At 52.2% G+C, this 137573-nt stretch overlaps 29 protein-coding genes across 30 annotated transcripts; 14 read left to right on the plus strand and 15 right to left on the minus strand.

Annotated features, from left to right (window-relative positions):
- Positions 1-2953: 2953 nt before the first annotated feature.
- IUM83_13630 (WD domain-containing protein) lies at positions 2954-11647 on the minus strand (the record flags this gene model as incomplete). Its single annotated transcript, XM_067938323.1, has 7 exons — positions 2954-4467; positions 10422-10474; positions 10540-10635; positions 10705-10819; positions 10895-11009; positions 11092-11141; positions 11212-11647. 7 exons carry the CDS (start codon positions 11645-11647, stop codon positions 2954-2956), a joined length of 2379 nt encoding a protein of 792 aa, XP_067797969.1.
- A 150-nt stretch (positions 11648-11797) lies between these two features.
- On the plus strand, positions 11798-16546 carry IUM83_13631 (Transcription initiation factor TFIID subunit 1; the record flags this gene model as incomplete). Its single annotated transcript, XM_067938324.1, has 1 exon — positions 11798-16546. The coding sequence occupies one exon, from the start codon at positions 11798-11800 to the stop codon at positions 16544-16546; it is 4749 nt and encodes a 1582-aa protein (XP_067797812.1).
- A 207-nt stretch (positions 16547-16753) lies between these two features.
- On the plus strand, positions 16754-19375 carry IUM83_13632 (Ubiquitin carboxyl-terminal hydrolase; the record flags this gene model as incomplete). The annotated part of the gene is made up of 1 exon (XM_067938325.1): positions 16754-19375. One exon carries the CDS (start codon positions 16754-16756, stop codon positions 19373-19375), a length of 2622 nt encoding a protein of 873 aa, XP_067797916.1.
- A 110-nt stretch (positions 19376-19485) lies between these two features.
- IUM83_13633 (integrator complex) lies at positions 19486-21883 on the minus strand (the record flags this gene model as incomplete). The annotated part of the gene is made up of 4 exons (XM_067938326.1): positions 19486-20175; positions 20240-20461; positions 21603-21751; positions 21826-21883. 4 exons carry the CDS (start codon positions 21881-21883, stop codon positions 19486-19488), a joined length of 1119 nt encoding a protein of 372 aa, XP_067797813.1.
- Positions 21884-22071: 188 nt separating this feature from the next.
- Positions 22072-24487, minus strand: IUM83_13634 (putative integrator complex subunit; the record flags this gene model as incomplete). The annotated part of the gene is made up of 6 exons (XM_067938327.1): positions 22072-22269; positions 22585-22635; positions 22723-23066; positions 23143-23248; positions 23319-24335; positions 24479-24487. 6 exons carry the CDS (start codon positions 24485-24487, stop codon positions 22072-22074), a joined length of 1725 nt encoding a protein of 574 aa, XP_067797971.1.
- Positions 24488-24727: 240 nt separating this feature from the next.
- Positions 24728-32106, minus strand: IUM83_13635 (3-hydroxyisobutyrate dehydrogenase; the record flags this gene model as incomplete). The annotated part of the gene is made up of 7 exons (XM_067938328.1): positions 24728-24830; positions 24898-25210; positions 30642-30809; positions 30878-31129; positions 31194-31250; positions 31334-31478; positions 31546-32106. 7 exons carry the CDS (start codon positions 32104-32106, stop codon positions 24728-24730), a joined length of 1599 nt encoding a protein of 532 aa, XP_067797970.1.
- A 7989-nt stretch (positions 32107-40095) lies between these two features.
- On the minus strand, positions 40096-40839 carry IUM83_13636 (uncharacterized protein; the record flags this gene model as incomplete). The annotated part of the gene is made up of 1 exon (XM_067938329.1): positions 40096-40839. The coding sequence occupies one exon, from the start codon at positions 40837-40839 to the stop codon at positions 40096-40098; it is 744 nt and encodes a 247-aa protein (XP_067797973.1).
- An 11650-nt stretch (positions 40840-52489) lies between these two features.
- IUM83_13637 (anthranilate synthase component I) lies at positions 52490-54010 on the plus strand (the record flags this gene model as incomplete). Its single annotated transcript, XM_067938330.1, has 1 exon — positions 52490-54010. The coding sequence occupies one exon, from the start codon at positions 52490-52492 to the stop codon at positions 54008-54010; it is 1521 nt and encodes a 506-aa protein (XP_067797972.1).
- A 570-nt stretch (positions 54011-54580) lies between these two features.
- On the plus strand, positions 54581-58771 carry IUM83_13638 (TBC1 domain family member 9B; the record flags this gene model as incomplete). The annotated part of the gene is made up of 10 exons (XM_067938331.1): positions 54581-54858; positions 55041-55120; positions 55209-55297; positions 55404-56054; positions 56134-56340; positions 56421-56516; positions 56582-56859; positions 56937-57030; positions 57104-57244; positions 58226-58771. The coding sequence occupies 10 exons, from the start codon at positions 54581-54583 to the stop codon at positions 58769-58771; spliced, it is 2460 nt and encodes an 819-aa protein (XP_067797811.1).
- A 219-nt stretch (positions 58772-58990) lies between these two features.
- IUM83_13639 (Ca2 :Cation Antiporter (CaCA) Family) lies at positions 58991-59704 on the plus strand (the record flags this gene model as incomplete). The annotated part of the gene is made up of 2 exons (XM_067938332.1): positions 58991-59102; positions 59223-59704. The coding sequence occupies 2 exons, from the start codon at positions 58991-58993 to the stop codon at positions 59702-59704; spliced, it is 594 nt and encodes a 197-aa protein (XP_067797968.1).
- A 1035-nt stretch (positions 59705-60739) lies between these two features.
- On the minus strand, positions 60740-61759 carry IUM83_13640 (uncharacterized protein; the record flags this gene model as incomplete). The annotated part of the gene is made up of 2 exons (XM_067938333.1): positions 60740-61525; positions 61604-61759. The coding sequence occupies 2 exons, from the start codon at positions 61757-61759 to the stop codon at positions 60740-60742; spliced, it is 942 nt and encodes a 313-aa protein (XP_067797873.1).
- Positions 61760-62197: 438 nt separating this feature from the next.
- On the plus strand, positions 62198-63672 carry IUM83_13641 (U3 small nucleolar RNA-associated protein 18; the record flags this gene model as incomplete). Its single annotated transcript, XM_067938334.1, has 2 exons — positions 62198-62478; positions 62562-63672. The coding sequence occupies 2 exons, from the start codon at positions 62198-62200 to the stop codon at positions 63670-63672; spliced, it is 1392 nt and encodes a 463-aa protein (XP_067797874.1).
- A 125-nt stretch (positions 63673-63797) lies between these two features.
- Positions 63798-66248, minus strand: IUM83_13642 (Leucine-rich repeat, typical subtype; the record flags this gene model as incomplete). Its single annotated transcript, XM_067938335.1, has 12 exons — positions 63798-63913; positions 63991-64062; positions 64140-64242; positions 64313-64441; positions 64522-64575; positions 64638-64723; positions 64789-64819; positions 64891-65343; positions 65418-65675; positions 65743-65847; positions 65926-66044; positions 66128-66248. The coding sequence occupies 12 exons, from the start codon at positions 66246-66248 to the stop codon at positions 63798-63800; spliced, it is 1647 nt and encodes a 548-aa protein (XP_067797917.1).
- A 522-nt stretch (positions 66249-66770) lies between these two features.
- On the minus strand, positions 66771-67483 carry IUM83_13643 (premrnasplicing factor syf1; the record flags this gene model as incomplete). Its single annotated transcript, XM_067938336.1, has 2 exons — positions 66771-67241; positions 67328-67483. 2 exons carry the CDS (start codon positions 67481-67483, stop codon positions 66771-66773), a joined length of 627 nt encoding a protein of 208 aa, XP_067797959.1.
- Positions 67484-69643: 2160 nt separating this feature from the next.
- Positions 69644-71338, minus strand: IUM83_13644 (Ca2 :Cation Antiporter (CaCA) Family; the record flags this gene model as incomplete). Its single annotated transcript, XM_067938337.1, has 1 exon — positions 69644-71338. The coding sequence occupies one exon, from the start codon at positions 71336-71338 to the stop codon at positions 69644-69646; it is 1695 nt and encodes a 564-aa protein (XP_067797875.1).
- A 701-nt stretch (positions 71339-72039) lies between these two features.
- On the plus strand, positions 72040-72822 carry IUM83_13645 (uncharacterized protein; the record flags this gene model as incomplete). The annotated part of the gene is made up of 5 exons (XM_067938338.1): positions 72040-72074; positions 72239-72313; positions 72574-72588; positions 72651-72728; positions 72813-72822. The coding sequence occupies 5 exons, from the start codon at positions 72040-72042 to the stop codon at positions 72820-72822; spliced, it is 213 nt and encodes a 70-aa protein (XP_067797960.1).
- Positions 72823-75343: 2521 nt separating this feature from the next.
- On the plus strand, positions 75344-76769 carry IUM83_13646 (serine/threonine protein kinase; the record flags this gene model as incomplete). Its single annotated transcript, XM_067938339.1, has 3 exons — positions 75344-76324; positions 76608-76661; positions 76734-76769. The coding sequence occupies 3 exons, from the start codon at positions 75344-75346 to the stop codon at positions 76767-76769; spliced, it is 1071 nt and encodes a 356-aa protein (XP_067797918.1).
- Positions 76770-78679: 1910 nt separating this feature from the next.
- On the plus strand, positions 78680-79696 carry IUM83_13647 (serine/threonine protein kinase; the record flags this gene model as incomplete). Its single annotated transcript, XM_067938340.1, has 1 exon — positions 78680-79696. The coding sequence occupies one exon, from the start codon at positions 78680-78682 to the stop codon at positions 79694-79696; it is 1017 nt and encodes a 338-aa protein (XP_067797804.1).
- A 130-nt stretch (positions 79697-79826) lies between these two features.
- IUM83_13648 (Kelch repeat-containing protein) lies at positions 79827-81313 on the plus strand (the record flags this gene model as incomplete). 2 transcript variants are annotated; one of them, XM_067938342.1, is made up of 4 exons in its annotated part: positions 79827-80607; positions 80695-80801; positions 80854-80994; positions 81059-81313. In XM_067938342.1, 4 exons carry the CDS (start codon positions 79827-79829, stop codon positions 81311-81313), a joined length of 1284 nt encoding a protein of 427 aa, XP_067797872.1. The 2 variants fall into 2 exon arrangements, with proteins under 2 accessions (XP_067797872.1, XP_067797871.1); XM_067938341.1 differs by having other exon boundaries at positions 81073-81084.
- Positions 81314-81669: 356 nt separating this feature from the next.
- On the minus strand, positions 81670-83451 carry IUM83_13649 (TD and POZ domain-containing protein 4; the record flags this gene model as incomplete). The annotated part of the gene is made up of 4 exons (XM_067938343.1): positions 81670-81924; positions 82005-82145; positions 82210-82286; positions 82356-83451. 4 exons carry the CDS (start codon positions 83449-83451, stop codon positions 81670-81672), a joined length of 1569 nt encoding a protein of 522 aa, XP_067797958.1.
- Positions 83452-84757: 1306 nt separating this feature from the next.
- IUM83_13650 (putative elongator complex protein) lies at positions 84758-86857 on the minus strand (the record flags this gene model as incomplete). Its single annotated transcript, XM_067938344.1, has 1 exon — positions 84758-86857. One exon carries the CDS (start codon positions 86855-86857, stop codon positions 84758-84760), a length of 2100 nt encoding a protein of 699 aa, XP_067797950.1.
- A 930-nt stretch (positions 86858-87787) lies between these two features.
- IUM83_13651 (RxLR-like protein) lies at positions 87788-88954 on the plus strand (the record flags this gene model as incomplete). The annotated part of the gene is made up of 1 exon (XM_067938345.1): positions 87788-88954. One exon carries the CDS (start codon positions 87788-87790, stop codon positions 88952-88954), a length of 1167 nt encoding a protein of 388 aa, XP_067797949.1.
- Positions 88955-90294: 1340 nt separating this feature from the next.
- Positions 90295-92645, minus strand: IUM83_13652 (Kelch repeat-containing protein; the record flags this gene model as incomplete). The annotated part of the gene is made up of 11 exons (XM_067938346.1): positions 90295-90528; positions 90601-90741; positions 90810-90886; positions 90970-91227; positions 91296-91433; positions 91532-91632; positions 91720-91771; positions 91846-91977; positions 92047-92127; positions 92204-92434; positions 92516-92645. The coding sequence occupies 11 exons, from the start codon at positions 92643-92645 to the stop codon at positions 90295-90297; spliced, it is 1575 nt and encodes a 524-aa protein (XP_067797948.1).
- Positions 92646-93863: 1218 nt separating this feature from the next.
- Positions 93864-95118, plus strand: IUM83_13653 (putative RxLR effector; the record flags this gene model as incomplete). The annotated part of the gene is made up of 2 exons (XM_067938347.1): positions 93864-95010; positions 95093-95118. 2 exons carry the CDS (start codon positions 93864-93866, stop codon positions 95116-95118), a joined length of 1173 nt encoding a protein of 390 aa, XP_067797947.1.
- Positions 95119-97827: 2709 nt separating this feature from the next.
- On the minus strand, positions 97828-111975 carry IUM83_13654 (Dynein heavy chain; the record flags this gene model as incomplete). The annotated part of the gene is made up of 2 exons (XM_067938348.1): positions 97828-109782; positions 110041-111975. 2 exons carry the CDS (start codon positions 111973-111975, stop codon positions 97828-97830), a joined length of 13890 nt encoding a protein of 4629 aa, XP_067797928.1.
- A 316-nt stretch (positions 111976-112291) lies between these two features.
- Positions 112292-112843, minus strand: IUM83_13655 (histone H2A.Z; the record flags this gene model as incomplete). The annotated part of the gene is made up of 3 exons (XM_067938349.1): positions 112292-112600; positions 112675-112773; positions 112841-112843. The coding sequence occupies 3 exons, from the start codon at positions 112841-112843 to the stop codon at positions 112292-112294; spliced, it is 411 nt and encodes a 136-aa protein (XP_067797952.1).
- A 215-nt stretch (positions 112844-113058) lies between these two features.
- On the plus strand, positions 113059-115391 carry IUM83_13656 (Kelch-type beta propeller; the record flags this gene model as incomplete). Its single annotated transcript, XM_067938350.1, has 11 exons — positions 113059-113182; positions 113320-113517; positions 113595-113675; positions 113759-113827; positions 113921-113972; positions 114037-114134; positions 114211-114357; positions 114466-114714; positions 114795-114871; positions 114952-115092; positions 115158-115391. 11 exons carry the CDS (start codon positions 113059-113061, stop codon positions 115389-115391), a joined length of 1470 nt encoding a protein of 489 aa, XP_067797951.1.
- Positions 115392-119786: 4395 nt separating this feature from the next.
- On the minus strand, positions 119787-121482 carry IUM83_13657 (php domain n-terminal region:php domain c-terminal region; the record flags this gene model as incomplete). Its single annotated transcript, XM_067938351.1, has 8 exons — positions 119787-120065; positions 120139-120213; positions 120283-120327; positions 120395-120481; positions 120544-120711; positions 120795-121101; positions 121229-121262; positions 121389-121482. The coding sequence occupies 8 exons, from the start codon at positions 121480-121482 to the stop codon at positions 119787-119789; spliced, it is 1089 nt and encodes a 362-aa protein (XP_067797846.1).
- Positions 121483-121717: 235 nt separating this feature from the next.
- Positions 121718-124212, plus strand: IUM83_13658 (LETM1 and EF-hand domain-containing protein 1; the record flags this gene model as incomplete). Its single annotated transcript, XM_067938352.1, has 2 exons — positions 121718-123926; positions 124010-124212. The coding sequence occupies 2 exons, from the start codon at positions 121718-121720 to the stop codon at positions 124210-124212; spliced, it is 2412 nt and encodes an 803-aa protein (XP_067797946.1).
- Positions 124213-137573: the final 13361 nt, after the last annotated feature.

The following is a 137573-nucleotide window of genomic DNA, read 5'->3' on the forward strand; positions in this document are numbered from 1 at the left end:
CAAGTCCGCGAAATCCTCTTCACGCTGTATCTGCTACTGAAATTACCTGTCGTGCGTCTTCAATCGATGCTGCAGCCTTTTCAAGTCTGCAATTTGACCAGCTAACACTGGTTGCGCATCAGCGACTCCCTTTTGACTTAGAAAAGGAGTATGTCGGCACAATGGATTGGATTGAAGCAGTAGCAGGTTCATCATCAACCTCGTGGAAGACACAGCTTCCGTACATGAAGATGGACTTCTTTGTGAAAGCACACACTTTGTTTGCACGACTTCGTGGGGAATTGGAGGCTGAAACCAAGGAGCGTCGGAGGCGCGAGACGTGGGCAGGAATGGAGCAGGAGGACCGCAATGCTCTCTGTGTTGATACACTTGATATGATTGAGTCTGCAACGAAGTACATTACGTGCACGTCCCAGAAACTCGCTGATCTCCACGCAGCCGCAAGAAAAAGATCAGATCAATGGCAACAGGTTCACTCACAGCTACGGGTGGCTATGAAGAGCACTGAGATGAAACCGACTAACGCTACTATGCCAGCAATTTTGACCGCTGCTCGCATGCTCAAAGAAGACAATATTCGCGTGTTTCTGGAGGTTTTGGAATTGTGGATACCGTCCCCGACAACGGACTTGTTTGAATTCATGATGTTGGCCGTTCCGGTTCATTCATCTAGTCCTCTTGTTGTTGTATCGACTATTCTTCAAGCATGTCTGGAACGAGTTGAGTTCGAGCTAAAGGCATCGCTAACCAATCTCGAGTTGACATTCGAGAGGATTAGGCGCAGTGATGATTGTGTGGAAGACCTTCGAATACATAAAAAACGAGTCTTGCGATTTTGCAATCTCCTGACCTGCCATTCAACTACCTCAACATATATTGAAGAAGCAGAAAGCGAAACACCACCGGTTGGAGCTGGTGAAAAAAATATTGTTGTACAACAGAACGCTGCGGTGTCAACAATATCAACAGATTTGGTGGCAACCAATGGTGTAAATACTGGGTTGTTGATCCCGAGCAACAGCGATGAACCAATTCAGGAGGTCTTTTTAGCCGATTTATCCACGTGGGATCCTTCATCGAAGTTGCCGTTTGTGGTATACGCGCAAGATATGGTCAAACATTTGAGGTCATTTTTTCAACAGCAATGGAGGCAGCACCAGGTTCCTGGTTCTCGCGTTGGTCGTCGTGCCTCTAATGCCAATGGTGTGTTGACCTGCCGGAGGGTACATTACGGTGTTCTAGTGTACCAAGCTGTTAAACGAGACTCGTACTCCCAAATCTACATAGCACAATTGAACGCTCGCGCTGTATCTCTAATGGGTGGAGCTGCCATTTGCGGACCTGCACTGTTTTGGCCATTACAAGGCAGAAATGAGTGGTACCAACGCTTGATCGACAACGATGCAGTTCATAGAGCCTTAGCTTCATACTCAGAAGATGTGGAGCCCGAAGAATTCTCGCTTAAACGGCCAGCTGCTGTACGCTCGACGAAATATTTACCTTGGAAGCAATTTGCTATAGAACGACTACGAATCGCTCGAGCTGTAAAACGTAGTCGGACAACTGAAGGAGTAAGCGTTGATTCACTGGTGGACGACTCCGACCACGTTGAAGAAGACGAACGCACTATCACCACGACCTTGATTGGGTTCCGTCAGCTGGAGCTATCACTTGGTTTGCGTAGCATTCATGGTGGCGCTAATATTATGAAGGCTATGAAGCATCTTTTTGCATTACATGAGGGCGATCAAAACAGTGATGGATTGAAGAAATGGCGAGTTTCGTTGAGTGACCCTCGGATATTACACAACATCCTAGACGTATACGACTTGGATGGACGTACTATCCAGATCCCTTCCATTGGGCGTGAAAACAAGGATGCTTTCAAAATACAAGGGACTCAGGTGGAGGTTGATGACGTGAAGAAGCCACGCCGCCTCCTTTTTGCTTGTCGCGAGCTACAAACCCAGCGCAAATACTTCGTCGACTGCGACTACTACCAGCTTCGGTGCCTACTTCTACAACGCAGCCAACATGCCATCAATCCGGAACCTCTGCTTCTAACGTCTCTGCAAGCTGAAGTAAAATGGAGGCGTCAGTCAGAGGCTATGAGAGTTCAAGACTGGAGAAAACTTGCGGCTTTGGCAGCGCAGTTCTTGATGTTTCGCATGAAAAATGGCGTGCTGTCGTTGTGTTTAGAGCTCTTTACTCCTGACATTCACGTGCAAGAAGATATTCCAGAACCCGTTCTTGTCGACGAGAAACTAAAAAGTAGTAGCGAGCTGTCTGCTTCTGAGGAGCAACCTGCGCGGCAGCCCGATACGGTTGACGACAAGTCAGCTCTGGTCCAACTAACACAGGCACGCCATATATGTCGTGTTTACATGTTGGAAGAGCAGAGAGCGGTAAAGCGCTCTTTTGTGCGTCACTTTCAGAAACATCAGCCTGCTATTCGGGCTGCTTCATGTGGTAGAATACTAGCCAGGACTGCAAGTCCCTCAGACTTGGGTTCACGGACGGCAACAGAGTGGATGCAGATGACTCAAGAGGATTGGCGCTCGCAGGAACTTCGCGGTATGCTGGTGTTGGATTCTAATGTGCTGCAAAAATTGGAAAAGGCATACACACCAGCCACTCGACAAGCTAGAACATACCTAAACACTTCAACAAAAGAAGATGATGTCGGTGGTCTGGAGCTTCAGCTGAAGGAAATAGCCAAAGCTATGGCCCAGACCGCATTCCTACCGGATGAAGTTAAGCACCTGCAGTCTATTAGAATGATACGATGGCGCCGCCGCGGCAAAGAATCTAGTGCTACTGCTAAACGAGCGGAAGCTTATCTAGCAGACGTAGCTGAATGGTGGCGTCGGCGCCTCACTACCATGCAGCCAGAAATGAAATGATCACTGTTTTAATCGTAGTATTGCTTTGCTGCGGGAGCCGCCCAAGTTGGTTAATAATCAGGTGGGGATGGATTCTTGCTGTTCTCTCGGCGCCACGGACGTTTCTTGAATACAACGTCCTCCATAAAGTCGCGGCATGTGATCTGTTCGGCGGTCGGAGCCTTCGGATTGAGGCAAGCTTCAGGCTTCGCGCGCAAGAAATAGGGCATAGACATTCGGCGTTCAGCTTCCGTTTCCACACAAATTGGTGGCACACGGTGCAGCGGCGCTGAAATGACTCCGTGCGTAAGTAGCCCGAGCGTCTCTCCAGCAAACACAGAAAACTGCAGTGGTGTAGCGCTTTCCTCCACGTCGGCCCAAAGCATTCGCTCCAAGTTCCACATCTGCAACCCAGGAACTGTGGCTAAAGGCGACACCGTCACGAGTCCCAGATCAGCATGCACACCACAAGAGTTATCATTCGGATTCACCTCTGCTGGGCCCTGGCAGTTTTCAGCCTTGTTGCGGTAGTTGTAGATGCGCAGCACCGACGCGCCATATTGATAATGCGTATCCCGCGGTCTTTCACACGTTTTCGATGCACGTGTTCTATCATCGAGTAGTTCCTCAAACACCCATCTCTCGTCAATATTAAGAACCTCACAGACAGCCTTCATGCAGCTTCGCGACATATCATCCAGCAGCTCCAGTAGTGTCAACAATTCATTCGCAAGCTCCTCGTTCTCCCCACCGTCTTGGAAGTAAACAGGGGGCCAAGGCGTGCCGCTAGCAGCAATGGGAAGACGTAGCTGCATGTACTCCCGGTTCCGGTCCGAGCTAAACCCGACACGCCGTCCACGCGATACCACCGGGTGCGAAGTGTACAAACTGTCACTCGGGTTGTCCTCAGCATCCTCTCCACCATTTTTTTCGCTTCGTTTGTCCACATCCACATAGTCAATCCATCGCTTCTCCTTGGGCAGCGCCAACTGCTCCACCAACCACTTCCTCACCCTTTCGAACGCAATTTGCGGGATCTTGGCCTGGTCTGGGGTTATCTCCAGTCTAGCAAACCCGTACGTCTGCATGTTCTGCACAAACCGACGTCGAGCCAACGTCCTGGCGACTGAATTGGTCGGGTCCGCCAGCGTCGCCGCGTTCACCGCAAAGAACGGCGACTCGAATGCGTCTCCCATGGGCAGCGGCTGCTTGAGCAGCGCCATGTTACGGACTACAAGGACGAAATGCAGCACCGGAATGCTAGTCTCCTCCAGTCTCGCGGCCACCAAGTTGATCATGGCGAATGGGTACGGGGGGCTGTACAGCTCGTCCGCCGGCACTACAGCGAACACACTGGAGCCAAAAGGCAATTGCAGCTTCTCTCTCAGCTCCATCTCCAGATCCACTAAGGTGGTTCCCCGTGTGCCGGGCGCCGGAGTCTCATACAGAAGCGGTAGTTGGATCTGCCGCGTGAACACTTGGGTCTCGTAGTAGAAGGTGCATACCAGAGGAGGCCGCTTGGACAGCGTATTCAACAGACCGGAGGTGTTGGTGTTGGCGGCGGGGGCTGGTGCTGCGGGGGGACCTGGAACACCAGTGGGGGCGGAGCACTTAGAAGACGGTTGACCCATTTCGACAATTGCGCTGACTGTAACGGACGGCTGGTGGACCGCGAAATGTGATTGGTGGACGCGATTATATGGCGTCCACTGAGGGGACCACTTCAACTTCCTTCGTATGATGAACTGGTGCTGATGGCGTGAGTGACAATGGAGCTAGGGCCACTCTTCCTGCACGTGCGAAGCTTCGGTACGTTCACGATGCCGCACAAGATCTCGGGGCAACTTGTAGCTCCCGAAAACACCGACGAAGTAACTATAATACCAGCTGGGACAAACTTTGCCCTGTGAAGGAGTTGCGAATTGCTGGGCTCAATGGAGTACATGGCTTACGCGCTATTACCGCAGAGCCAATGGGATACTGTGCCACACAAGCGTTCCGCAGTACAACATCCACGCAATGTATATTCCGAAAAAAACTACGGTCGGGACAGCAGCAAGTTGTTCTGGTCAGGCTATCGGCCTTCCATGGCAATATTTATCATGGAACTATTGGCTATTATATGCCATTTACGCAGAGATACAAGGCTCGTATTATCCACTGGATGGTAAAGCCTATCTTACCGTAAGCTGACGAGGCACGTACGACATCAATGAAGTTCGGCTCGCTTAAGACAGCGGTGGTCCCGGATTCAGGAAGTCCTACCGGTATACCTTCACAGGGACCACATCAGCGTGTTCATACTGCATGGAAGCTTTGTCTCCTGTAGGAGCTTTCCAACATACGTGGGGCCAAATGTTTGAACAATTCGGGCACAAGAAGCTGTCGTGTACGTTCAAGAGAGCATGCGGTTGTCAACGCACGGAGCCAATAATTACCATCGCGCACTACTACTATTTCTACTCATGGACCAGGGGGTCATGAGCGATTTCTTCCTGCTGCGTACACAAGAGGGGCTATTCGGACGCATCCAGTCCGCCTCGCTCGGCTACAACTTGGCCGGAGTCGTGTCCATGTTGTTCGAGATGATGGAGACGATGAACTGGATGAGCGAGAAGATGCGGTGTCAGATCAAACGGCTGCTCTTCAACTACGAAACAGTTTTGGTCGGTGAGCTAATTACTGCAGCGCTGTTGCCTCGAATTAATATATCTTGCCGCGGATATCGTGTTAAGCTCGGAGTGATCGGGTTTGGTGCTCGTTGGAGGCCACACAGGGACCTGCTCCCACAGAGATTATTGTCCGAACTCGGCTCTTGAGATTCGATCCTTGAGTCGATGTATAGCCCACTGAAATTAGTGATGAAGAAATATATCTTCCGACGAAATTAACGAGTACCATACTTATCCACGCTGGGCGCTGTTTCTCTTACTTTCCACACCTAAAGTTGATTTGTGCCCAGTACTACTTGCTCAATGGAAAACGCCTCTATCAGCCCTTTCGAGTTAGAAACACTTCGAGTGGTTACGTGGCACCTAAAAGCTTCGAACGCTTTCTGATGTCGCAACTATTATCCTGCATTAACGTTTCGTGATCTAGTTCAGTTTTGGCATAATGTTTCGTTCCTCGTCGGGACCCACACTCTCGCCCTTCTTGCGTCCGTTGTGAGGGTGAAGATGGGACCTCTCGCCACCCACGAAGGCATTGGAAAATTAATGTTACGGATCCGCCTGCTACCATGAAAGCAATGCGGTTCGTTTAAACGTATTTCGACTATTTAACGTTTTCAACCCCCAAAATTCTTTTCAGTGACAATATCCTCGGAATAGTTTTGGGTAACTCAACTTAGACATCAAAGCGCCAGCTTCCAGCAGCTTCCGAAATAAGTGCCTAAATATACGCCACCAGGGCAAGTTTCGCCACGTCTCTCCGACAAGATTAGCCGCAACCGAAGCAATAGTTGCTTCTCTGGTTCCGATAGTGATGGGAACCGCCTCTATCAGCCCCTTCACGGCAGAAACCACGGAACGTGAAAATGCACCATCAATCTGGCATCGACTGGGGCAGAAATGGAGTGACATACAAGTAGGGCGTCAAGGCGCCTACTCAGTTGAACGACTCGAAAGTCTGGAGCATTATTGCAAGACCACATCAAAGACTCGAGTCGCCTTGGTGTGCATACTCACACCGTTACCCGCACTAAGTACGGCAATGGTGCTGGAATGTTTGCCGTTGCGATCCCCGTCCGAAGGGTGGCAGGCGAATTGGATGTTCTGGATTCGTCTGAGCTTGACAGTGTTCATAATTTGCTTTACGGCGGCCTCGGAAATGATCATATTTCTCCCAGACCTCAATTTTACGTTGCGTAGAAGGCTAATTGTATCTTCGGGATCTAGCGCTGGATTTGTGCTAATCTGTATTCTCGCCGCCGACACCGTCGGATTCCCAGTGCCGTATACGTGGCAGACTGTTGGGCTCTCGCAGGGAGTTCTCTTTCCGACAATGATCCTCCTTGTCTTCGGGCGAAAGCCTTTCGCAAGAAATTCACTTTGCCGACAACACTTGAGCAGATTCGTGCGATTCCTTATCGCATTCTTGGCGGTAGCTGTGACGTTTCCGTTTTGCAAAGTTCTCTATGATCTAGTACCCGCGCGTTATTACGCATGCGCTGCTGTATTGCTACCTGTGGTTGGATTAGCGGCAGAACACTTCATGGTCAGGGCGACACGTGAACTAGAGGATTTTATTCCAGCGATCATCGCCTTCTCAGTGGATTTATTGACAGCGCTTTTCGTCTCCGTGTGTATATCGGCATCGCCACCGATCCAAGTTTCATTTTTATTCATGGGGGTTGATGTGGGGCAACTATGGCTAGAGTTTCGCGAGGTTTCCGCGCACACACATACCGTTGTCGAGTTTATTCGGAATCAGCAATATTCCGAGGGAACCAATGATAAAAATGTCCTTAGTGGAAAGCTTCTATCAAGGATGGTTGCCGTGACTCGAAATCCTAAAGCCTCTAAAATTGCATCGATTAAGAGTATGCGCCTGTGGGCTTGTCTTCCCCACCCCGTAACACGAGAGCAATCAGACCAACTTCATGCACTAGAAGCATCCAGAAGTTTCAAATGTGAAGACAAATACAAACCTAGACCCAATTCATTTCAATCTCCAACAACAACAACTACAGCTGTCGTACCAGCCCCTAGCAATGTCGAAAGACGCTCAATCAGGCCAAGACGATCGGTAGTGCAACGGAAGACATTTATTTTGGAGGGTTTACAGCTTCTCTTCCAATGTGAATACCTTGTCTTGGTTGAGTATGTGGAGTGTATCGTGCCTCTCGTGTTTGCCATCTACAAGTCAATTCTCCGACTGCTGCCGAACGCCATATACTACCCGGTTCGTATTGGAAATTGGGATGCAGCTTCTGTGGGAAATACGCTTACATATGCAGCACTGCAGGCAGTATCACTACTGCTACTCCACTATTTTTTGCAGCGCAAGTTTGACATTTCTTCATTCTACCAGCTCGCATTCGTACTTGAGACGCAGATGTACATGATTCAAACAAGTCTATTCCTCGAAATTGTGATTCTACTGCAGTTCGAGCTCGCGCATCTAGGTGAGTGCATTCATTTCATTCTTCAGTTGAATATCTCGGTGAAGTATACTCAGTTTATGCGTTGATTTGGATCCACCTGCAGGAGTTGATTTTACGTTTCGTTTCGAGTGGCTAAGAGGTAACCATTAGGTTTCCGCCGGGTCGATGTCGTTTGACAATTATTCCGTACGGGCGTGTTCTACCCGAACACGACACGGCCTCGAGGGCGGAAGCTTTACTCACTTTTTGATGAACATCAGGCCAGTTTACCAATACCTGAGTGCAGTCGGTTTTGGGAGTTGGTAAACTACGTGCTTTGCTAAGTTTGACGTCGCGAATAGCAGTGATCTTCGATTTGAATTTCCTCGTGACGGTGAAACGTTTACAAGAATAAATGCCTCAACTAAAAATGCGCCGTCGGTTGGTACCGTCATGAATAGTCTACAACGCATTCAAACGTTACCTCTGGTTGACAAAGTCATGGCAAGGGCATCCAGCTCAATCGCGACTGAAAGCAAGCATATTCCGCGCTCACCAAGAAATCAAAGGAACCGAAGAATGTGCAATATCCAAATGCCTGCCATAAGAACTATGATGCTAGTCTGGGCGGCTGTCGGATTGGGCCCATTTTTCCTTCAGCTCCGAGGCTTCGCGAAGTTTGTGACGCCGCACAAGATTACGAAAAGTTTGATCGCTCCTGCCGATGCAGTAATGGAGACCACGGATCTGCTCGAGATTTGTCCAGTGACAGCAATGACCTTTGCCGGTGCTTGCTGGAACGCTTGCCCAACTCATTACTTTCGCCTGGATGATCGAGTGCTTTGCCATATCGTTGTTCCGCAATACAACGCCCACGGAAACTACTTTGTTGAGAATCGCACAACAATTCCACACGAGACAACGCCATCAGCCTGTATTGATAGTAGTTTCCCGTTCAAGGGAAACTTCTACCACGGCAGCGTCGGATTCTACTCGATATATGCCGAACAATCAGGAACATTCTGCTCTTTGGACAACACAGCATATGTCACTGTAAGTGGTCTAGGCACATACGACATCAATGGGTTCCGGCTTGCAGAAGACAGAGGAGGCCCCGGATACAGGAAATCCTACTGGTACATCTTTGTCGGAACTGCCTTCGTCCTCGCAAGAATTTTCACGCTGCGAAGAAGCTTTGTCTCGTCTAAGCGATTCGCAAAACGCTGTGATCAAACTAACGAGGAAATTCGCATAAAGGACGCCATCGTCTACGTTCAAGAGAGCATGCGGTTGTCTGCGCACGGAGCCAGGAATTTCCATCGCGCACTACTACTATTTCTACTCGTGGACCAGGGGGTCATGAGCGATTTCTTCTTGCTGAGTACACAAGAAGGACTGTTCGGACGCATCCAGTCCGCCTCGCTCGGCTACAACTTGGCCGGAGTCGTGTCCATGTTGTTCGAGATAGTGGAGACGATGAACTGGATGAGCGAGAAGCTGCGGTGTCATGTCAAACGGCTGCTCTTCAACTACGAAACAGTCTTGGTCGGCGAGTTAATTACTGCAGCGGTACTGCAGCATTATCTGACATCGCTGAGTCGGTCTCGACTCAAGGACACGGAGCCGGCAGCTGAAGTGGTGTCATACTACGTGATGGGGCTGGTGGGGCATATCGTATTGGCGTTGGGCTGCCTCACCATCATCGTAGCCACCCGGGCAATCGGTGCCATCGGGTTCGTGTGGTGGAGGTTCGGCACGTATCGTGTGCTGACGAAGACTTGCAGCGTGGACACTGCTTTGGGGGCACGCAGTAAACTCATGTTGCTGCACGGATACGTCTGGGAAAATGGTGAGCTGTACTACCGACCACGCACGTTGAAAGCGCTCGGGGTCTTGAAGGTAGTCGATCCCGACGGAACGGAGCTGTTCGCCCACACGACGTTGCACTGGGTATCCATTCCGCGGGACAATTACGTTGTGCTCGGGATTGTAGAAGGTAGGAGGGTAAAGCCGACTAAGCAACGTCCGTGCTCGGGTGTCATGGGTTTGTTTGATCGAGAACTTGGTGGAGATGCTGTGGCTGAAAGCGACTCTGGAGATACGAGGCTTCTTCGAAACAATCGAGCTGGTCGCGGTAGTAGTCCTCAACGCTACAGCGATCGAGTATGCTGCTCGTTAGATGTCTCACCGGGGCCCCCACAAGCGAAGGTCACGGTTCGTATTCTGCAGGCTGATGGCTCGCCTCGCTGGGTGCTGTCTGCACGAGAAGATACAAGAAATTTGCCTGGGTATATCCAAGTGTTTGGGGCCCCTCGGCAAGATTTAGTAGAGAACAGGATAGAGGTAAAACCATCTCAGCCATAATACTTGAAGAACCTAGATTGAGGCTCTTATTTTCCGCGTCATGGTCGAATGTCACCGTGTTAGCACTTCCAAATGTTGATTTGTTTTCTCACCGAGCAGTGTCGAGTAAACTGTGTTTCCCTCTACTCGACAAGTATATACGCGGCTGATAGGTAGCACGAGAAATGAGTTAGCCTCTCAGCACCAATAGAGACTGCTAAAATAACCCACCTTTCGCCACCGACGATGCACCTCGCTTCAAAATGAGCACCTCGATCGCTGTCGTTGAGATTGCTACAGCCCTGCTCGTCTTTTTTGTATTTGTGTCTACGCGCGCACACAATTTCTTTCATCAGCGACGGAATGGCACGAACATAGTTGAGTTTCGTACAGTACCTATCAAGTGACTGCCGTGGTGGTGGTGGTATCCGAAGAAGAATCCGCTTGGAAACTTGGCTGGTCCACGACGACGGCAAATACTCCGGGTGCTCCCACGAGTTCCGCGCGCTTTCTGTCCAAACAATTAATTAGCAACGCTACCAGGTTCCTCTACCATCACGAACACAATTTGGATACTGCAACCTACTTGCGGTCTCCTTCGCGGCAAAAACTATCGGTGAGTGATGTCGTATGAACTGCTTGAGGAAAATAAATACTTGCTCCGACAGCGCCAGTCCATCCCCAACACTTCTGGCCGTCATCTGCAGCTCACAAAACCCACCACAGACGTATATATCACTCAGCCTTGCACCGCTCCCACCTCGCACCACGGCAGCACCTCACTTTGTCTATAACGTGGAACGACCCCACGCAGTTGAACACCAGCATCAACGCTGTCCACACAACACCAGCATCAGCCCTCAACCCCATCAAGAGCACAGCACTGCACCCCGCAATACCCACGTGCAGGCGGGGCCCCCAGCAGCTGGAAGTGGATGTGGTTGAGCGTCGCGAGCCACTGGAACGAGTCGCGGCAGTGGCAAGTCTGCACGCGGCCCAGCGTCTCCTGCAGCGCGTCCTCCCGCCTGCTGCCAGCCAATCTATGAGCCACCAGAGCCTGCAGCCGCTCCGCCGACACGTCGCACTCGTGGTCGAATACGAAGACGCGCTCCTTGCAGCTTTTGGTCACGAAAGAGGCCACGACGTGCTCCAGCACCTGCGCTTTGGGCGTGTCGCTCGCCCCGCAGAGCTCCACGACCTGCCGCGGCCGGAAGCCAGCCTCGCTTCCGTCTCTCCCCACCGTCGCTGCGTCCAGGAAGCTCAGCTCCGTCGAGAAGCTGCGCGTGGGGCGCCGCGCGAACAGGTCCAGCGCCGTCTCATCCAGCTTGAGCCGCTGCATATGCAAATGTAGCCATGTCCTAGAAAAACAAAACGTCCAGGTTCCAGTCCAGTCCAGAAACTCGAGTCTAGTCTAGTTTATCCATGAACTTGAACCTGGAACCTGGAAGCGCGCCCCTTTCTCTGACGTCTCTTTGGTTCAGTTGGCAATATGGCGCCTACCACCCAGCAAGTGGACGGAGTGATGGTCGCTTCCGCGCCCGGAGACTGCGCGCTGCGCAGCCCCACGGGCGCCGCCGCCGCCTCCTCCTCGGCCGGACGCGAAGCTCTCTTCCCCGTGAAGCCGCTGACGCCCTCCGCGTCGCCCGTGGGCGCGTCCTCGCCCGGGCAGAAGCCTCCGCCCGAGCCCGTGAACTTCTTGGCGCTGTACCAGCGCTCCTCGCGCGACGCGGAGCTTGTGGCGACGCTGCGCGCGCTGGAGAAGGAGCTGGAGGACGTCGCGGTCCAGCACAAGACGCAGCAGCAGGCGGCAGCAGACGCCACGGCGCTGGGCACCGCCAGGTTTGCGCCCGACCAGCTGCAGCAGCTGCTGACGACGCAGGAGGCCGGCGGCGCCGAGAACGCGGCCGGCAAGGAGCAGACGTTGCAGCCACACCCGCCACGCGCGGCGGAGGCCAAGGGGAAGCCCATGAGACGCTTCGTGGCGTCCTCCGCCACGCCGTTCGTCACGATGGCGGCCACGGGCGGACGACCCAGCGGACTCACGGACTCGGAGGAGGAGGAGGGCGACGCGCAGTACCACAAGGTGCAGCAGCTGCCCTGGGAGGAGAACATTATATGGGGCATCGACTTCGCCGCGGCGGCGAAGGGGGGAGAGAAGGAGGAGGAGGACGGCGGCGTGGAGGTCGAGGACGCCGGGGGAGGCGTCACGGTGGTGAAGGACGCCAAGGAGAAGGGGAGTAGAGGCAGTGGGTGGACCAAGACAGCCGAGAAGAAGAGTGAGCGGGGAGCGGGAACTGGTCCACAGACGTACAAGGAGCTGCGTGCGGCTAGAGCAGGGCAGAAGAGTGCGACGGTGTCGACGGCGGCAGGTTTCAGTGGGGAGTTTGATATGACCAAGCCTAGGAATTACCGGTGGGAATTGGAGGACGCGTCGAAGGAGAAGAAGCGGGAAGAGGAGGCGAAAACGGAGAGTGGGGAGAAGGAGACGCTGCCCTGTCCGCTGAACAAGGAGCTGCAGGATGACTCGTGGGTGGCGGCTATTGGATGGAAGTCAACGCAGGATATGCCCGAGAGCAAGCTGGTGCTGGATGATAACGACGCGTCGCTCATTTACTCGGTTCCGGAGATGGAGGACGTGCGTCCGACGCTGCGTATTCCTGAGAGAAAGCTGGGAGCAGCTGAGCAGCGCCTGGCACAGCTCGATAAGCAGCGTATTGAGAAGAAACAGCGTATTGATGAGGTCATGGGCAACCTGGAGTTTGGTGAAGAGACGGCTGAAGGGCGACTGGGTACGGAGGGCAGCGGTAAGAAGTCGAAGGACACGCGCGTGGTGAAGAACATTGGCTACGTGCACCACTCCCTGCCAGCCATGAAACTATCGCTCACGAAGCCTGAACTTCCCAAGACAAAATTGCGCGACTTCCACCGACCGCGCGGCAAGTTCAAGATCAACGAGCGTCTGCAGTTCTTGCCTCCACCTCCCGGTGCTGCCAAGTTGGCACCTCAGGAGGAGAGTGCAATGGTTACTCAGATCAAGAAGAGTTCCGACTTAAACCCTACCGCTGGAGGCAAGCTCATTCTCATCGAGTACACGGAGCAACACCCGCCAATGCTGTCAAACCCTGGTATGGCATCCCGCATTCTTCACTACTGGCGTCCACCGGAAGATACATCTGCAGGATTGGGCATTCTCGGTAAGAAGAAGGCTCGCAAGACGCGTCCAAAGCCGCCTGACATGAAGATGGGACAGGTCATTACACTTGGTGACCACGACGAATCTCCTTTCGTTGGTGATATTCCTCCTGGACGAGTGGTGACATCGCTAAACTCAAAGCTCTACAAGGTGCCTATTTTCCCTCACAAGCCAACGGTTCCGTTTGCTGCGAGTCCTGATGCGCGTGAACGCAACAATTCAGATATCTTCCTCTTGTGCCGATCTGTGACGAAGGGGAAGAAGGGCGCAGCTGGTGACAAGTCAGGCGGCCTTGGAACGCCAAAGACTACAGTGTTCATCATGGAGCTGCCTGAAGTGTTCGTGGCAGGGCAAATCGAACCTCAAATCGAGGTGCCAGCGCCGAACTCTCGCAGTGCCAACGAGTTCATTCGACCCTATATGTCGTTCCACATCCTACGACTTTTCAAGAAAGCTAGCGATGGCGAGCGATTGAAGATTGAAGATATTGCGCGTGCTTTTCCGAACCAGTCAGGCACTGCTATTCGTAAGCGCATGAAAGAGGTGGCTACCTTCGAGCGCGGTGGTAACGACTCAGGCTGGTGGAAAAAGAAGCCTGCGTCGCAATTGCAGAGCGAGGAGGAGATTCGAGCTAGTATCCCGCCTGAAAGTGTATGCCTCTACGAAAGTATGATGTCCGGACACAGACGGCTGCTTGATATTGGACTGACCAAGCTGTTTACACCTTCTGGCGTGAATGGGGCGATCAATCATTTGATCCGGCGTCTGGAGCTGCGCAAAAATTCTTTGTCAACTCGTCTTGTGCCAGTCAACCTTGAGAGACGTGCACGAGAGAGGGCTCAAGCTGAGCTCTGGAAGAAAGATCCAGTGGTGCGCAAGCTCGAGACAGATATCCAAGTTGCCCGTTACATTAATGAGCAGCTGCAGCTCACGCCTTGGAACTTGACAAACAACTACGTCGAGTGCCACCTACAGGGTAAAGGATCTGGTATGTTGCAACTTGGTGGTATTGGTGACCCCACTGGTCGTGGTGAAGGCTTCAGCTTCGTGCGTGTACCGCAATCCCGTGCTAAGAAGAAAGACGGAGAGGATGATGTAGCCCCAACAGCTGAAAGTAAGATAAGCGCCGAAACTGCAGCTGTGCAAAAGGCTGTGGCAGCAGTCACCGGTACGACTGCCGATTTGCGAAAACTGAAAATGAAGGAAGCCGGTGATGTCCTGCGAAATCTGGGTTTGGCCGACGCAGATATCAAGAAACTGCGTCGTTGGGATCGAATTCACATGGTGCGGGAGCTCAGTAGTCGTGCAACAGCCCACGGTGTGGCCGGTAGTTTGAGCAAGTTCGCTCGTGGCGCGCGCAAGTCGCTTTCAGCGCAACAACAAGAGTATCGCAAGAAATGCGATGTGATCTATGAACGCCAAATGGATGTTCTGAGCGCGGCGAAGACAACGTTTTCGTCGGACGAGGAATCGGATGGTGATGATGAACTCGACGAGCTTGGTGCCGATGTCGAGGCTGATATCTTGGGAGGCACAGACACTAAGCGCGGCCCGAAGAATTTGTTCCGTAGTGGTGGTGGAGGCCTTAACCGATCAAAAGAAGTTCTTGCTGAACGCGAGGATGCTGTCGAGCTCCGTCGTCTTATGGAGGAAATGAATGAAGACCAGGGATCCAGTAATGCCAAGCCGGCGAGTGCAGTGCGACGTCCTGATCTCGATACAAACAGGCTACGCAACCAATTACGCGCAAGTGGAATTCGAGAAGGCGGTACTGGAGCGAGTGGCATATCGTCAGTATCGAATTTCGGGGCACGGTCGAACATGATGTCACGCGGTGGATCAACAGTGTCATCTGCTTTGGCCACGCCTACCGGCCAGCTTTCTCGGGTGTCTTCACCGACCCACGGCAGTCGCACACCAGTCCCGTCTGAGCCGCCTAGCGCCTCGAAGAAAATCCCGGGGCGAAAGGTTCTTAAGCGTGTTGTGCGAACTATTGAGGAGGATGGCAGTGAGACGGTCCGCATTCAATTCATTGTGGACGACAAGCAGGTAGCTCGCTTTCGCGCAATGCAGCAGCGCAAGGAGCGCCAACAGAAGGCAGATGAACGCAACCAGCTGCGGAAACGCAAGCGAATGCTTGCTTTGGAAGACGATTCTACTAACCAGAGCTTGCTGGACAAGGCTAAACGGCGAAAGCAGTTGCAGGAGGAATTGAAGCAGCTTCAAAAGACCGAAGCACAGAATAAAGGCTATCAAGAAATGCTGAAGAAGGGCGAGTCTGGTGAAGTTGCCGATGGCACCGATGGTGACGACGCGGGTGGTAAGGGCGTCATTCGCTGCACCCAATGTCTGCAGGTTGGGCACATGCGCACCAACCGTAGCTGCCCGCTGTACATGGCCGACGACTCCCGCTCGAAGAAATCGGGCGCATTGTCGGAGAAGCAGGCGAACGCAATGCTCGCGGAGCCGTTGAAGCTGAAGGTGAAGAAAGCTCCGGCTGTCATCAGCAGCGGAGATTCGAGTACCAAGATCACCGTGAACCTGTCGGAACTCCGCGAGGGCGCTCGCAAGCACCAACACGAAAAGAAGCGCAAGCGCGAGATGGAGGTGCGCGAGCAGGCGGAGCTGTACAAGCGGCCGTACGCGAAGGGTGCGATCAAGCAGAGTCGCTCGCGCATGCCGGTGGAGTACTTGAACAACGCTCTGGAGGTGGTGGTTCAGCGGCTGTTAGAAATGCCCGAGAGCGAGCTCTTCCGATCGCCGGTGGATGCAACCACCGTGCCCAACTACTATCTCATCGTGAAACAGCCGATGGATCTGAGCTCGATCCGCCGCAAGATCGAGGCCAAGGAGTACGACTCGATGCGCGAGTTCGTCAAGGACCTGGAGCTCATTGTCAACAACTCGCGCATCTTCAACGGCGACCCGACCAAGTCCGTGATCACCGCCAACGCGCAGAAAGTGCTGCGCCGCGCCCAAGACGAGATGGCGGCGCTCAACGCCGAAGGTGGCATGACCCCCACCACGCCAACTACCATGCAGTGAAAAGACCCAACCCACATTTATTCACCCCTTCCAACATCCCAAAAAATAGTACTAAGTACACAGGTCAGAAGGCAAAACAAAACTAACACTCAATCCAAAAAACTGCAATGGACTCCTTTTCACTTGATCTTTGTATCACCTTATTTTACGTTCCACACACTAAATTGTATCTTCTCGAAAAGCTCTCATAACTGAAAACCCCACGTCATGGCCGAGGTCGCTCTCCTTCTGCAGCCCGCGGCGGCGCGTGCGCGCGTGGCGCGCGCCTCGGACCGCGTGTACCGCGACGAGTGCGTGCTGAGCTTCGACTCGCCGCTGAGCGCGTCTGGTCTGTACACGAACCTGCGCTCGTTCCTGTCGTACGGCGCGTCCAGTCTCCGCTTCGACCGCGCCGGACAGCTCGACGCACAGACGGACGGCGCCGTGTACCTGCACCAGCAGCACGAGCGCAAGCCCAAGGCGCCTGCCTCCCCCTCCGCCGACCAGACGCCCACGAAGCTCGCGATCGGCGGCGCCGGGGGCTTCGCAGCCAGCGCAGAAGACAAATTCGAGCTGGAGAAGACGCTGAGCATCGTGCTGCTGGGCCCCGAGCAGCGGGAGCTGGCTCGCGTGCCCCTGGACGCCCCCGCACTACCACCCAAGCTCAAAGAAGCGGCGGAAGCGCTGCTGAACCACGCAGGCAACACTGTGACCGAGGAGGTGGCCTCCTGGCAGGAGGAACTCAAGCCCACCAAGTACGCGGAGCACCTGGAGCAGGTGCCCAACCCGCCGCACATCGCGTCCAACCCGGCGGCCTGGAGGTGCCAGGCGCCGGACTGTGACAAGCAGGAGAATCTCTGGCTGAACCTGTCAGATGGCTACATTGGCTGCGGGAGGAAGAATTGGGACGGCTCCGGGGGATGTGGAGCGGCCTTGGTGCATTTCAGTGAGACCGGGGGAGTGTACCCCTTGTCGGTCAAGTTGGGCACTATTACCGCGGAGGGCGGAGACGTGTACAGCTACGCGCCCGACGAGGACGACATGGTGAAGAACCCGCTGCTGAAGAAACACTTGGAGCACTTTGGCATCAATGTGGACAACCTGCGCAAGACGGACAAGTCCATGAACGAACTGCAGGTCGGGCTCAACTTGTCGTATGAGTTCGATGCTGTGACCGAGGCGGGGAAGAAACTGGTGCCCGTTTCCGGAGCGGGGTACATGGGGTTTAAGAACTTGGGCAATAGCTGCTACATGAACTCGGTGCTGCAGTTGCTGTTGGCGCTGCCGGAGGTTCAGGAGCGGTATTTCAAGGCTGTGGACAAGATTTTTGCCTCGGCGGATACGCCGTCGACTCTCCCAGTGGACGATTTCGCGGCACAGTTCGCAAAACTGGCGTGTGCGACGTTGACAGATCGCTACAAGAAGCAGTTCTTGGCACCGAAGGATAGCAGTAAGGAGGTGGAAGAAGACGACATTCACAATGTTGAGCTGCGTCCCATTACGTTCCGCGGTCTGGTGGGCAAGGGCCACCCGGATTTCTCGACGGGCCAGCAACAGGATGCCGTCGAGTATCTTCAGTATTTGCTAGACTTCATGACGCGTGCTGAGCGCGTTGGTGTGGACCGCTTGGGGGCGCTTCTTCCTGGAGACAGTGCCACTAGTGCGGAGTTGCCGACTGCTGGCCTGTTCAAGTTCAAACTGGAGGACCGTGTGCAGTGTATGGCTTCTAACAAGGTTAAATATGTGTCGCGCGACGACATGCTACTTCAACTTCAGATTCCTCTGGAGGCGGCAACCAATGCTACGCAGGTAAATGCGTACCAGGTACTCGAGCAAAAGCGTCAGCGTCTTAGTGACAGTGAGAAGGCTGAGAAGAGCGAGAGCAAGGAAGGTGAAGAGCGTGTAGTGCCTAACGTCCCGTTCGAAGCGTGCGTTGAGAAAACGTTGGCACCTGAAGTGATTGAGGACTTTTTGTCTCCGGCAACTGGCAAAAAGGGTCAAGCGCAAAAGACAGTTCGGTTCCGCTCGTTCCCGCGCTACCTGCTCGTCCAAATGAGGCGCTTCTACGTGGCAGAGGACTGGACACCTAAGAAGCTAGAAGTCGAGGTGAAGGTTCCGGAGAAGATTTCACTAAGCAGGTTTGTATCCAAGGGTCTCGTCGATGGTGAAGAAGAACTTCCGGAAGCGTCAACTGCGAGCTCGACGAGCGAAAGCGCTGCTACCGCCGCGTCTGATACCGCGGATGAAGTGCTCGTGGCTCAACTCGTGTCGATGGGCTTTTCTGAAAATGGGTGCAAGCGTGCAGCCATCGCGACCGGCAACTCGAATGCCGAGGCTGCCATGGAGTGGATCTTCAGTCACATGGAAGACCCGGACTTTAACGATCCGCCTGCGCCAGCAGGTTCTTCGGCCAAGCCTGAAGGCGAGTCCGTCAACATGGAGCACGTGTCGAACCTGATGGCCATGGGCTTTGCGGAGACCCACGCAAAGTGCGCACTAAAGCAAACCGACAACAATCCCGACCGCGCTGCTGAGTGGCTATTCAGTCACATGGATGATCTTGATGGTGCTGTTGCTCAATGTGAAAGTGCGTCGACGGCTTCAGCAGTCGCCTCTGGGGATTCTGGATCATCTTCTAAGCGCCTTGATAGCGATGCCGTCGGCGACTACTCTCTTGTGGGCTTCGTCAGCCACGTCGGCAAGAATACCAACTCGGGGCACTACGTCTGCCACATGAAGAAGGAGGGTCGCTGGATTATCTTCAACGATGACAAGGTGGCCGTGTCGGAGGAGCCGCCGCTAGGCGCTGGATACCTTTACCTGTTCCGCCGCACAGATACCGAAGAGTAAAGTGCGCAAGATGAATGAAGAGTGAGGCATTTCAAATTGAAACGCATTTGAAGAAGTCACTTTGCGCGCGGTGTTTCCATTTATGGGCTCTTGTCATCGCTGTGCTCTTCTCAACATATTAGGTGGCTCAATGCTGCTTCATCCACTACGTCATCGAACTCGTCACCATAACCACAATCGTCGTCATGACCTACCGGTTGTGTCTGAGCTGGCAATGGTGACGGCCCACGCCCCCGAGCCTTGTTTGTAGTAACCCCACTGCGTTTGCTTTTAGCGCCAGCTAGCCCGTTCTTCTTCTTCTTTAATGCTGGTGTCTGTGTAGTGCTCACAAGCTTTTTCAATTGAAAGCTGCTTGCGTTGTTGCCAGCTTGCTTGCGCGATTTCATCGAAGCTGGTATGGTGAAATCAATGTCCAGGAACGACATATCGCCATCATCATCGCTGCTGGCATCACCTTTCTTGGACCCCGTTGTAGTTTTGCGAGACTTGGTTGCTGACGATTTCTTACGCATATGGCCTTCACGACGACTTGAAGATGACGATGGAGGCTGGGATTCCGACTCACTCGAAGCTGCTGCGAGGTGTTGCCGCTTCTTGTTCTGCTGACGAGCACAAAATTTAATATGAAGTCGAACGTGCCGTTCTTCACGTGCCATGGCCAGTCGCTCCCGTTCTTCACGACGCTGGTCAGCCGTCACCTGTCTGGTTTTACCTTCCTTGGAACGCCGGCGCAGAATCTTTAGTTGAAGACGCACTGCTTTCTCCTCGCGTTCCATCAGCTTCCGCTCGCTCGCTTCATTCTATCATAAGCATATCACCCGTTAGAGCAGTGCAAATGACATCACGCTGTAATGCACACCGTACCTCGGCTTCACGCTTAAGCTTCAATTCGTACTCTTGTTGACGTTTTTCCTGGTTTCTTCGAACTTGAAGTTTTTGCTTGAGTTCTTCTTGACGACGAAGACGCTCTTCTTTCTCAAGTGCGCTGGTATCCTCCTCCACACCCACTTCACTTGGGCTGGAATCGATTGTTTCGGTTCTCACGGACGGGATTACTACAGGGCTTAGCCGAACTGGACAAGGCTTCTGATGGGGACGCTTCTTAGGGGTCCAACTTTGGTTAATGAGGCGCAACTCGTCCGGATCACCACTATCCGAAGTTATGCGCTCTAACGCCATCATTCGTTTGGGTACTGGTAGCACGGGCAATCGCCTGTCAAAGCTAGCCCCTGCCGGTAACCAGTATGAGCGCTTAATTGCGGGTTCAACGGTTGGTTGCCATCCCAATCCCGTCGACGCCCTGGTAAGAGACGCAAACCCATTTCTGTTGAGATTTTCATCACCCGCAAATGAGAATGATGCTGCTCGAGCCGTTCGAAAGCCTGGATCGAGACGACCTTGGGCTCCTTCATGCTTTCGATTTGACGTGCCAAAATCTGCCCGCGTAGCCTGATCTGCTTTTCCGATCGAGCTTTGGTTTGAGCGGCTGCTTGGCTCAGCGGAAGGAGCACTTAGGCTACGTACGTATTTAATTCTTCCTCGCACCAAAAATCCTCGAACATGAGCCTGTAATTTTGTGATAGCCTCCACGTCAGAAGCTCGAATCCACCGCAAATGCCTGCGAACAAGACACCCGCGCATCGCGGCCTGAATCCTGCAGATCAGGTAAAGCACGTCCAGATAAATCAGTCGTGTCATGAAACTGCGTGCATTGCGCTGGATAATAGTCGCTGCTTGATGCCGTCGCTCTGCTTCTTCTCGCTGACGACGCTGTTCTCGGACGAACGACCTAGCAGCAGTCATCCGAACCATGCTTTGGATAGTGCAAGCTGCCCAATGCCTGACCTCGATCTCTCTGGCGCGACTGTTTCTAGCCGCTACTCTGCGTATACACCGTGAAACGACCATCGAGGAGCAATTCTGATGATACTCCTCCATTTCCACCCGCATCCTCCAGCACACGTATCGTGCTATAAACCCGCGTGCCAAGGTCTGGATGATCACGGCAGCTTCCCCCTTCACTCGGTTAACACGCAACAAATGCCGTCGATACGCAGCTTGAATGTTTGAAGCTGCATAGTTTAATCGATTTCGAAGTCGCTTCGCCTCCCGAAGCTGCTGGCGATGTAGATTTTGCGTGATCTCCGCTATTTTCCTCATCTAGATGTTGCACAGGCGCATAAGTTGCTCCGGTAACAGACAGAAAAGAAGTCGTGTGACCACTCACCTCACTGTCAATCTTCTGCTGCTGCTTCTCGATCGCATCGGCCTGTCGTTCCAATTTCCGTTCTGCCCTCTGCTTTGCTGCAGATGCTGCCGTCAGTGTAGTGTCCCGAAAGTTCCCCACATGGCGCTTGGTGAACTTGTTAGAGATGCCTACACAAGTGAGTCACAGAAGCTTCGTTAACGAAACGAGCAACAACTGGAGATTCCACACAGCCACGACGTACCCGCATGAAACATGGGCGGGACCATGTTCATGCTGGAGCCATCTTCCACGCGCTCCATCCTTGCAGCTAGCAATGCTGCCGTCGACGGGTCCGGAGCAAACGGAGCTAAAGCAACAGCCAGCCAAAAATACGCTTCGTCCGTCAAAGATGCAGCAACGTAAAAACGCTCGTGCTCGTGCTGGATGGAGATGGTGCGATCTATTCTGCGAAACAACATTAAGCACACTGAAACAGGAGCTCTACCGCTTAGCCCTGGGTGATTACTACAAGCTGCGCGAGGATGAACGATGTTAGCAAGGCACGCGCATCTTCCTTCTCTGTTTCCACGAGGGTTTTCCCTGTCTCTTTCCACAGTGTGATGCGAGCATCAAGGGATGGAATGCTCATGAACACATCCGCGTCCCCCTGGCCTTGTGAAATATACACCTGAGCTTGTGGGTCATGCTGTGCATCGAAAAAAAACAGCATTAGGAGCAGAAGTTTGTGGGCCACGGTGATAACCGAGCTGCGTACCGTTTTCACTTGTTTCATCAGTTTGTCTTCGTCTACTTGGCCCAGGAGGAGATTGCTCTTTTCTTTGTAGTCGATGCTCTGGAGCGCGCTGCTAGCGTCGGCGTCTGAGAGCGTCGATGCTTTGCGCTTCCCCGTACCCTTTAGTTTGGCGTCATCGCTCACTTCGGAAAATGAAGGCGCGGCTGGTGCGATCGGAGACGGTTCCAACACAAACGCTTTCCTCTTCACGTTGAGTACGCCGCTAACGCAAGCTGCAGCCTTGCCGTTCACCTCTGTAATGGTAGCCTGTGCAGCAAGCTGTGCGCAATCAAAAAGGAAAAGTCGAGCAGAACTTCAGCTACGGCGACCATCCTGATAAATAATTGGAGTGAAATTCCTGCGTACCTTAGGATCGAGTCTTCCATCCAGATACTTTGACGTTTTCTCGATCACGATGGGCTCGAACTGCTTCATGGGGAAAGTAAGAAGGTCTGCCTTGGTTTTCGCCGCAGTGAGCTCGTGGAGTGGAAGCACTCGCGAAAAGTGCGAAGACATTTCAGCCCCCTCCGTCGCACTTGTCGGTGGAGCGATGGTGTATTCGTACGGAACAACCAGATTGTGCGGGCAACAGCGAGCAATAAACTGGTTAGCGTCACCGCAGCTTAATCGTGGGTCGATTGGACACGCAATCTTCTCAATTTTCAGATCTTGGAACGGGGCAAAGGCTTCGGTCGCATCGACTGATGGATCTGTTAAAACGCGTAAAACCAGCGTTGTTAGATTGCACTTCGCGTATTCCCATCTCGTGTCCGTGCTGTGACGTACCAATAAGAAGAACGGCATTGCGGCTCTCATTTCCGAGCATTTGAATCAATTCCGGGGCACGTCCGAATTTGAGAGAGGGATGTCCCGCGAATATAATGCTGCCATTCTGTGTGCCCACAGCGAACTAATCAGTAACACAAAGTAAAAGCCGTTGCGCCTTCAAAGCAAGTGCGTACCTGGAAAGTAGCGGCTGTAGCAGCCGATACGTCTGCGACCGCGTGGAACAGGCTGTTTTTTAGCAGAGACTCATGCAGGAACGCATCTTCACCAGCATAGAGTTTTTCAATCTTTTTCTCACACAACCACTCCGCTCCGAGCTGTGTAAGTTCCATAACACGCGAAGCATGGTCCGAGATGAAGTACATCGGCACATTCTGCTTGTTGTGGATGCACGCGGCATACACAGCTTCCACAATGTCAAACACGACTCCACAGGGAGATGTCGGTACGATGCAAACACCGCCGCGCTCCAGCACGCGAGTGACGCCGCTGAGTACATGCTCTACCATGCGTTCCGTGTTGGCGTGAGGGTCCCGATCAGGCTTCAAATCCGTCAGCAGCAGTGTTTCGCAGTCTACCAGTGGCATCAAGTCCAGCTCCTTCGGGTGGCGGTTGTAGTCTCCCGAGGCAGCAGCCACATAAGCCAATCTGTCGTTCGGGCCATCCACGAGCCAAATGCTCGCACCCAAGCTGTACCCCGAGCTCAGCGCCGTCACGTGAACACCATAGGCCAACGGCACCACCTCACTGTACTCTACACAGTGAATTTTCTTGCAGCACTTCTCAATCTCCTTGAGCGAGTACATGGGCAGCTCTGCCTCCATTCCGTCCGCCACGCCTTCAAAGGCGAAGATCGCCGAGTCGTCCCCCTGAGTCAAAGCTGCCAACTCCTCCAAAAACACCCGACCGAAGTCCAACGTGAGCTGCGTGGCATAGATCTGCCCTTTGAAGCCCAGAACCTCCGTGAGCAGCGGTAGTGCCAGTAGAGTGAGGTGGTTGGATAGCAGCACCACGTCCAGCGCCCCCACGTCCACGGAGCTCAGTGCGGGCAGCTGCAGACGGTAGATCGAGCCACCGCCTTGTTGCGGCTCGCGCACGAGCGACTGCAGCTTGACGCCGCAGTCCAGGAGCATCTCGAAGCCGCCCAAGCTCAGAAAGTGGCAGAGCCCGTCGTTCGCACCGCCTAGTTGGATCTGTAGAGCATTGTTTAAGGAAATAAAAACGGGGGTGAGATGCAGGAGGTCGAGGGCAAGTTGAAGAGCGCAAGATTGTCGAGAGGGGGTGTCTAGGAGAGCGGGGAGAGCCGTCGGGAGGAGGTCGCAGGACGCCCACTTACCACTTTCATGTTGGCTTGGTCGCGTTTAGCGAGTGTGGTACTTATGGAGAAATGTGTCGAGTTTGTAATTTTGTATAAGTTGACATGAACTGCCTTTTCTCTAACTGAGGAGTTGTGTGATACCGCGTATAAGTATACGAATATTTATGGGTGTTACACTTTCATGAGGTAAAGTTGGATGATCAAGGCAACTACCTGCTTGAGTGTATTCGACCAAGTATTTTATTTACATTACAGATATGAAGTCGGTCATTCGGATACGAGCTGCTCTAGGCGCCTCACTTTTCCATCTAGAAACAGCAGCATGTCGTCTTTTGCGTCTGATGCCTCTTTCAGCTTCATCACTAGTTTCCTGTAAAAAAAAAAGCAACAACCGTCGTTAGTTCATGTTTGAGTAGTGCGGGGAAGTGAGGTCGTACCTTAATTGCGCAACTTCACTGGATGCGTTTGTCTTTTGGGTAGTGATCCCTTGCAGTATCTCGGAGGATCCTTCCGAGTTACCTGTACCGATATCTTCACCGTCCGGTCTTACGGCGTGCTTGGTTAACGGTTTTAGTTCAGCCGATTGGGTTTCACCTTCAGGTGAGGCCTCGTACACACCTAATAGTTCACTGGTAAGAGCACTAAGATCTGTCAATGTCTTGAGCAATGAAGACCTTTCAGCAGCATCCTCGTCACGAGCTTTGTCGCGTTCTTTATCGTGCGCCGAAATGTCGGTTGCAGGCTGCTTTTCTGTCATCGTTTGGTTATTCGATACCACTTCGTCAAACCATGTATCTAGGCTGATCAGTTCATCCTTGACCGCTTGTGCGGTCTCAAGTGTTGCCTGGTGGTGGTGATAATTCGCGAGCTGCGAGGACTCCACATCAGCTAGCTGCATTTTGCATACTTCCCGAGCCTCGATAAGATAGCGATTTAGATGCGCGATGGAAATTCGTAGCAGAACGCATTGGGTTTCGGCTCGCATCCATCTGTGACTGCAAGCGTTGAGGTCGACTTGGCACTGCTGCAATTGTTCTTTCGAGGCGGATGCGAGTTGTTCTTGTTCTTGAGCGCGTGCTTCCTGGAGTCTTTGGACCTCCTTTGTTTTACGAACCTCTTCACTTAGCGTGCGTGTTTTGATCGAAAGGGCATTGATTTGCGCCTTGAGATCTCGAATCGTGCTGCAATAATTCATCTTGATCGAATGTTGTTGAGTTTGCAATTTGTTGAAAATGTAGCCTTGACGCTGCAAAGTCTCGTGTGCGGCCATGCATTCTTGGCGTTCGATTTCTAATTGCCTCTCCAAGCTGGACACGAGTTCGGTTGACCGCTCGGTGTCCACTGCTTCTTTCTGTGTTGCAACATTCTCCATAGCTTGACAATGAAGTACTTGTTCGTCGCGCTCTAGCATCAACTCCTGACATTTTCCCAAGATTTCTGCCTGCTCCAGCTTCAGGTTTTCGATTGTTGCGCTCTGCAGCGTCGAGTGATCAAGTAATTCTGTAAGCTCCTCACGCAAAGAGGTCACTTCTAGAGTTGATTCGTGCAGTTCCGCTCGCACACGGTTTATTTCGCCTAAGTCACGTGCCGATGAGTCGTCTAACTCACTCCGTAGAATCGCTTCACGATCAAGTGCGTTTGCCAGGGCTTCTTCCGTTTGGGTGAGCAACAGTATGTGTTCATTTCTGTCTTGCTCGGCTGCTGCGAGCTTTGCTTTCAATTCTTGTCGAGACTGGTTGATGAGTGATATGCAGGTTTCTAACTGAGAAATCTTGCTTGCTTGAGCCGAAATGTAGTCCGTAAGCACAAGTCGCACAGCGATTGCATCCTCTGCGCTCATTTCCGTTGTTTCCTTTTGTATCTCCAACTTCATCCTGAGTTCTTCAATTATCTTCATGTGGAATCCACTTTCACTTTCAAAGTGAGTCGCTCTCTCCAGTGCACTTCGCAACTCGCGCTTAAGCTCGACTAGCGATACCGACAACTCGGCATTTGATGCTTGAACCTCAACAAGTGCCACATTAGTTTCTCGCCATCTCTCCTCGTCTTCACCTGATTTTGCTACAGCCAATTCCTTGGATCGCACCACAGCATCAGCAAGTTGATAATTCAAATCTGCTACCAGCGCCTTCGATTGCGCCTCTACTAATTCCACCTTTTTGCGTTCTTCTTTCTCACGTGTGAGTAGAGCTTGAACACTTTCCAGCTCAGATACTAGCTCGACGTTGACATGTTTTAGACAAGCGAGTTGACGTTCCATCTTGTGAGCATTGCTATTAGCGTACTCAAGCTCCTTATTCAGCACTGCTATACGACAGTTCAGCTCATTCATCGCGGCTGCATTCTTTCCTGAAGTGTTCTCGTTGACGCTGCTGATAGTGCTAACAAGCTCGTTATTGAGACGAGTGTTTTCTGCTTCGAGCGCGGTTACCCTTGCAGAAGCTGCGGCCAGTGCACGGTTCAATGTCGCAAACCGACACAACAATTCATCATTCCGCGCCTGAACATCGCGGGTTCTCGCAACTTCCACCGCTAACTTTGCTCCCAGATTATCGTCACGCTTCAGCTTTGTGCTTACATCGCATTCCTCCCCAAATTGTTCCAGCGTGATTATCGCATGGTTTGGTATTCGATTCGGTTCTTTCTGTCTAGCACTTGTTGTCAACAGTGAATCACACTTCGCAGATAACTCTGCGTTGCGCTCTTCTAGCGCGGCAATTTTCGCAACCATTTTTCGATCCTTGAAAGCTGTCGCTTCTAGTGTGTGCATTTGTAGCAATCTCTCTCGCTTTCGATATCCCACAAAACTCCACACCAGCTTAATTCTCTCCGTCATCACGAGTAACTCCGTAGCCATAACCAGCGCAATGTCAGCATGGTTTGACTCCCTACTATCTCCCCAACGAACTACTTCTTGTAAAAACTGTCTGAGTCGGTCGGTGAAATGTTCCAACTGTGTTTCAAGCTGAAGACGACCAGCTACACACGCACTGATTGCACTAGGAAGCTGATCACAGAGCTTAGAAATTATTTGCAAACAAAATTCGCCAATCATCGATTCCAGTAATGCATAGCAAGGTTGGGATGGTGTACATGACCGGAGTGACAACATCACACCTTCCACACTTCGCGTCATTGCGATAAACTTTTTATCCAGATATGTCAGAAGTTCGCGCTCGACTCCAGTTCCACTGTCGTCACGTAAATTGTGCACGCCAGGTCCCAGCGCTCGTCTAGCCATGTCAATCGAATCCACACAAAGTGATAGTGTTGAGTGGAGAGAACTCGCTGCACTACAGGGTTCTAGGGATAATAACGGTGAAGCACTACCCTCGTCTCCCTTCATATAAATAATATCGAGGTCGAGGGGCAAATTCAATTCCAGTTCGTCACCATCAGACCTACTTTCTGGTGAGGCCAAATCCTCCAATTGAAGCTCGTTTTCACTGCAGTCACCACTGTTATCGAAACGAAACTCAGACCGATCAAATTCAGAACTAGATGCCAGAAGTTCCAATAGAGATGTCGACGATACTGTACTCGGTCGCTTGAGCTTGGGCGAATCGGGACGGTCAGGGAACAGAAAGTCCTGCACCACCGAACAACAAAGGGCATCAGCGGTAACCACGGCCGCTACTACATCGTGGGCACGGTCGACACCCCTACGTTGTGCTGTCGGTGTGCGGTTGTGTAATGGAGGGCATCCTGCTTTCCGTTCGCTTGTCTTTTGTGGTGAGAAGTTGGTGCAATTTTGACATGCAAGCTCACACGGCTCTCGATCGTCTTGTTTCACGCGAAGACCCTCCGTAGTATATAGACGCATACGTGCCCTCCATCGATTCCAAGCACGATACTGGTCTACTGTTTGAAGGTGGCGGCGAATAACAACTAGATTCAGCAAGTGAACGCTCCTTTTCAGCATGAATTCAGAAATGTTTTTTCCTTGTGCGTGGTCAACCGGCTTCTCCACGTCAGCGTGGCTCTCTTGTTCACAAGATGCAACAGCTTTCTCTTCCACTGTCTCAGTTGGCTGCCCTGGTATTTGTTGCCTACGTGGGCTCTGATCATCTGCACCACAATTCAGGCACTCTTCATGATGCTCCGGAACTTTGCAGCATATAGGCGATACAGGGTTGCACGTGTTTAATGCACTGAGGTTTGATTTGAGCTCATTTGCATCATCCAAAAGCTTCTGTGTCAGTTCTCCACTGAGCTCCGTAGGTATTCGAGCTGTGCTGTATGCACTCTTTGTCCGTTCAAGGTACCTCAACGTGGCGATTGACTCTTCATAGTGCGCGCAGCACGGACTGATGGCACCGAGCATAATAGTCTTCGCATGGCCACCGAGACAATCCTTCAATAATCGGGTCAAGACCGAGTTTCGATACGGCGCGAATACTTTCTGGTGCTGAGAGCTGTCGGTGGAGCGGCTACTTTTTCGCTTCGCTAGAGCACCGACAACATCTGCGAGGGTTGCTAATGAGCGGTTAACACTTGCAGCTTCGCGCACGCTTAAACCATTGACATCAGAGCGATCGGCTCGCTCGCTTCCTGCTAAATCCACCATGCAAAGCTTGCTCTTCCGAGGACCAAGGTCCGCAGGACTGTTTTGTGATAGCGAAATAAATAACACTGTGTGCGAACGAGTAGGACGCCAAGTGGTGCTAGAGGAAGCCACCGATCGCGAGCGATTCCCCTCTTCAATCAGCTCCAAGATTTGCGAGTAACTCGTAACATGCGCCCGTTTGGCTCGCTCAACAAAAGCGCCATCTTCTGGGTGTTCTCGAACTTTGAGCGATTTCTACAGAAAGCAGGGTAGCAACGCCGTGTGAGTGAGTACTCCATTACACTGAGCATCAATTCGGTGCAACTTACCTTCATCGTGGTTAGAGAGAGTAGGTCATAGACACGCTCATCGTAAATTTCAACGTAGCTCATTATGACGGTGTATGAGCTCCCCAAACTCTTCCCTTCGTCGATTTCAGCAAACAATCCCTGGCAAATTCGTGGAATCAGACCTCGTCGTCCTGACACTGACAATGTAGGAACGCGTGCCCCACTGACGTTGCCATTGGCTCTAACAGCCGCAGGCAGAGATGCGCGCTCACCACTGCTACCCATCATGGAGTACGTCTTGCCCGCGCTAGGTTGTCCGTAGGCGAAGATGGAGCAATTGTTGCCTTGAAGTATTGTTTGGAGAGCGAGAACGCCAAGCTCATCGTAGATCGTGCTCTGTGTGGCTACTTGATGGCCTGGTGAATTATCGAAGGACCAGTAGGTATAGTCGAACCTGAACTCTTGTGTGAACTGGATTAGGAAATTTGTCGTGTCCGTAGCTGAAGTGGACTCCACCAACGGAAGCTTAGTTGACGAGTACCGTGCGGTCCCATGGTTTCGAGAGGGGGGAGGAAGCGCCGTCGGGTTCACAATCCTCGTCATCAGTCCGTCACAGGTTACGGCCATGTCGACAATCGATCGATAACCATTCTTCTTCTCTGAAGGCAACATTGGGCGCACACGCACTGCAGTGAAGGTACGTTGGTCTTCACTGCATACAAACCCGCTGCTATCGCTAGATCCAAGACTCGAAGTTTCAGCGGCCAATTCATTGAAATCGCCATCGTCATCGTCAGCAAGGAGAAGCTCACTGTCATCTTGGTTGTCGTCATCATCGCCTTCACAAACGTGAATCGGCTCTTCATTCACCTCCATTTCGTGCACTGCGCCAACGTCGCTGGTGAATTGGCGGCTTTTAGCTTTTGGTTCGCGGTAGTTGCTACTGGCGGCGCAGTGGCCGTCCATGATGCAGCTAGTAGCAATGTGTCAAAATGAACGCTTCGCATGCCAAATACTTACCCCGTGCATGCATGCTTTCAATGAAGAAACCGCTCACCTTCCCCACCTGCCGACAGAAATATCCACGATTGAGACCAAAGCAGAAACCAAAGGAACAACTTTTGAGCACGCACTGCAAACACTCAATTCATGCACCCATGCTAGCGAGCTCAAACAGCCTCGGAGGGGCCACGCTGGTTCCCAAGAACCTGCCCGTTTTTACCTGGAAGATCTCGGTCGCTTGAGGTCGGTGCTGTTGCTGCTGCTGCTGCTGCTCCATCTCCGGATCTGGCGGTGTTAGCGGGGGCCGATAGCGCGCGGCTCGTTTCGGTCGACTGCTCCGCACGTGGCGTCAGGTAGAACGCGGAACCGGGAGGCAAGCTGGTGATCGTGGAGATAGCGTTGACGGCTGCTTTACCGAGCGGTTCGTTCGGACCCGCTGCAGCTTGCTCAACGGAAAGAGATGTAATGGGGCCGATAGCATGGGCTTGCGCAGCTTCCTCCGCAATACGGTCTGAGCAGGCACCACATGCACAAGTTAGATCTACAGATAGAATCGTGGCTCTATTGTGTTCCACGCACCCTGGTGCCATTTGGCTTGCAAGTGTGCGACCATCTCCGAGACGTCTTGCAGCCGCTTGTGAATCACGCGCGACGGGGTATTCTTCAGCTCGTCGAACAGAGGCTGCATCTCCGAAGCCGCCATGTTCATTTTGTGGTCGTTCGCCAGCGCCTCCTTCAGCACAAAGCCGGCCACGGGACCCGAAGGTGTCGTCGTGATGACCGTCGTCTTGGCACTCACTTTCGACTCGGGTGAGGACCTCATCGTGAATCCTGCCCGCAACAACAAAACCATTAGCGAACAAACGCAGCCTCCAGTCACAACACCGCCACCCACCCGGATCAACGCCCATCGGGTCCAGCTCCGTGAGAATCCGAGTTGACGGCTCATAAGCTGAATCACAACTCCAGTCAATCCCCTCCACCTCCTCACCAAATAAAGAAAAAAAAATCTCTCTCGCTCGAGTATCGTCCTACCCGACTCCTCCGTAACATGCTGCGTCTCCTGCTTCTGGTGCAGGTCGACGGCGTCCGGCCCCAGCAGCAGCTCGTCCGGCACGGAGCTGTTGTTCGTGTAGCAGTGGAAGATCTCGTCGCTGATGCGGTGGTTGTGCTGCGCAATCTAATAACACAAAAAAATTAATTATCAATCTCCCAGCCCACTAGCTCTCCTCTCCTCTTCCTCCTACCTGGTTGCGCACGCGCACGAGCCACCGCACCTTGCCGGGCTCGCCGTCCACGGCCTCGTACACCACGTCGGCCGTGATGCGCGCCGAGCAGCCCGTGTAGCGGTTGTGCAGGTGCGTGCGCACGCCGTTGCTGCGCGACGGCTGGATGCAGCCGTGCGTGCACCAGTAGGCCATGGTGGCGTACTTGAAGTCCTCGGGCACGGGGTACTTCTTGAACTTGTGCTTGTTGTTCCAGTAGGCCGTGGTGGACGAGCTGCGCCGCCGGTACATGGTCTTGGTGCGGCGCGTGTACTCGGCCCAGGCCGCGATGAAGGCGTCCCACGAGTCGAACGTGTGCGGCTCGAAGGCCGGCACCGCAACGGTCGAGCAGCCGCGCGAGCGCGCCAGGTCCTCGCGCAGCTGGAAGTTCTTGGTGCGCCGCTTCTTGACCAGCGGCTCCGTGGCGGCGGCGCCGTCCTCCGAGGCTTGTGCGGAGCGCACGCTGCCGGCGGCATCGGAGACCACCTCCGTCGTAGTTGAAGCTGCTGCTGGGACGTCGCTCTTGTTGCTCGTGCTGGCCATGGCTTGCGTTGCGCTGAAACTTAAATGGGGAGAGTCGATATTTAGAGAGAACGGGTATAGTGGATCCGAGTGAACGAATAATTTTGAAAAGTTTGAAGCTTCCGTATGAATAGAGAAAGTTGCTCCTAAACCGGTACAGTACCGGTACACTAAAATTTTTCAGTGTTTCTCTGGATTTTATCCAGAGATGCCACTCAGTCAGGTGCCATTATTCTCCAATCGAAATACCTTCTGAATATGATTCGTTTGGTTCGGTTCAATTGGCGCTTGCCGGAACTGTGATATTGAATTACTTGTGCTCAAATCAAATTATGCTGGTGTGTTTTGACCCATCCAGTTTTATTACTATTATTTCAAATATTAATAAATAATAACTTGGACTCGAGTATAATACCTGTGATAGGTAATTTAACCGATCACTCGAGCGACATCCGCAGATTTTTTCCGCGTTCAGGTAACATACAGTCCTAGTTGCACTCCTCGGGGCTCAGCCGGCCGAGTACAACTTGTCGGAGTGAGGAGAGGCGAAGGTTGGTGAGATGGTAGAGTAGAGGAAGTAGTTGAGGGTGGAGAGTGGAGGAGACTTGTGAACTTGAGAGTAAATGTGAGAATGATTCTTTTTTGTTTGGAGCCTGCTAAGGAAGCGAGAAAACCTTCAGCACCGCCAGGACATGTATGAATCTAGCTACTCATACAAATAGACTGTTACCCATTGCACCTACAGGGTGCATACTTGAATATGCGCAGTCCGGTCCAGCGGTAGATCACATTGAAGTCATCATTTGTGTCGAGTAAATCTTCGATCGTCGAACAGATGAGGAAAATACAACACCTTCCCCTGCTAAAGCTGACGAACACGCTGTCGGTCTTTGATGTCAGCTAGTAGTTGTCGCCAATGCACGACGTGCTTCACGTCACGTTCACGGAGCCAAGTGCTTTCGTCCTCAGGCAAGCCTTGCCACTTGATTAGCCACTCACGTTGACGGTTGAATTGACGCTTCTTGAGAAGAGCCTCAAAACCATGATATTCCTCGTCGTCAAGAGACACCGGGAAGTTCTTCGCCGCAGGGCGACGCTCAAATCGTGAGACCGGTGCAGGGTAGTGCTCTAGCAATTCCACGTTGAATACAGGGTGAAGGCGCTTCATTGACGCTGGAAGTTCTAATCGCGCTGCATTTTCATTGATCATTTTGAGGATCTTGAATGGTCCGATCTTGCGGGGTGCTAATTTCTGCTTCTCCGACGTTTTGTCGAGTGTGAAGTGCCTGAGAGGGATATTGTCCGTTCATAATAGCACCAAATCACCGGTTTTGAACTGCTCCTTACTGCGGCTACGGTCATAGTTGTCCTTTGCTCGTCGCTGGGATTCCAGGAGCTGCTGTCGAGTTTCATCTACAATTTTCCTGCGCTCGATAATAAACCGGACAGCGAATTCCACTGGGGATATCGCTAGTTCAGTCTGATTGACTCGAAGCAATTCGGCTGGATGATGAATACGACGCCCAGTGTCGATCTCAAATGGTGAGAATCCAGTAGCCTTGTTTTTAAGCGTCGAGTGTGCCATTTCAATGGTTCCAAGGTGTTCCACCCAATCTTTTCCGTGGTAAGCGGTGACGCATCGGAGTGACTCAGCCAGAACGCGGTTCTGCCGCTCGGTTTGCCCATCCGGTTGAGCCCTGTGTGCAACCGCCATGCGCAGCTGTACCCCGAGCAACCACATTAATTCCTACCAGAACTCGCCTGTGAATGTAGGATCCTATCACTTATTATGGCGCGAGGAAGACCATGATGGCGCACCACTGAGTAAAAACGACGCGAGCAGTCTATGTTCCATCGGCTGTTGTCACGGTGGGTGCGTACTTTGGTCGCTTCGAGAGTAGACAAATTGCAGTCTGGATGCAGTTAAAGCTTTCGGGTGCGGGCAGTCCAGTCACGTAGTCGACTCCAACTACTTCCCAACACTCACTTGGCACGTCGAGAGGAATCATGCGTATATTGCGTTACTTGCTACTTGTCTTGTACCGCAGACAAGTGAGGCAGCTCGACACGTAATCCTTGACATCGCGACGAAGCTGGGGCCAGAAGTACCATCGTGAAACCCGCGAAAACATCCTCTCCTGCCCCGGATGCGCTGCGCTGGATCTGTCGTGGCACTCCGCGAGGATTTTCGTCCGCAGCACGACATCAGCAGGTACACAAAGACGGTGGCGAGGCTCCTTATCTAGCAAAAACACTAGGCCATCCAGCTTTTTGATGGTTCCAAACTCCATCTCAGCGCTGTGCCCTACTTGTAGTGTAGCATACACAGGATCCTTGGCGTAGGCCGCAGCGAATTCATCCTCAGTGTCTTGACTGAGTGTAACTGTACTTGCTATGACACTAATTGCATGAACTGCTACTGGGGATGAAATCACCTCCTCCCCCGACGAAAATGATGTCGGCTCCATTTCTGAAGATGTGTTTGCCGACTCACATGGAGTAAATATTACCACGTCTATCTTCATGTCGGCGTTAGTTGCATCTGCACGAGGACGGGAAAGTGCGTCGGCCATGACGTTCTGCTCTCCTCGAACATGTTTCAGCTCGAAGTTGAACTGGCTGAAGTAATCGAGCCACCGAGCCACTGACGCGAGGGTGCGAGAGGAACCAACAACAAGCTGAATTATCGGTAAACACGGTAAAGCGCGAGCCGTAGACGACGTAGTGGCGCCACGTTTTTAGCGCATGCAAAATTGCAAACAACTCCTTTTCATGAGGCGGCCAGTTGAGTTCGCCTTTGCAAAGCTTCTTCAAATAAAAGGACAGGGGATGATCTTCTCCATTCACAACCTGAGAGAGCACTCCACCAAAGCAATAGCCCGAGGCATCCGTCGTGATGCAGAACGGCAGCGAGAAGTCAGGAAGACGCATAACGGGTCCACATGCAAAGCAGCCTTAATTGCTGTAAAAGCAGCGTCTCGTTCCTTGTTCCAGCACCACTCGGAGTCCTTCTTCACCAAGTTGCTAAGAGGCGTGGCAAGCTTGGCGAAATCTCGAACAAAGCGACGATAATATCCTGCCAGACCTAGAAATTTTGTAGTTCCTTTACGTTCTGCGGTGCGGGCCACTTGTCAATTACATCCGTCGTTTTTAGTCAACCGCTGGGCCGTTAGCAGAGATCGTGTGCCCCAAGAAGTCGATGGTGACTTGTCCAAATTCGCATTTCGCGAGGCGCACATACAGCCGTTGCTCACGGAGCACATCAAATACTTGACGCAAGTGTTTTTCGTACTCGCTCGCGGTGCATGAGAACACGCAAATATCGTTGGGGTAAACTACGACAAAATTGAATCGGTCGAATAGCGAGCGCATTAAGCGAGACCAGATCCCAGGCATTCCACTACACCCCATCGGAGCCACACACCATTGGTAAGTCTTGTTGCGTGTACGAAACGCTGTGTAGGGTCTGGTAGCCGGCTTCACCCTCATTTGGTGATCGCCTTGGGCTAGGTCCAGCGTAAAGAAGAAGACTGCACCACTCAATCTATCAAATAGCTCATCGATGTGGGTATCGAAGTTTAGGCACGAGTGTCTGGCTGTTGAGAAATCTGTAATCCACCACCCAGCGGATCGGCTGTGTTGGGTTCGCTGGCCTTTATCCATTCTGACTTAGTTGGGACATTGTCAGTCACTGGGTTTTTCTTCGGAACTCCGAACACGTTTGACACCCACGGCGAGTTAGAGAGCTCAATTCACACTTTCTCCAGCATGTCAGCGACAAAAATGTCGAGGGCACCTTGCTACGTTTTTGACAGACGAAATAGAGCGCGATTCTGCGGCATTGCTCCAGGCTTCAACGCGATCGCGAACTCCACAGCATGTTGTGGGGGAAGTCCCGCGGTTAGGGTGTCGGGCACTACGTAACTAAACTCATTGAGGATTGATTGCACGTATCGACGTCATGTAGACTTCAGCTGCAATGGCATCACCTTGACGTAGAAGCGTGTTTCATGTCAGGAATCGCTGCGAATCCAAATGACGACCGCGGAGGAAGGTCTGGCAACTCCATTTTCATCGGAGAACCGCACTCATCGGACCGGAGAGGAACTTCATTGACTGGCGGGGTTTGAAGTCATCTGTAAGACGTACACACGCCTGTTGCCGGTGTGTGTACGTCTTACATGTCGGGGCGTTGCCGCGCTTGGGGCAGCGATTGAGCATGTGACCTGCTTGTTTACAGTAGTTGCATAGTCGCTTGCGGCGACACCCTTCGCGTGACACCTGCACAGTGCCAATTTCCATGGGCTCCGGCTGATTACTCTGCGGTGGGAGTCGCGGACGTGCGAAGCGAGCTGATGAGCGTCATCTCTGTACCCAGCCATTGGCTCCTTCAATCTGATCAGGATAGTTGTTGGGGTGTGATCGCTCATACTGCTGAGCTACTGTCATAACGTCCGAAACTGTCTGGCACCGACGATAAATGACTTCTCCGCGGGTCTTTTGCACGAGGCCTTGTGCGAACCACGTGATCTAGTCGAGGTGGCCCATACCTCTAATCTGCGATAATAATTGCCGAAATTGAGCGATGTTGTCATCGAGGTCGGTGCATTCGCGTTGTCGCAGCTGTTGTAGCTCGCTGCGGAGACGTTCTTGTACGTCGATAGGCACGAATTCACGACGAAGGCCTTCGGCCAGCGTGTCCATCGTAGTCAATGACGACTTCGACGCGTAGCTCCAAGACGCAGGGAGGCTCCTTGAGGTGGGAGGCCACCATTGCCACGACTCGCCGTTGGTTGTGGGAAGCATGGTAGTCAATATTATTTGCTTCCAGGTACATGAGGACCTGATCCAGGAAGAGGTCCAGAGAATCGGCCTGCTTGCTGGAGAACGTCGGCATGGACATGACCTCAACCCGGCGCTCTTTTGACGGGTTGTCGACGGGGTATTCACGAGATTGCGCAGCTCTTCTTGCTGCAATGCCATCGTCTCTGCGAGACGGGCGATTGCAGTCATTGCGTCCCCAGCACGGCGGTCTGTTCCATACTGCTTGTTGGTAGGTGTGGCGGCCTACGTTTTCTTCACACAGGTGGGCGGCGGCTCACGCTCGGTCACCGGTTCTTGTTAGTCGACGAAAGTTCTCCCAATCCTCCACGGACGGAAGCAAGTGCTACCAATTTTTGCCTCATTGGGGCTCAGCCGGCCGAGTGCAACTTGTCGGAGTGAGGAGAGGCGAAGGTTGGTGAGATGGTAGAGTAGAGGAAGTAGTTGAGGGTGGAGAGTGAAGGAGACTTGTGAACTTGAGAGTAAATGTGAGAATGATTCTTTTTTGTTTGGAGCCTGCTAAGGAAGCGAGAAAACCTTCAGCACCGCCAGGACATGTATGAATCTAGCTACTCATACAAATAGACTGTTACCCATTGCACCTACAGGGTGCATACTTGAATATGCGCAGTCCGGTCCAGCGGTAGATCACACTGAAGTCATCATTTGTGTCGAGTAAATCTTCGATCGTCGAACAGATGAGGAAAATACAACAGTTCTCGTCGGGTCGTCTCCGTTCATTAAGCTTATTATACTGGGAACACCCAAAGAATGGGTCTCAACGGATCAATTGCGTGATCGTAACTGCGTGACGCGTACCATCGATTTAACCTTCGTGCCACACTATCCAGGCTAGTGTTGAAGGTACCCTATTCAGGAGGGGATAACAATATACGCAGGAGCTGTTCCGGGCGAAGAACGACTTTGTAGGTTTTGGATTAGATTCTGGGCGAGATTAGATGCAACAAGAACTATAATAAGGTAAATCATAAGTTTAAGGCCAAAGTACGTATTTAAGGCCACACATACACATCCAATCGTGAACACGGGATAATAATAGAGCGCTTCTGTTGGCTATAATAGATTTTCATATGGTTTGGAGGGAAACCTTCGAGGTCTTATCATCTTCATGATGTCCGCAGGGCGGTAAGATCTCATTGCCAGAATGACCAAGGAACGGAAGACCTGCACGGTGGCCGAGAAGCGGAGGCCGTTGATGATGTTCACGACAATGCTACGACTGGGGATGTCGAGAAAACAAGAGGAATTATTGTACGAACGCTGAACTGCTGGCTAAAGTTGGATGCTGAGAGCGGTGAATCCATCGACAGCAAGCGCCGAGGACCACCCGCTCGACTTCCGACGGAAGCAGAAGAGTGCATCGTTCAGTTGGTGATTGCGTGGTAGATGATGGGAGCCCACTAACTACGGCGGTGCTGCTGGAGCGTTTGTCGTTGCGAGCGCCATCCGAAGGATGGCAAGCGAATTGGATGTTTTGGATTTGGATTGAAGCCCGATTCACGAGACGAGTAGCTCCTAGCGCTCGAGCTCCTCGTTGTAGTGATGTTCAAGAAATGCACTCACACCCAGCACCATGCTTTGGCTTGAGGCCAACTCCAACAGCTCTTCGGTGGTGCTTAGCGTCGAATGAGCGTAAAACTTCAGTCGTGACCCGTGTACCTCGTAGACTCGACCCGTAACCAAGTGCTCGATTTTGAATGAGTGTGGCTGCGCTTCTGTAACCGCTATGCTCTCATTCGACAAGCGTGCGAGGTCGCGATGCTGATAGATGGGAAGGGTGTGAGCGATGGCGGGTATCGAGGTTTCTTAGTTCGGCGTCCGGCGTTAGGAAATCGCAAGTCACAAGCAGTTACGACGGATCGAAACGAGGTCACGAAACCCGATATCACAACATTGTTCTGGTCGCTCGCCAAGGTGGTAATTGAGCACAAAATGGAGCCTTCTCGCATTTTGCAACGTAGATGAAGCCGCATTTGAAAGCGGTAGGTTCTGCGTGGATCTCGAAATGTATGGCACACAGACCACACGATTAATTTTCACTTCTCCTTTATTGCGTGTGTGAGTGCTGGAGGTCTTGTGATGCCCCCTCTATTCATTCTTCCCGGCGAGCGAGTTGATAATCACATTCTTGGAGACTGTGCACAGCTACCTGCTCTTCTTGTCCCTGAGTCAGGGTCAGGGACCCTTACCGACAACGTGTTCACCTGCGCGACTCGCTCTGGTACACGTGGTCCACCGCAGTGCTGGCCTTCGCCGTATGGGACGTCACGATCGTCGTGCTGGGCTCAGTGATCATAGTCTGCTCGTAGATGAGCTACATCGGCTAGATGGCGTTCAACGAGCGGGTGGTCAACTTCTGCTGCAAGCGGCCGGAGGCCGACGCGCTAGAGAAGGAGGAGAAAGCTCGCCGGCCGGCGACATGTAATACGTAGCCATCGTATGACAAGTAAACGTATAGCCTCTATAATTACATTAAGGTCATCGGTATAGATTTATACATCTATAATCGCACTTACCAGAAATTATAGTGTAGTACCAACCATGTGTTGACGCCCATACTAAAGGCAAGATATTTCTTGGCCTTAAACTAGTCGACGGCTCAAAAAGGAGGCATCTTGTTCGCAAGGATACCACGAGACAGGAAACCGTGCCGAGACAAACTGCAACTATCCAAAACCTCGTTGGAATAGCGCAGATTTCTTATCTGCCAAGAACGTTTCCATAGCTATCTTGGGTCGAAACCTACAGGCTGTCAAAGTTGGGTAATCTGTTTCTGGCCTTAAACTCATGATTTACATAAATAATTTTCCACGCAGCGGCAGTCAAGATTGCTCTGGATGGGAACCTCGGTCAGCCCCTCCGGGGCAGAAATTACAGGGCAGAAAAATGAGCGGATGCCATTCTGGCATCGACTGGAGAAGAAATGGAGTGACGTGCGAGTGGGACGTCAAGGCTCGTACTCGGTTGAACAGCTCGAAAGTCTGGATCGCTATTGCAGAACCACATCCACGGCACGAGTCGCATTGGTGTGCATACTCACACCGTTACCTGCACTAACTACGGCGGTGCTGCTGGAGCGTTTGTCGTTGCGAGCGCCATCCGAAGGATGGCAAGCGAATTGGATGTTTTGGATTTGGATTGAAGCCCGATTCACGAGACGAGTAGCTCCTAGCGCTCGAGCTCCTCGTTGTAGTGATGTTCAAGAAATGCACTCACACCCAGCACCATGCTTTGGCTTGAGGCCAACTCCAACAGCTCTTCGGTGGTGCTTAGCGTCGAATGAGCGTAAAACTTCAGTCGTGACCCGTGTACCTCGTAGACTCGACCCGTAACCAAGTGCTCGATTTTGAATGAGTGTGGCTGCGCTTCTGTAACCTTGAAAGGGCCCACCCACTGGCCCAGTAGCTTGTTATTCGGTAAACGTTGGTCGATTCTCGACCACAGCACAAAATCACCAACATCAAAGTTCACCGGCGTGCCCTTGTGTGCCATCATATCCTGGAGCCGCTTGCGTTCTTTGACGTCGGTGATCTCGCGATGTATTTCATGCAGCGATGAGCGCAGGTCCTCCAGCAGGATGTCCATATCATTTAAGTCAATCACCCGTTCCTCAGTCGTCTCGCTTGCAGGAGCCACCACCACATCCAAAGCCGACGAAGCTGGTAGACCTGTGAAGATCTCAACCGGAGAGTGGCCAGCTAGCGACTGCACCGCGGTGTGTTTCAGGTTGGCTTGTAGAGCAGGCAGTAAGTATGGCCATTCATGGTAATCCAGAGCATATTCCAGCAGAATTGCTCGGAGCACTTGCAGGACATCCCTGTTCAGCCTCTCGACGGTCCCATTGAACCATGTAGAGTAGACAGGTGTGAAGTTTTGTTCAATCTTGAGCCGCGCTGACATATGCAACATCATCTCGTTGCGGTAATGAGTCCCTTGGTCCGAAAGCAGCGTCTTAGGAATTCCATAGCGAGCCGCCCATAGTAACAACGATTCCGCTGCCACATACGCTGTCGGCGTCGCACATGGAAACAGTTCGCAAAAATGTGAAAGATCGTCCTTTACTACAAGGAGGTAGGTTGAGTCTCCGTAGCCTTCACCAAGGCTCAAGAAGTCCCAATGGACAATTTCATTGCGTTCCATCGGGGTCAGCAGCGGGCCGTAAGTGCGAGGTATCAGTCGAGGGCCCTTCACATGCTTGCAGAGCAGGCTTTGGCGAACAAACTTGGCTACTTTATCCTCCACCTTTGTGATGTAGAACCGTGCTTTCAACGCCACCGCTTCCTGACCGCGATGGCCTTGGGATCCACAGTGAGCGACAACAAAAATTCGGGCAAGTAGATCCTTTGCTCCTGTCGGGATCCAGGGCAGACCATCCATGACAAGCACACCATTCTCCTCCGAAAGGGCAACTTTCAGCCGAGATTGCTCACGTCCGGTGCCTGCCTGCGCATTCACAATGTCATTCCACGTAGGAAACACGAAGTGCTCGTCCGTTAGCGTACGTAGTGCTGACAATTCATCCACAGGAACAACTCGACGCCCGCGCGTCTGCACTGCATCCACTGAAATCGAGTCTACCTCACGTACATGCCACCTCGATACGATGTCCGCCCACACACTGTCCGTGTCGGAGATGTGTTCGATCGTGTAGTGGAGCCCGCACAAGCGCACCGACCACCGTTGTAGCCGATCCCTGACGTGTTTCTTCAGTTCGTCATGTGAGCAAAAATGTAGATGAGGTTTGCATGGTCACAAAAAAGTCGGAATCCTTTTGGACGGAGAAGTAGGTACTCGAGATCGTGGCATGCCTTAACGATCGGGTACGCCTCTTTCTCGACCACGATCCAGTTGAGTTGAGTGTGTTTGACGCCCTTGCAGATCACAAGCTGGTGGTTCTGTTGCTCAACTTGAACACCGAGTTGCCAACGGCAGACCTGGGTCACTACAATACTGATGCCAGATAGTGATGCGTCTGTGAATACACACAAGTCTGCGTCGGGGTCAGGGTAGACCATCATGGCTGAGTCCTTCACCAGTGACACCACACTTTCAAAGGCAACACGCTCTTTATCGGTCCACTGAGTGGAAACCTGCAGGGCATTGCGGTTCCGCTGACCAATTCGTTTCTTCTCAGCCTCCAACTTGGCATGGAGAGGTGCAATAACGCGAGAATAGTCTGGTAGCGATTCGTGCAACCAATTCGTCGTGAACACGAAGCGCTGCAGGTCGGCGACTGTAGCCGGAAGGGGGAGCCTTGCGAGCGCGTCCACCCTCGTCGGATCATGACGAACACCGTCCGCCGAAAACAACCGCCCACACCAGAGGATTTCCAGTTCGAAGATAGAACTTTTCGCCATGTTCAGCTTCAAATTCGCCTCTGAAATAATTGTAAAGAACTTGCGCAACACAAAACAGTAAATCTTCGATCGTTGGCGCAAATAAAATCACATCGTCCACCCATACAAGTGCCGAGTGGGGGATGAGGGGGGCCAACAGGGTTTGCATTTGGGACTGAAAATGCAAAGCCGAGTCCATCGCACCTTGTGGTACACGATTAGGCGTGTACACTCCGTCTGGCATCGCAAACGAGAACAACTCGTGGTAGTCAGGATGCAAGGGGAGTTTCCAGAAGCCATGGGTCAAATCAAACCTGGCGAACACCTTCTTCCCCAGTAGCACCTCCATGATCGTAGCAGTAGATGGCATCACACCTGCAATCGGGATGGTCAGCCGGTTTACGGGGCGATAGTCGATCGTGAGACGGAACCTGTCGCGGGAACCTGGCTTCCGGACAGGGACGACAGCACAAGCCCAGCGCGACGCATTATTCTTGGTCACCAGTCCTTCTGCCACCAGCGACTTAACATACTCGCGAATAAACTCAGCCTGCAATGGAGCATACTTATGAGGAGGGTTGTGGTATGGTCGGGCATCTTCACGCAGCTTAACATACAATGCCTCGACAGAAGCAGCCGCCCCAGAGCCCACTGCATCGTGCCAAATATTGGGGAATAGCTCCAGCAATTCACGCACAGCAACCAGATGTTTGCGGGGCAGACCGTTAGCGACAGCTCGCTCCAGTAGTTTGTCCAGCGTGGTTACTTGCGGCGCAGCTTGGTCTGTCAGCTCGGCTCCCACTGGAAACTCGTCCTCCTCATCCTCCAATAAAGTCGAGTGTGCTAATTGAGCCAATGTCTGGTCAATGTCGATACCTAAACGCTTGAGGGTATCTTTGCCCAACAGTAATTCGTCACCATCACCTTCCAACACTAGACACGGCATCCGAGCGTAAGTTAACAGCGCCAGCGATGGTCACGAGCTTAAGGTCCAGCGTCACATCCATCTCGCAGACTTGGGCGCTCCCGTCAGCCAGAGTCACACTAACGGGGAAATGAGAGGCACTAGCCCAAGGCCAGGTTGAACTGCACGTAGCGAGTCTGCCATGGAGCTGGAGATCACACTGATGTCGGCACCAGTATCCGCAATGTATGCCACCTCGAGAAGTCCATTGACCCGCACAATATTCCTTGGGGCGCCGGCCCGAACTGTCTTGGAGCGAATCGAGCCGGTCCGTTGTTCCTTGGTGGCCCGATAATGCTGCCGCGCGGCCTCCTTCTGAGCGTCCGTCGCCTTCGGGCAGTCTCTGAGCCAGTGGGGGGCCCTTGCACACTAGACATCCATCTTGGGGTGGCGGTCGTGAAGGCCTAGCCGCCGGTGTAGCACCACTGACGCTGGCTGTGCCGGAGCACGTGAAGTGCTGTCCTTGGAGCTGTCGCTGGAACGTCGCTGCGGCTTCCGCCCTGGCTTGCTTGACTTCGTGTCGCGTTTGGTGATGGTGTCCTGTGACATCCGGTGAAACTGCTGCTGCACCTTCGCGTGTTCTAATATCAAATCAAAGAGAGCGACATCGTCAGACTTACACAGTCGCGCCTCTCTAATTCTATCAGTCTGCTGATTTGCGCCTTCAGCACGTGGGGCTGCAAATTATCTACCAGCAGGCGACACCGGGCCTTCATCCGGCTTTTGCAGCCCACATCAGACTCGTTGCCAACCCCGATTAGCCCTTGTAGGCCGTTGTCTTCAACAGTCCCGTTGAAGTCATCATTGTAGCGAAGCATACGCGCGTCACAATCATCTAGCGAGAGGTCCATCCTCAGCGATTGGCGGAACATCGACGCGACATCCGACACAAACTCGTTTTTGAGTGTGCGGCAGCGAGCGTGCAGGCTCCCATAATGTCCGCATCGGTTACGCTGTCCACCGGTTTCTTGAGCACGTACATGGCTATGTTCTTCAGCATCTTATGCTTCACAGAACTCTTTAATGTAGCCACGACGTTGTCAACGTTTCACCAGTTGTAGTACATCGATGTCGTATCTTCTCTAAGTAGCGCTCCCACTCACGATGCCACTCGATCAGCGCAGCGTGGTCCCAACTGGCCAATTCGGGAGCACGAATGACCTCGAAGATAGGCTGGGGAATCGACATCTCCACGTCGCCATCCGAGTCAACAGTGTAGCGCGCCACGGACATGTTGAAGTCGACCGAATTTATATCCGCTTCAACCGCACCTAAGGCGAACTTATCTGGAGTCGCACTTAATCGAAGTCGCATTTAGTAGATGACGCTTGGTACAGCCTTCGACGAAGACAGGAGGCCACCCACACCGACGAGCGACTTCCGGGATTAACAAACCCACGCTTCGAAGAGCGCAAAGCTAGTTTTGTCGCGAAACCCAGGGTGATCCATTGAAGGAAAGTTTATTAATGAAGAAAAACACAGCAAACAAATTCGAGGACCTGAACTAACCTCTCTCCTACAGTCTCCTTGTGTTCTTGTCCAGGTCCAACCTCCATGCAGTCGTGGGCACGTGCCTCCGCCCACTTGGTGCCTGTGCCGCGTGCATCAAACCCAGTAGAATCTCCTGCCGCAATCCCCACCATAGTTTGCATGCACCTTGGCGCGTGCCCTAGTACTTCGAGCTCCTGCCATTGGCTCGCAGCTCGAGCACACAGGAAATTGACGCTGCGGCCGAGTCCAGGCTTGAACTCGGACCGTAATCCTGGCGACACCTACCCACACCAATGTCATGACACAATTGACCAAACCAACACAACCAGCGCTACAGACGAAAGCATTTATTTTAGAAGGTCTTCAGATGGTGTTCCAACGTGAGTACCTTGTGCCTGTTGAGTATGTTGAGTGTCTTGTGCTTCTCGTATTCGCGATCTACAAGTCAATCCTTAGGCTGTTACCGAATGCCATATACTACCCTGATGCGGTATGGAATTTGGGGACAAGCGCTGTGGATAATATGCTTGCATTGGTTGCAATGGAGGCTGCATCATTGCTGTCACTCCAATGTTTCTTGAAGCGCAAGTTTGAGTTCTCACCACTTTCCCAGCTTGCATTCGTGCTTGAGACGCAGATGTATGTAATCCAAGCATGTCTATTCCTTGGATTTGTGATCCTACTGCAGTTTGAGCTGGCGCATCCAGGTGAGTGCATTCGATGAAAATGATCTGTGGAGTATTTTGAGTTTATGAACGCATTGACCTTCCCCGCAGGAGTCGATTTCACTTTTCGGTTCGAGTGGGTGCGAGGCAACCAGTAGGTTCTTATTGCGTCTATGTTGTCAACCCCGCGGGTTCTCCCCGAAAACGAGGCAGCATTAAAGGTGGGACCGATTTTCGACGTCGGCAGTTGGTAACTGTTGATGTAGCAGGCTTTAGCGCTTGAGAGAAGGACTTGTAGAAGATACGGTGAAAAGAGGAGTGAGATTAAGAAGTTATGGAGCAGGGAGCTAGTCGTGCTGCTCACTCGAGAGAAGTATGTGGTTGCCTAAAACACAGATAAATATCGCGCCTACCAACCATTTGACGTTGGATATCAAAGTTTAGAGTCACTGTACTGCGCGTGTCCTTTCAGTATTAGAATAAAGGGTCCACACGGTACTTCGGCTAGGGCTGTGTGACGAGCCCTAACCTCAACAGCCTCCCTGGCTCGTCATCAGGGAACTATCCGGAAGATTTGAGCCAGCACTTTTATGCTTGGCAAATCGTAGCGTAGTGGTTTGCGTGTCTGGATCGCAGTCCAGACATCGCGGGTTCGATTCCCACAATGAACACAGTTTTCACTGAGCAGTGCAATTGCGGTTGACTAAGGGCTTTGGTAGCCCTCTGCAACTGCTGCTTGCGCTGTTTGGTGAGTACACTTGTGTTCCGGCGACGATGTGACCGGTGTCATGGCTTGCACTGATATCAAACAATTATGCTTAATAGTGCATCACATTATTATTAGTAGCTTTATTGTTGCTTCACGTATGCATCTATATATATTTGGTGGCTGTGTGCCAGGAAAACCTCGTGAGAGGGGAAAAGCTATAGGGCATCGTGAGTAAACCTTGTAGGAGAAACCTCACGTATAACCTGTGACTCAATATCCATTGAAGTGCTACGATTAACTGAGTTAGTGTCTCTAGTTGTCTTAAGTGTTGCTAATTGTCGCTGGCTTAAGTGAATACATACCTAAATTGCGACGCAAATTTCGAAACTAATGCTTGTCTAGTGCTTTCGTGAAGATATCAGCTACCATCGACTTGGTATTGCAATAAACGACTTTGAATTCGTGTCGTCTACCTTTTCTTCAACAAAATGATAACGGATGTCAATACGCTTTGATCGTCCGTGTAGTTCCGGGTTGGTAGCGATCTTAACGCAGCTTTGATTGTCCTCCATAATAACTGTCGATTTAGTAGTAGAAAACCCAAGCTCTTTGAGTAGTAGTTTAAGAAATATTACTTCTTGTATGCAATGACACTCTGCTTCCGTAGTTGAGAGCACTACCGTGTGGTGCTTTCTCGATAGCCATGATATCGGACTTTTTCCGATCATTGTGACATATCCTCCAACTGATCTTCTACTGTCAGGGCAATTGGCATAGTCTGAGTCCGTGTAAGCTGTAAGATGATCGGCTAGATTGCTGGCGTCTATTGTAACGGGGTTACACGTGCAAGTGGCTACAAGCCACTTGTGATTTTAACAGATAGGATATCTGTTAAAGTATTTTTATACTTCCTCACCTTGGTGTTAGTCACACCAATGGATACATTGAAGTGGGCCACCACAGTGAGTGGTCCACACCTACCCAAAGATCCTATTGGTAGAAAGCAGCATCTTTCTACCAATTAGATACGTGCATATTAGCGAGGCTCTGACAGCCAGCCGCTGTCAACCCCTTTTATAGATGATAAACAGTTTTAGCAGATTTAGGAAGAAAATCAATTCGCAAACAATACAGTTCTCATTTTACCTAATCTAAGTAACTTGGAGTCTTATCTGCTTTAAATTATATTTGTCTATTCAAATATAATTAACCTAAGTAATTACTAAGTACTTACGCTTCCTCATACACGTAGCGCAACGTGTAAGCAAAAGTATTGAGTCAAGTTACACCCACTACATCTATAGATGTTGATCCACCAAGCAGTATACCTTGGTTTGTTGTGCCTGATAGGTATTTTAGACCTCTCATCACTGCTTTCCAGTGTTCCATTCCAGAACTTGATAAGAATTGGCTGACTTCGCGCATATAGAATGCTAGATCTGGGCGAGTGCCAACAATGAGGTACATGATACTTCCAACAACTTCTCGGTATGGGATATCTTTCATTGCTTCGCTCTCGTCTTGAGTGGTGGGCTCCATGGCGTTTGTGAGCTTAATGCTGCGGTCTGATGGCGTCGCAGTTGAGTATGTGACGAGGTGTTTGAACCTGTCGAGGACGTTTGTTGCATACTTGCGTTGATGAATAAGAATGGTTTTGTCTTGGCGGTTTCGTTCGATTGACCAGCCGAGGATGTATTTCACCTCCCCTAAATCTGTCATTGAAAATCTCTGTTTCAGGGCCGAATTAATACGACATACGAGGTTAACCGTGGGAGCGATGATAAGCAAGTCATCTACGTAGACTACAATGTAGCAGACCTGTCCGTCAAACGTCGCCATAAAGACACAGCGATCCTTAATCAGCTTTCGAAAACCGAGACTCTCTAGGAAGGTAGACAATGTCTGATACCAAATACGAGGCGCTTGTTTAAGACCATAGAGGCTTTTAATAGTTTGCACACCAAGTGTTCTTGACCAGGGGCGTGAACCCCTCCGGCTGAGCCATGTATATTTCCTCAGATAGGAAGCCATTGAGAAAGGCAGTTTTAACATCCATCTGATGGGTCTCATATTCAAGAAGCGCAGCTATCATAAGGAGAAGGCGAAGCACTTCCATCCGTATGACAGGTGAAAATATATCGTCATAGTCAATACCATACTGTTGTAAAAATCTTTTGATAACCAGACGGGCCTTGAATTCATCTATCTCGCCAGTGCCAGTATACTTGACAACAAAGACCCAGCGGTTTTGGAGAACACGCCGGCCTTTCGGCGGAGGGACAAGGACCCACGTCTTAGTTTTCGTAAGGGACTGGTATTCGGATTCGGCTGCTGTTCGCCATTCTCTCGCGTATGAAGATGCCATTGCTGCTTTATATGTATTGGGTTCCGGTACGTAGCGGATAGCAAGAACTGATTGAATACATTCTGCTGCTTCCTCGGAATCTTCCTTAAAATTTAGCTCAGTCAGATTTATTTCATCCTCGTACCGAGGGCGTTTAGTTGAGCGATGTGGAGGAGTAGAAGGCGTCTCCGATATAAAGGAATAGTTTATTGTGCCCATTTCTCAGTGATAGAAGCGGTTTCGGCGTCGCTGCGATATCAGATGATAGTGGGATAGTCTCGTCACTTGGTCCGACCTGCGGTGTTATGTTCCGCCTCTACAGGTGTATCGTCTGTAGTTGTCGATGGGGCTGGATCTGTCAATGCGGCAAGTTGTAGCGGCAGTGACAGTGGTTCGGAGGTATCATCAACGGTTCCAATCGTTGGAAAACTGGTTTCATTAAAGACCACCTCGCGGCTGTAGACGATCGTATGAGATTTTATGTCCATAAGACGATAGCCTTTCTTATGTTCGGGAATACCCAGATACATACATAGCTTAGCTCGTGCATCGAGCTTGTCCCTGTAGATGATATTCACGTGATCGTATGCTGCACAGCCGAATACTTTCAGATACTCCACGCTGGGTTTACGGTTGTACCAGAGCTCGTAAGGAGTGAGTCGATATGTGTTCTCGCTAGGTGTCATATTTAGTAGTGTAGTGACATGAGTAGCACATTCCGCCCAAAGCATCTTAGGTAGTTTGGCATCGAGTAGGAGAGCACGGATGCATTCTAGGATCGTGCGATTTTGTCGTTCGGTTACACCGTTCTGTTGCGGTGTGTATGCATTTGTGAATTGTGCATGTGTTCCATACCATGTAAAGATAATTCGACCAGGTTTTTCATATTCCTTGGCATTATCGGCTTGAAGTACCCTAATATCCTTATCTTCTGAGGGGCCTGTATACTCAAGAAGATGAATGTCTGAGCAGGAGATATTCAATGCTTTCATCCGGAAGTTTTCGTAGCAGGAGTATATCTGACTCCGTACTTTGATAGGGTATAGGAACATGTAGCGAGTGAAGTCATCAATAAAGACAATAAAGTACCGGCACCCGCTAATACTAGGAACAGGTAGCGGTCCACAAATGTCAGAATGAACTTTATGTAGAGGCATGATAGCACGCTCAACATGTATATTGGAATGAAATTCATTGCGGTGTGACTTCGCATACGTGCAAGTAGAACAAAAGAAATTGTCTCAGGGAACTACGGCTGTGTCTTCGAGTCACTTTAGCGCCTGGTCCTTAGTCAGGGCCTGTAAGACACGAAAGTTAGGATGACCTAGGCGTTTGTGCAAGAGCATAATAGCAGTGGGCTTACCTGACATGGCCACGTGGACTTCTTGCTTTTTGATCGGCGAGGCCGTGAACTGGTACAGCTTGGCACTGGTGGACTTCTTTGCCTTGACATTGAACCTTTGGTCCGACTGCACCGTGCATACGGCGCGCTGGAATGTGATGCGGAAGTCATGCTCCACTGCTGCAGGAACCGATAACAGGTTGAACCTCAGTTGAGGTGCGTAGAGTACGTCACGCAGCGTGAGTTGGTGGTGTCGTCCCTTTGAGTCGGTGACTTGGAGCACGACATCGCTGGTTCCTTCAATTGAAATCTCGGATTTTCCGCCGACGGTGATGAAACCGGAGGTAGGATTCTTCGAGATGAACCATTCAGCATGCTGAGTGACATGACTGAGTCGATGGTCCAATTGGAGTCGAAGCTAGCGCTGGCTTGAGCGGTGAGGCTGATGGCAGGCGGTGCCGGCTTGATTACAGTGGCAAGCCTCATCACGGCGAGTTTGCCTGTAGCCTCCTTCTTCACGGCGAGACAGTTGTTGACTCTTGTCGTTTGGTGCCACGGTTGTAACTGCCACGACCGCCATTGTTCCGACCTCGACCGCCTTTCTGCCATGATCCACGGCCACGACCCGAATTGTTGTCACGTCGTTCGTAAGGGTGGGACCTGCGAAGATTTCCGCCGCGAAACTCGAAATTCGCTGGTAGAACGGTGCCCGCCTTGACAGTGCCATCGCGGAGATCCTTCTGCAACCCACGGCATAGTCGAATGTGATGATATGGCTTTTGGCAGTAGCTGCACACTTCGCCGTAGGACGTACCACGTGATGTGGGTTGCTCTGGTGCAATAGGTGCACGTTCATCCTTGGTCCTTCGACTTTCAGGAGTACCCTTCGCCAGAGAGTAGCGCGTTTGCGCCTCCATCTTGCGGACTTTATTCTCGATGCTCATCTGGAGTTCATCGTACGGGATGTACTTCCGATTTCCTTTCCAGATGCGCAGATCGTCTTGCCACGACGCTGGCATGGAGTGGAACAGGATCAGTGACTTCTGTCTATCCGTGAGGACCGATTCGGTCGCCTTGGACGCCGCGCTGTCCAACGACTCGCCCAGCACATTCAACGCGATCAGCGGCAGCAGCGCCGGATCGTCTTCCGTGCTCTCCGCCGCCAACGGCTCCAACATCGCCTCTCATCGCGTCTTCGAGAACGAGGAAAAACTCGTTCACATCACTCCCTTCCTCGTACTTGGTTTCCATGAGGAAGTGCTGGATGAAGTACGGGTCGCCACGGAACGCGGCTCCCTCGTACTTCTTACAGATGGCTTGAAAAATGGCGTAAGCCGAGTGAAGGTTCTTGACAAGACGGATGTGCGTGTCGTCCATCGTCTTCATCAGAAGGGCCTTGGTTTGCGCTTCCATGCGGCGCAAGCGCCGGGATGACAACGGTGCAGGTCTCTCTTTCTTGGCTCGGCGCTGCGATTTCCGCTGCGATTTCCGCTGCGAAAACGAGCGTATCGGTGAGGGTGGGCTGTGTGTCGACTTTGTCTTGCCGTCCTCGTCGCTGGCCGCTTCGTCCTCCTCAGAGCTTGACTCATAGTCGACGGCTTGAGAGTCGTAGTCGACAGGAGTAGACGCCTTGGGAGGGTCTTCGACGTCGGACATTTCGGCGTTGTCTGCCGAACCATCTTCGTCTTCGTCGTCATCGTCGCTCACTCCGTCGTAGTCCTTCTTGGTGACGAAGCCGAGGAGGTGCTTGCCATCAAGCGATGCCGTCACTCGGGTCTTCCACACGTCGAAATTTCTTGACCCGGTAAGTCGGGGGAAGTCGTCACTCGAGACTTGGCTGGGACTCATGACCTGTTGATGTAGCAGGCTTTAGCGCTTGAGAGAAGGACTTGTAGAAGAGACGGTAAAAAGAGGAGTGAGATTAAGAAGTTATGGAGCGGGGAGCTAGTCTTGCTGCTCACTCGAGAGAAGTATGTGGTTGCCTAAAACACAGATAAATATCGTGTCTACCAACCATTTGACGTTGAATATCAAAGTTTAGAGTCATTGTACTGCGCGTGCCCTTTCAATATTAGAATAAAGGGTCCACACGGTACTTCGGCTAGGGCTGTGTGACGAGCCCTAACCTCAACAGTAACATAATGGGTCTTCGACGCTTTTCGTATTCGTGAAAGTCATGGCAGCTCAATCGCGATTAGAAGCAAACATGCCCCCGGATCGCCAAGAAACCAAAGGGACAGAAGGGCGCGCAGTATCCCAATGCGTGCCATGAGAACTGTGATGATAGTCTGGGCGGCTGTCAGGTTGGGGTCATTCTTCCAATTTTATAACGCCTCTCAAAAGTACAAGAACCTTGATCGCTCCTCCGTCTTCCCAACTTATTACTTTCTCCTGGACGATCGAGTGGTTGCTATATCGTTGTTTCGGCGAGATTACGCAATCAATCTACCATCCTCTTGAAGTGGTTCTCATGCGGCGTGGTCCACAGAGCCGTCGAATTTTCTTGTGGCACCACCACCCTCTCTACAAGGTACTTCCACCTCTGTAAGACAACTCTTCACGCCACCTTCGCGTCACCTCTCCCTCCCTATTGGGCGAACACGCCTTGCTGCAGCCATTCCGGTCGTCACCACTTGTGCGTTTGGGGTCAGCAACACGCCCAACACCTCACCTCGCCTCCTCCTCCCCTGCAGCTCTTCACACCGCCCGCCATGTCCTTCCAGCCGCAACTGGAGCGCGTCGCGCAGCTGCAGCAGCTGGCCGAGAACAGCGACAAGAACCTCGTGCCCGTGTACCTGGACGCCGTGGCCGACCTGGATACGCCCGTGAGCGTGCTGCTCAAGCTGCGCGAGGGCCAGACGCACTCGTTCCTGCTCGAGTCCGTGGCGCCCGGCGAGAAGATCGCGCGCTACTCGTTCATCGGCGCCGGCCCGCTCAAGGTGGTGGCCACCGGCCCGGGCCAGAGCTTCGAGGGCGACCCGCTCGTGAACCTGGAGAAGGAGATGCAGAGGTTCCGCACCGTGACGCTGCCCGAGCTCAGCGTGCCCATGACGGGCGGCGCCGTGGGCTACTGCGGCTTCGACGCCATCCGCCACTTCGAGCCCAAGATCGCGCCCTACGTGGACGCCCAGAAGGACGTGCTCAAGGTACCCGAGAGCATCTACATGTTCTTCGACACGGTCGTGATCTTCGACCACGTGTTCCACTCGCTCAAGATCGTGTCGCACTGCCGCCTGGACACGGGTGACCTGGCAGCCGCCTACAAGGAGGCCACCGACAAGATCCTGGCCGTCAACGCGGCGCTCGAGAAGCCCCTCGTGCGCACGTCCACCGTGAGCCACGCCAGTGTGCCCACCACCTCCAAGATCGACCTGGAGGCCGCTTCCAACGTCGGCAGGGCCGGCTACATGGGCTTCGTGAAGAAGCTCAAGGAGCACATTGTCGACGGCGACATCTTCCAGGCCGTGCCGTCCCAGCGGCTGGCCGTGGACCTCCCGAAGGACGTCACCTCGCTGGATCTGTACCGCCAGATGCGCGCCATCAACCCGTCGCCGTACATGTTCTTCCTGGACATGGGCGAGGACTTCCAGATTGTCGGCGCGTCGCCTGAGATGCTGGTCAAGGTGGACCACGACCGCGTCGTCGAGACCCACCCCATTGCTGGTACGCGCCACCGCGGCGCCAATGACGAGGAAGACGACGCGCTGGAGAAGGACCTGCTCGCCGACGAGAAGGAGCGCGCCGAGCACATCATGCTGGTGGACCTGGGCCGCAACGACGTCGGCCGCGTGGCCAAGCCCGGCTCCGTCCGGGTGGAGCGCCTCATGCAGATCGAGAAGTACTCGCACGTGATGCACATCGTGTCTGTGGTCAAGGGCGACCTGCGCGAGGACCGGACCGTGTACGACGCCTACCGTGCCATGTTCCCCGCTGGCACGCTGTCTGGCGCGCCCAAGGTGCGTGCGATGGAGCTCATCTGCTCGCTGGAGACCGAGCGCCGCGGCGTGTACTCTGGCTCCGTGGGCTACTTCAGTTTCTCCGGTTTCCTGGACACGGCCATCGCCATCCGCACCATGGTGGTCAAGGACGGCAAGGTCTATTCGCAGGCGGGCGGCGGCATCGTGTACGACTCGGACCCGCAGGCCGAGTACATGGAGACGGTCAACAAGCTGGGCTCGGCCGTCAAGACGCTCGAGAAGTGCGCCGCGCACATGACGCCGTCGGCGCAGTAGCTCCTTTCGCCCAAACCGCGTGACCCCCGCAGTGTCCAGCACTGCTGAGATAAATACATTGTGCACTTCTTGCTCCTGTACCAGCTAGCCCACAGCACAGCCAGCAACTAAATACTAGTAGCACAGTTGAAGTTGCCTTGCAGACCGAAAGTCTCCGCTGGCTACTGTTCTGTGGTATCAAGTCCCCCCGTCTGTCACAAAGAAAGTGCGTGGGGCTACAGTCGTCCCGTCGTCGGGTCCGTAAACCGAGGTTCTCCCTTCTACATTTCCAGTCCCCGTCCGTCAACGTTCGTATCCGTAACGTCACTGTCCCGTGTTCCCGCTCGTTTATGTATGACTTGTGTGCCCCACACAGTCCGCCCACGAATAAGAGGCGCCGTTTCGGCAGTTGTATTCAGTTCAGCGGCCGGGTCAAGTCGAGAGTCAAGGGCAGGGCAGGCAGTGACGCACTGGGCAGCTCAGGCAGGCAGGCGCAGGCAAGGCACAGGCTTCCCTCTCCTCCCCTCGCTTCCCTTCCCCGTGCATGCCCCCTTGGCGCCAGTTCGCGCCTCTCGGTGTCGATTCGCAGCCATGGAGGACGAGCCCCTGGCCACGGGCGTGACGCTGTCGCCCACGCGCGTCGCCAGCAAGGACGGCGAGATCGTGCGGCGCTGGATGGAGATGGTGCTGGGCGACAAGTTCCTGGACGACCTGCCGGCCGCGCTGCGCTCGGGCGAGCTGCTGTGCGACCTGGTGAACAAGCTGTACCGCGCGCTGGGCATGAAGAGCCAGATCAGCCCGGTGCGCGCCGCGGACGACGACGTGGACGCGGACGAGGACGCCGCGCGCAATGTGCGCGAGTATCTTAGGTGCGTGTGGGTGCGTTTTGGGCCTGGTTTTTCGGTGACGGGCAGTGAGTGAGTGAGGCTGCCTGGGTGGCGGTGGGCGGCGCGAGGCCTTTCGGTCGTCGCGTCGCGTTCGCGCAAGCGCTGTGGCTGAATTGAGGGCACTAATGTGATCGCCCTGTGGCTCCATTCTCCAAAATGGTCAGGGCCTGCGAGGTGCTGGGCGTCGCGCGGCAAGACCTGTTCCAGCCGGACGAGCTGCTCCAGCGCAAGGACATGGAAAAGGGTGAATTTGAGCTCTGAAATGCTTTTTTTTTGTTTTGTATGTCAGTATGCTTTGTGTCTGACATGATGGGACTGTTGTTACTGTCTAGTGTACAACAATATCCTAGCGCTGCAAACAGTGGCGGTGTCGCTGTCGAACCGCCGATCGATCGATGAGCGCAGTTCCATGATCAATCCGGTATGGTGTTGGTGTTGTGGCTTGTTGTTGCAGAAAGGTAGTATTGCAGTGATTGTATCACTGACGCTGACGATGGGGTTGTTTTGTGGCGGTGGGATGAATGCAGGACTGGTCCCCGATGTCGGAGCACGGCATCTTCATGGAGGACGAGGACATTGATGCGGACGATCTGGACCTGGACTCTCCCGAAGCCGTTCACATGCTGCAGCAATCGCGCTGGCAGCGGTTATTATTTGAGTATGAGCACCAACAGCAGCGGAAGGAAGAGAAGGATCTCGCTGGCGACTCGTCTGCGTCTGATGGACTGGGCCCTCTCGCACACGGAATTTGGCGGACGGAGGAGCGGATACGAGCGATTCTGATGCGCGATGATCGCGATTTTGGAGCGGTGCCCCAGGAACTGCACGGGAAGCTGTGGATGCTAGCGTCGGGAGCCCAAATGGAAATGAGGAAAAACAAGGGCCAGTACGAGCGATTATTGGCCTCCGAATCGGAGAGCACCGAGGCTACGCGACAGATCGATGTGGATCTTCACCGAACTGTTGCTGAGGAGGACAAAGAGCTGTGGACTGATGAAAAATCCAGGATGATGCGGCGGGTTCTAGTCGCGTATTCGTTTTATAATCCTGGACTGGGCTATTGCCAGGGCCTGAATTACATTGTTGCTCGCAGTCTGCAACATCTGAGCGAAGAAGAAGCGTTCTATTTGCTCGTTGCAATTGTTCGGCTTGTCCCCGACGATTACTACACAACAATGGTGAGTGGTAGAGTGTTAGCAACAACAAGTGCCCCCGCGATTTTCAGATACTCACTCTGCACACTGATTTTGTTTGCAGTTGGGTCTTGCCGTAGACCAACATGTATTTGCAGACCTCGTGCGTCTGCAATACCCAGAGATATCGGATCATTTGACGGAGCTTGGAGGTTCTGGGATGGAGCTTTCACTGGCTTGTACGGAATGGTTTTTAACTCTCTTCGCGAGCCCTTGTGAACGAGAAGTCACTTTTCAGATCTGGGACGCAATTTTTCTCCAGGGTGATGAGGTAAGTTTCCGCCGTAATTGTGTGATGAAGACTCTGGTGGTCGATAGTCACTAACCGACAAAAATTTGTGATGTTGGTAGCTTCTCTTCAGGGTAGCACTAGCATTGCTGCAGCAAGCAAAGGCAGAACTTCTTGCATGCAACGCGTACGGGGACATGCTGAAGCATCTGAATGAGGTATGCGCGCCAAGCCCGTATAATACTTCAACTATCTTGTCTAATGTGATAATTGTTGGTTACAGCTTGGTCGAGGAAATGTCGATGCACTGGCACTGATGAAGACCTCTAAAAAGCAAGATTGCGTAATTCGTGGCCGGATCGAAGATTTTCGAGCTCACCACCGTCTACAGTTAGCGTCTGGTATCGTCGCCTCCACTGTTGAAGCTGAGGATGCTCGCAGCTCAACAACAGGACGGCGTAGCTCCGAATCGAGATCCGAGCCAAAGCTACGGATATTCGGCCGTAAAAACAAGCAGGGTATTTTCCGTCACATGGACAAGATTCCTCCTCGCTTAGCTCGGTACGTGGGTGTGATAGGATGTGGGTGTATTATCCGCACGTGCACTAACTATTTGTATTTGCACATTTCTCGTGTAGCACATTTGATCGACACCTTACCGATGATTACACCGAATCGATTCGAAGAGATCACCCCAATTTTGCGGAGTACTACGAAGGAATGCAGTTGCAAGTAAGTGACTGATGTGTACATATTAAACAAACACGGGAAACGTCTGTACTAATGTGTCAAAATGCCTACGCAGATTAAGGAAGAATATTGGGGTTCAGCAGATAGTTATCGGCAGTGGGGCGCTCGAAATGTCCGTCGGATCTCTAAGGATGGATTTGCGGTTAGCAGTTCCAAGGATAAGGAAAGTCGTCGCATGAAATCTGACACAAATTTGGTGAGCCGACGAACTAGTCCAAAAGCTTCGGAGGATGACGACAATGATTCTGGATTGACACGCGATCGGCGAAGCAAGAGCTCTGCATTTATGCACGCTAAGAAAGCCCAAAACCATAGCGCCAATAGCACCCCCAGTTCCCGACCGATGAAAGGCAACGAAGACGATGTTCAACTAATTGGACGCTCGCCGTTGGCTTGGATTCAGCGTTTCGAGGAATGGCACAAGGATATGAAAACACAAAAGGAGAGGAAGAAAGCGGAGAAGAAACGGCTTCGACTCTACCAGCGATCGGAAAGCATGTACCAAGGGCACAGAAACGGTTCTGACTCTGGATTAGACACCTCGTGGTTGCGGAGCGCGATTGATTCATCCCCGCCTCTGCTTCGGCCTCAGTCGAAGAAGTCGCAAGGCTTAGGAGTGGACGGGTTTTCCTTGGGCCACCGGAGAAGATCAAATGAGCACCAACGTTCGCCTGCAGGCAATGTCCCGATGTTGGAAGAGCCTCCGCTCTCACGTTCCTTTTCGGATCCGTTCCGGTCCCCGGCTGGCATTTCAGGACACCAACGCCACACGACTATTGAAAAATCACGCCAGGATTCAGACCGAGGACCAATGCTACCGCAGCACCCATTTAAACGCGACTATGACGTCCCGCCTCAGAAGTCGGATTTTGATGATGCACGCAAGCTTACTCGAAGCGGAAGTGTGCGCGGTTCACGAGGATTTAGTGACCAAAGCACGCTGTCCAGGAGCACCAACTCGTATGCAAACACAGCCTCATTCACTCAGGACCACCAAGATGATACGTGCTCGAACCATTCCAGTGATGACAAGGGGGCGAAGACGGGTACTGAAGACCTTAGCCCGCCACCGCTCCACCTGGACAGACCAGTGGCGAATGAGCTGCTGTATTCTCCGGTTCACTGCCGTTCCAACTCGATAGATTTTATTGTGGATGAACCAACCGGCCATGCTCAGCGTCAACATCACAGCCGATCGAACTCGGTGGACTACGTCGTTGACAAGCCTGCTCGACCCCCGGTTCACTGCCGGTCTAGCTCGGTGGACTTTGTTGTGGATGAGCCAAATGCTTGTGGTGTGCCTACGATTCGACGAATTGTGTCAGTGCCTGCTGAGGATCCATTCGGCCAGCAGAAGCGTCAGCGCAGCAAACGCGCAAATGACCGCGAGCGCGCGAACGTGTTGCAGTACATGCACCGGAAGGCGAGCGACGCCAGCAGTATTGCCGGGAGCATTCCGCGCAGCCCTGCTCGCTTGAGTGAAAGCTCTAGCGACTCGTCTCGATTCGGCGACCACGCCAGCAACCGAAGTGGCAAGTACCGGAAGAGTTCGTTCTCGTTCTTTGACAAGCTGTCGAGCGATCTGGACGGCAGCCTGGCGGACGACGCTGAATTCAAGACCGAAAGTATCGGCCGGGGCTCGATGTCCTCCGTCGCAACTGGTCGGTCGAGCACCGTCGATGAGCAGCGGCCCATGGGCGGACCAATCCCCATCTCGTCGTAGCCGAGAGGACCCCATAACTCGAAGACAAACGTGAGGAATTTGCAAGATGGAAAACAATTACCAACGCCAACGCTGAAGCGGACGATTGGTTTGATGGTAGTCAAGTGAGTGTCGAGTCCAATAGAGCAAAAAAAATGTTGATCACTATCATGTCTGACATTATCTTGAATTTTGTATACCCTCAGTTCATAAAACCAAACCATTTCCCCAAAAACAAAAATGGGGAAGGCGTACGACGGCAAGAAGCGCTGGAATGAGACCATCCTGGCGACGACGGCGCGCGCACCCGCAGCCGGCGGGCGGCATACGCCCGCGAAGAAGCGTCTGTCAGGTAAGCCGCCGCTTGTAGTCTCACCCCTCCGGCCTCCTAACGCTCTCTAGAGCCTGCGCAATAGTCGTCACCACATCCTAATTTCTATCCGTAATAATGGTTTTTATATGGTTTCCTCAGGCCGAACACACAGAATGAGCGCGGCAATGAGACGGGTGGACGACGACACGCGCAATGAAGTGCGCAACGCTCGACTGGACGCCCTGGAAGCCGACAACTTCGGCGAAGATGCGGACGAGGGCGACGGAGCGCAAGATGGGGACGAGGCGTACGTGGACGAGGAGGAAGGAGGGGCTGGGACCGCAGTTTCAGGCAGGGAGCCTGTCCGGAAGAAGAGGAGAGTTGCAGTGTCGGCCAAGAAGAAGTGGAAGGTCAAGAGTCTGACCCAGCTGGTGTTCGAGGAGCTGGGCAACGGGGACAGCGCCGAGGGACCCAATTACCTGACGGCGGCGGCAGGACCACCCACCCACCCTGCGCGCAGATTCTGCTGCGTGTGTGGGTTCTTTGCCAACTACAATTGCAGACGCTGTGGGTCGAGGTACTGCAGTGTGGGCTGCGGAGACCAGCACAAGGAGAGTGGATGCATGAAGTTTGGGCTTTGAAGTGGCGGCGGTGCAGTGGACATAAGTGCTGGTATCGAAGACGTGTTGCCCTCGATGGCCTTCATTGCGTGGGGTGAGGATTTTCATCTACCTATGATTCATTGAACGTGGTGGTCCGTCAGGAGCAGTTGGTCACGTCAGAAATCCAGCAGGACCACCGCCGCCAAATAACACTTTCACGGACAATATTATGAGAAAGGGAGGGGTCTACAGTAGTGCTTGCACCTTGCTTGCTTGATATTGGAAGTGCCTGGTGCGATAACTTTTTGCGAATCGGCGTGCTCAAACAGCAAGGGGGATCTGGCAATACGAATGGCACACGCGTGGACTTCGCCCCGTCATCAATCGGCGATATCGACTACGATTGGCTTCTGGTGCTTGTGTTAGACGCTTCAGTCTAACAGTTTCCGAGTTAGTACAATTTTGATGTGAAACAAGGAATGCATGTGCAAGAAGATAGCCACAGGAGATTTCTAATAAATCTAACCGTTAAAGTTGTTTGTCTTGAAGGGGACTAAGAAACTCCTTGCACACCTGGAATGAAATCGTTTCTTCAAGCTGCTGCAGATAGTGTGTTGTGCTACTACCGGTACTACAATGTACTGCAGTTTGAAGAATACGCCTCGCATGCACGTCACTACGGACATTTCCGTATCAAACATGTAGATCACTACTGTAGAAGAACGTGATGGCACAATTCACAGCCACTTTGCTGTGACTTCATACTGCACTTGAAGTACACTACTACCATTGTTTTGAAGGTGTATGTGTATTTGCGATTACATCCTCGAAGCTGCAACGCACTGGACTACACGACCTCTGTCGCACACGAAAGGGTTGGTGACACTCCACTCGCATCTTGCCTCGCACAGCTCGAACAGTATCAACTGTTCTCACCCGCATAAATAATGATCCCCGACTTGCGAGGGAGTGTCACCACGATATAACTTACGGACTCGAGTAGAAGGAAATGGGGTGAAGGGGCGCGCAGACGCGAGCGACCTAAACCCTGTAGGCATATGAGAGTGGAGCCAGTCAGTCCAATTCGTGCACGAGATCCTCCACCTTGCGCCCTTGCAGCACCGTGAGCCCCTCAGCAACCTGAAAGTACACGTGCACGTGAAAAATATCGATGGATCGCTCCGGGTTGTCATCGTAGTTCCACCTCTCCACATGAGGCGCGTTGGCGTCAATCCAGTTCTCCACGTACTGCTTCACCTGCTCGTGGTTCAGGTCCTTCACATGCCACAGGGTCCAGTGCTCGATGCCTGCAGGGGTGTCATAGGGAAACATATTGGGCTCCAGAAAAGCAGTCCTGCCCTTCAGCGTCGTGGCAAAGATATGCTCCTCGGCAGTGCCGTACTTCTCGGCGATCTCGTCAAGGTGGTCCCACTTGCGCTCCTTGCACTCGTCGGTCCGGCTCCAGTACTCGATGTAGAGCGTACGGCGGCTGTGGCGGCGCGGCGAGTCGCTGCTACATTCAACATCAGCAGCGGAATCCATTGCAACACATCCGGAGGCGTAGGCCTCATCAGCATAGCCCTCATCAACAGGATAGTAGGGCTCCTCGTCCTCCTCAATGTCAGTGGGCAGGTAGTCACTGTCGGCCTCGGCCGGTGTAAGCTCCGTCTTGCTCTTCTTGGTCACTTGGTGCTGCTCCCCGTCATTCTCGTCGTCGGCTTTGCGCTTGAGCGACTGGGAGCTGCTCACAGGATGCGCAAGAGCCTCATTAATATCAACGGAACCCGAGGCCGCACGCAGGGCACGCATACCGTCCGGCGACTGTTCCTGTTCATCACCTGAATTGGCGTCGCTCTGAATCTGTGTCAAAAATAATAAAACCCATATCAGACGATGACCATCACTCATAAAACCCAAAATACCCCCAATAAAACCCACCTTGTCGCTGGAGGAGGACGGCTCCTTATTCGTGGCGCTGCGGCTGAAATCCACGTCCGAGATGGATGATGGCGACGTGCAGAACGCACGCGGCGAGTCCACCTGCTTCTGGACGTCGGTGGACGACTCCACACTGACGGCTGTGGGGCACGGCATGGTCTGGGTTTTTCTCTAGGGGGTTCTTCTAATAGACACAGGACAGCAACCTGCCTGTGCTGCTTCTAGAAGATGGGGGGTGGAGTGTGTCTCTGGTAGCTGCTGGCTGGCTGAAGGGCCTGTAACCGCGGGGACGTCCAAGAAGCTCCGGGCGTCACGACGTCGCTCTTGCGCTCTCTGTGTCGTTTTCAGTAATGAGAAAAACGGGGTCCAATCGCCTGCCCGCGGGTTTTTCCAGATCGAAACAAAGTAACTTGATTTCAGTATGGAAGAAAGATATCGCCCCTCCTCCGTCTCCCTATCGTTACTTGTCTAAAGTAACTTGATGAAGTGATCGTTAAGTAGTTTTGACGGCCCCCATAGTGTATTCGAGCCTTTGACTGGTGCCTGGCGTCGCCATAGAAACTCTTGGTGCGGCACTCCAGCACATCGACAAGTATGGGCAAGCGCGCGCCCGCCGTGCCCGTCTCCGCGACGGAGAAGCTGCTGGCCGAGGAGATCTTCCAGACCAAGCCGCAGCTGAGCAAGAAGAACAAGCGCAAGGCCAAGGCCAAGGCGAAGGAGCAGCAGGGCACCTGGCTCAAGGCCGCGTGGGTGGACGAGGACGACGAGGACGTCCACGTGAGTCTGGAGGATCACTCGCAGCTGCGCAAGCTGCGCAAGACCGAGAAGGACTCGGTCGTGGACGGCAAGGAGCTGCAGCGCCGCCTCAAGACCTTGTGCGTGCAATTGGCAGCGATTTTCATTGATGTATCATTTTTTTTACTTACATTTATTTATTTTATTTTATTGTCTATTACAGCTACCAGGGCTCGCACGGCGCCGTGTCGTGGGCCGACCCGAAGAACTTCCTGGGCGACCGCCAGGTGGACTCGGACGACAGCGACAATGAGGAGGAGACTGAGCTGATCCGCAGCACGGGCAAGATGCTCGAGGACTCGGGCGAGCTGCTGCCGCAGACGACGCTGGAGTTGGTGCGCATGAAGGACGCCAACCAGCACTCGCCGTCCAACGCGGTGATCCAGTCGGTGCAGTTCCACCCGAACGGACAGCTGCTGCTGACCGCGGGGCTGGACAAGACGCTGCACCTCTTCCAGGTGGACGGCAGCAACAACACCAACATCGATAACGTGTTCGTGAAGGACCTGCCCATGACGGACGCCAAGTTTACGATGGGCGGGCAGCGCGCGCTTCTGACGGGACCTCGCCAGTACTTCTTTTCGTACGACATCGAGGCTGGAAAGATCACCAAGATCCCTGGACTCTATGGACGGAAGGAGAAGAAGCGCGAGAAGTTCGTCGTGTCGGACGATGGAGAGACCATTGTGTTCATTGGAAGCGACGGGTACATGGATGTCGTGTCGGCCAAATCGTATGAGTCGATTGGAACGCTGAAGATGAACGGCAACGCCCAGTCTGCGGCGTTCTGCGAGAACGACCGCTATTTGCTGAGCACGGGATCGGACGGACAGGTTTACAAGTGGGACATGCGCACCCGGCGGTGCGTGTTCGTTCACGACGATGAAGGCAGTTTGGGCAACCAGGCTCTGGCTGCTAGTGGCAAATACTACGCCGCGGGCTCGAAGAGCGGTGTTGTCAACATCTACGACAACGCCGGCTTGACTGCCAAGCCTAAGCCACGCAAGGCGCTCATGCACCTTACCACCCCGGTTGACCACCTCAAGTTTAACCCCACGTCGGAAATCCTGGCGATGGCTTCATCGGACATCAAGGACTCGCTGAAGATGGTGCACATGCCGTCGCTCACTGTTTTCGCCAACTGGCCGACGGCACACACGCCGCTGCACTACGTCTCCGCGATGGACTTTAGTCCGAACAGCGGCTACTTCGCGGTTGGTAATGCCCGAGGCCGTGTGCTGCTATACCGACTGACCCACTACAAGTCCACATAAGTGGGCAACCAGCCACGCACACAAGCGCGCCGCGGTGCTCATAATTGTTTGAGGTTGCTCCTGGTGCGTTTCTAGGACAGAGGCATAGCTATATAATAGAGATCGACTGCTCGTTGCATACTTCACTATGTTCTTCTTATCTGGCCAGAGTCTTGATGGGCCGGGTTGTACGTCAGGTTTAGCTTTTTAGCGGTGGTAATGAGTGAATCCAGAGCTTTATCAACCCCATGCTCGGCTTCGTCTGCAACAAGTTAACAAGGGTTTTTCAGATCGTCGTGGCCATGACAGCAAGTACACGTCGGTCGGTGGAGTACGTACACGAACGCTTTTCCCACGTGCTGGAGACTTGGTGACTCAACTGGGTCAGTGCGTCGTCGACTCCTTGGGAACCTACGCATCCAAGCCAAGGCGCGTCAGTGATGATTGACAGTGAATTCCACTGCGAACTCAAATCTAGCGCACATTACCTTTGTGCCTGTACTGATCTCCACTGACGTTAATGTGACGTCGAGGTGGAGAAGCTGGTTGGTCCTTCCTAGACGGAAGTGGACGTCGAGGACGTTGCCGTTGCTAGAACGATGGAATCGAATGTTATGATGCAAATTGAATACAGTACAATCGAAGCTTGCCTAGAACTTACCAAAAACGTTTGCGTTGGTTGTTGAGAATGGGTAGGAAAGAGCTCTGAGTCATCATGGGACGTGAGTGGGTGTTCAAGCTGATAACGGAGAGCGTTGACTGCCATTCGTGTATTCATTGTTGGAAGATCCTGGAGCAGCAGACGCAAAAAAAAAAAGTTAACAAATAATGCCAACTCTTTCCTGTCGTGGGCTGCATATCATCGCTTACCCGTGAGTCTGCTGCGAGCGACCGTGTGATCATGCATGCTGGAACAGCCGGAAGCTAATGCACCACATCGACGCGTTATCTAGCCGATCTAACATACGGTCGCTGGCACGCCATACCTCAGTTGCTGACCCAGCTCCCATTAAAACGTCTTCAATCCCCACACCCGTTAGGAAAGTGGAGTCGTCGGGGTTGTACTTCAGCTCTATAAAGTGAAACAAAACATTATAAACATTGAGTTTGCATCCGGAAGTAGAGGATGTTACGTACGCCTCCTCATAGATGTTGGTGGAGTATCGGACTTCAAGAGCATTCTCAATAATCGTTAGTTCGGCATCACTCTACGATATCAAGTAAACCCAATCAACGCACCTGTCGTTTTGATAACAGTTCCTTGTCGGTGATGGTATCCGGATTAGTGCCAACTAAAAACTCAGTCGCTCGAGTGCGAAACGGTGACTGGAGCACCACCTCATTTGGAATCATCTTGTAAATTTCGACGTGCTCGTAACAGGACATGGAGTGTAGTTTTTTCTTCTTTGTTGCGGGATATGCGACTATGATCGTCATCGCAGTTTGGTCTGCTGTTCTCTCGTTCAAAATTGTCGTGAGGCTCGGAACGGGGTCATAAGCCAGCTTGGTAGGGTCGTATGAAGTGACGGCGGCGTGTGCTAACGGATTACCATACAAAATTAGCTTCCGCAAGTTGCGCAGTTCACTTGTGTGGACGACAGCTTCCTCATCGGTGATCATATTGTGAGCAAGATTGAGATAGATGAGATTGTAGAATCCAGCACCACGCTTATCATCCAAGGTCAAAGCACTCTGTCATCACAAAAGGAATAGAACTCCCGGGGGTTAGAATCGAGAGTATTTGATAAAGCCAAAACGTATTGTACCTCCGGAAAGCCAGTAATCTTGTTGTAGCTCAGATTTAAATTTCGCAGCCGCGGCATGATGGCGAGAAACGAGAACACCTCTTGACCAGATATATTATTGCTTTCGAGAGATAGCGTCTCCAGTCGGGAAAAGCGATCCATGATAGGTGGCAGAGATCGAATGCGATTGCTACCCAGGTAAAGTTCACGAATACGCAGTAGGTTTGACAGCTCCTCTAGGTCTTTTGATCCAAGACAATTGAAGGATAAATTCAAAACCTAGATGTACTCAACGTCAACGGTTAGCGAATAAGCCGCGACAAAAAAGCCTGACCAGCACAAGTACCTCCAGGTTCTGAAACCCGTTATTTAACGATACTTCCTCCAACGCGTTGCACTGGAAATCCAGTTCGACAAGTGCTGGTAAGCATCCAAACGGATCTAATGGTGCCTAGACACAATGGCCGAGGCAACAACAGTCATGATCAGAATGCGTTCGAGTCATCCACTTTAATTCCTCAATTCAAACCTCGTTGTCGCTCATATCTAGTCGCGTCAAATTAGTGAAAAAGAGCAGATCTTCCGCCACGACGTCCGTGATGTTCATATCGCTCAATACTGCCTGCACAACTTCGTCCGGGAACTCAACTGACGCAAGGAACAATTAACCTGGTGATGAGTACCAGCATACAGCACGAAATATGGCAGAATAGTCTGGCACCACCACCAACCTCGGCACCAATCCAGCAGAAGGAAGCCGTCTAGCGTCCGCGGGGCATCATTTGGTATTCCGCGCTTCCTACTCCCACGCCGTGAGTACTGGTTGCTACTGCCCGCCACATTCGGTGTCATCGGATAAGGGGGCGACTGAATATTCCCTCTCGCTACAGTCTGCCCGAGCTGCACAAGCGTCGGGTTTGGTGCGGGCTTCTTCAGCACTTTGCCAACCTTCCGACGACCAGCGGCTACTGGTACTGGAGGTCGAGCTTCTGTAGCAGACTCCATAAGGAAAAGAAAGACTTCCTTCAGGCTCCGTAAGTCGCCGAGAACGCTGGCAAGTTTAATTGACAACTTGGGCTCGTGGCGGTTTCCCTGCATACGCCTAAAATTAAGCCCCTCCAAGACAGCCGCTCGCCACGTGCTCGGAAAGACCTGAGCACTCACGTCCAGCATCACGACCTAGACATCCCCACTCTCCTCGATAAAAATGCATTCACCTTGTTCTTAGTTACACGCAAAAATGTGTCGTACAGGGTGATCTCCGCCAGCCAGTCCAGCAGCCAGCGCGCGTCTGTGTCTGTGTCTGCCCCGTTCACTGCCTCACTGCTCGCTCGACGCGGCAGCAATAGAGGCCGTCGCCCCTGTCTTGTGTGCTCATGCAAACTTGGAGATGACCCTCCAGATGATGACCACGATGAGGCCGAGGATGACGAGGTACAGGAGGACGATCTGCGAGGCCATCTTGCACTTGAGCTTCTTGAGGTGCATGCCGGCCTCGGCTGTGTCCTCGCGCGTGGCGTCCACGTTGGTGCGCACGTTGATGAGCTGCTCGCGCTGGTCGGCCAGGTTGTTGTTGATGTTCTGGGCCGTGGCCTCTGTGCGCGCGATGATGGCCTGCGCGTCGCTCAGGTGGTCGTCGATGCGGTCCGTGCGCTGCTGGTAGCGCGCCACGTTGTCCTGCGGCGCGCTGGCCTGCTGGCGCTGCTGGCTGCCGTCCATGAGCTTGGAGCGCTCCAGGTTGGCCTTGAGCTTGTCCAGCTGCGACTTGAACGTGCGCAGCTGCTGGTGCATCCGCCGCCGGTCCTGCGAGTCGCCGGCGCGCGACTCGCTCTCCAGAATGCGCATCTACCACAATAATAAATAAATAAATAATGTTTAGTTTAGGGTAAGAATTAGACCGGTAGAGGTTATTAATTCAAGGGTCGACGTACGTAGCGCTCGGCCTCGGAGATGTTGCCCTGCGCGCGCTCCGTGAGGTCGTTGCGCTCGCCGGGGCTGCGCGCCTTGGGGATGGACCGGATGTCGGCCATGGCATCGTCGCGGCACTGCTCGAAGTCTTCGCTGTAGCCCATGAAGGCCTCCGTCATGGTCGCTGTACTGTGCTGTGCCTTTGGCCCTTTGGAGCTGTAGGGAGGGCCTTCTTCCGTTCGTTGCTTGCGCCCTCGCTTTGCGCCAGTCTCTTTTTGCTCGATACAAAAAGGAAGTCAGCCACAACCCGACAATCCACGGCGAGGAGCGAGAAAGGGATCTGCGACATCAAAAAGTCTCTCCCTCGAGAAACGGTACACTGTACCGAAAGTACCTACAATAGTTGAAGACCTCTTCAACATTCCATTTTGTTGTTTGTTTGTTTGTTGTTGTTGTTGTTGTTTGTTTTTAAGAAAAAGAATTGATGCTGGAGCTCACAGCACCGTGGCGGCGATAAGTTCACTGACGATGTCCGCGAACCCAAGTGCAGCAACCGCGCTGCTCACCATATCCACGACGCGCGAGTGAGCTTTCTTGCCTATGTTGAATGTTGAACTCGACACCGTCAAGCACAGCCCGTTTAACACAGCAGGAAGCGCTCCGGTATTTGCACTACCGGTCGTACTATTGGTTTCGAGCAACATGGACGGCGTGCAAGCACGGGAACATTTTGATGCTAAGGTGTCTGATGGATCGCCCGGTCGGCGGCCAAGTTCAAGATCTGCAAATTGACTACGATTCCAACTATGATCATCTAAGGACGCAGCGGGAGGCGGCCACATTGACGTGATGGAATTTCTATTTGAGCGGGGGTATGCTCACCAGTTTCGGCGAGCGCTGCAGCGAGCGTGTAATAACAGACATTTAGATGCTGTGGTATGGCTCCTCCAGCACCACGACTTTGCCAAACACGATTCCGTGTTTAGCATCGCTGACGAAGCTGCACGTCGTGGATATTCGGAGATGTTTGGCGTTCTTGTACGTATTACAGACTTCTCCTGTCCCCGAAAAATACTTTTCGGTGTAGTGAAGGCTGAAAGATAACCCACCTTGACCAGGGATTGGTGGTTTTGGTCCAGATCAAGCTGCAATCTTGCCGTTGTTCAATGGCTGCACACTTGCCGAGAGTCTGTAATCATGGGCTGATCGTCTGCAGCTATGGATGGTGCGACTACCAACGGACATTTGGAGGTGGTTCCATGGCTGCAAGCCCACCGGTCCGAGGGATGCAGAACGGCTGCGATGGACGGACCAGCGGAGAATGAACACCTGGAAATGGTTCCGTGGTTGCACGAACACTGGTCTGAGGGGTCCACTTTCGATAAAACTTTATCGAAGTAAGATTTGTCAGGCGCGCCCATACATTCGGTAGCAAATAAGCTCAGGTCAGAGCACGAAAACCGAAAATATTTTGGCAATTCTGCACTATCCACAGTCAAAGTTACGAATGTTTTCACTTGCCCGACCCTTGCTCTCACGTTCACGTACCGCCTCTTCTTGAAGCACCTTCAGCTCGCGCAATGCTTCTTCAGCAGTGGGTCGCGGTGCAGGGTCTCTCTGCATCAATAGTCTATGAAACGGCCTCCGCTCAGGCGTTCGCGGCATGAAGAAGGATGTGGACTGGTGGCCGAGTCAATGAAATCAATCAAACACCAAGTATCACGATCTTGCTACTTTAGCACGTTCGACCAGCAAATATCGCGATGGATCCACCTCAAGCCGTGCAGAGCCACTAGTGCTTGGAGAATGTCCTTCAACGATGCAAACAGCGCGAGCAAATCGGGTAGTGCCAGCGAGGCTGAAACGTAGCCGTGTTAGTTTGCAAACTCAGCCCCGTGAGGCGATCGACGCTGGGCACGTTGGCCTATAGCAAAACACCGTGCACACATTCCAAGTGAAGCAGAGAACTGTCATCTGGATAGTACTTTTCAACGAATGTTGGGTAAAGTCGCACAATGACTGCAATTTCATTTTTTTTTTTTTTTTGGGGGGGGAGGCTAACACCTTTGCTCTAAATTGACCGCCTTCGTCAAGTCACTTCCTCTTTCGCTCTCACTGAGAAGGTGCTGCCCTCTTCTCCGAGCAACGCGCACTCGAAACACACGCTCGGATTCTCACTGGCGTAGCACGTTGAAAAGTGAAGTTAGTGAATGAAGGAGTAGTACAGACCGGATGAACAACTCGCTCAACGAAAGACAAATGTATTGGTAACACTGCTTGCAACTCCGACGGATATTGCGCGTCACAATTTGAACAGTTGAGAGCTTGGACCAAAACGTTTAGTCCAGGCCGAGCACGTTCTCCAGTAGGAAGACCATGAAAATGGAGGCCGGGTACAGCATCAGCACAAGCAGACCATCAAGGAGACGCTGGGTCTTCTTCATGGCGATGTAGCCGATCACGAGCTCCACGAACAAGATAGAGAAGGTCTCGGCCGAGAACTCCCACACCAGACCTCCGCTCTTGAACGACATGAGAGCCGCGAAGATGCCCAAGCAGAACGTGTTGTTCATGCAAGCGGCGCCAAGCAGCGCAGCGATCGAGATAGAGATCGTCTTGGACGTCTTCTTCTGCGCGTAGTTGTAGGCAGCAATGAGCTCGCTGGCGTTCGAGGCCAGCGGCGCCACCACAAACGACACGTAGAACGCAGGGATGCCCGTGCGAGCACCCACCTCCGACAGCACGTCCACCATGGGGTCCGAGAACAGCAACACGAGCGCCGTGCCCAGGAACATCATGTACGCCGAGCGGATTTTGATCTTCTTCTGCTGCTCGGCGATCGACAGGTTGGCGAGGTCCTCCGGGACCTCCTCCTCCTCTTCATCGTCGTCGCCCTCGGCGGGCGGGATGGCCAGCGAGTACTGCTGCTCCACGACGACCCGCTGCATGGAGACGGACGAGCGGCCCTGGATCTCGTTCTCGTACTTGGCCAGCAGGTAGCGCAGCGTGGCCTCCACGAGCTCGTTGAACTCAATGAACCCGCTCTTGTCCTTGTCCGCAGCAGCCATCCACCTCTCGGCCTCCTCACGGGAGACGGTCTCGCCCAGGTCCTTGAAGAACACCTGCAGTTCATCGGCGTCCATCCTGCGGTCGCGGTTCTTGTCGTAAGCGTGGAAGAACGGACGAATAATGTCCGCGACGCGGTCGAACTGCTCGCGCGTGGCGTTGAGCGGCGAGCGGTTGGTGGGGGACTCCTTCTTGAGCTTGGCCACCTCGGCAGCCAGGATGCCGGACAGGCTGATCTCTCCGTCGCGGATGGCCGCCACGCGGACCTCGTCGATCACGTCCTCCTTGACCTCCGAGGAGCGCTTCACGTTCCAGTAGAGGTAGAGCACGAAGGAGATCATGGAGGCCACGAAGGCCACGATGGCGAAGGGCTTCTCGGCCCGGGCCACCTTGGTGTTGTCGGCCTGTGCGTCTTCCTGGGCCGTGCCCGTGTAGAAGAGCGCGGGCACCTGCAGGATGAGGTAGATCAAGCTCGTGAAGATCATGGTGCGTGCGGTGGACGGGATCTCGTCGAACAGCACGACGCCCGTGCGCGTGAGGTCCTTGTTGCCGGGCGGCATGAGCTTGGTCCAGTGCTGGTCGCCCTTGGGGCGCACGTAGTTGCCGCGGCCGTTCTCGTCGATGTTGACGCGCCCCGCGAAGACGCTGAGCGCCCACGGGATGGTGAGCAGCATGATGGTGGAGCCGGCCAGCGCGCCCACGCCCACCGACACCTGCTGCTGCGCGTCGGGCCCCATGCCCGAGAAGAGCACGATGGCGCCGTCGGGCACGGCGCCCAGTACGGGCAGCACGACGCTGCCCACGATGCCCGCCATGGACGGCACGAGCAGCAGCAGCTCGCTGCCGTCCGAGATGAGGTTGCTGGCGTTGAAGAGCACGAAGCCGTACACGGCGCCCAGGAACAGCACCTGCACCAGCCCGTAGCCGTCGTCGGGCAGGTCCTTGGGGTCGATGAAGAAGCCCGACATGGTCTGCTGGAGCTGCTTGGCTTGTGACCGCGAGAGAGCTTTTTGCCGAATGAGGTGGGGGGTCAAGGGCGGATCGCGGACCTGGATCGCCTGTCTTTGCCCATTGCTCGAACGAATTGCTGCTTTACTCGAACGATTAAGGCTGCGGAGCCTACGATTTAGCGGTATCCTTGAAGTGGCCTGAGTTGGCTGCGCCATCCGATAGGATAGGATCCCTGCTTTGCTTGGGCTGCAAGTCCTGGCAGGGTGTTTGCTGGTGCCCCTATGGCAAATGGATATGGGAATGGAGGCAAAAGAGCGTGGGTGTGATGCGATTGCCTCGAAGCTGTATTAATACTTGTATTAATAACTGTCGAATGCATTGCGCTGCCGAGTGGGCCGAGTGGCTGTGACTGGGCCGAAAGCCCTCCGTCTCTGGACGGTATCAGCACGAGGTGGATTTTTCGCGCATCTTTCAGCCGCCAATTGATGGGCGTGACGTGCCTCATTTGCAGGCCGAAGCCACCTCGGCGGCGGCGTCGGCACTTGGTGGCACCAAGTTGGTGCTTCCGCATGCCGCCGAGCATCGCCGAACTGCTTTTGAGCAAGTGAGATTGAGCGGCGGCGGGAGGCGCGCGCGCTCACTTGATGTCAGAACGTTTCGGAGCTGGCGTCGAGAGCAGGAAGTCCTGATTCATTACGGGCAGATGGCGGTTTGCCATATGGCGCACTTCAACGCGATCCGCTTCAACGTGAGGTGAGCTTTGCGTCGTGCAGGGAGCGTTAGTGGGCACCTCGAAGATGAAGCACACCCCAGCCTCCTTCTTGCTGCCTCGCCGCTGTTGGAGCCTCCAGGCTGACTGCAGGGCTAGCGGAGGTCAAAGTTCTGATTGCTCTGCGTGGTGCCTGTCACATCCCCAGTGCCATCAGCGGCGGGCTACTGCCTGGCAGGGCAGCAGGCAGTGCAGACACAGCTGCAGAAATCATTGGTCAAAGGTTCGCTGCGGAGGGAACTGCGCCAGACCAAGTTGCATGTGAGTTGTCGACGCCTACGGGGGACGCTTCGAGGTGCTGCCCGGAACCGGAACCACGCTGGACAATAAGATATGATATTTTGCGTGCTTCGTGACGAGTCATGGCGTTGCCTGTTTGCTGACTCTCTCCCTCTGTCGACCCGACCAGGTTGAGTGAACGTAGACATTCATCTTGCCGTATGAAGTCAAATGTGCTACGAAGTGTGCTACCCCATCGGCCAGATCTTGGATTGACAAGTACGAGTTGTTTCGGTCTACCCTCGTTGTTTTATCAACAATCACCGTTAACAAGTATTTAGGACTGCCGACTCGAAGGCAGGCGATAGAGCTGCACTGTGTAGTTCTTTGCGCCTCAGTGCATGGCCAGAGAAGTACGAGTAAGAAGCGAAGTTCCCCGAAAAAGAATCTGCTACGCGGCTCGGGGATGGATGTGGCTGACGCGGCTAATGTGCTGTTTTGAGTTATCGATAATCAGCATGTTGGTCGATTGGAATGGCGAACTCCAATCAATCACTCGTGACTTGTCCGTGAGATAGTGCGATGTCAATCCTGCTAAACTCTTGTTGACGCTATACGACGATCGTGATGGATCAAAATGCGAATGTTGTCTTTATAGCACTGCGTGCAGCCCGCTACTTGGTTTGTATGGATGGTTCTTGTTCCATGCATCTTCGTCTTCCACGACGTCGAGTCAAATTTGTGCTTATCTCTCTTCTTCCAAGCGCGCGTGTGTTGAGTATTACTTGGCTAAATGGACACTCTTAAATTGCTGCATTGTCAACGGAGCCATTGTTGCCATTCATGTTAGCGAGGGAGCACAATGTGCTTCCATGGGGTCACTCACCGCCTTGAATGACAACTGGCACTTCTGTGGTTCAGACAACAGTCGCAATAATCGCTCTCGTCTCCAAGAAACAAAGTAATGAAAGAAGTTCTAATGCACACAAATGAGCATACTGCTCGAGATGTTTTCCATCCGCTTCATCACTTTCAAAAGCCGCGAGGGTCCCTAGAAATGCTGGAAAGGTACAAGCAACTATCTAATGAACTCTGTCCGGAGATTATTTTTCTTTTTCACGCAAGGAGATTGAGGATCGAACGTAACACAAGAACGCAACTTGTGAATGACAGACATCCTTCCCGAAAAAACGACATTAATACAGTGCTACTGTAGTATCTCTTCATGAACACATCAATTCCACAGCAAAAGAAATCACTTCCATACCACTAAAATCTGAATACCTGATAAGTCGATCGTCGCAACATGCACGCCCGAGTGATCGGAGTCGTCTTTCAAGTGGCTGGCATTCGTAGTGAATGAAACAATTTTGGTAGAAAGACTACGGTTTAAATATCCAGCAGCCATGTCGTAGGAGTAAATTTTCAGCCAGCCAGCCAGACAAACATCGGGAATAAATCTCAACACGGCATGATCATTTTTGCACCGAGCCCTTCGTCACACAAGCGCTTCTCACACTGTGAGCGATGCAGAACCCATTCACCCTCGCGACCTTGTAGCATCCATAACTGGAGCATCGCTCGCCGCGGCTGTGCTTAAAGCACTTCCCTCTGGTGTAAACACCCGTCAAGCAGCCTGGATACGAGCATTGGACCCTGTCTCCATGCATTCTACATTTGCCGTCCATTTGCCGCGATCTAGTGCACCCTGGATGTAAGCATTGGTACTTACCGCCATGCTGGTAGCACTTGCCGTTTCTGTGCTGCGCCATCCTGGTGCAGTCCGGGTTGGAGCATCGTTTGCCTCCACCGTGCTTAATACACTTGCCTTTTGTTTTTACTGCATTCTTACAATCTGGGTCCGAGCATTGATTTCTACCGCCGTGTTCGAAGCACTTTCCTTTTTGGGGAAGTTTCTGACAGCCAGGGTGAGAACACCGCTTGGCGCTGCCGTGTTTGAAGCACTTTCCTCCTTTGTGGGCAAGTGTCTGACAACCAGAGTGAGAACATCGCCTGGCGCTGCCGTGCTTGCGGCACTTGCCTTTTGTCCGCACTTGATTCCTGCAATCTGGCTCCGAACACAATGGATGACCTCCATGCTTCCAACACAACCCATTTACGTGAATCCACTTCATGCACCCGGGATGCTTGCAACGGCGTTTTGACTTGCACCTCGGCTGGGCAGCGACCGTCGATGTGGCGTTCGCGGAGGCTTGATGATCAATACTAGTAGCTTGCATGCTTGGTACTTGGCGACCTTGGTCCTCTCCACGCGCAGCCGCAGCTTCTGGAGCCCTTTCGAGCAGCAATGGCACCATTGACTCCGGACCGTGCTGCCCTTGGTCGGACGCGACCGGCGCCACAACGCCCGATGAAGCCCACCCGCGGGCATCAGGGCCGTGTTGCCATCGGTAGCTTGAACACTTGTTTGTTGTTGTTCTTCACCCCTGGTGCAGCGGTTATCACTCGGCTTCAGGTTCTGTATGAGTCGCACTAGATGTAGCATTGTCGCGGGAAGAGAGCAGTAGCGGTCGGTGTACTTGCGCTTTCTTGGGGTTTTGCTCAACTAAGAGTTCCGTCTTCACGTTGCCTTCTCGTCTGGGAGGCGGCGCCCACTGCATCCTAACTGTCGTATTCACAGTTAGCTGATGTGGCCTGACTAACGTGTGCATGTTGCCTATTTCCAGTGACTCATTCTGGTGTGCGCCACGCGCATCAGGAATGACGGTATCCAGGATTCAACTCTCCCATTTCACTCTCATACATTCTCCAATACTTCTTCCAAACCACATCCTATTCAATCCACCTCTTTCCACAGGGTATCAATCCCCGCCTCCTCACCCTCCCGTTTGTATACTTCTCTCACTTCCACTATACCCCTCGACCTACACTCATCCGAAAACCCTCACGCGGATCAAATTTCGAAAGGAAGCGGCGGCCCGAAGCTGGAGCTCGCCGCCCCGCCCCGCCCCGCGCTCTACCCCCTACCGTGTCGTGCCCCACGCCCTCCCGCGCGCGCTCGAAGGCGCGGGAGATGCCGCCGGACCGCCGCGGCGTCGCGGCCTCCGTGCTGCGCACGCTGAGCTTCCACGTGGCGTCGCTGGGCTTCGCCTGCGTGCTGTGCGCCTTCTTCGCCGTCACGGGCTCGGCGCTGCTGCTGGTGCTGGGCTGCCTGCTCGCGGGCTCGTCGCAGTTCGCACGCAAGCTCACACGCGTCCTGTGGCGCACAGAGATGGCCATCAACTCCCTCGTGGCAGAGCAGGGGGAGCTCTCAATTAGGAGACGCAGAGCCGACTCTCAATTAGGAGTGACTGCCGCCCCCGTGCTGGGCGAGGTGACGCTGCCCGTGATGCTGCTGTCCTTGCTCTACTTCCTGGTGTTCAAGTGGGTCCTGGGCCTGGTGTTCAGCGCCATCCCGCTGCTCACGTGGGTCGTGAGCGTGGCCCAAGTGCTGCCCAAGGACGCTGGGCTGTCGGACGTCAGTCTCGTGGTGTCGAGCACCACGGCGGCGCAGGTGTTCACGGCGCTGGCGTTCGCCTTCCTGGCGCATCAAATTGGCGTCACGTCGGCGCGAGGCCTGCTGTTCGTGTCGACGAACGTGTCTGCCGTGCTGTTTTGGAGCAGTGGGGACACGGAGGAGGCCTCGACAGAGCAGGAAGCGGCAGGCCGCGTGCCGTTTGCTGCACAGGAAGGGAGAAGGGGCCTCGAGAGACGCAAGGCCGCAGGAGACTATGGGACGATGGGGGGCAAGCAGCAGAAGCCGTCGGCGGAAGCGGTGACACGCAATCTGTACAGGGATGGACGCAGTTCCAGTGAGTCGAGTGCTGCAAGGCCCAGAGCGGGAGCGAGAGAGAAGAAGCAGCAGCCTGCGAGTTTTGATGGAGGGGAGTACCCATATGTGCCGCCGAGGACGGCACCGCCGATGCCGCCGGTTCCTGATGTGGAACGTGCATTCCGAAATGACGCGGACAATAGTCACCGTGGCCGGGAAGTGGAGGTTGGCTGCTGCAAGATTGTCATCGGAGGCTCGAAACGAAAGGCTGGCAGTGGAAAAAGTCGCGACAGTTCCCAAGCTGAGAGTGACAGTGACCGTCGCGGAGGTTGGAGACGTGGCGGTGGGCGAGGAAGTAGTGCCGGACGAGGAGCATTTGGATGGGGGCATGGTGGCGGCCGAGGCGACCCGCGTCTTGATCATATGATGCCCGATATGCGCGGGCCTCCACCATTCCCACCGTTCAATGGTGCGGTCCCGCCGTGGAGTACTGATTGGCGCGAGAGGTGGCTTCAACATTGGCCAGGTTGGCAAGATTGGCGCTGGCCTGGCATGGACCAGAGCAGAAGGAAGACACGAGGTAAAGGCAGGAGGGGAATGCGTCGGAGAAATAGTTTCGATGATGTGTACGCTGTTGCTGTCCCTGTCGCAGCAAAAGTCGCCGATGATGAAGACGATGCTCTCGTGAAGGAACCAGCGCACAAAAGTATGTATGAGGCGCTTGATTTGACCCCGTCGGCGCCACCTTTTCCTTCGCAACGCCCGCGGTGGGGTAGTGACGATGGACAATGGGAACGATCAAAGTTGCTCGATGAAGGAAGTTATGACCATCGCCGTCATGATTCATTCCAGAAAAGCGTATCTGAACCGGCTGATCAGGATTCTCGGCTGGATTATTGGCGCAGAGGTAAGGCCCGAAGCGAGTCAGATTCCAGTGAAGATGATGGTGAAGACAGTGCTCCATGGACGGAGTTGCCCAAAAGAGGTGAAGGCTACAGCACACGCGAGCTGCTACGCGAACGGCAAAATGTACACCGCCGCTTAACGGAAGTGCGCGATGACTTCAGACACGATGTTGAGCAGGGAGATCAAGATATTTATCACGATGACGAGAGAGTGGCTGATGAGACTGAAGGACCAAGAACTGGCCGTTTCCGCCAGAAGCATGCCGACTGGAAGCAGAAGCGGTATGAAAGGAAAGTGCAAAAGTACGAGCAGAAACTCCGCGCTACCCGTGACAAAATTGGCAAACGCCGAAAAGAAAACCCCGATATCCAAGAGAGGTATATTGAGACTAAAGAACGTGACAGATACGCTAGAGAAATCGAACAAGTGGCTGATGACGCATTTCACGCACCAGATACCAAGCTGGGTACAGTTCAGAGGCCGTTGCACTCATTGGACGATGCAAAAGCAAGTGCTGCTCGCCATACAACGACTCCGATACCAGCCCCAATGGCTTCTCCGGTACTACCAGTTGCAGCGACCCCTTTGGCGACTGCACAACCAACGCCAGGACCTTCTGTTCCACCAGCGCGGGTACAGCATGCTCGAGCTCGAGTACGGCGTGCGCCTCTGGTGCAACCCAGTGGGGACCCTCGGAAACGAGCGTTGTCGTCTCGTAATCGGGGTCGACCAAGCACTCTGTCAGACCACCAAGTTCGATCTACCAGCGAGGTATCCGATCACCCAGACAGGGTCGAGCACGATGAGCGAGAGGATAAACGGTCAGTGACTATTGCGCCGGTATCTCAGACTTCTGCCCATGACATCAGCGATATGGAGATACAAGGTCGCTACGGGAACATTACACGTTCCTATGAAGATGATGACGTGACTAACATGCGAGCATATGCACCGCTCAGCTATGCTGGCAGCCCTCCTCAGTATATTACCGCGTTAGATCCTAGCCCAGTCTATCGGGGTCCGTCAGAGCAGCCAGACTACGACAGTTTTTCGCCGATTGGTTCGCCTAGAAGTGTCATAGGCCGTGAATCATTTGGGGACATTGATCACGACTATGATGTTTTATCCCCGACAAACAGTGTCCATGATGCAGAATTCCCAACGGACAAGTTCCAGCATGTGTACCGTTCAATCCAAATGGCTGCTGTCCCCCCTCCTCGCCGCTCTGCATCGCTACAAGTTGCGGAAGGTGGTTTGGATGCGAGGTCTGAATTTAAAGGGGTACCTGGTCACCGGGACCGCGTGAACTTCAGTGCTTTTGCACCGCCGAGTGTCTGCCCTTCTCCGAAACCATTTCAGTTCACGGTTTGGGCGTTTCTTTTGAACCAGCGTGATGAAATGCAAGAGCTTGCTCGGAGTGACCATCCTGAATCGCGAAAGCTTTCGCTCGAAACAAAGCTGAATGTTCGTCGTGGCGCACTAGTGCACGTGACTTTAGAGGTTCCGAGTGGTTTTCAGGTATTGAATGGCGCCACTCAAGGTTTCGCTTGGGAAGGAGAGATTTCAAACGTCGATTATGATGTGGTGTGCACGGATGGCGCGGCGTTTGGGCGTGTATTGTTCAAAGCTCGCATCACGGTCGGTTCCTCAGTCGCTGTTCTGAACTCGTTTGTGTTAGTTGGATCCCGCACGATGGACTCGAGTGAACTTGAAGCTGATGTGCTGGAAGGCTGGATGGATGTGATGGAGCAGACTTATCGCGAAATTCCTTTCCGGTCGCTGGAAATGAAAGAGCTGGTAGGCCAGGGATATTTTGGCGACGCATATCGAGCTTCATTGGACGGCCAAGATGTGGTTGTTAAAACAATTCGCGCTAGCGAATTTGGAGAGACTACCTCCCAGATTGTGCGCGAATTCCAGCATGAAGCCGCGATGCTGAATATGTTTGGTCATCACCCGTGCATTGTTCCTTTTGTGGGAGCATCTACTGATACAAAATTCCCGTTGGCATTAGTGACCAAGTATCTTCCGTACGGTAGTTTGGAAGACAATCTGCGTGGAACCAACAGTTCTACGTTAACCATTGATGAACGCACTGGAATGCTCAAGGACGCTGCTGCTGGCCTGCTAAATATTCACGAAGGTGGCTTCATCCACCGTGATCTTGCTGCACGCAACTGTCTTGTGGACCAAGGCAATCATGTTCGTATTTGCGACTTCGGGCTTTGCCGCCGTGTCAAATCCGAAACGGCCGGAATGCTCATGAAGGACGCTGTGGGCCCTGTCAAGTATATGGCTCCTGAGTCGCTGCAACCACCACACGCATTTTCGTACGACTCCGACGTGTATATGTTTGGTGTATTAATGTGGGAAACCTACACGAGCTCTCCACCATTTGCGTCTCTGACTCCTGTTGAGGCCATGATGCACGTTCTACGCGGAGAGCGTCTTCCGGTACCGAAGGAGCTTCCAGCCTCCTTGCAGACTCTGATGCAGAACTGCTTCCATGACTCCCCCGCTGAGCGTCCGTCGATGCAGGAAGTTCTCATGGCGTTAAATAAATCGTTGACTGCAAGCCAACGGGCTTCGGTTGCAGTTGCTGCAAATACTGCTGTCGCCTCCGCCACGGCAGCTGCCGCAGCGTCTACTGCTATGGCCAATTCGGTTGGAAATTTACGCAAACAGCAAGATCGATCAATTTGGGTGTAACGAAAATTGCATGTGTTAGTTAGTCAACCGGTGTACTTAAATGGAAGTGACTTTCGTATTTTTTTTATGGACCCGACAGTTGTGTACACCTTATCACTTGGAACTTCGAGCTGGAGCAGCTTTGTCCACTATGGCGACGCCGCAATGGACTGACGAACTGGATGATCTTTTGTTGGTCACGGCTGGCAGCTACAGCACTTGGCTGGTGAGGATGTACCAGTTCAACAGCGCGCTGAAGACAAGAAACGCCGTTGAAGCGTCCAAGCAAGATTTTACAACGGCTACGATGCATTCTCGCTTCCAGGAGCTGTTCCAAAAAGTTCCCGCTGAACCCGCGACCTCCCTTCTTGTACGCTGGTCGGCCAGTCAAACCCAACTTCTGACGAGTATTGACAGGAATACGAAGGGCGAGTCGTTGGAAGCGAAGACGATGGTCTTCAATCGATCTGCGAGGTTAAATGGTTGGAAAGTAGCTACGCTACAACAAGTCAAAGCGAAGCTCGTGCAGGTATCAAGAAATGATGCCAATCTCTCGGCTAAGGCTCATCCCCACCCGGCGCGGAACGACGAGCTCGGTAACGACGCATCACAGCCTAGTGATAAACGGACGAAGTGTATGAGCAACGGGTCTAAGCGCCAGAAAGTTGGGGATGGAGTCGCGTCTGAGAAAATTGCGTGGCCTAGTAACGTTGGTGAGGGCAATAGTGTGGACGGAAGTGAAGTGGAGAACCATTTCAAATCGATGGAGGATATTAAGCTCGACAAATTCAACCAAGATACAAGATACGAAGGTCAAAAAGAGATGAAGAACGACGACGTGGAGCGGGTGGGAGATTCTCAGGACAACACCATAGCAACGCACATGCGCTCGCTGGTGAACAATAAGCTGCTTCGCGATGTGACCTTCCTAGGTAATTGCAGCTTTCCCTTAAAACTGAGGCCACCCTTGATGAGTTTAGTGATGGTGTGAATGTTGTGGGTATCGTGCATCTACGTAGTCGAGGGAAGCCGAATTTTTGCACACAAGAATATCTGTGCGCGTTACAGCAAGTTCCATGCACTGTTTTCTGAGCAGGAAAGTTGCAGTATTCGTTCTGCGGCACGTGTCTGTGGAGAACTAGTCGAATTACAACGTGTTTTCCGTAATGCGTATACAGGACTCTGGGGGCAATACGCAGGACGTGTTGATCACAGACGTGACTCGGAAAACTTTCCTGTTCTTGCTGCAATATGTTTACACGGACTATATCGATGTCTCGGACGATAATGCGATGGAGCTGTTTGTCGCTGCGAACCGAGTAAGTAAGCTTTCGTTGTCGACGATTTTCATTTATTTATTTGACTGATTTTGTTCATGTACAGTACGGAATCGAAAGACTCCAAGCTGATTGCTCTCAAAGATTGCAGGCATTGGTGGGTATCCACAACGTGGTGGAGATATTGGCGGTCGCTGCTGATCACGATGATGCATCGCTCCGAGACAAATGTTGGTCCTACATGCTTCACAATATTGAAGCCGTCGCGAACACGCAGATGTTCATGGAAATAGCACGCCGAAACCCCGAGCTCGTGGTATGGATTGTGCAGAAGATGGCGCCCCTGATTCACCTTGTCTAGTTTTGTGCTTGGTTGTAGTAGTTTATGCTGTGTGCTTGAGAAGTTTTGTACGATTAATGAAAAGTTGAATTCCTGCGAAGCACCAAAAGTCATGGCGTATACTAAAGGCACAAGGCATGAGCAATATCATGAAGCGCGAGCGAAACCCGTACTTCCGCAAGGAGATGGAGAAGTATGCAGCCACCTCCTTGAAAAAGACAGCCCGACGTCTTCGAGATGCGCTGACGACGGACGTCATCGTGGCTACGGGTATTCACGATCAATGAATATCCAAGATAGTGCATGAAGTTGTTGCAGCCTTCTAAACGGTTTGCAGGCTACTTGAAAAGCATTAATGCAGCCCCAAAACCGACCGACTAAGCTGCGTAGGTACGAGTAGACAGTTGCTGCACTATCTTCACCATCATGTTCGGGTTTTTGTGAGCCATTTCCTGGAACGCCTTCGTTTTCGATACAGCTTCTAGATTGCGGAGCGTGTAGATGAAACACTCGGCTTGAAGTGGTGCATCGCCGTGTTCAGCGGCTAGCTGCAAAATATTCGCGACATTGTCGACCCCCACCGAGTTCAACAGTTTCTGCGAGCATATCTGTTTGAGGGTTTCCATGCCGTACTGCGCAGCACAACGACCCATAAAGTTATCAGTGCTGGTAAGTCAGCAAGATATTTTACTGCCACTAGTATAAGCCTTACATGGTCCGCGGCGGAAAACATTTCCATGACAAAGTCTTCAGAGACATCAAGAGAGTCTGTGTAGATATATTCGAGCACAGCGACGAACGCCCTCTTACTTACACCCGAAATTTCCACGGGGTCAGCGTTACTTTGGACGGTCTACCGTTGCAACAGGTTTCGTTAGCATTTTATCATTTGGACGCATCGACCACTTTTGCTTTACCTCTCCAGCAAGCATGTTCTTGAAGTAGTTGCAGCGCAGGCAAATGCACCTGTGGGCAAATATTTCACTTCCCTCAACTGAAAAACAAGCATGCCAACACTGTCAGTTTCACAGGAGTGATGCGTTCAGTGAAGTAGTTGCTTTACCTAGAAAAGTCACGTCGCTCATCAGCTTATTGTTCACCAGCGAGCGCAGGTGAGTAGCCATGTTGCCCAATCCGGATGTCCCCACTGCCACGATACCACCCTCGTTTTTCTTCAGAGCGCCAGCCCTAATACCAGTTTCTGCTTGTCCAGTACACCCAGTCTCCTCCGCTTCAAGCGATGTGCCTTGTTCATGGGTCCCATCCGAAGTTTCATCACTTGGGCCCACTTCTGAGCCACTTTCGTCGTCACTGTGCACGGGCATCGTTGCAATAGGAACCGACTTGCAACCGAAATGACCAGGAGTTATCACGGCACTAGAAGCACCACCGGCACTATCGTTCTTCCCTCGTGCAGTAGCGTTGACAGTGGCACCGCCGTCGTTCTCAGTTTCACTCTCTAGACCGCTGAATTCATTCATAGAGAGGCAGAAATGCTCTTTCTCGCTCGCACTCCCACGCAGTAAATTATCAGCAGCAACTGCAGCAGCAGTGGCACGCTTGCTGTTTGCAGCAGTACTCGATCTAGTTGTAGCACCTGCAGCACTGGAATTGCTCACAATTTTCTGGTGCTTGGGGTTCGTGTCACGAACGTCGTCGACCTTTTGTCTCTCGCGCTTACTACTAACCTGGTTTGCCACCTGGATCTGCGTCACCCTCTCTTGAATGGGCTGTGCCGATTGTGTAGAGTTGCTAGTAGTTAAATTTCTCCTGCTGGAGATTGCCATGAGTTTCTTCTTCACTTGTAACAGCGAGGCGGAGAACGTCCACCCCTTTTCCTTGACTGCTTGGTTGAACAGCACCGTCTTCACCTCGTAGGACTCTCCTGGTGTGTTGCTGTCGATGGAGAGCAGCAGCTCCGTCCGCTTGGCGCTCCATGTCATGGAGCGAGTGCTGCAAACTTCGATCGGAACCTGTTCGCAGAGCTCCTTGAAGTGGGTCTGCATTTCCTCCTCTGTGAAGGGAGGGGTGGGCATCCGAGTGAACTCTCGACGCTCCAGGACGTTGACGAACTCCTGCAGTCGCTCTGGCCAAGAGACAAAGCGACCGGTGACGTCCAGCAGCAACTCTTCCAGCTCTTCGGTCCATTGGCGCGACATTGTGGTGTTTTGATTTGCTTCGGCAACTTTTTTTGGAGGTTTTCGAAATCACGTAATGATTCATTACGGTTATCCCCGCCAGTTGGTTCAGTACTGAAGCCAAATGTTGAAGTGATCTACCAAGGTTGTTGTATTGCAGTTGAGTAAATTAATTTATACTGGTGCTGAGAGTTCACCTCAAACAGATTTGGTTAGTACATTGATTTTGAAAACCAACAGGGGCGGTTTCTTTAAAAAAATAAAAAAGTCGAGTGAAAGTCGAGTATCATTTTCCTAGTTGGTGGCGATGGGGAAGTGATTCCATATCGGCAGCGGGTCCGGTTGACGGATGGCGTTAATAACCTCGCGGACTTTATAGGGCGTCTTTGTCAATGCCCCACCAGTATTAATCGGAGTCGATTTTCAAGTCTCAAGGCAACAGTGGTCCTCGAGCCGTCGACCAAAGTGAACGATGCAGAACCAGATGAAGACCACGCGCTTATCGTGAAAGTTGTTCCGAGACACTCGGTGCCGATCGAACCGGTTCAAGTAGAGCTTAATGGTTTGCACATTAACATGCCTCATCTTGCGCGTAAGGGCCTCTTGAATCTAGTGTATGCCAGTGTCAAGGATTGTCGGAACCGATTCATCCTCTTGACGTCGCCAGAAGCTACTGAAAACGTCGCTATTGCTGCTTTTTGCTCACTGTTACCCCCCCCACCTGAACTGTAACATCATCTCATTTATGACGAACGAGATTTTACGCTCGAATGGACTCGATGTCTCGATGTCTACACCAGCGAATCAGATATCAAGAGCACGTGATTATGATCGACGATGCCTTAGACAAATACGACGACAACGATTTCTGGAATGTTGCATTGGTGGAACTGCGCCACGGATACCGCAATATTCATGTTATCATCACTGCGACACACGCTCTGGATGGTAGTGGGGTGGAGACTCCCGCAGCGTTAGTCTTGACGTTTGGAATAAGTGATTTCCTGCTGAGCGACAAAGAAGCACGGGAGTTTTTGACACTAATCGGATTGCACAAGCAAATGCAGAAAACAGCACGGTACGCTTTTTAAAGCGTAGCGTACTGTCTCCTCCCCGCCCCCCCCCCCACCACCCCATGTCATCACTTTAAGCTGATTGTTTTTCCGACAAAGATCTACTGCGGCTCTACCACGACAGTGTTTCCACGTGCTTGCCCACGATAAAAACAAGGAAGGTTTTCAATCTATTGCATCGTTATTCACAAGTTACACCGTGGATATATTCTCGTCAAACTGCGGGACTAAACTTTTTGTGAAGTAGATCAAGTTTACTTTCTCCGGGTCACAACTGCAGCCAAGACACTAAGGGCGACTGTACCAGCGATCGCAATCGTACTCAACTGTCCAGTCGTCAACTCCTTACCGATGCTGTCGGAGACGAACGAGTTCACCTTTGACCAGACGCTAGATGGAGGCAGATCCTCCAGGTGCTTGATCATCAGCTCACCTTCACCTTCCACTTCAAAGCCCAACCGCCGATAGAAGTTGCGAACACCCACACCAGCGATCACAGCCATCTTCTTATACCCGTGAGCGCGGGCAATCTCCTCCGCCTTCATCATCAACTGCGTACCGAAGCCTGTGTGCTGAGCGTGCGAGCCCTCCGCGTCGCTTGCAGCAGCATTGACTGCAGCCTTCTTAGATTTAGCGATCGCAGCCACAAGTTGGCCGTACACGTGAAGCTCGCGGATCAACGCGGCATCCTCCAGCTCCGGGAATACGCCACCACCAGCAGACTGCGAGAGACGAAGCCGGGCAAAGCCACAGATCTTCGAGCGGTCCGGGGTCTCGAAGCTAATGAAGTACTCGCTTCCTTCGTTGGCCTCGTACTCACGAACAACGCACTCAGCCGTAGCGATAGCAGCATCGTCGGTCTTCACCTCACGGCATCGGATGCACTTGCATGGCGTGCCTCGGGCAATCATCTTGTTGCAGATAACTTGACGCAAATTGGGCTCATCCATGCCTCCCAGAATGTACTGGCTAGGGATATCGCGGATCACGCGGTTGAGACGGATCCAAGGGTGCACTTCCGCCTTCACGTCCATCAGCAGGTCGATAAGCTTGTCGTCCGGGTACGGCACGTAACTACCTTCGTCGTACCACTTCTTGATTACCGTCCATGGGGTGATCTCACACGGATAGATCTTCCACTGGTCAGCCTGCAAGTCCGGCGAGTGCAGCACATAGTCGAACATGGCACGATCCTTCTCCGGGTCGCTGCCAGGAAGGTTGGGCATAAGGTGGATATCGGTCTTGTAGCAGCAGTCGCGCAGCAGCTTCAGCGCACGCACCGCGTCAGCAGAAGTGCATCCACGGTTGATTTTTTTCAAGATTGCGTCGTCCGTGTGCTGAATGCCCAATTGCACACGCGTGCATCCATACCGACGGAATCGACGCAGCTCCTCCGGAGTGATGCAATCCGGTCGAGTCTCCAACGTGATACCAATGATCTTGACCGCCGCAGTTTCATTCTCCAGCTTCTCTTCATCCAGACTGTGGCGTTCGCGCTTCTCCCGGTCAAAGAACGTGTTCGCTGCGTAGAACAGGTCGCGAATAAAATTCTCCTGGTACTCCACGGGGTACGACGCCCACGTTCCTCCAAGCACCAGCAGCTCGATTTTATCCACAGGGTGGCCATTCATCGCCAGCGTCACGCAGCGATCGCAAAACTGAAGCACCGGGTCGAAGTCGTTCCGGTTGGCGCGCAGCACACTGGGCTCGTCATGCAGGTAGCTCCTCGGCTGGTCCGGCTCGTTGGGGCAGTAGTAGCAGTTCCACTGGCAGCTGAAGCGCTGCTTCTTGCCGCCCACCGCCGGGTACGGACTGGTGAGCACCGTGACCACCAGCACGCCCGACTGACTCTTCTGGGCCTTCTTGACCAGCAGCTTCTCGAGCGCCAGGCCCTTGGGCGCCTCGCCCTTTTGCACCAAGAGACCCAGAACGAACTTCATCTGGGACTTCTTGGGCAGGCACTTGAACTTGCGGCGCAGCAGCACGAAGGCCTTCTCCAGCTCGCGGGCCGTTTGGGGGTCGTGCTCCACCAGGAAGAGACCCATTTCCTCGAATTTGGGCAGCTCCTCCACGGGCACCAGCTTGTCCCACGTGGCATAGATGTCGTCCAGCCCCGTGTTCTTCCAGTCCGGGTCCTGGCTGCGCTTGTACGTGGCGGGGTCGTTCACGTCGCCCGCCGGGGCGGATTTGGGTACCTGGATGGCTTCAATATCGGTGGTTTGCGTGGCCTTCAGAGCGTTTGAGGACGCCTCCATTGCGAGAGAGGGAGAAGAGGCATCGGCAATGCAGATCGAAGCGGTTACATCGCTGGGCGTGGCGTCTGGCGCCTGTGCGGGAGGCTGCACGTCCGCCATGAGGACAGCTAGGTGATACTGGTGGCCGCGAGGCGTTACACGCAATCGTTCTGGACAATTGTAGTCGTTTTGTGTTTTATTACGACTCTCCGATTTGTGATAAGACACTGGAAGAGGCAAGGTTTTTCTTGTTCGTCACTATTTCTAAGCTGGAAATACTATAAACACTAATCTGTATATGACAGTGTAGATTAGTAAAATCGTAGTACTATATCACTACTAATTTCAGAATTAGTAGCGACAGCCTTCATTCTTTGAAATGCATCTTAATACTCGATATGTTAAAGTGCACCGATACGTACTGATGCATTTGGACTTGAAGAACGGCTATCTACTGCCGCGAAGGGGCGCCACTTGGTTGGTGTATAATCATGTATATCGTATTGGCGTCTACACATATATATGTAGCCATCAGTAAACTATCGGCTTTTCTACTTGTAGCGTGAACTGAGCGAAAATAATTTATGAGGGTGGGTATCTGCACAACACTGACTGGCGTGAATTTTAGCCAACAATGCGGCGCTCGCCTTTGGGTTCCTAAGAGACCCCACCTGTCATTTGCGTATCATGCGAGATTTAGTCTCCTACAAAGTTCTTTCCAGAAACATGTATTTTCACAAGTGTTATTTTTCGACGTGAACCCACTAATGGGGGTGCACTGGCAGCAAGTGTTCGTCAACCTTTGCTGCGCTGTAATTGTGCGGAAATTGATGTCATGGAGGCGTGCACACAAGAGTAGTTGCTGTAGCACTGCAATTGGGAAATTTAGTATTAGTACTGAGCGTGTGCTGCATAATTCGCAAATATGAATTGTATTTGCAGCGTGAGCATGAATACTACTACCGCCCCCAGTACTATTGAACCCGTTGTCACGTCAATCGTGCTCACGTCGAACAAAAAACAGCGAAAGTCACTGGTGAAGAGATCAAGATGCTCCAGGTCGGCGCATTCTTGGTGTTCGCGGTCGTTTCTGCCTACGTTTTCGTGTCGGTGGCTGTTGGCATTCGATCCCAAGCGCTGCGCACGCTGCTGCTCAACCTGATCGCGTTCTTCCAAGGTGTCAGGGTCAAGTGGGTCACCGATGCGGACCTCGCCATCCGAGTTCTCAAGTCGAGTGGAGACAAAGGCGACTTGATCGAGACGCTGCTGTCGTTGCCCGCCTGGAGTCCCGTCGTCTCGCTCGAGTCGATCAATGGGGAGCAGTGGCAACGGATGAAGACTCAATTCACGAAATTCACCCAAATTCTGCAACCGATCTCCGAGCTGACGACCATTTTTGAGACCCGTGGGCGAGAACTGCTGAAGTCCGAGTCGGTGATCGACGCGCCCAAGTTGAACGAGCTGTCGGTTGCTTGCTTCTACGAGTGGGTGTTTGAACGAGAGTTTGACCGCGAAAAGTTTGCGGTGGTGTGCCAAGCGGCGTGGGAGTGGCGCAAGCAACTCGCGATCAAAGGAATTGCGGACTGCGAGGTCAAGCAGCGTGCCGTTGAGTGGTGCGTGGAGGAGGTTCGTCGCACTCCTCGACTGTACGAGCTGTTTGGTGAGAAGTGGGCGGAGCCGGAGTTCTACTCGCTCATTTTGCAGCCATTTATCGTCTCGCCAGCGATTAACTTGACCGACGTCGCTGTGGTGGTTGGCGAATGGGCCAAGACGGCGCCCGCAGAACAGACAGTTACACCGGAAATTATCCGACAGTGCGTGTGCAGTGCTCACCCGTTCCCTGTGCTCGAGCGATACTTTCCTGATGGGGTTGCTGGGCTGGATATCGCTCCGAACACGCACGTTTTGATCCCGCTGGACGAAATGGCAGGCGATGCGTTTGCTGCGGGCGTCGATTTGACGTTTGGTGCCGGGTCTCGAGTTTGTGTGGGGCGGCACATGGCCATGAAAGCTATGGTTGGGCTGTTTACCGATTCCTTCGTGCGTTCGCATTTGTTCCGACCGAGGCAAGGGCACAAGTACTCGGGTCGAGACAACGATGGGCAAGAGACGATCGCCGAAACGCTTTACCAGATCAAGTTTGCGATTCGAATTGTCGGGGGTGCCGCTATTGGTAGGCTCCGGAGGATGTATCGCTCATACGTCAAAGGGTATTGATTGCCGCAAGTCTGAAATGTAGTCTGAAAACGATCCTCCAATTCTACAGTTTCAGATCAATCGAATATTCACCGCACATCAAGTTTGTTCTTCGCCCTTACGGTTACTCCAGATAGTTTTCATCGATCATGCGCGACTTATTACACGCACGCACAAACAAGTCCACAATTGACTTGATCCCCACCAACTTTAGAACTTGTTCATTGCAAATGCGGGCTCGAATTGGCTGCTATTCGTTGCCGGCAAGGGTAGAATGGTGTTGTCCCCCACCATGTCGGGGTTTGCCAGCGCCAACTCATGAATCGATTTCGTTTTTGCAACCATGTGAGCGTTGCGAAGCGTGCACGCAAGACATTTATACCCGATCAGCGGCGATGTAAGGCTCTTCCAGATCAACCTTCGCCGCGTTCAGACGGTTGGTGTAAACATATTCAGGTAAACACAGGGACTGAAACCACACTGCGGCCTCTGTTTCCTCGCATCTGTGTACACAACACTCACCATTACTCCTCGGAATTAACGATGTAGACTAGCAAGGAGTATTACCATACTTGTTCAGCAAACATCGACTTGAAATAGTTCAAGCGCGCAAAAATGCACTCGTGTGAAAATCACCATTTGAAGCCACAGCATTTCCGGTTTTCCGACACTTGACCGCATCCATGCGTGTAAATTCAAAAAAAAAACATGACTGTGACATGGACTGAGCGCCCCATTGGCGGGCTAGCTTTTCTCCATTTCATCTTCGTCATCACTTGAGCACTGCGCGAACTTTGAACCTCTCTTCTCGCCGTTCAGGTCTCGGTTCAGCGATTTGAGCTTCCGTACGAGTTGGTTGCAATTTATCGTGGTTTTGTAGGCTTCTCCCAATGTTGTTTTGTCAACGAATGCCAACAGTTTGGCCCTCTCGGGGGCCCACTCAATCGCTGCATTAGCGATTTCAGACTGCGAAATCCAGTAATAGTGCCTTCTGCCTGCTTGGTCGGGGTCTTTTTCGGGGGTCTTTGTTAATTGCAGTTGCTCTCAGCGACCAAAAAGTGTAGCGGCTGGTGACCTGCTTCAGGAGGTTGTCCTGTTCCGATGTCCATGTCCATGACATGATGCACGATCCTTCTGTGACCACTCGATCCCCGTCACGAAACCCCCGAAAAGTCACAAACGACGCACAGAAAGCTTTGGATATTGCCACGGGTTGCACAGTAGGCTCTGTTGATTCACGACATTCAAGGACCATAGTTTATGCTTTGTGGTGCAGCAAGCACCGCCATATCAATGTCCAATCCTGATCTCATTGTCAAGACCGGTACTCCTACCAAAACGACATAGCATCTACCACGTAGCTAGCGCTGCTGCAAAATCTGCAGTGCCAATTCGATGTTAGTGCGAGCCATTTCAAGGAACGACGGGGTCTTCGAGACGGTGTCGAAGTTGCGAAGCGTGAACGCGAAGCACTCGTCTCGCAGTGACGGAGCATTATGTTGGTCAGCTGCCTGGAGGATGCTTGACACGTTGTCCACGCAAACGGACATCAGTAGTTTCTGTGCACAGCGTCGTTTGAGGCTTTCGATCCCGTACTGCTCAGCAAGCAAGAATGAATTTAGTCCGTGACTTGAACGAGCAGCGATCAGAGTGATAAGCAGACGTACCCGATCTGCGGCTACGAACAAATCCTTGACATCTTCATCTGCAGCTGCTAGCCGATCGGTGTACACATATTCCAGCAGGGAGAGAAACGTCGTTCGGCTGACATCTGAAATCTCGACTTCAGCGGCAGTGCTTTCCAGCATCTATCCAGCTCAATACAGTAATAAGTCAACAAGTTCTTGCGTGCACACGCTGTGCATCTGGCACCTACCTCTCCAGTAAACATGGCCTTGAAGTAGTTGCAGCGCACACAGAGGCTCTTGTGGCCGAAAACCGGGGCTCCTTCAACTATAAAAGACAGATAACGATAGTAACTCGTGTGAGACTTACGTGAAATACTCGATTGCGAGGTTTCAGATGGATATTCTTACCAATGAAAGTGACATCACTCATGAGTTGGTTGTTGACGAGCGAGCGAAGGTGAGCAATGGCTGTGCCTTCCTCGTCAGGGACCAGATCCTCTGATATCTTCGATTCGACCTTCTTCTCTGGCAACTTCATTTGTTTGAAGCTGACCGCATCGTTGTGGTCACTCAAAACAAACAGGCTGCCGTCATTGACGCATCCCGCTGATGCGTTGCTCTTCGGAGAGGAGCCTTCGTAAGCAACTGCTGTCCAAGTGTTGGAATCTACCAGCGACCAGTGACAAGTTAGCTCAAGATCTTAACGAACACAACGGTCTGCCCCATCGTCGTACCAAGGTCGAGCTCGTACAAATTGGGGTCCGTTTTCCCACCAAACACAAAAAGAGAGTTGTTGTGTAAAGTTACGAGCGGATTCTGGCATCCTGCTGGGGCCGTGCCCTTCGTGTCCAAGCTCGACCAAACTCGGCTATCTGTTATCGGTGAACAGCGTAAAATGAATTGAGCCAGAGCAAAATACTTATGGGTGTCACCATTGTGGAGGCAGACAATTTTATGGGCAATTGCTTACCAAAGTTGAAAACGTGGACATCGTTCAGATAACCCAGATCGTTGTCGTATCCCCCGAACAACAGGCAGCTCTGGTTGTGCACAACCATCGAAGCTCCCTCTCTAACGTGAGATTTCCAAACAAAATGAAGCAGCTCATCAGAACTTCTCAAATATCACCCAGCTACTGCACGCATCAGGAATCCCTACCGAGGATACGGCACTTCCCCGCTCGTACGAATTAGCGACCACGAGTTGGTTTCTGCCCCACGACAAAACAAAGATGCAAACGCCATTAATTTGATGCAGTCAAAAACTCTTTAAAAGTCCACGTACCCAAGTTAAACGAGTGCATGTCGTTAACGTGGCGACCGGAGTCCAACCGTCCATACTCGCTGGAGCTGCGACTTGACATCGACTCGCGATCGTAGTGGCTGTCATTTCCACCGAAAATGTACATCGCATTGTCTAGTCGAGTGCAAACAAACCTGAAGTTAGATCTAGTCGCCCGCAATCCGCTCCAAGTAGAGCACTTACCATACACCACAGCGGCGTGTCCATATCTAGGCGTCGGCTGCTGCCCCGCGTTGACAAACACGTTGGTCCAGTTTTGCGTCACTGCATTTCCATCCACACTCAACCACGTCAGCAATAAGTTCAAATAACGAATGTGCAGTTTAAGCGCGCTGCTTACAGAAGTTGTAAGAGAAGAAATCGTTCAGGCGTCTGTCGCCATCGTATCCTCCGAACACGAAGAACGAGTCCTTGTAGATCACGCCGGAGTGGCTCTTGCGCGGACTCGGACACACGCCATTGCCCAGGACGGTTGACCACTCCTTGCGAGCGAAATTGAACTCGAAGAAGTTGTTCGACTGCTGGCGGATCACCGAGCTGCTGCGTGTCGGAACCGCGGGAAGGTTGCGCTCTGCAGACATAGGACAACGGAACCGGTTACTCATGATCGAGAGGTGCACTAATGGTCCGCCCTAGGAGAGCACGGGCTCACCTCCGAAAATGTACAGCGAGTCCTTGCGCACAGCGTACGCATGGCCGGGGCCGATGAGCGGCGCCTCCCTCGGGTTCACGCAGGGCACGGTGGCCCAGGACGGTCGGTCAAGCTCTTCGGCGCTCGTCATTTTACTGAATGGTTGTGGTGGTGGTTGTCCCGCTACGTCGGACTATCAGGCTGCCGCGTTTGAGCGTTTGAGCGTTTGACGCGTTTCAAAAGTGCGAAAACACGCTAAGAGAGCGCCCGTCGTCCGATCGAAGGGCTCGTTCGGCCTGACCTTCGTCTAAAGCGCTTGCTGACCTAAGTCGTCCACGACAAGGCGAAGACTGCACGAGCGATTGACGAGGATTGGCACGAGAGAGCTCGCACCATCCTATTTGAAAACATGCGAGGTGGTTACCGTACGGTGACTGCACTCATAAGCGCACCAATGTCCATGCGGCCAGCTGGATAGGAAGTTTGCTCCTTCCCGAGTGTCCTGGTACTGTAAATTTTCGACTACCGTACACGTACCTGACCTGCTGTCAGCATTGCAAAGGCTCGAAGACGCGAGTCGGTTCGGCGATAGGTGCGTGCACGGAGCAATGGTCTGTATTCTCGCCTTTACTTCTGACGTCAGACACAACATCCAGTGCCTTGGCGCTCCGCGATGGACGACTTGCTCCGGTGATCGCTGCGAGCGTGTTTTCATTAGAGGCGACCATAGACCACGACACGAGAGCCCGCCCCAGCGAAGATACGCTCTACCAACATCTTGTAACGGAGAACGCCTTCTTATGACAGAGACTGCAGGTGCTGCGACAGCTGCTAAAACTATGGGATGCATGCGTATTCATTGCCACGCCCATTGCATTGCCAACGCGCTGCGTAGTTCTTACCGCCGGCCTCTTACATCTGTGGGCATCAGCTGCAGCCACCCATACCTTGCCGCACTGACGTCCGCAAGCAATAGGTATGATCCAGCAGCTCAAGTGACTCGTTGGACAGTAGTAGTTTCCCAGCACTCAAATTCTCCACATGAGCAAGTACAGTAGGTAAGTAATACGATCCAGACCAAGAGCTCAAAGCGCGGATGCGCTGGTCAGGCACTAGGATACCTGTCAGGCACGCGGACAATCCATAGGCAAGTCACCGCACCTTTCACCATCACAAGCCTCTCAGAGTATTCAGCTCTTGGTCGCATTAATGCACAGAGCGTAACCCACGGGCTCCTGACTCCCCATGCTTGTCAAAAAGCTCGTTCCTAGAAATGTAGCCATCTAGTTCACTCACACGTCACATATTTCCCTTCAAGTGGTCACTAAAGCGAGTATTACAGTAGCATATCTTCCCTCGAGCAGGTCCCATGACGCTCCCTCCGGCGGCGGCGACGCCGTCCCAGCGCACGCGCGTGGTGCGCGGGGGTCTCACGTGGCCGTCGGTGCGAGGTGCGCGTCTGCTGCGCGCGCTGACGTCCGGCGGCGGCCAGGAAGGGCAGGAGAGCCAGGAGCTTCAAGAGCAGAGCGCGGACGACCAGTTTAGTGCCGATTTTCCCTATGAACTGGAGCTTTGCGTTCCGACGGCCGGTCATTTGGCTCTAGTATTGGTACGAAGGCCCCCGGGGGTACAATTAAAGTCCCCGGCTCGGAGCAACACGACGCCCGTGACGCCATCAGCTTCATCTTCGGCTTCAACTTCTGCCCCCGCTGCGCCTCGAGTTGTCTACGTGCTGGATGCACTACCCCCGTCACGCCGTGGGGGCTATGAAGACAAGAACAAGAGCAGGAAAAATAAGACCCCGGGGGCACAGTTACCGCCCCAGCAGGTGGACGAGCTGGAGCTGCTCGAAGAGCTCTTTGCCCCGCACACCAGAGCTGCAGGCGGCAAAGAAGGCAGCGTGCTGATCAAGGCCCCTTTATTGTGTGCCAGGTTCGACTGCCGCGTGGTTTCCATCAGGTTCATTCGCAGTGGCGGCAGTCTGCAGAAACCTCAGAAAATCAATAAAAGCAGCAGCAGAGGACTCAACGACTCGTTCAACTCGTCGTCGGGGGCTGTGGGGGCTGCAGCGCCGTTGAGGTGTGTCGTGGCCAGGGAAGACGGTATGGCGTACTTGTGGGAGTGGCAGGCGGATCTGTTCCAGTGGGTGTTTCTGAATAGGTTGTGCTTCTTGGAGAACCCCAACTTGAAGTGGACGCGGCCGGTGGCGGCCTTTACGACGATGGATTTGCCTCTGGATAGTACAGTGCTGGGATTGGGTGGAGATACTGGAAGCAACAGTGGCGGTGGCAGTGGACCTGGTTCCAGTGGTGCGACGGACCTCGTGTGGTGGTCGACGGCGACTAAGCAGGAGCCGAAGTTGAAGCTTCGACGACTGCGCTTTGAACGGGCGACGGATGCCCTGCGGGCGACTGATGTGGTTGTTGGGAGTGCTTTCACGCCGAAGCCGGCGTGCGATGATATTGTAAAGTTGCTGAGCTCGAAACTGGGGCTTTTCGCGATTTCGAAAACACAAGGTGTCTTCTTTCGGAGCTCAACGGCTTCTCTGCGTACTGTGGAGCTGGGTTGGCACGATATTTTTTCGTTTGATGAGGGAAGCGCGGTTCCGGAGATTGCGCTGCTAATGATTTGTGTGCACACTGTGACTGGCGAGCTTGTTTTATTGCACCGTGATTCAGGAGAGGTATATCTTGTGACGCCAAAGTCTTCGAGCGCTTCTTCCAACGTCAACGGCAGTAACAGTGCACGCGACAGTGAATCGTGCACTACGCTTTTTTCTCGCAAGCTTGCCACTTTGACGCCCTGGACACAGTCTAATGGTGATGCTGTCGACGGCAAAGACCAGGATGTTGAAGTGCAAGACGTTGCTGCACATCGTCACGTTCTTCTTGTGTTGACTCAGCGTGTTCTGCGAGTATATACCTTAATCGCCGGCGAATTACTGGAATATGTAGACTTGCCGGACACGATAGCAAGCTACTCTCAGCAACGTGGCGGTGGAAAATGCAAGTTTTGGACCATTTCGGGTGGCGCTAGCTCGGTTGGACTATGGGCTCCGGGTGGTTTTTGGACGATTCGCCTGCCTCCTGCAAAGTCGATCGCGAGAGCATTGCACCAGCCACAGTCTTCGAAACAAGGAAACAAACATGAGGCAGAGAAAAAATACCCTGAGGCTGCGTTCCTGGCGGTAAAGGATTATGGCACTGGTGGTTTGCACTTAGAAGCGGTGCGGTATGCGCTCGAAATCTTAGAGCAAGTCACTCCCTCCGCAATGGATCCGACTCAAAGCCACCCTGAAGCCTGGGAAGCGGTATGGAACACTGTTTCTAGCCCCGCACTACTGTTGGCGCTGCTCGACAATCGAGCAACATTCGAGCACGTTGTTCACGAGCTCGCGCAGCATGTAGCCGCGATATACGGTACTGCGAGTGGAATTCGCTCGTACGGCCGTTTGGATGAGACAGGCGCTGCCCGAAAATCTGACAACCATTTGCTTCGATTGACGCCTGCCAACCTAGAGTCGCTGCATCATCTCGCTAACTGGATCGTCTTGGCAAAGCGGAAGCTTGCTCGCCTGGAAGGAAGCAGCGGTAGCAACTCTATGGAATTGTCTTCACCTGTATCATCCACCGAAGGTCTGAACAACCGACAATCTCGAGCGGTGAGCGAGCTTACTACCGTGCTCGCCAACAAAGATGATTTAACAGCGCCGCAAGATGAACAGAACAGCATTCGGCGCAAGGATTCGATGCTAGACCCGGAGGATGCGCGGAACTTTCGATTGAGTCGAAAACTACGTCCTATGAGCAGTTTACGTTTTGCTGCCGGCTGTAGCACAAGCTCAGAGCGTCAAGGACAACAATGGCTTTTACAGCTAGAGTCTTTTCTCTTGGATGGTGTGGCTTTCAAGGAGCAACAGCAACTAGGTATTTCGCGTCGCGTGGTTCGAGCAGAAGCAACACCCAGCCATCGCCTGTTTCATAATGAACGCGTCTTAGCGGATTTCCGCAATGTTGCCGCGTCGTCTTTTTCCAAGCACATGTACTTGGAATCTATGAGCCGCTTGTTTCTACTGTACGAGCCCTCGTCGTTGCTTCCCTTTATCCGGTGCGTGGAGCGTTTCTGCCCACGAATCTTTTCATTGTCTGGGCACCAGCCTGTAGCTCGATCGCATGCTGAGCGAGCTCTGACACTTTTTCCTCCGCTGGAGTTTTTCACGATCAAAGTGCTTCGAAGGAAAGAAAGTAAGGACGGACAAGCAGCCAAGGCGTCGTTGTTAGCGTACGTAGACCTTCTGAGCTACTGTGGCCACCACTCTGAAGCGTGTAGAGCACTATTGCAGTGCCATCTGTACGAAGAGGGCAAACAAAAGCTTCTGCTGTTGCTGAAGGATCCACAAAATGATCAGAACCCGGGTGATGATGAGCAGGAAGAGGAGACAAGAGCCCGTGCTACCGCTTCAAGCGCTATTTACTTCCTGCTGCTGGAATATTGTATGAAGCATCGTGATGCCGAGGAGCTGAAGGTCTTACTCATGCTCAAGCCAACTCATGTGGACATGCTTCACGTACTCCGTGCTCTCCGTACCACTTTTGCATCCAGCACTATTGAGCAGCAGCAGAAGGGAGAAGGTACTTGCACTGGTGTAACAGTTGGTGACTTACGCTCAGTGCTTGTTGCCCTCATGCAGCAACGACGTATTGGCGTGGCAAAGTAGTATATGGCGCAGAAAGCCATGGTGGGGAAGAAAGCATAGCTGTATTAGCAGTGGCTTATGAATGTGTGTTGTTGGTACGCAAGCATAAGAGGGAATGGCTGGAATACATGAATGTTATAATAACATCATAGCGAGAACGACTACTGTAGTTTTGGCGATGAGAAAAAGCAATTTCGGTCTCGCTATTGGACGAACTCGAACTTCACGTTCTTGGTTTATTGTTGCTCGTTGGGGGGAGGGCAAACTCGTCTTTGGCTCATGGGTCGCCTTGTACGTCATGTTGGGAAGAGCTCAAAAGCAGTACCGTTCATCGGGGGTTTCAATTCATCCGCATCTCGATCGGGTCGTTAGCAGGAGCGTGTCCATGTTGTCGACAATCTTCGGCTCTTCCTGCTTGTCGTGGTACTTGTCATGTGGCTTACCACTTAAGTGGGTTTTTAGCATGACCATCAATCTAACGCAATAAAAGGAGACAACATAGTTTGGTATTGATCGGTGATCGTAGCCATGTCGATAGCTAAACACTACATAAAATGCAGACCCCCTCCCCCTCTGATCAGGGCATTTCCTTTAGTAGCTGCCAACTACTGGCAGCATGCATGCCTTTGCCACTTATCTAGGCCTGCGACTCCCAGAGCACAAGCGCCACGGAGCGCTGCACCCACTTTTTCTTCGGGAACGCGGCATCCTCAACGTTGACCGCTACAGAGAATAGCAGCGTGTCGCGCTTGCTGCTCGAATACACCGGAAGCAGCCGCAGGTCATCTGATTCCTCGGCCCGCGGGGCCCAGCGCAGGTGCAAGGCTGATAGACTGTTACGAATTTCATTCGACGATGCAAAGCCAGTAAAGTTCCAGGTGGCACCTTCGAGCAGTAGTCCACGAGCAGTAAATCCGCCAGCTGCCGAGGTTGAAGGTTTCTCCACATCGGCAAGTAGGTGCAGCTCATCCAGCGAGCAGCCAAGATCCGCTGCAGCACTTTGGCGAGCAGCAGTCACGAACGCCTCAGGCGAGAAAAAACCACCCAGCCAGATACCGTCAGTTTGCTGCAGAAGTTCCGTTGGTGCAACTTGGGCCAACGCGTTCAACTGATGCACGCGTCGTGAGAAGTCGGAGAGCCATTCGCTCAAGTTAAGTTCATCGGAAATACGATACAGCTGAGCCCATTGTGGGGGAACTTGGTCACGGTAAAGCGTACGCATGGCCTCGCGCGTTTCGTTCGACGGTTTAGCCTTGTAAGCGCACACACGCTGCACTGTTTGCAGCAAACCAACCACGTTGCTGAGGAATGCGGCTCCAAGTTCCAGTTCACGGAACATGCAGCGGTAGACTGGGTTGCCAAAGTGGACGGGATCGCGCACTGTAGGCACTGCAAGTCCTTCCGCTGGGAAGAGTTCTAACCACGCGCCAACACGGCGATCCAAGTCCTGAACCCATTTGGGTCTCGCATCTGCGCCATCTGCCGCTGCAGTGCCCAGAACCATCTTGCTATCATCGTCTGCGCCTGCACTATCATCTCCGCCTTCATTTCCATAGAAGTCTTGCATCACCTGCAAGTTGCGCAGCATACGCGCACCCTGACTGATAAGCACCATCGTCTCCGCCGAGCGTGGCAGACCCATCCATGATGGCGGGTTCGTCGTTGGAAGTGCTAGGACCCAGTCCATGAATTGAGCCTTAGTCTTACCCTCAGCGATCACCAAACCATTGCCATCATCCGTCGTGACAAGCTCAAACGTATTCTCGTAACTAGCTGCCGTGAATACGTGCTCCAAAAGCGTATCCATTAACTCTTGGTCGAACGTGTTGTCCACGCGGCCACCATAAACCGACTCCTTTAGCGTGGTTCGGATAGCTGTCCAAGGAATGTTGTCAGGCGCCACGTGCGCGCGGCCGCTGGCCACTGAGTCCACCCAACGGTCAATAACATCGCATGCGCCTCGGAAGTCGGACTGGCTGAACTCATACGTCTTCGACCAGCCAATTGGCACGTAGCGCAGTCTCTCATGCACCAAGGCGTGGAACCAAGCAAGTAGCAAGTACAGGCGTGCACGTTCGGCTGGCGAGTTGTTCATGCGTTCAGCTGCCACCGTGTCAAGTGATCGCACCATACTCAGTTTCATGCCGCTGGGTGGTTCAAACACGAAGATATCACACATGCGTACGAGATTCACCGGCAAGTTCGGGTTAATCTCGCTCGTCAGGAATAGACGGAAGTTCGGATGCACACTTTCACGTGCATTATAAAGCTTCTTTTCCACACTCACAAGCCATGAAGGGCACAAGTGGACGTTGCGCAGCAGCAGCCACGTGCCGTGCTTCAACGCCGTGTTCAGACCCTTCTCAGCCGCATCGAAGCCTTCAGATGAACCCATGGATACCGAGTTGTATTTCTTCTGCAAGACCGCCGCGAGCTCATCGATCTGCGCGCTTGGGTCGAAACCGGTCGTAGAGCACAGAAGCACTCCACGCGTGGCCTGCGTGTCTTCTTCGATGTTCTTCGAGAGCTCAATTTCACCACGCCACGGGAACGAAGACGTAAACACCAATTCAATGTATCGCTCTGACGCGAAAGTGATACGGTCAGGTCGTAAGAAGTGAATAATGATCATGTTTCGGAATGCTGCACGGCGCGGACTTGCCGAGGCTGCGACATAAGTCGCATCCCAATCAGTTGGAAGAGCTTCCTCCGCTGACGGGGTTTTCACGAAGGTATTCCATTCTGTGGCATGTTCACGCACGTGCTCTTCCAAGTGCTTGAACGTCGACAACTTCGTCAATTTCATCAGCTGGTCCATTTCAGTCTTCGAGAAAGCAGGCAGCAACTGCTCAAGTTCACTGCGCTGGGAGCCAATATCAGCCTTAAAGAAGGTTGACGAGCTTCCAAGAAGCATGTCCATGTCTTCATCAGTAGGTCCATCAAACGTACTGCTGTCATCCATTGTTGTTTTAGCATCAGCAACAGCAGCACTCTGTTGTTCCAGCCCCAAGTAAATCTGTGATAGTCGTAGCGCAAACATGAGCTTGTCGTTCTCGGCAAGCCCCCGACTGACTCGGCTAGCAAGTTGTACGAAGAGACCCTTCGAAATACTAGCCAGGCGAATCGAATCCCCTCCTTCCGTCGGCTGGGCCAAAACCTTCGACAGCAACGACAGGAAGAAATCAAGCGAGTACTGGTACAGGAAGTGAACCGAAGACAAGTTCTCAAGCGCGAAGAACAGTTGAGAACTCGCCTTGGCCAACGGGCGGTAGCGACTTGTCGCTTCCTCCACAATCGCCATGGTTGATTCCGTTTCTGCCACTTGCTGCGAGATTTGAGCTGCCTCCGCCTTCATACTTTCCAAAGCATTGATAACACGATCATCGTCCAAAATATTGCCTTGGACGTTGTTGATTTGCTGAAGCAAGGAGTCCTCCAGCTCGCGCAATTTTGCTTGGTACTCGCCCTGCAACTTCAAAAGATTGTTGCGTTTCTCCTCCGCCTCCGGCTGCTCACTCTTGAGAAGAATACTCAAGCCCTGACTCTCGAGAGAACTGGGGGTGACAGTGAAATTCACAAACGTCACACGGCTGCAAATGTCGGGAGAGAAACGGCAGGATGGGTCTCTCGTGATCAAGAAGAGTCGGAAATCCGGCGAGTAATCGATTTCTTCACCGGCCAGGCGAATTAGAACACGTCCACCCGTCTTGTAAAGCTCTCGGTTCAAGACTGGATTGAGGATTGGATCAATGTTCTCTACTTCATGAACCAAAAGTGCAGTACCGAAGCGAATGGCGCTGGCCAGTACCTTCATGAAAGAGCTGTCCAAGAAAGACGTTTGCGCAATTTTCGTGCTTGTCTTCAGGCTGTAGTACTTCATAATGAAATTGTTTGCTTGTCCGGACGGATCGATAATCAACGGGAAGCGATGGAAACGCTGCAGGATAATAGCATTTTCGTAGCACAACTCGTCCGAAGGCAAGTCACTCATCTGCCACTCCAGCTGCTCGTTAGGGCGCGACAGATAGTCCACGAAACTCAACTGGGGCTTCGTACTGATGCCCATTGAATCAAGGATGTCACGCCAATCTTGCACCAGGATCTTACGCTGCTGGAAATCAAGGAAGCCGATGTATGTGAGGAACGCAGAGGACAATAGTGTATCGCCAACAAGCGTCTTCATCTGGGTGTCGAAATCGTTAGACCCAGCTTCCCATCGCTCACTTTCTTGAAGCAAACTCTTAAGCAACGCCACTGAGCGCTCAACCTTCTTCGACACCGAAGCCATATCGTTCGTGATAACTTGCGCCTCATTGATCAATGCTGCATACTCGTGCTTGAAGTTTTCAATGCGGACCTCTAGAGCGTCGATAGTTGACTTGGCCTGCTCGTATCTTTCACGTAGATCCGAAGATGTGTCGATCAGCGTTTGTACCTCGTCTCTCAACGGCTGAATTTTATGCAGAATGTTCGTGTAGTTAAGCTGTGAAACAATCCACTTATACAGCGGACCGCAAGCCTTCGAGGCACGATTAACCTTTTCGTAGTCAAACTCGTCAACCTTGTCGACATAGTTCGTTTGAATAGTGTGCCGCTGGCGAGCTGTAAGCTTTTCGGAATCGAAGTTCACAACTTGGGAAATAAAGTCGTCTTTTCGGATAAAGCGGCGCAAGTCTGCCCATTCCAAGCTCGACTCCCCAAGCATAACCGCAACGGCTTCCATGGTCATGCGAACGGCAGCAGGAGGTCGAGCAAGAGCACGGATTTCATCAAGCTGTGCCTTGCGAATTGAATTCACGGACGCCTGGGCATCCAAAAGAGCAGGCTCGGCCTGGGCAAGGTCGGCCTCGACCACCTCTTTCCGCGAACGAATTTCCTCGTCCTTGCTCGCAAGGTCAGCAGCAAGCTCCTCCGTGTCCTTTTTCTTCCTTTCAGCCTCATTTTGTTCCTGCACCATTTGCTGCAGCTTTTCATTGGCCTCTACATCCTTCTTCTTGAGCTCCTTCTCCTTCAGACTGAGTTGACCCTGCAGCTCTGCCACTTGTTCATGAGTAGCCTGTAGCTTTTGCACGCCTACATTTAAGTGAAGTTGTTGGTCCTCCAGCTGCGCCCGCTTTTCTGAATACAACGACACGAAGTGTCGGATAAACTCCAAGTAGTCCCGAGGAGAAATGTGATTGTACTTCATGTGACGCTTTTGAAGACGACGCATGTGGAGCAGAACAGCGTGATGGAACTGAACAATGCTTCCAACCAGAACGTCTCGGAAAGTTCCAGTAGCGATATGCGGAATCAGCTTTGCCAAGACTTCTGCGGCATCATTCGGAATAGCAAAGTCTGCAGACCCTGCAAGATCAAGCGTATTTGTAAACTCATACGCCACCTGTGCCAATGCGTGATCATTCCATGTACCGAACCAGTCAACCACACATCGGTTGAAAAGAGCCGGGGAGGTGTTGGTACGATTCTGGAAGTCACCCGACGCTGGGTTCATCGTAAACACTACGTGCAAATTCCGCTGCACTTGTTTTGTGAAGTACCGGAAGAGCTCATCTTCGGTATTCTCCACAATGACTCCATCGCGTTGCACAGCTTCGCGGCAAGCGTGCATGAGCGACGTGTATTCATCGTCTTCGAACAGGCCGGGCACTTCACCAGACGCTAGCAAAGCGTTCATACGTTCCAAGAACGCCGAATCAAGCACATTGGATTCATCAAAGATGAAGCAGATCTTCTCCGCCTCACAACCACATCGCTTGAGGACAACACGGAGATCATCATCAAAGTTATCCAGAGTATAGTTGGAGGTAAGTTTGATCTGAAACACGGACATGCCGTTCATCCAGCTAACGAAACGGGACAAAACGGTCTTACCGGCTCCGCTTTCACCAACCAGCAGTAAGTGGCCAAGCGGCTGGCGAAGAACACGATCAATGCGAAGCACATGATCTATCACTGAATCGAATACGACAAGCTGGACATTGAGTTCTTCCTCGTAGAAGACACGCAAGCGGGCTTCGATGTGTTTCCGCAAATCCGTCGTCGTAACTTCAGTGTAATTCTTTGACAGCCATGTACTGAACAAAATTGGATGCTGACCGCCATATTCCACCACCTCTAGAGCTGTTGCACTTTGTGGGAAGTGATTCCTCAGGGTTTCCTTCACCATATGGAAGCACCACTTCTGTTCATCGGATGTCACCAAACGGTCCATGAAAAGTCGTAACGCTTCGTGGAAAACTAACTTGACCAGTGTTTCCACGTCGATTTCGTACTCCAGCGGCTCAATCGCTTCATAGAGTGCGCGCATCCATCTGGACAGCTCTCGGGGACTATAGATGTAGTGCGGTTGCATCTCCGCTGAGAACTTCTTTTGGTTGCTATCGTATACGTCAACCATCGCATCAGTAAGTGGTTGCACGTACGAACGGAGCGATGGGGTCAATTTTAGCAGTGCACGGTTGAATGTTCCGTAGATCTGCTTCAAAGACGGATACGACGGGAAATCAACCAATAGCACCGGAGCATGACGCAGTAAACGCAGAGAAATTGGGACACGACCTGGGTCCGTCGGTGGGTTACAAGCACCGACAAATTGAATGCGCTCCAACCGCACCCAAGCGTTCTTTCCACCCAACCAGAAACCACCTTGTTCGATAAGCTGTCTTAAGAATGTGATCACACGCTGCGTACCGTAGCGATCAGCCTCCGGAAGATTTATTTCATCGCAGAACACTACCAACCATTTCTCCGGTGCATTCGGTGCCAGCATCATTCCATTCGGAGTACGCTTGTACTCGCAATACTGAGAGAATGTTTTCAGAATAAGCTCGGGTGAAGTTCCAGACGAAAAGTTGAGGCTAGCGAATTCGAACTCGGGGAGGGAGTTGATCGTCGAGGTCAACGTCATCGTCTTACCGCTACCAGGAGGACCACATAGAATAAGCGGTCGGTGCTGTGAAAGCCACCCTCTCAGTACTTCGACATGGCGAATCGTGTCGACCGTTGTCACTACAACATCCGTTGACAAAACCTGATGGCTTTCAAGATCCAATTGCGGGATCGATCGGAGCCACTGACGCCACTCGCCATCATCAATGTTCACCTCGTACTCAAGCAGACTGTTATCCGGGCTTGACGACGCAGCAACAGGGAACACCAAGCGGTTTTCAAGAGTTTGCACAACAAAATCGCACAGCTCCAATCGATTCACAGAGTCCATCGAGCCTCCGAATCCCCAAAGGATCGAGAACACAAACCACTTGGGTACAAAACGCGACATCTGGTCAACATTCATCGGGAAGTCTGAGTGGCCTTCGTTATACTCATTGATGCGAGATAAACCCCTCCCAAGTAGAGTAAACATCGACATTAACAAGCGCAAGGCCGTCACCTCCATAATGTGTGTTTGGCCCATTGCCTGCTCCAGGCAAATCTCAATCAACGAAGACATGCCATCCCCACGATCAATTAGATCTCGCAGAAGAGCGACATAGGTATGCGCAGTCTTTTTGGCAAGTTCACTCTCAGTTGGTTGCAGCGAGAAGGACGAAATGACAGACACATCATCCCGCATTTTAAGCAGATAATGCTCAACGATGTGGCATGTCTTAACTGTGTCGTGTGAAAACCAGACCATGCCACAGCGACTGACTGTTGCCAGTGTCGCGTAACGCAGTGTCTCCGTTTCCATCATGATCCACACATTGGGCGGAATTTCAAGGCGTTCTCCCGAAGGAAGAGTCAGCAAACGGTTATCATCCAGCACGGAGTTCAAATTTTCAGCCCACTCAGGGTCCACATCGCCATCGAAAATGATCCAGTGCCGCTTCTCACTTTCTCCTCGCACACTGTTCAGTACTTGGCGGAGCAGGTGAGTGAACACACCATCCGTCCACTCGAGCGTTGTGTTGTCAAGAACGCCATAGAGGTGCTCCTTAGACAGGGCCTTGGGGTCAATCACGTGCGCTTCGCCCTTTACTCCATCAACAAGTTCCATGGCATCCATCAGCACTCGCCATGCGCTCGACTTTCCAGTTCCAGAGGCGCCAACAAGCATAACACCGTGGCGAAGCTGCATCACCTGGTACAGTTGAAGAGCCTTTTCGACCCATTGGTCATTTGCAACATAATTTTCCTTCTTTGCTAACTCCACGACCTTCGCACGTAGAGTATCTTCCTCAATACGATGGGCTTCAGTGCCCGGGAACACACCCTTTAACAGTGTCTCGAACACAGGTACATCGTGAGAAACTAGCTTCGGTAAGATCGTATCGGTAATTGAACCAATCAGCGCCTTTGTTTCTAATTCCTCGATGTTTGCTGGCGCTGCACTGTCCTGCGACTGAGTGATCTTTCGCTTGAGCTGACCGGCGCTCACGAGCACACTCTTCAGGGCACGCAGCCCAAAATCGTAGTGGGGTTGCTTCGACAGTTGGTCTTCACAGAGGTTAAACAAAAGAACAACCTTGGCAGAAATTTGCTCAGCTGTGGTAATACCCTGAGAGAACAACATCACCTGCGCGATCAGTTCACGATCAGGGGCAACCATTGCAATGCTTCGGAATAGCTGCTTCAAGTTGTCGGGCAGATTTGATCGGCCTGCGTAGCCTGGGTTCATTGTCACGAAGATACCCACATCCGGATTCAGCTTGACGCTCTTACCCAGCAGCTCAATTGTAGCGCTGGAACCGTTTCCATTCATAACTGCCTGCGAGCCACCAGTAGTCTTTCCAACCTTCAACGACGACACTCCACTCTGGATCGCCAAAATTTGCTGAGACACAGCGGAAAGAACGCGCTCCTCAAGACGGTTAAACTCATCAAAACACCCCCAAGCACCAACCTGGCACAGACCCACAAAAATCCGTCCCATTGCTTGGAAATCGAAGTGCTCGTCACAATTGAACACCAACACAAAGCGACCCAGGTGAGATCCTAGGGCCTTAACGGATTCCGTCTTACCGGTACCTGCCGGGCCAAACGGATTTCCACCCATTCCGAAGTCCAGCGCCTGAGTCAGCGTGAGGTAGCAACGTTCGGTGAGGGGAGTTTGCACAAGCCTCTCACCGACACCGAAGTACTCGAAGCCGTACGAGAAGCTTGCATTAGAAATCTGAATAGTAAGTTTCTTGAGGGGGTCCGATTCCTTTGCTTGGAAGTAGTGACGCATGTGATACAGCCAGCGGAAATCCTCGGCGCTGCTCACCTTAGCTTGGCTCAAACGCTTTGTAACGCTTTTCTGATGCACAAGCTCGGTGATAAGCTGCTCATACTTCTTCCGGACATCGTTCTTTACATCCGTTAGGACGCGTTCACTCAGAATGAACAGTAACTTATCCAACTGCTCCAACACCAACGATAGGTCACCACTGCCAGCCTTTAACACGGTCTCAACTTCGTTTGACCATTGCACTTGAGTGGCAAGAATCACAACTTGAGCTGGGAACTCAGACACCCATTTCAAATACGCTTCGGCGCTATCGTCGGTAGGGTAAGACCGCACAGCTTCCTCTAAGAGAAGCGACAGTGTTTTGCGCATCTGTTCCTCCACCTTGCCCAGCCATACATTGATGCGGGTATCTTCGGTAGTCTTAACGGGCTCCCTAAAGTGCACAACCTCGCCTTCACGCGACGCCATTCCCAAAATCACACCTGAGCTGTTGTCCATCTCCAACGAGGAAATTCCAGCAAACATCTTCGAAAGATGACGCTGAATTTGCATCGGTTCCTTGCTGTTGCCGATCATTTCCAGCAGATCTTCGTCGCCCACGAAATAGAAACGAGGGAAAGCTGCTCGTTGCCGCTCAAGGTATTCACCCAGCGCACGCTGAACATTGCCCATCATGTCTTGCTGACGCTCCAGTGAATGGTACAAGTTCGGGATGTTAGCAACGTCCACAATCATGGGCTTGTGCGCAACACGTTTCATTGTCGAAGTGAATTCGTTGTCAACGCTTTGGAAGCGCGCAAATTCCTTTGGCAACTGCTGCTTAATGTCTGCGGACCCGAAAAAGATACCTTCAAGGTACACCCAGCGTCTTTGGACATCAATCCAGAAGTCCAGAATGCTACGAATTCTTGTAAGTTTGTCTTCCCAGCTGGTAGCCAGCTCTGCGAACACGCGGTAGTATGGTGACTGCTTCATGCTGCTCAAACTGTTCAGATGTTCATCAAGTTTAGCGAACATTTCATCCCACCCACGAATGACTCGGCAGCGATTCTGGTAATTGACCAAGTCAAGCTGGTAGTTGGTCCAGTAATCCGACACTTGGCGCAAGAACTCGTCAAGCGCCATTTCGCCCTGAGCAGTACGAATGATCGATTTCAGCTCGTTGTCATTGGCGGAGATCTTTGATTCCCAAAAACTGCGCAACGTCAATTCCGTGAACGGGGACGAAATATTTAGCAGACGCAAGATTTGCTTCCAGTGACGGTCACGAACTGCGTCGGACTTCAATTCCGATAGCAAAGAGTTCATCGTCTTTCGCGATTGAATCAATGCAGTATAATGTTCGAAGGCTTCATACTGCTGGACACGAGCAGGGAAACGGCGCATTTCCTCGACGATTTCATCCAGCTGCTTCCGGACTTTGCGAGGGTGAACAGCAGACCAAAGCGTATCTTGCAGCTCGTCGACATGAGCCCAAACCTTCGAAATACTCTTCCAAACCTCATCCAATCCAGATAGCTCTTCCATGGCTCTTGAAAGGTCACCGTACGAGCTGCGATCGTCATCGATTGAAGATCCTCCCATTCCTGACACGTAGGAGATGTTCAAAGCGTCCAAAGCTGCATTAGTCTTGTCTTGCTCAGCACGCAGGAGCTTGAAGCGTGTGTCGTATACGATCAGCAATTCCGTTGCTGCCTTTGGTGATTGACCACCTTGCAACGGTTTGGAGCTGTCCCATTCAGTAACAGCCTTGCTAATTTTGCTGTCCAACACACTTTTTTCTTCCATGATCTTTGCCTGCAACTGAGGCAACTGACTCTCCATAGCAGCGGTTTTTCGCTCGAGTAGCTGAATAAACGCTTCCCACTCTCCCTCCACATTCGCCAACGACGGCCAGTCGGCAGAGAACCTGTATCGCTGCTTTTTCAGCAAACGCTCCCCCTGTTCGAATGACTCCACAGCTTCTTCCCACTGGACTCGCATCTGACGCATTTCTTGGATGAGCGTGATTGCAGCAACCACTTGTGCGGTCGCAGCTTCAAGAGCATGCTGTTCCAGTAGCGTCCTTTTGGAAGAAATTGTCGAATAGAACGAGTTGATTTGGTCGCGGAGGAGATCGCCAAAGTAAGCCAGGAACTCGTTGTGCCACACATCATATTTCACATTTACTTGCGCTTGCACTTGTTGGTAGTTAATAACCATCGGGCCGAATCGTTTAGTGTTGAAGACGGCATCAAACGCATTACGCTCGTTCTTAATCTCCACCAGAATTTGTTGCCACTTCCGAAGGTCTTCACCAACACTGTTTAACGCAGTCTGAGCGTCCATGTCCCACAAAGCTTGATATTGAAGCCACGTCGACGCATACTTTTCCACATCACTCACAGTGATATCCAGGACACTGTATGCATTAATAAGCAAGTCAAGGGGCACTTGATTCAGAGCTTCCTTAAATACGGCCTCACGTCGCCTCGAGCTAGCACTCTTACGGGGTGGCGACGACAAGGCTGACACAGTCGACTTTCCATAGACATTTTCGTACGAGGATGTCTGAATCTTTGGCAGATCGCACACGGAGTTCAATAAATTTTGAAGATGCGCCAACCAATCACGGCGCGCATCACCAACTGACGGCTCCAGATACAGAACTTGGTTCTTCAGAAGGATCTGGTGCGTTGTGATGGTAAGTCCGGCTTCGGCGAGTGCAGCTTGAAAAGACTTGTCGTCGGGCTGAGGGCCAAAACAAGCAACCCAACGTTGCAGCAGCACTTCCAGCTTCTTGCCCAGAATTCCGCTGATCAAACCGTTCAAATTTTTGACGAAAACATGCAAGTTTGCGTACCCAGCCAAGCTCAACTCGTCAACATGCGCTTGAACTTTCTCCAAGACTGCTCGAACGTCTCCAGCTTGAAAGTCTGAACTGGTTCGAACGCTTTCCAGAAGGCTGTCAATATCACTGGTTTTCTGCAGCAACTCATCCACCTTGTCGTGCAAGCGCTCCACCTTCGTGGCAAGATCAGTAACATACTCACCCAACCCATCTGCATGCCACCGCATTTCGTTGCCTTTCGTAAATGTCTTGCCAATCGTAGCGCGAACTTCACGAACGTATGCTGCCGTTAACGCTTCAAAAATTGGTTGGATACGTCGGCAAGAGCTCGTATACGTCTTGAGGCTGGCGTCCAGAGACATCGCAAACGGGTATTTTGACTTCGCATCTTCTGCAATCATCTTGAGAGTGAAAGGAACTCGATAGCCCAACCATTCCAAGTTTCGTACCTCCTTAAACAATGTCACAATTTGTTGGTTGAATGCTACCACCAGCTTCTTCTTCTCCCCCTGGGGCGTGTCTTCCGTCACAATGTTCAGAATAATATTTTTGATGTCGAAAATTGGCATGGATGCCAAATCGTTCACCCACTGATCAAAGATTAGCTGTGGGTTGAGTTTGGCAATAAACGCCTCAGCTGCTGCTTTAAGCGCCTTGCCTTCCACGTGCTGCTCCCACCCAACACCGAGAACACTTTCAACACGTGACAGCAGCATTTTCAGCTTGCGCTCAATTTGCTTGGCCCACATCACCGCGCCAGCAATTGGGGGAATATCGCGCAGCTTGCTTGTACGAGACGCCTCCGAGTATGCGTAATGTGCACGGAACTTGGCTTGGAGGTTGCTCACATCTTCTTTCACATTTTCGATCAACTGCATCTGAAATTGTTGCACAGCACTACGAATACGAGGACGGAAAAACAGAGCATTGTACTTGGAGAAAACGCGGAACATCTCATCGGCGTTTGACGTTGCACTCAATCGGCTGGTAAGACTGTTGATGATTCGTCCTTCCACACGGTCGATGCACAGATCGTAGGCCTTGCGCAAGTTCTTCCAAGCGGTCACACCTTCACCAGAAACGTCAAGCGGATCCAACGAATTCAACTGGGAATACGCTGAGTTGATCTCAGTTAGTGCGTCGTTTGTGCCATCGCCACCGCGCGTCTCCTCTAGGCCAATAGCATTCGAGCCACCCAACACTCTCTGAATCACTTCTCGCAGTTTTTCGTGCTGCTCTCGGAATTCATAGAGCTCCAACAATCGTTCTTCAATAGCCGCATGCTCCATCTGCAACTCGGAAAGCAACGGAAGCTTCTCCGTGTTGATTGATCCACCTCGTCGCTTGAAAAGCTCTTTTGTAAGATCATAAAGCGTTCCAACCTGGCGGTGCCAGTTCGAGAAAAGCTCCTTGCACGAAGAAATGAGCTGCTCAAACTGGTTAAAAGGGACCTGGATGAGGCTATAAACTCGCAACAAGCTGATAACTTGCTGTGTTAGGTCGCTCGACATGACCTCCACCAAGCGCAGTAGGCGCGACAGGTTGTAAGAGTCAGCCACGCGAATCTTCTTCAAGTGGGTGAAGACAAGCGTTACGCCTTGGTTCAGCTGGTTAATGTCCGTGGCCGACAAAATGGAGTTCATCGGGAACTCCTTCATCAGCGTCATCACACTGGATACGTGCTGAATCGCCGGACCCAACCCGTGATCCGCACTGAACGTGACCGTTGCCAGGTATCTCTTAGCGCGCTGCAGAACAGCAAGCGTAATCTCAACCTCCGGTGACTTGAGTTTTTCCTGCACGGCAAGCAGCGCGCGGTTCAGATCGCACCAGAAGTTGATCTCCTGGATTGCCGATCCCGGCATCGGTTCATTGATGAGCCGCGTGACCTTCTGGATCTCCTTGATCCACTTGCTCACTCCTCCCTGAATAGTATTCACGAAGACCACGTCGTTCACCTTGTCCTCGAGCCCCAGCGCCTCCACGTCAATCAGCACGCCCTTCTCGCGCACCAGGTCCGCCGCCTGCTGGATCACCGGGTGGAAGATGAGGTTCACCTCGGGGATCTCAATGTTCTGCTGGTACTGCAGCAGAGCGAGCTCTAGCTCCTTCATCCTGCGTCGAATAGCCGGCAGGCCTCTGGTGCCCTCGCTCAAGTTGGCCATGTCGCTCTGCGGCATGTGCACCTTGGAGTACTCGTTCACGAGCGGCGTGAAGGACTGGTGCACGTAGTTGTACACGACGGAGAGCAGGTTGCCCCTGTCCTCGTCCTCCTCGTCCGTGTTCTCGCCGCTGCTGGCGGTGGCCGTGTCCGAGTCCGCCTTGTCCCCTTCCGCCGCGGCGGCGGAGGAGCCCAGGCCGAGCGTCATGACCTGCAGCTGGTGGTTGAGCGTCTGGTCCTTGGCCAGCGGCGCGCTGAAGCGCTTGATGAAGCACACCACGTCGTGGCCGCTCTTCTTGCCGGGCGCGTACTCGATGCCCAGGTTCACGCGCACGCGCGCGCCGCTGGCCATGGAGCCGTCCATGGGGCTGTCGTCGTCCGTGCGGGTCGCGGGGAAGCAGTGCACCTGCAGCACGCGTGTGGCCGAGTCCGAGACGAATTGGTCCAGAGTGATGGTCACCTCTGATTCCTCCAGGTCGGCCTTGAAGCCGTCCGCGCTCAGCGCCGCGCCCTCGCCGAACAGCGGCATGCACGTGGCCAGCAGGTAGCGCCGGAAGTCGCCCACGGCCAGCGCGTCGGCCGCCGCGGGCGGCGCCGTCACGTCCGCTGCGCCGCTCGCCATGCGCCGCCGTCGATCTTCCCGTCGATCTTCCTTGTTCCCAGGAAAGGGGGAGCAGCGTCAAGTGTGCCGGAAATGTGGTACAGTGTGTGGTCCACACTGCATTTTGGTTTCGGACGTTGGCGGGAAAATGGGGAAAAAGGCAACAGCGGCCGCTTATTGCTTGCTGCGCAGCGAGAGGGGGGAGCGAACAAAACTCATATTTAGTTATATACGCGCCGCGTGTAGGCGCAGCGCGAACCGCGGAGGTGGGGAGGGGGGAGATAGAGGAGGTGTATCTGCGTAACGGACTGCTGGCTGCTCGCGACGGGGCGCGTGTCTACAGCGGCATCCGCTTCTTGTTCTGCTTGGTGATGAGGTTCTTGTGGATGTGCGGGATGACGCCGCCGCCGGCGATCGTGGCCTTGATCAGCGTGTCCAGCTCCTCGTCTCCGCGGATGGCCAGCTGCAGGTGGCGCGGCGTGATGCGCTTGACCTTGAGGTCCTTGGACGCGTTGCCCGCCAGCTCCAGCACCTCGGCTGTCAGGTACTCCATGATAGCGGCGGCGTACACGGCCGCCGTGGCACCCACGCGCTGGTTGTTGGCCACACGCTTCTTCAGGAAGCGATGGATGCGTCCCACGGGGAACTGGCGGTCGGCAAAGCAGCGAGAGGTGAGCACAGGTGTCACAAGGTTGCCAACCGCGCATGACCCGTTCGTACCTGGAGTCCTGCACGCTGCGACCGCGACTGCGGCGCCCGCTTGGAGGTCACGCCCTTTCCTCCCTTGCCTCCTTTGCCGCCCTTGCCTCCGATACCTGACTGCGAGGAGACACGCAGACACACGTTAGCCGCCGCCAACGGTGACCGATTGTTGCCCACAACGCACCATTTTAATGCGCCTCGAGGAGCAATTTCGAAAATGGCATCGGATTTGGGCCGCCCCAAAATCTAGAAAAAACCTCACGAGGTTTTTCAATCCGAGAACCGTTAATTCGCTGAAAAAGGGAACCATTTCAGCCAATCGCCGGGCGCCGCCGTTTCGACTGACGGTGAGCCCGTCGCGATCCGTGCCACTTCCTGGTCTTCTCGTCTGCGTTGATCCTGATGGCGCTGCAGCCGAGCTCGCGCTCGTGGGTGGACGTGCCCTGCGAGAACCCATCGGCGGCGCCGTGCCACCGCTCGCTGCACGTGTGCGCCGTGCGGAAGGACTCGCTCTACGTCTTCGGGGGTGCGTCCGACTGTCTCACACTGTCGGGAAGGGCATATATCAGCCCTTGTGTGGCATGCTCAGACACAGAGGGGAGCTATTATTTGGAGCTGCAATGCGCTAACTCGACGCGGTGCTTCGCGTCTCCACTGTGACAGGCTACGACGGCTCGAACCGCATCAACGACTTCTACGAGTTCAACTTCAAGCGCAAGCTCTGGTCGGTGGTGCTGGCCATCGGCTCGGCCCCGAGCCCGCGCGACCGCCACGTCGCGGTGGTCTACAAGGACTCGTTCTACGTGTTCGCGGGCTTTGACGGCAGCTCGCGCGTGAACGACTTCATCGAGTACAACTTCCGTGCGTTGCAGAGGTTTAGCTTGCATAATTTGTGGATAGGTGCTGACAGCGTGACTTTGGGTGGTAATTGGGGGCAGTGACGCAGAGGTGGAGCAATGTCGTGGTGAATGCTGGATTGCCACCTACGGCGCGACACAGCCATGCTGCTGTGGTGTACGGTGCGTTTCTGAGAGATTGAGGTTGTACAGGTGGGGTAGGTACAGTGGCTGACGATTTGCGCGACGGTGCGGTTGCGAAACAGACAAGTCGATGTACTGCTTCGGAGGTTATGATGGCAGCTACAGAAACGATTTCCACGAGTTCAATTTCGGTGCGTTCGCTTGTGTATTGCTGCTTTTGTTTGGATGAAGTGCGCTATCAGTGCAAGTATTTACGGTTACTTTGTCTTCGCTGTGCCCGCCAGAAACAAACACGTGGTCGCTTGTGGCAGCAACAGGACGCGTTCCGAGACCTCGGTAAGCTTGGTTGTTCATGTTCTTATCGCGCTGTGCAGACTAATGACAATTTGTGGGTTGCCAGGTATCGATCGTCGCTGGTGGTGCATAACCACACATGCGTGCTATTTGGTGGTCACGACGGTTCTCGCCACCTCAACGATGTCCATGTTTACGACTTCGGTATGATTTTTTTAGTTGCATCAATAATCCTCATCTTTTTTACTCACCAACATGTGCTTGCGGTCGTTCTCGGTAGATACGCGGGTCTGGTCGCTCCTCGCGACTGAGGGTCAAGCACCTATTGCTCGCGATAGCCATGTTGCAGTCATTAATGCGAACTCCATGTTCATCTTTGGCGGCAGCACGGGCACTGCTGTGAACGACTTCTATGAACTTAGTTTGGGTAAGGAACTGTCTGAAGGCTTCAGGATGTCTATCTATCTGTCTGTTTTTTTTATTTTTTCTCGGGTTGTGATGCTAATTTGTTGTTCTGGATCGTTGATTGCTACAGAGACGAATACCTGGCAGCCTATGCAGTTCAGTGGGCAACCACCAGGACAGCGATTCTGCCACGTTGGCACTGTTCACGACTCCAACCTGATCATTTTTGGTGGCTACGATGGAAGTAGTCGCTTGAATGACTTCAAGCAGTTCCGATTTGGAGAAGACGAGTTCCAGCTGGAAATTCCTGAGAGCACGCTAATCAATGACCTGAGAATGCTGGTCAACAATGACATCATGAGTGATGTGACGTTTATCGGTACACTCCGTAGATTCCTGTATTTTACTTGCTGGTGTTCCTTTTTACTAACCAGATTCTTGTGTGACTGAACTGCACAGTTGAGGGGGTCCCCGTATACGGTCACAAAATTCTGTGTATTCGCTGCAGCTACTTCAATGCGATGCTTACCGGAGAGGTAATTGTTGTACACTCAAGTGGGCCCTCCAGGCTTCTTCGAAGTATAAACTAAAAAGGTGTTTGTTCTGTCTACCACAGATGCTGGAAAGCCGTGCGCGAGAGATCCAAATTACCGATGTGCGTCGTCCGATCTTCATTTCTTTGTTGGAGTATCTCTACACAGATTACCTGGACGTAGCTGTTGACGTTGCAATGGAGCTATTCGTCACTGCGGATCGGGTACGCTTCTGCACAAATATGATGTCTTCGTAATCCTGGTTAACATTTTTTCATTGCTACAATAGTACGGAGTCGAGCGTTTGAAGCGCATTTGCGAAAGCAAGATGCTCGGATCACTGTGCATTGAGAATGCCGCCAGCATCTTCCATGCCGCAGATCTGCATAATGCAACAGTGCTGCGCGACCAATGTGTCACGTTCATGCTGAATAACTTCGACGCCGTAACCAAGACCGACGCCTTCGAGGAGATGGGTCGCACCAACGTTGAACTGGTCTTTGAGCTACTGAAGCGCCGTTAGGGCACTTGATCGACAGCAGTAGCAAAGTACATGGAGCAGAAGTGTGGACTGCCTTTGAAATGGCGATCTCTGGTCCAAATTTATAGAATACAAGTCCTTTTCCAGTAAGTTTAGCCAGATCATCACTTCCACAGGTGAAAAAACAATTTGTATTGCAGCTCTAAAAGATCCTTGATCTACCTTACCGACCCAGAGTGGTGACGCGAATGGTCCGGTAGTGGCTTTCGGCATCGCTACCTTGGTTGCCGTCTACTTGCGCAGAGTCATCTACTACAACTAACAGAGTATCCTGTATGTTTGTCTGTAAGTCCGTCCGTTCTCTATCTTGGGGGCTTAGCCTGCCGTAGAGCATCGTCGGGGGAGCGCCCTTCCCGCCTGGCGACAGTGTATTAGTAGCCTACCCTATGGCATCCCACCATCCTTTTGACTGGCTAATCTATGCCCGATATTACAAAAATAGCCTTGCGTTATATTTATTCGTGCTGTGATAGGCTGAAATTGCCACCCCGCTAAAATTTCCGTTTTTGAATTCGAATTCGGGCGCGGCGGAGCGACGCAGGGCGCGGACGGCGGGCGCCGCTGCGAGCCCCACAGGACGCGAGCGCCGCACAGCGACGACGGTGCGCTGCGTGCGCGATATAGCAACCCGTATATGCGCCCTAAAGTCGATAAAGTTAATAGACGACGACCTTCTGGGCGTGAGCTAAATACATAATATATTATTACTGCTCTGTGATTGGCCGAAATCCTCTCTGTTAGAATATATTGCTATTCGGGGTGCCACACACATTTCGCGATACAGCGCGCGAAATACAAGACGTGCGCTGGACAGGGGTGATCCCGGACCTTCAAGCACCTTCCACAGGACCTTCAAGCACGCAGGATCTTCAAGCATGTTGGACATTCGTGCACCGAACGCGATCGCGTAGTAGTAGAGCGAGCTGGAACAGCGAGCGTAACGGGTTGGGACAAACGGTATATCCAGTAGTGAAGCGAGCTGGCACAGCGAGCGTAACGGGATACGATGAATGGTCCTTCAAGCGCGACCTGCGGGACCTTCAAGCACCGACCTGGCACAGCGAGCGTAACGGGTTGGGACGAACAGTATGGTAAGCAGTGGAGCGAGCTGGGACAGCGAGCGCAACGGGTTGCAATGAACGGTATGGTAAGTAGTGGCCTAGCGAACTGGCACAGCGAGTGTAACGGGTTGCGATAAATTGTCGATGAAGTACGCCGGACCTTCAAGCACTTCGGACCTGCAAGGCCGCAGGACCTACAAGTACCGAGCGCTATCCGTTGTAGTGGCGCGAGCTGGCACAGCGAGCGTAACGGGTTGTGACGAACGGTATATTCAGTAGTGGAGCGGGTTGGGACGAACGGTATATTCAGTAGTGGAGCAAGCTGGCACAGCGAGCGGAACGGGTTGCGAGCAACGGTATGTTCAGTAGTGGAGCGAGCTGGCACAGCGAGCGTAACGGGTTGAGACGAAAGGATTGCCAAGTAGCGTAACGGGTTGCGCCGAACTGTAAACCCACCGGAGCGATGCGGAGGGGGCTATGACAAATAGTGGAGCGAGCTGGAACCGCGAGCGTAACCGCCTATGACTAACCACACACACACCGCCGCGAAGCGGCGGCGATCAACTAGTCTACTACAACTAACAGAGTATCCTGTATGTTTGTCTGTAAGTCCGTCCGTTCTCTATCTTGGGGCTTAGCCTGCCGTAGAGCATCGTCGGGGAGCGCCCTTCCCGCCTGGCGACAGTGTATTAGTAGCCTACCCTATGGCATCCCACCATCCTTTTGACTGGCTAATCTATGCCCGATATTACAAAAATAGCCTTGCGTTATATTTATTCGTGCTGTGATAGGCTGAAATTGCCACCCCGCTAAAATTTCCGTTTTGAATTCGAATTCGGGCGCGGCGGAGCGACGCAGGGCGCGGACGGCGGGCGCCGCTGCGAGCCCCACAGGACGCGAGCGCCGCACAGCGACGACGGTGCGCTGCGTGCGCGATATAGCAACCCGTATATGCGCCCTAAAGTCGATAAAGTTAATAGACGACGACCTTCTGGGCGTGAGCTAAATACATAATATATTATTACTGCTCTGTGATTGGCCGAAATCCTCTCTGTTAGAATATATTGCTATTCGGGGTGCCACACACATTTCGCGATACAGCGCGCGAAATACAAGACGTGCGCTGGACAGGGGTGATCCCGGACCTTCAAGCACCTTCCACAGGACCTTCAAGCACGCAGGATCTTCAAGCATGTTGGACATTCGTGCACCGAACGCGATCGCGTAGTAGTAGAGCGAGCTGGAACAGCGAGCGTAACGGGTTGGGACAAACGGTATATCCAGTAGTGAAGCGAGCTGGCACAGCGAGCGTAACGGGTTACGATGAATGGTCCTTCAAGCGCGACCTGCGGGACCTTCAAGCACCGACCTGGCACAGCGAGCGTAACGGGTTGGGACGAACAGTATGGTAAGTAGTGGAGCGAGCTGGGACAGCGAGCGCAACGGGTAATGAACGGTATGGTAAGTAGTGGCCTAGCGAACTGGCACAGCGAGTGTAACGGGTTGCGATAAATTGTCGATGAAGTACGCCGGACCTTCAAGCACTTCGGACCTGCAAGGCCGCAGGACCTACAAGTACCGAGCGCTATCCGTTGTAGTGGCGCGAGCTGGCACAGCGAGCGTAACGGGTTGTGACGAACGGTATATTCAGTAGTGGAGCGGGTTGGGACGAACGGTATATTCAGTAGTGGAGCAAGCTGGCACAGCGAGCGGAACGGGTTGCGAGCAACGGTATGTTCAGTAGTGGAGCGAGCTGGCACAGCGAGCGTAACGGGTTGAGACGAAAGGATTGCCAAGTAGCGTAACGGGTTGCGCCGAACTGTAAACCCACCGGAGCGATGCGGAGGGGGCTATGACAAATAGTGGAGCGAGCTGGAACCGCGAGCGTAACCGCCTATGACTAACCACACACACCGCCGCGAAGCGGCGGCGATCAACTAGTCTACTACAACTAACAGAGTATCCTGTATGTTTGTCTGTAAGTCCGTCCGTTCTCTATCTTGGGGGCTTAGCCTGCCGTAGAGCATCGTCGGGGGAGCGCCCTTCCCGCCTGGCGACAGTGTATTAGTAGCCTACCCTATGGCATCCCACCATCCTTTTGACTGGCTAATCTATGCCCGATATTACAAAAATAGCCTTGCGTTATATTTATTCGTGCTGTGATAGGCTGAAATTGCCACCCCGCTAAAATTTCCGTTTTTGAATTCGAATTCGGGCGCGGCGGAGCGACGCAGGGCGCGGACGGCGGGCGCCGCTGCGAGCCCCACAGGACGCGAGCGCCGCACAGCGACGACGGTGCGCTGCGTGCGCGATATAGCAACCCGTATATGCGCCCTAAAGTCGATAAAGTTAATAGACGACGACCTTCTGGGCGTGAGCTAAATACATAATATATTATTACTGCTCTGTGATTGGCCGAAATCCTCTCTGTTAGAATATATTGCTATTCGGGGTGCCACACATTTCGCGATACAGCGCGCGAAATACAAGACGTGCGCTGGACAGGGGTGATCCCGGACCTTCAAGCACCTTCCACAGGACCTTCAAGCACGCAGGATCTTCAAGCATGTTGGACATTCGTGCACCGAACGCGATCGCGTAGTAGTAGAGCGAGCTGGAACAGCGAGCGTAACGGGCTGTGACAAACGGTATATCCAGTAGTGAAGCGAGCTGGCACAGCGAGCGTAACGGGTTACGATGAATGGTCCTTCAAGCGCGACCTGCGGGACCTTCAAGCACCGACCTGGCACAGCGAGCGTAACGGGTTGGGACGAACAGTATGGTAAGTAGTGGAGCGAGCTGGGACAGCGAGCGCAACGGGCTGCAATGAACGGTATGGTAAGTAGTGGCCTAGCGAACTGGCACAGCGAGTGTAACGGGTTGCGATAAATTGTCGATGAAGTACGCCGGACCTTCAAGCACTTCGGACCTGCAAGGCCGCAGGACCTACAAGTACCGAGCGCTATCCGTTGTAGTGGCGCGAGCTGGCACAGCGAGCGTAACGGGTTGTGACGAACGGTATATTCAGTAGTGGAGCGGGTTGGGACGAACGGTATATTCAGTAGTGGAGCAAGCTGGCACAGCGAGCGGAACGGGTTGCGAGCAACGGTATGTTCAGTAGTGGAGCGAGCTGGCACAGCGAGCGTAACGGGTTGAGACGAAAGGATTGCCAAGTAGCGTAACGGGTTGCGCCGAACTGTAAACCCACCGGAGCGATGCGGAGGGGGCTATGACAAATAGTGGAGCGAGCTGGAACCGCGAGCGTAACCGCCTATGACTAACCACACACACACCGCCGCGAAGCGGCGGCGATCGGCTAGTTCGTCACTATTTCAACCCCCATACCAAGTTCAGCCAGCGTCCGGCGAGCTAATTGCTCCTGCTCCTTCCAGATAAGCAAGTCCTCTGATCCAGGTGCATCAGGACTTGCTAGCTTGACGGCTTCTGCCATAGCCCGCAGCCGCTGTACCAGCGGTCGTTCCCACACATCTAGCGCGTGGGCAAGGAATCGGTCAACGTGGATACGAGGGAAGGGGATGGCACCTGGGGCACGCTCGGTCGTTGGATCAATGCCGTGGAAGTCCGAACCGCCCATCTGCAAAGAATGAACAGCATTGATGTTAGTTGTTGTCACTTGACGGTGCATTGGTCCCAGTATCTGGACGTACCTTCAGGAGACCGGATTCTTCCGCCAAGGAACCATACACGTCGATCTTGTTTGTGTCGTGATAAACCTCAATTCCCTGTTGACCGTATCACGTCATTAGATGACATGCTCCGTATATGAAACGATTAGTGCAGCAGCGGTGTACCTGAATTCCGAGCTTGGCGAGCTCCGGGACCAGCGTCAACGGGTTCTAGCGCATTGGTGAAAATGTTGGGAACCATCTACCCACACGAATATCAAAAACCAATCTAACCTACCTTGCAACACCATGGGTGTGCCAGAACAGAGACTCCACCTGCACTGGCAATAAGCTTGATGGCTTCTTCGGGCGGGAAATGCTCACCCTGGTGCAGATATAACGTTACTTGGGCACAATGCGTTCAAAGTACAATGCATATCGACACACCTCAACGTATGCTGGCCCGTCATTATGCAGGTATCGCGCAAACGCCTGGCGGAAGTTGGCGACATGACCGGCTTCCACGAGGGCTTCGGCAACGTGCGGTCTTCCAGGAGCCGCTTCACCGGCAATCTCCAGCACACGTTCCCACTTGAGCTTGATACCCATCGCCTCCTAAAAGAAGAAAAAAACACAAATCCATTAACTCAGTAACATCCATCCAAAACAGCGCCACAGTTTGTCGCCGCTCAACGTACCAGCTTCTTGAGCATGCCCTTGCCGCGCTTGTGTCTGCCCGTGCGGATCTTCAGCAGCTGCTTCTCCAGCTCGGCGCTGTTCGACCCTGGGTAGAAGTAGCCCAGGATGTGCAGGTTCTCGCCGCCTTTCACCTCGGCGCTGATCTCGACGCCTGGGAACACCAGCACGCCGAGCTTCTGCGCCGCGGCGAGCGCCTCGCCCACGCCGGCCATCGTGTCGTGGTCCGTGAGCGACATGTACGTGACGCCATTGGCCGCCGCCTTGGCGACCACCTCGCTGGGCTTGAGCTTGCCGTCGCTGCACACACTGTGGGCAGGGCAGCAACATTCCGACGGTCCACAACAGGTACAAGTACGTCAGCACGGCAACACCCCCAATAAAAAATAATAGTTTAAATATAATATAACATAGTTAGTTTATCTTCATGTCGCACCTGTGCAGGTGGAAGTCGCCGCACGCCGTGTCGCCTGCATCAGGAGAGTCACGGGCCACCACCGCCTCGTGAGCGGAATGGTCATCATTGGACGGGAACATGGCGTCGCTCAGCGCCTCGTAGGCCGCCGCTCCTTTCCTCCCGGCGAGCGAGCACTTACGGTTGAAGTTGGCCTGCAGGTTCACGGGCTTGCGCTTGGCGCTCTTCTTCTTCGTCTTCTTCTTGCGGTGGCCGCCCGCGGACGCCGACACCATCGCTCTTGCTAGCGCTCTGGCGCGTCAAACCACTTGATAGCCTTCCACAGGTCCTCCCATTCCCATTCCGACAGGTTTATCCGATTCCAAAGGTTGTCAAACCAAAAAAAAACAACTGTACTGAAATACCAACATTCCTGTTAAAACCGAATCGCACTTAGCAGGGACCTTAGTGGGTGAGAGACTTGCGAGCCACCGCATTTCCAGATCGGACGCCACCCCAACACCCGCCGCCATGCTGCGCTCGAGCCTGCGCAACGCCGCGCGCTCGCAGCGCCTGCTGCGCTACACGGGGGCTGTGCCTCCTCACGCCCAGGCCCCGTCGCGTCTGGCGCCGCTCGCCAGCGCAGCGCTCGAGTTCTCCGCCTTCTCGGCGCCTCGTCAGCCGCTAGCGACGTCACTGCAGCAGCTGCAGCTCCTGCCGCAGTATTCGCCGCTGCTGGCGCGCACGCAGACCCGCGGATACGCCGCGTTGCCCACCAAGCCGTCCACGCCGACCCCAGCGCCGACCCCAGCCGAGGCAGCAGCCATGAAGAAGAAGATCGCGGCCGCCAGGCGCCGCCGCAGCAAGATCCGCGTGCAGGAGGAGAAGCTCGAGTCGGCGCTGGAGAAGGGCGGCGAGCGCCGCATGATCCGCGTGCAGGACGTGGAGAAGGAGCTGCCCAAGGTGCCGGAGCACGCCGTGACGCTGCTCAAGCGCACGCCGCAGCTCACCATGCGCGGCGTCAAGGCCGTGGCCCACGCGCTGCAGGTGCTAGTGACGGACCCGGCCGCCGTCAAGGCCTGGCTCGTGGACATGAAGGCCAAGGCCAAGCACGAGCTCGACCACTACTGGCTCGGCACCAAGCTGCTGTACGCAGACGTGTCCACGTCCACCCGCATCCTGCGCCGCCTGCTGAAGGGCAACGCGCTCTCGCGCCGCGAGCGCAAGCAGCTGCAGCGCACCGTGGCCGACCTGCTGCGCCTCGTGCCGTTCGCGTTCTTTGTGATCGTCCCGTTCATGGAGCTGCTGCTGCCTGTGGCGCTCAAGGTGTTCCCCAACATGCTGCCCAGCACGTACAAGGACTCGTTCCAGCGCGAGGAGGACATGAAGCGCCAGCTGCAGCTGCGCGTGGCGCTGGCGGAGTTCCTTCAGGACACGGTGAAGGAGATCATGCAGGACACCCGCGACACGGAAGGCGTGTCCGAGGAGCGCAAGGCGACGGCCAGCGAGGTCATGAACTTCGTGGAGCGTGCGCAGCGTGGCGAGCCCTTGACGTCGGAGGAGACGCTCCAGGTGGCCAAGCTTTTCAACGACGAGCTGATGCTGGACAATATATCGCGGCCGCAGCTTGTGGGCATGTGCCGATTCATGGGCGTGCAACACTACGGCAACGACAACCTCCTTCGTTTCCAGCTGCGTAATCGTATCCGTCAGTTGAAGAAGGACGACCAGGACATCATTTGGGAGGGTCTGGACTCGCTTGACAAGGAAGAACTGCAGATGGCCTGCATGGAGCGTGGCATGCGCGCTACGGGGCTCACCAAGGCCGGTTACGTGCGTCAAATGCGCCAGTGGCTCGATCTGTCCATTAACAAGAATGTGCCGGCGTCTCTGCTCATCATGTCGCGAGCGCTGAACATTACTGCTGCGGACAACCTGGAGGAGGCACTGGCCACTTCGATGTCATCCATGGACGAGGAGGTGGTGACTGAGGTGGCGCTTGCGGCGAAAACGTCGACGGAGGAGACGCCTGAGATGCGCAAGCTGAAGCTTGACAGTATTCGTTACCAGAACGAAATGATTGCGGACGAAGAGAAGTTCCGTGACGAGGCCCAGAAGAAGGAGACTGAGGCCCAGAAGCAGGCTGAGACCGACGCTGCTGCGACCCAGGCTGCTGCTGCCGCCGCCGCGGAGACGCAGACTGAGGTGGAGCAGGTGATTGCTGACGTCATTATCGAGAAGGCGCATTCGCAGCCGGCTCCTGCATCGGGAACTCTGACTGGAGTGACAGAAACCAAGTTCGAAGAGGAGACGCCTGCCGTGCCGAAGACGATCGAGAATATCGTCAGTTTGGAGGAGCTGAGCGCTCTCGAGTCGCTTGCATTCAAGTCGCTGGTCGAGAAGGAACGGCAGACGGTTAGTCAGCTGAAGCAGAACAAGTACGACATGGATGTTGAGGGTCTGTTGGCGGCAGGCCGTATTGGTGCGCAAGCTGCCGAGAACAAAACCGCAGGTCGTATGATGAAGAAGCTCGAGTCGATGCTGTCCAACCTTGAGGTGCAAATCGAGGAGGTTGACCGTCACGTTGGTGACCGCCTCAACATCCTCGATCGTGATAGCGATGGTGTGCTTTCGGCCGAGGAGCTACGTGATGCCGTTATGACGATTCTGCGCAAGGCCAACACCCAGGAGGACGTGGAATGGGTCATTTCTCTCATTGACGAAGACAACGATGGCAAAAGTACGTTCCCTGCTTGGCATAGAAAGCCCATGGTTTGGAGGTTATCGTCAATACTAACGATTTGGTGTTTGTGTTATGTATAGTCGCGTTGGAGGAATTGGTGGCCTGGATTGCCAAGTGCCGCGAGAGCCTGGAAGCTACGGGCCGCATTGCTCTGCAGGAGCCAGTGGACGCCACCGCAGAAACGTCTGCGACAGCAGAAGCCGAAAAGGCCAAGGCGGATAAGGCAGAAAAGGCGAAGGTCAAGCGAGCAAACAGTCGTAAGAAGAAGGAGAAGGAGCAGTAGTCCTTATCAGAAATTGGTGCTTCCCAGAGTGATAGAGGATAGAAGTTGCTTTGCACGTTTATGCGCTGATACGCCCCTGACATCGCTTCAATCACCTCAATAGATGTATTGCCAACATCTTGGCTTATTAGAGGTTTGTAGTTGGTACATGCGAATACTGAGTGAACACTAGCAACCCATGGTTTGACTAATTGAATGTTGATGCTGATGAGTGTAACGTCAATCCTCGTGGACAAGTCGGTCATCGCAGCTTTCAGTTGCCAACGAAGAACTCCGATGCCTAGCAGCGTGGCGTCGTGCCTTAGTGTACCTTACAATGTTGACCACTGGGTAGCGAGAAGTTTCGACTGCGGACCACAGTCGTGTGCCATTCGAGAAGGGTCTTTGTACGCTTTTCGGAGACACGCACTCTACATGCAGTACATGCCTTTTTGCCCCACAACATTGATTAACATCGCACCCTACGGCGTGTGCAATGTTGTTGAATATTGTTAGATCTGAGAAAGTTGTGCGAGTTCAGCTTTGCACAAAGCTTTGGTCGGCTGTTCCGACAAATGGGCACAAACCAGAGCGCTGCGAATGTACTCTGGGGTTGTATACGAGGCCAATTTCTGTGTTTTCGGAGGTAGCTTCGCCGAGTACAATTTCGGTACGGTAAGTAAAGAACTCCAGTGCGCACGATATGGATGGAATCACCAGCCCATAAGAAGGATGCATTATATACACGTACAGCTACACACAAAGGTGGGATATGGTCTCTGTTCTCGCCGGAGAGTCATCAAAGCCCCGAAGTGGACACGCTGCGGAGGTGTGTAGTAGTAAGTGTTGACAAACGACATCGCATAATTTTCCAAACGGTACCTATGTGTGAATCAACACCAGTGCTGGAAAAGGTTGCTGGCACTGGTACAGCTTTTTTCTCTTTTGATTTTACCGTGACGAAGGAGCTATCTACAGTATTTGACCGCGTGAGTCAGTATTCTTGAAACCTCTTGCAATGTCGTAGGGAAGTTATTGTTACCAAGACAACATCTCACGGAGGTCGCCTCTCAATCAACTCGTTGTACATATTCGCTTCACTGCGTAGCGCTAAACGATCCTACCACGGCGGTGGCTGTCGACAACACCACGTTAGATAAAACGGAGCACCAGAACGATCTTCTTGTTCAGCCTCTTACTGGTGATATCGCGGATCTGCAGCGGCCATAGAACTTGGTGTAGATCGACATGGCCGCAGCTTGCTGTCCGAAGCTGGATGGTGATGTACTTCCTGTCTCGTTGGGTAGGCTGATGTGGCACGAAGATTGATCTAAATCGAGTTTATCAAGATGCACACGATCTGGCATCGCCTGAATGCGACCTACATGGAATTTGGAGGAAAGAGGTCGATCAGTCTTCAGTACTTCAGTACCGTGGCAGTGTGAACTAACGGGTTACCCCTTTGCAGTCGCTGATGCGGAAGTCGGTAGTCTTTATGTTGGAGCAGGCCCCAGCCACGTTAATGGACTTGCGCGCAGCCAGCGACCAGGCATTTTTGGACCGCTTCGTGGTCAGTTTATCTGCGCGCTCGTTAGCCGATTGGGAAGGAGGTGAGTGCCCTGACCAGTACCATGCCCTCGAAATGGAGGTCATAGCAAAGACGCGGGCTACACCCAAGTCTGCCACCAGTATCAAAGGCAAGACCGTTTGGCCACTACACTAAAGCTGGTTGCCCATAATATGAGCTTGAAATCTGGACGTCGATTCGGGCGAGTCGGAAGTTACCGCATCACTTATGGTGCTAGAGGGATCGTGTTCAGAGGATCGATTGGACAAAGTATTGTTCAGTGTCCTAATGTATTATTTCGCTAAAAAGTATCGCCCAAACGCTCAGTCAGTTGAAACCTATCGTATGAGTAGTAATTCTTAGAATATTACTCCGGCGTTTTTTTTTTCTAACGGTAATTTACCAACAAGAACGATTCTGGAACGTTCTTTCCAACCAGACGCTATTTCGTCGACAGGACCGCTAACCACGCTCTGGTGCGAAGGAGGCCTCCTCCACACCTCCGAGCACCACAGATAGCGACAATAACTATACACGTAATCGAGGGCCGTATCACACAAAGTCGATTGATCTTATGCGAAAAAAATACCATTAGCTTAGAGCTCATTTATAGCAGCTAACAACTTGGGCATCTTCTCATTAACAAAGTCATTCTTCTTTAGCCAATCGATGTATCCACAATCGAATGAATAAATCTGTTGGATAGTCTTCCCTTTGTGCTTTCCCCACGTCATTAGGAACGAGCCGTCATCATTAGTGAATTTGCTCTTAATAAACTCAGCAATCGCAGGGTTCGAATCAATTAGAATCTTTTGATTCAGCAGCCAACGACAGTAGCCTGGGTCAGAAGCATATACATCTTCAATAACCTTTCCTTTATGCTTACCAAACGTTAATGAACTCATGATTATTATCCAGTCTATCTATATAGATAGGCATCAGGAAATATTTGAAAAAATAATATTTAATTATGGGCATTCATGATCTTAGAAAAAGCAAATCAATCATTAGCATAACTATGAATAACTTCACAGATAGAGGAGTCTTACACTTACTCGTGTCCCAGGTTAGTATCGATATTAAAGTTAAGCAAATCGCTCGTGGGTCAGGTAAGACGCTCCTATTAGTCAAGACTAATGATGATAGAATTATGTTAAAGAAAGGCGATTATATAATTGTTCGATCCTACAAACGAGAACTTAGTTAGCAGAATATTCTAAAATCTCACCTGTGAGTCTATTAAACGTCATCTCGTTCTCGAATCCAACAAGAACTAACATATTGCAGCCTTGTGTCGAGGCGTTCGTCCCCATTACCTGGATACTCTGAGGAACATCCTTCTCGGTCAAACGTGACACATCGGCTACGAGGACACGGTTAGTCTGCTGCCAGGTTTGGTAGTCAATAAGGCCGTTCGATAACTCCTTTGTTTGGTCACCATTGATCGAGCCGAGCTTAGAGAACTCATTAATGAAATCTTGGAAATCATAGTCATAGCTGATATCAAACACTTGCTGACTACCAATACGTACATTGAAATTACGAATCGACGAACCAGGCTGGACGGTCCAAGGAGCGCTATCGAAGCAACTTTGGAATTGCTGAATGGTAGAGGCATTGAAGTTGCCTGAAGAGGTCTCCGCGAATGGAAGTAGAGCAACTACCTTAGCGTTTTTCAGGCTTGCCGACAGCTGTAGGTCAAACGCAGTATTTAGCTGAATAGAAGATACACCAGTGCCAGCTCGCTGGTAAAACCACTGCGCGTAGTAGTCCATATATCTGATAGTCTTGTTAGGCTTACTGATGATAGCTTGGGGGTTCTCAAGATCAAGGAACGGAACATAGAGACGGGTAGTCGTGAATGGGAAGTATGTAGAATCAATAGTAGGCTCCAGGGAGTTTGTAATCGCACCCCATGCAACCGAGATTTGGCCTGCGGTCGTAGCATTAAACACACCTGAGTTCGGAGCAGAGCCAGCAGCAGATGCTACCATAATAGGACAGCTCTGACCCGAAACAAGTGTAGTTGATGATAGAGTCATTGACTTAGTCGCACCAAGTGTGATGACGGACGCACCCTGATTCACTCGGAAACGAAGCTTGATCTGGGGGTTAGCCATGAGGTCCAACTCCTTGAAAATCGGGTGAAGATCGACGAGTTTGATCTTAAGCAAAAGTTCCACGTTCCTGCAACAGCACCTGCAGCAGTTGAACCAGGTACAAAAGCACCACGTCCAAACTGGTTAGCGATCGTATTAGCAGCACCCGATGCGATAGTAGCCCATCCGTTCGTGTTCTGACCACCAGCTACTGGAGGGTTGCTTAGAAGACGCTTGACGAATCCATCATTTACAGGGTACGAAGCAGCGCCGGTAGAAGACGTCCCAAGAGCTGGAGTAATATCCGCAGCAGTAGCGCTGTAGCCATCACCATAGAGACTACTGGCACCAGATGTGAATAACAACGAGCCCGAGCTATCAGGGAAAAGGAAATCTTCTGCACCATGCTTATTTACATAGTCGAGCGAAGTCTCCGCCTGAGCTCGTAGGTTGTTAGCAAATAATTTGTACTCACTCATGCTAATGACAGACTTACCATTGAGCTCGAGAGACATACCATCGATAACATTCCAAACACCACATTTAAGACCAACAGATAGACGGTTGGCTACAGATGCAAGTGTAGTACTTGCGTGGGTGTTCTTCATGCTAACTTTGTACGGGATTACAACGTACGCATCGCGAAGGCATGCGAAACCCTCCGCCCCATTGAGCTGAGCAGTAGCATCGATTGTAATAACGCCATTCGCGTATGAACCCTGATTTAGATCGATCACATACGGAACGCGCTTGCGTGAACTGACCTTGACGGCCGGGTCGCTCTTCAGCGAAAACTGATATAGAAATTGATCGGCGAGTTGAGTTTCCGACATACTTGTTGAGAGCACTTATATAGCTCTCGATATAGGATCTACGAAAAATAATTAAATGAACTTAGTCAAACCAGTCTCCTCTGATCACGATTTAATATCTTTAGCGAAGCAGCTGGATATCCATCTTGATCACATCTATGAGTCGAATGAGATCAAATCGGCTCTCCCAAGGAAAGGATCATTTCTGATTCTACTACGCAAGCCAGACCAGCATGTAGGGCATTGGACAGCGGTCCATGATCATGAATACTACGACTCAATGGGAGAAGGCCCACCAACAAGCTATAGTATCAGCAAATATAGCGAAATTCAAACCCAATCCGCTCATGGAGAATATTGCGGCATATGGTGTATCCTTTGGTTATATGCAAAGCAGCATAATCACATGGATATCTTCAAACGATTTTATAATTTAAATATCGTTGTGCTTTAAAAATCTGAGTTAAATATACTACGATCATGTACCGTGAACTTATCATCTCAAGCGGTGTCCCCGCACATAAGCTACGTAAAGCTGTCAAATCTGGCAAGCTATCGCTTACAGCAGCCGAGCTGGCTGGAACAGGCGCCAAATTACACTTGCACCCTGAATCTCACGAGAAGGCGTTAAAAGCCAAAAAGAGCGGTCGTGGCGTCCGGCTTCACATCACGAAGCATGAAATTAAGAAAGGCTACAAGAAGGCTCGGGGAGGCTCTATCTGGAGTAAGATTTGGTCGGGAATCAAGTCTGGTTTCAAATTCGCCAAAGACTCAGGACTACTAAGTAAGGCTGCTGATGCTGCCATTCCAGCTCTTGCTACCGCAGTTGGTGCTCATGAAGCTTCTGTTCCTGTTAGAGCAGGTCTAAAGTCTCTTACCGGAATCGGTGTAGACAATTATGATAGTGATGAGGAAGGAGGTCGCGTTAGTTTCGCAGATGTCAAGCGACATGCGGGCAATGCCCTCCGATATGCTAAGACAAAGGGGATCATCACTGACGTCATCGATGAGGGCGAGCGTTTCCTACACTCTAAGGCAACCAAGCCTGAACATCACGAGCTCATCAGCAGTGTCCGCAAGGGTATCAAGCATCGCTTTGGAGTAGGTCTAGCACCTAAGCGAAAAGCCAAGTTTTCGAAGGGTTCCCCTGAAGCTAAGGCTCATATGGCTCAGATTCGTTCTATGCGTAAAAACAAGACCGGGGGATCTTTCACTATGTGATCGTACTAAGAAGAAAAAAACTTATTTTTTTAGCTTCGTTTCTTACGCAGTAGAAGCATGATATTAACGCTGTTATCACGAAATTTCACTGGTTGATTGTTCTGGTTCCATATCGAGAGGGTAATGCTCGCCCGAGGGCCATCATGCGTCTGGCACCAAGTTTCATGCGATGGGAAGTACGGAATCTGCTGACCTATACCAGCATTTCCTTTATCAAAACAGGCCATCGTATCTCCCGAAATCACGAAGTCATTCCTGATAAGATCACACCAAACTATGTAGCTCGTAGAAGGGCTGATAGCTGGAATGGTATTGCTCAGAAGACTCGTAGAAGTCGTCTGAGATGCACTTGGATATGTTCCTGTTGTAAAGCCAAGAATCGAACCAAAATTGGCATTATTGATGATCAAACGCGGAACTCGTGTCGTCGTTGGGAGACCAGTTCCCGTTGTCGAATACAGACCCGTTGCTGGTCGCGTGTATCCAGTTGGAAGCGATGTGGGCGTAGCTGAGCAATCAAGCTGGCACGCATAATAGGTTGAATTCTCTTCGATCTGAATGTAGAAAATATTGTTTCCATTACTATCAATCAGATACGCTCCAGCTGCGACCAGCGCCGTTTGTATGTTTCGGTTGATATCGGAGTACAAGTAGTATCCGTCTTGGAGATTGACACTAATAGTAGAAGTGGTAGCAGCAGTAGGCACTTCAATCGCGAAACTGGTGTTAGCGAATTGCCCTGAATCGATGTTGAACTCGGAGTTGTACAGTGAAATCGATTGAATCGAAGCCTCGACATCTTGGAAATTACAAGCTGAGCCTGGAAATTGATATCGCCAGGTATTATTCAAGCCGTTTTGGACTAAGTTAGTATTATCAATCTTGACGAAACTACTCATATTTGTTATATAATCCGACTAATAGTTTTCGCCAATTTTAATCAATTGATCAAAGTTGTACCTGATTTGACCCTTTACAGAGTCAATGAACAACATCTGACCCTTACCACGCCCGATAGCACGATTGTAGTAGTGCATTATGCCTTCCTCCGTGAGACCAGGGATGTTGAAATCGGTTATTAGCAGCTTTAGATCGCGACGAGAGTTAGCCCTCAGTATCGCTACATACTCAGTATTCAAACGAATCATCTTATCAGTACCAAACCAGCTGTGGCTCAGAAATATCGTACTCAACTTATGATGGCGACCTCTCGTGAAATAATGACTGAAAACGTTCTTCTGTAGACTCTTATCGTTTGAATAATCATCGATGATGACAAGTTCGGGTTTGCTGCCTGGAGTGTGTCTGATGGCGTCGACTTGCGGAGGCGTCTCATGAAACGTGATGAATCCTTCCAATTTGTCCTTGAGATAGTCGTACAGCTCTTGATGAGGATTCCTCGCGATGATGTGAAGATGACTGAAAACATGAGGTGAATGCTTTAGAATATGAAAAACCAGGTTGTTCTTGCCTGAGAACGATGGGCCAAGGATGACCATTCTGAATAGCTTTTTGATACCAAGCTCTTTGATATCACCTTCCGACTCAGCCTTGTATTTCTTAGGTAGAGAACCTCCATAGTCAGGAATAAGCGGGATTAGAGACTTTGTCTCGTGGCTCGCGCCACTTGACTTCAGTCTAATAGAGCTCATGATTAAGAAAATCGTTCGACGTATATAAGAGAGGCTAAAAATGACAGGATTTAGTTATCCGCCACCATTATTCATTTCTAATTGCTATAACCCAGCATTCTACCTCTCGCTTGATCAGACGGGATACTTGACATATGCATACGCCTAAACACTATATCTCGGTATTAATGATTATCGACTGAGCTATATTACGGGCATAACAGCTGGAACAGCTATTCCTGGAGTAGCTCTTGTCGTTGCTCCAGATGGATCACTCAGCGGATTAGGAGCACTAAGTTGCTCAAGTCTAACTGTTAACGGTGCAGCAGTGTCATCGGCGCCAAGCTACGTCATCGGTATTACACCTGGCACTGCAGCATTATCGAAATCACTGGTACTTGATGCATCGGGCAATATCACTGGTATCAATTCGCTATCATCTGCAAACCTTACTGGGGCCATCCAAACCGCAGCCCAGCCTAATATCACTTCCGTTGGTACGCTAACCGGTCTTACGGTGAGTGGAAACATTAGTGGCACTCTGAGTACATCATCTCAGCCTAATATCACTTCCGTTGGTACGCTAACCGGTCTTACGGTGAGTGGAAACATTAGTGGTACTCTGAGTACATCATATCAGCCTAATATCACTTCCGTTGGTACGCTAACCGGTCTTACGGTGAGTGGAAACATTAATGGTACTTTAAATACATCGGCTCAACCTAATATGACTTCCGTTGGTTTGCTAACTGGTCTTACGGTGAGTGGAAATATCAGTGGTACTCTGAGTACATCATCTCATCCTAATATTACATCGCTTGGTACTTTAACGGGTCTTACCGTGAGTGGCAATATCAGTGGTACTCTGAGTACATCATCTCAGCCTAATATTACGTCTCTTGGCACTCTAACTGGAATAAGTTGCTCTGGTAACATTAGCGGAACCTTAACAACTGCTAGTCAGCCTAATATTACGGCTCTTGGCACTCTTACCTCGCTTGCAATTTCTAAAAATATCACGATTGGTGGCACAGCTGCAGCATATTATCCGTCCTGGGGAATCAATGGTATCCAGCACAATTCAATATCAACGACCTACTTAATCAATTCGTCAGGCACCTTCGCTAGTGCTGTCGTTACCAGCTTTGCTCAGCCTACTATTGGTGGTTTTTCATCAACAACCGTTACAAATGGAGCAACTGTATATATCGATAATTGTCCTGCTCCTGGTACGGCGATGACGATCACGAATGCATACAGCCTATGGATCAATGCTGGAAAAGTACTACTTGGAGATACAACAGCTTCGAGTTCTACCACTACTGGAGCTTTAGTCATTTCTGGTGGCCTTGGAATAGGCGGCTCATTCAATTTAGCGGGATCCATTGCTGGAGCAACCACTATTGCAGCATCTGGCATTGTAACCTTATCGAATACAACATTTTCAACAAGTCCTAATTTTGGTTGTTTAGTAGCTAGCGGTGGTATTGGGGCTAGGAACCTCTTCGTCGGTCTTTCGACAACTCTAGCTTCGTGGACTACCCAAGGTCCTCAAATTGCTACTCTGTCGCAAACCTATACCAATTCAAGCACTGCTGCTTCTGGCACAGCTGCATCTGCTGTAATGAATAGTTTTGCCGCTTGCACCATTGCTGCAAGTAATACTGGCGTTATCACTAGCCGAGCGGCTACATTGTATATCGCTGGCCCTCCAGCTGCTGGAAGCGACATGACTCTGACCAATACGCATTCTTTATGGATACCCAGTGGTTCAACTTATATGAGTGGAGCTATCTCCGCTACATCACAAGCCACGGGAACCCTTATCGTAGGTGGAGGAATCGGTTGTGGTGGCGATATTTGGTGTAATCTAACTCAAGCCGTATCAGGCGTAATAATCAATCCTACTCAAACGGCTACTCAATCCGCATTTGCTACGACTGTGTCTGATGGATTACAATGGCTAGATGGATCATTTACGATCGTTCAGGACTGGTATGGATCTAATTCAACAGCAGTGCGAGGAGTCGTAGAAATTAATAACGGGAGCAAGAGCACTTCAACTAATTCTTTGTATATAGGAACCTTTACAAACAATGATTTTAGATTAGGAACCAATGATCAAACTAATATTACTATTCAAGTAACTACTGGTAGGGTAGGTATTGGTAGTACTTCGCCTCTATATGGATTGTACGTGGGAATAACCGTTTCAACCACTATAGACGCTGGGGCAACTGGTGTAGCGTACTTCAAGCAATCTGGAGGTCTTGTCTCGACAGTTGGTCCTATAAGCTCTGTTCCAATAGCTATCGCTTGTGCTGGTTCAATGCTTAGCTCTACTGCTTATTATACATATAGTGATCGACGTCTAAAGCATTGTTTTGAACCGGTGGAGGACTCTGTGTGCGATGGTCTACTGAAAATTGAGCCTTGTATGTTTAAATACAAAACCGACTCGGAGGACACTCCTATGCACCTCGGATACTGTGCTCAGGAAATGCTGAAGGCAGGCCTCTACCATTGTATCAACTACGTTTCAAATCCAGATTTACACGTCGAGGATGAAACAGTTGATCTGGAAGGTCTTCAGATGACTGTTGACTATGGCAAGGTCTCCTGTCTCCTTCATAAGCTGGTTTTGAGACAGCAGACTGAGTTGGAGATTCTCAAAGCGGATCGAGACGATGTGTATGCGCGTCTTGATGAGTTAATAGAGCTGACTAAGAGCCTTAAGGGAGAGACCAACGAAGTTGGTTGATCGAGCCCTTTCAGGGCTCTCTCCGCACTTGGCGGAGTCGCGAGGCGAGGGTGTCCGTATGAGAGACCAACGAAGTTGGTCGATCGAGCCCTTTCAGGGCTCTCTCCCCTGAGGGATCTTCGATCCTCTCCCCCACCATCGTGAAGTCGCTCCAGGCGGGGCGTTAGCCCGCGCCAAAAAAAAAGTTGCTTCAACGACTTCATAGTGCAAAGGTCTTGACCGATCGCTTCTTTTTTTATAGGCCCATACGCCTGATCCGCTAGTATCACTGTGCTTCTCCCACTGTTCGCCAGAGGCATCAGTTTGTGTTGAGACAGTCTTTTTCGAGTATGGCTTAGAATCAGTTGCCCACACTGTCGGACGATTACGCGATGGAACCTCCTTAACGAGGAGATCCTTCATGATGGATTTGAGCTCTGTTAGATTATGATCAGCATTTAGATTATAGAGCCCTCCGCTCTTGGAAATATTTCGTGGGTCGAGTACTAACATAGCTATAACCTTGTTAGGGTCGCAGACCTTGACTTCGTCTAAGCTCTGCTCTTATAGTAGTCGCGTGATAATCGATTTGAATTCAGAATCAGAAATCAATCGATTGCTGTACATATCCACACATACTACCTTGAGTTGCATTAGAATCGATGGATTTGTATTGCCAAGCATCAGTTTTCCCTTGAGCTTATCGTATTCCATCCGAAGCGACTCGAGCGGGTCCTCAAGATGCTGATCAAAGTTGTATTGAAGATGGGTCATCTCAAGTATCTCTTTGAATAGCTTCTTATCATCAATAGATAGATGATCATACTTCTCCTGACTGATATCGTTTCTAAATACCAGATCCTTTATCATGGTCTGTAGAGAATCACTGATCTCACGCATCGGACCAACCTTTCTGCGATTTGGCTGAACGATGGTCAGCGTCCTCTTGTCAAGATCTGACAATCTGATATATTTAGAAACAAACTTGCGATAAACATACGCTGATGGAGTCGCTTTGCCTTGAATGTCATTCAGGTTGTAAGTCCTACCTTTACGCTCAACACCTTCCAATGGCACGACACCTGCCCCTTGTAGTCCGCGACCTTTCAGCCCATTTGCCCGTTCAACCTTAGCAAGTGCTGAAGCTGACATTAACGTATCATTATCGCCCATTTGATCATTTTCTCGCTGCTGCTGAAGCTTAGATTGGTAAGCACGAAATTTGATTGAATATGCTGTTTTGGTAGCTTTTACCGCTGCGTTTAACGCTCTTACTGCGTCTTTATCAGCCTTTGATTCCGACTTCTTAGAATCGTTTATATTCTTCTCCAAGCGGCTTTGAGCTTCTCCGTATTCTTGAAAAGCAGATTCTGCGTCATCGTGTAGCTCTTGAAGGGTCTCATCGCCATAAGCTTCATATCCAAGTGGTGTTTTGATATCAGCAGCGTTGCTGAAGATGGCTTCTCGTAACAACTTTAGATTATCATTGAGGTTTTTTTCTATATTTCGATTTCCGGTATCATCAACATATTTCCCACAGTCTTCTAGCTCAGTTAGTAAGGATTGGAATGTGTCCATCCATCGAATATTTCTCATCAAATGCGACATTGCGTCGCCTTTCACAGGCTTGTGCTGAGCGTTTCTAAAATATAGGGGTTTGTTATGAGTTGGCTCACCTAGGTAGTAAGTCGGGTGGATCTTCGAACCTTTATCCGAATTAACAATCGGACGTAATCTTACTATTATCTTCACTTGATTATCAGCAAGCTTCCTGTAATAATCCGTGAGCATGGCTTTAGCTTCAAGTTCTGGGATAGCAAGCTCTTTGTCCATGTATTCATCTTTACCGGTTTTAACACCGGGTCGTTCATCGATGAGATCATCTGCTAATTCATAAGGTTTAGCAAATTTCTCGTTAGCCATCTCAGTATTTGATACTAAGCTAAGTCCTTTCTCCTTGACAATGGTCAAGAATCGTTCGAGCGTAGCAGACCAATTTACAATTTTTTGCACAGCGGGGTGATGCTTGTTAGAATCTATACCAAACACGAAGATCCTAAAATGGCTGTCAATCCATAGGTATCCACCCAAATACACCTTACCATCTCTAAGAATAGGAGTTATGCGTTTTTGTAGGTTGTTAGCCTCTAGCATAGCTTTATTCTCAATGATAAACCATGTCAGCTTGTATTTAGCCTCATCATCATCGAGTTTTGTCGAAGTCGATTTATTTAAATATTTTAATGTAAGCCGTGGATCTTTTAGCGCTTTATCGAGATCTTCAATATCATCTTCGCCCCTTCTCTTTCTATCTGATCGCGGTTGGGGAGGCCGACGTTGTTGGCCGATCGAACGCTCTTCGAGCGTTCTCTTATCTTCAGCGCGCATGGCATCAAGTTCATCAATCGAATTGCTTTCACCATCGTAGAGAATATCTCGTATTTTAGCCTCGGTAACGACCCAATCGATTGAGCCGTAACTTTTAAATTTTTTGCCACTCTTTACCGATCGAAGAGATCCGTTTTCCCGAATGACACGTTTTCTATCGTCTTTACCATCCTTCTTAACTGGGTTGATTCCAATTGTCGCCCAGTTTGGATTAGCTTTGTAGAATGCTTTAATCCAATTTCTTGATGCAACTTGATCTTCATGATCTCGAATGACCGCGTTTTCTGAGGTCTCGATCCATGCATCAGCGGTATCAGGTTTAACACCAGCCGATCTATCCATCACATGTGGTTTAGCAACTGCTTCAGCGTCAGCCATGTCTGGTCTGGCAGTAGTTTCAGCATCAACCATAATAGGCACTTTCAGTGGATCAGTATTGATTCCAACCGATGATAACTCAGGTATTTTCTGGGAGGATTTTAGTAAATCATCTTGATTTTCAGTTGCTACTGAAGGCTTTTTTAAATCACCATCTCCAGCTTGATCATTCGAGTCCTGAGTGGCCCGCTTGTCAAGTGAGATGGTTTTGCCTGCGTCCGATGCCCATGATGCTTCCGCGTACATCTGTAGAGCTGCATATTTCTGTCTGACACGGAGCTTCGTCCGCTCGAGTAGATCGATACGCTTTTGCTCGCGTTGAGAAAGGGATGTAAATGATGGAAACATGTCGAATGCTATTAGATTGAAAATCGAAGGGTCGCAGACCTGAAATTGAAATCTCTAAGCTCTGCTCTATATGTGGCAACCGATATTATTTATCAAATCGCTTCTTATATTCGAAAGTTTCAGGTACTTCGTCTGGAGTGTCCCAAAGTTGCATTGTGAACTTATGAACAATTGTGTTGCGCTTCTCGAGTAGCCTTA

This window comes from Phytophthora cinnamomi (genome assembly GCF_018691715.1).
Source record: "Phytophthora cinnamomi strain GKB4 chromosome Unknown Contig12, whole genome shotgun sequence".
In the NCBI taxonomy this organism is placed as follows: domain Eukaryota; phylum Oomycota; class Peronosporomycetes; order Peronosporales; family Peronosporaceae; genus Phytophthora; species Phytophthora cinnamomi.